The following is a 144,179-nucleotide window of genomic DNA, read 5'->3' on the forward strand; positions in this document are numbered from 1 at the left end:
CCCTTACTGTGACACGCCCTCTTTCCCTTACTGTGACACGCCCTCTTTCCCTTACTGTGACACGCCCTCCTTCCCTTACTGTGACACGCCCTCCTTTCCTTAATGTGACACGCCCTCCTTTCCTTACTGTGACACGCCCTCCTTTCCTTACTGTGACACGCCCTCCTTCCCTTACTGTGACACGCCCTCCTTCCCTTACTGTGACACGCCCTCCTTTCCTTAATGTGACACGCCCTCCTTCCCTTGATGTGACACGCCCTCCTTCCCTTGATGTGACACGCCCTCCTTCCCTTACTGTGACACGCCCTCTTTCCCTTACTGTGACACGCCCTCTTTCCCTTACTGTGACACGCCCTCCTTCCCTTACTGTGACACGCCCTCCTTCCCTTACTGTGACACGCCCTCTTTCCCTTACTGTGACACGCCCTCTTTCCCTTACTGTGACACGCCCTCCTTCCCTTACTGTGACACGCCCTCCTTCCCTTACTGTGACACGCCCTCCTTTCCTTAATGTGACACACCCTCCTTTCCTTAATGTGACACGCCCTCCTTTCCTTACTGTGACACGCCCTCCTTTCCTTACTGTGACACGCCCTCCTTCCTTACTGTGACACGCCCTCCTTCCCTTACTGTGACACGCCCTCCTTTCCTTAATGTGACACGCCCTCCTTCCCTTGATGTGACACGCCCTCCTTCCCTCTGGCAACCGGCCACAGTCTCTGGGGCATTGGAAGCACTGTGGCCGGTTGCCAGAGATTCAGAATCTGTATTCAGTCTCTGGGGCATTGGAAGCACTGTGGCCTGGTTGCCAGAGATTCAGATTCTGTATTCAGTCTCGGTTGCCAGAGATTCAGATTCTGTATTCAGTCTCTGGGGAAGCACTGTGGCCGGTTGCCAGAGATTCAGAATCTGTATTCAGTCTCTGGGGCATTGGAAGCACTGTGGCCTGGTTGCCAGAGATTCAGAATCTGTATTCAGTCTCTGGGGCATTGGAAGCACTGTGGCCGGTTGCCAGAGATTCAGATTCTGTATTCAGTCTCTGGGGCATTGGAAGCACTGTGGCCGGTTGCCAGAGATTCAGAATCTGTATTCAGTCTCTGGGGCATTGATTCAGAATCTGTATTCACTGTGGCACCGGTTGCCAGAGATTCAGATTCTGTATTCAGTCTCTGGGGCATTGGAAGCACTGTGGCCGGTTGCCAGAGATTCAGAATCTGTATTCAGTCTCTGGGGCATTGGAAGCACTGTGGCCTGGTTGCCAGAGATTCAGAATCTGTATTCAGTCTCTGGGGCATTGGAAGCACTGTGGCCGGTTGCCAGAGATTCAGAATCTGTATTCAGTCTCTGGGGCATTGGAAGCACTGTGGCCGGTTGCCAGAGATTCAGATTTTGTATTCAGTCTCTGGGGCATTGGAAGCACTGTGGCCGGTTGCCAGAGATTCAGAATCTGTATTCAGTCTCTGGGGCATTGGAAGCACTGTGGCCGGTTGCCAGAGATTCAGAATCTGTATTCAGTCTCTGGGGCATTGGAAGCACTGTGGCCGGTTGCCAGAGATTCAGAGTTTTGGTCAAAGTAAAGTCAGTGTCTCAACGCATAAAAAAAATACCAACAGTGTTTTTCTACAACAATGCCGTGTTTAAATCCCAAATGCCACCCTATTCTCTTTATAGTGCACTAATTTTGATCAGGGCCCATTGGGCTTTGGTCGAAAGTAGTCAAATATGTACGGAATAGGGGGCCATTTGTGATGCCGTTCTTGTCATAATGCTCAGGCACTTTATTCGTTGTGTTTGTGTTCTGTCAGACAGCTATTTAAAACACAACATGTAGAATGATCAAAAATACTAACATTGTCCATTTCCTCAAATCATCATTCCGTACTGTTATTGCAATGTTGTCCACTAGATGGCGCTAATAACGTTCACTCCACCGACGTTCACTGTGTTAACGCATAGTAGTAAACAACACACACACACACACAATCCTGGACATATCTATACTCTATTCTACTGTTAAAATGAACCATACTGTCTGACAACACATTGCAAATTTATGATTCTGTTCACAGTATCTCTTTGGGGAATGTGGCAACAAAAAAAACTCCCTTTTTGAAAAACGTAACTTAACCAAGGCCTAACTTCTGATTGACTTGAAAAACGTAACTTAACCAAGGCCTAACTTGACTGACTTGACTTGAAAACGTAACTTCTGACTGACTTGAAAAAGGCCTAACTAAGGCCTAACTGACTGACTTGAAAAACATAACTTAACCAAGGCCTAACTTCAGACTGACTTGACATAACTTAACCAAGGCCTAACTTCAGACTGACTTGAAAAACGTAACTTAACCAAGGCCTAACTTCAGACTGACTTGAAAAACATAACTTAACCAAGGCCTAACTTCTGATTGACTTGAAAAACGTAACTTAACCAAGGCCTAACTTCTGATTGACTTGAAAAACGTAACTTAACCAAGGCCTAACTTCTGATTGACTTGAAAAACGTAACTTAACCAAGGCCTAACTTCTGACTGACTTGAAAAACATAACTTAACCAAGGCCTAACTTCAGACTGACTTGAAAAACGTAACTTAACCAAGGCCTAACTTCAGACTGACTTGAAAAACATAACTTAACCAAGGCCTAACTTCAGACTGACTTGAAAAACATAACTTAACCAAGGCCTAACTTCTGATTGACTTGAAAAACGTAACTTAACCAAGGCCTAACTTCTGATTGACTTGAAAAAACGTAACTTAACCAAGGCCTAACTTCTGACTGACTTGAAAAACGTAACTTAACCAAGGCCTAACTTCAGAATGACTCGAAAAATCTAAACTGTTTATAACATTACTATAACCACAAGAACAATGATTATAACAGTGTGACTGAGCAAAGTTGTCACTCTCTCAAAGAACATTTTAACTTAGACACTGAATGGAAACTATAACAGAGACTGAATGAAATGAAAAACACAAAGACAAAGGAAATAGCAATACGATAAGTACAGGGTCAAACATATGACCTCAACGACCTTCAGAGCGTACTGAAGAAGAAAACAACAACGATAAACAACAACGATAAACAACAACGATAAACAACAACGATAAACAACAACGATAAACAACAACGATAAACAACAACGATAAACAACAACGATAAACAAATGTGGTACAAAAAATGTAAAAGTCTAAAACAGTTCAATGTAAAATGAAGATACATAAAAGGTATTTGTCCCAAATGACACCCTATCAGCCTATATAGTGCTATTATAGTATTATTATATTATATATATATAGATAGTATTTCTGGTCAGAAGTAGTGCACTACATAGGGAATAGTGTGCCATTTAGGATGCCAAGCAAGGGGATATATACGGTGGCACATGTTAAGACACACGTAAACATTAAAACATCATGCTTTTGGAGGAGGAAGGGCAACACAACACAACGCACCATAGAATGTGCTTAGATCATTGTAGTCAATGTCACCTCTAACATAGAGTTTAATAATACACTGAATATCTCTGTATATATATATATATATATGCTGTAGTAACTCAGTAACAAGGTTAGGAAGATCAGGCTCTTTTTATAGCAACAATCACCACCATCACTTCAATACACAAAGAGTACTATAGGGAATAGGGCTCTATTTGGGATGACACCTTACTAAGGGATGCTTGGTTAGGGAATAGGGCTCTATTTGGGATGACACCTTACTAAGGGATGCTTGGTTAGGGAATAGGGCTCTATTTGGGATGACACCTTACTAAGGGATGCTTGGTTAGGGAATAGGGCTCTATTTGGGATGACACCTTACTAAGGGACGCTTGGTTAGGGAATAGGGCTCTATTTGGGATGGGAACGCTTGGTTAGGGCTCTATTTGGGATGACATTTTACTATTTGGGATGACATTTTACTAACGGAGGTTAGGGAATAGGGCTCTATTTGGGATGACACCTTACTAAGGGACGCTTGGTTAGGGAATAGGGCTCTATTTGGGATGACACCTTACTAGGGGAAAGGGCTCTATTTGGGATGCTTGGCTTGGGGAATAGGGCTCTATTTGGGATGACATTTTACTAACGGAGGCTTGGTTAGGGAATAGGGCTCTATTTGGGATGACACCTTACTAAGGGACGCTTGGTTAGGGAATAGGGCTCTATTTGGGATGACACCTTACTAAGGGATGCTTGGTTAGGGAATAGGGCTCTATTTGGGATGACACCTTACTAAGGGATGCTTGGTTAGGGAATAGGGCTCTATTTGGGATGACACCTTACTAAGGGATGCTTGGTTAGGGAATAGGGCTCTATTTGGGATGACACCTTACTAACGGAGGCTTGGTTATAATGCTGGAAGAAAACTTACACTACAAAGAGGTGCAGAATAATGAACTGGTTTGGTTATAATATAAACATCCCTTATTTTTCAAATAAATAAATCAAATATAATAAATATACATTTAAAAACAAAGGTAGGATAAATAAATTAAACTGCTTTTTTGGTTACATCTGATGTTTCTTGTATTTGTTTTCCCTGTTTTCCCTTTTCCCTTTGAGGTTCTTCCCTGGTTTGTGTGTTACTCTTATGCCCGATTCCCACATATAAGACCAAACTGAGCCAAACTGGCCTGGTGACACGTCCACCAAAGCTGCCTGAACCCTGCCTGAACCCTGCTGGAACCCTGCCTGAACCCTGCTGGAACCCTCCTGGAACGGACAATGTGAAGAGAGAAGAAAACCAGAACGGTACAGTTTAGGTCAGCCCTATAAGTGTGTATGAAGAATAACTGGTATTCTTGCAATGCTACTGCTGAACTGTAGCACCCCCTTGTGGCACGTGGAAGCATGGCAACGTTCAGGTTTAGAAAGTGTCGCAATTATATACTGTATGTTGATAATAATACCAGCAAATGTAGGAAGACTGATCGGTGTAATTTATACTTCTTCAAGGTGAGAGTAAAATACCAGCTACTGAGGTGAGTAAGTCTCTGAGTTTTATGGTGCTTAGCACAGGGGGTTGGTGGCACCTTAATTGGGGAGGACGGGCTCGTGGTAATGTCTGGAGTGGAATGGTATCAAACGCCCAGGGCTCCAGGTGTGGGGGCAGAGAATTCCCTGACCAGTCTCCAGACCCTAGCAGGTGTAGCTCCTCCCCTCACTCCACCCCCATGTCCAGTCTCCAGACCCTTGTAGACGTGGCTCCTCCCCTCACTCCACCCACATGTCCAGTCTCCAGACCCTAGCAGGTGTAGCTCCTCCCCTCACTCCACCCACATGTCCAGTCTCCAGACCCTAGCAGGTGTAGCTCCTCCCCTCACTCCACCCACATGTCCAGTCTCCAGACCCTAGCAGGTGTAGCTCCTCCCCTCACTCCACCCCCGTGTCCAGTCTCCAGACCCTAGCAGGTGTAGCTCCTCCCCTCACTCCACCCCCGTGTCCAGTCTCCAGACCCTAGCAGGTGTAGCTCCTCCCCTCACTCCACCCCCATGTCCAGTCTCCAGACCCTAGCAGGTGTAGCTCCTCCCCATCACCCCACCCCCATGTCCAGTCTCCAGACCCTAGCAGGTGTAGCTCCTCCCCTCACTCCACCCCCGTGTCCAGTCTCCAGACCCTTGTAGGCGTGGCTCCCGTCCACGTGGGTGCAGCAGTGGGCGTGGCCCTAGTTCTGCTGTACCAGGCGTCGGTAGTGTGGCATGATGGCTCTCTCAGGCAGGTACAGAGCCATCTCCAGGGCAACAAGGATAGTGAACTCAAACGGGATCAACTCCCGCCGACTGATACGGAAACGCTCCTCTAATTTCTGGAGAGGAAGAGAAGAGGGACGAGGAGGAAGAGACCTGTTAGGAAAGTTGTATTGCCCGTACAGATCCTCCACAGGCTTTCCTTACACTAATACCTGACCTTTAGCAACCTAATATGAGTAAATAGAATTAATATACACTATATATACAAAAGTATGTGGACACCCCTTCAAATTAGTGGATTCGGCTAATTCATCCACACCTGTGACTAACAGGTGTATAAAAGTCGAGCAGACAGCCATGCAATCTCCATAGACAAACATTGGCAGTAGAATGGCCTTACTGAAGAGCTCAGTGACTTTCAACGTGGCGCCGTCATAGGATGCCCCGGTCAACTGTAAGTGCTGTTATTGTGAAGTGGAAACGTCTAGGAGCAACAACGGCTCAGCCGCAAAGTGGTAGGCCACACAAGCTAACAGAACGGGACCACCGAGTTCTGAAGCACGTATCGCGTAAAAATCGTCTGTCCTCGGTTACAACTCTCATTACGGAGTCCCAAAATGCCTCTGGAAGCAACGTCAGCACAAGAACTGTTTGTTGGGAGCTTCATGAAATGGGTTTCCATGGCCGAGCAGCCGCCATTGGACTCTGGAGCAGTGGTAACGCGTTCTCTGGAGTGATGAATCACGCTTCACCATCTGGCAGTCCGACGGACGAATCTGGGCTTGGCGGATGCCAGGGGAACGCTACCTGACCCAACGCATAGTGCCAACTGTAAAGTTTGGTGGAGGAGAAATAATGGCCTGTGGCTGTTTTTTTGTTTTTCATGAAATCTTAACAATGACATTGTAGGCCAATTCTGTGCTTTGTGGCAACAGTTTGGGGAAGGCCCTTTCCTGTTTCAACATGACAATGCCCTCGTGCACAGAGCGAGGTCCATGCAGAAATGGTTTGTCGTGATTGGCGTGGAAGAACTTGACTGGCCTGCACAGAGCCCTGACCTCAACCCATCGAACACCTTTGGGATGAATTGGAACGCTGAATGACTACATAGCATGCATAGAGCCTTTATATAGCCTACATAGAGCCTTTATATAGCCTACATAGAGCCTTTATATAGCCTACATAGAGCCTTTATATAGCCTACATAAAGTCTTCATATAGCCTACATAGAGCCTTTATATAGCCTACATAAAGCCTCTATATAACCTACATAAAGCCTCTATATAGCCTACATAAAGCCTCTATATAGCCTACATAAAGCCTCTATATAGCCTACATAGAGCCTTTATATAGCCTACATAGAGCCTTTATATAGCCTACATAGAGCCTTTATATAGCCTACATAGAGCCTTTATATAGCCTACATAAAGCCACCCCTCACATCTATATAGCCTACATAGAGCCTTTATATAGCCTACATAAAGCCTTTATATAGCCTACATAAAGCCTTTATATAGCCTACATATAGCCTCTATATAGCCTACATAGAGCCTTTATATAGCCTACATAGAGCCTTTATATAGCCTACATAAAGCCTTTATATAGCCTACATATAGCCTATATATAGCCTACATAGAGCCTTTATATAGCCTACATAGAGCCTTTATATAGCCTACATATAGCCTCTATATAGCCTACATAGAGCCTTTATATAGCCTACATATAGCCTCTATATAGCCTACATAGAGCCTTTATATAGCCTACATAAAGCCTCTATATAGCCTACATAAAGCCTTTATATAGCCTACATAGAGCCTTTATATAGCCTACATAAAGCCTCTATATAGCCTACATAAAGCCTCTATATAGCCTACATAGAGCCTCTATATAGCCTACATAGAGCCTTTATATAGCCTACATATAGCCTCTATATAGCCTACATAGAGCCTTTAAATAGCCTACATAAAGCCTTTATATAGCCTACATAGAGCCTTTATATAGCCTACATAAAGCCTTTATATAGCCTACATAGAGCCTTTATATAGCCTACATAGAGCCTTTATATAGCCTACATAGAGCCTTTATATAGCCTACATAAAGCCTTTATATAGCCTACATAGAGCCTTTATATAGCCTACATATAGCCCTTATATAGCCTACATAGAGCCCTTATATAGCCTACATAGAGCCTTCATATAGCCTACATAGAGCCTTTATATAGCCTACATAAAGCCTTTATATAGACTACATAGAGCCTTTATATAGCCTACATAGAGCCTTTATATAGCCTACATAGAGCCTTTATATAGCCTACATAGAGCCTTTATATAGCCTACATAGAGCCTTTATATAGCCTTTATATAGCCTACATAGGTGGTTGACAAAGCATTTTGAGGTTTATGTCATTGCAAAAGGACAATACATCTATGAGCTGAGTGACGTCCTGCTTCTTGAGGTCGCTGCTGATCTTAGCAGCGAGCAGCACGCAGGCTCCAGAGACCAACTTCCTGTTGTGTTTGTTGAGTCGTCCCTGGAGGACCAGCTTCTCAAAGTAAACAAATGCCATCGCCACGGTGACCGCCTGCAGGCCGCAGTCGTCACCCACTGTACGCATCTCTCTCTTTAGACTGGAGGAGAGAGAGAGGGGGGAGAGAGAGAGGGGGAGAGAGAGAGGGAAGAGAGAGAGGGATTAGGGGGGAGAGAGAGGGGGAGAGAGAGAGGAGGGAAGAGAGAGAGGGATTAGGGGGAAGAGAGAGGGGAGAGAGAGAGGAGGGGGAGAGAGAGGGATTAGGGGGGAGAGAGAGAGGGGGAGAGGGGAGGGGGGAGAGAGGAGGGGGGGGGGGAGGGGGGAGAGAGAGAGAGAGAGAGAGGGATTAGGGGGGGAAGAGAGAGAGGGGGGGAGGAGAGGGGGGGAGAGGAGGGGGAGAGAGGAGGGGGAGAGGGGGGAGAGAGAGAGAGAGGAGGGAGGGGGGAGAGAGAGGGGGAGAGAGAGGGAGAGAGAGAGGAGAGAGAGAGGGGGAGAGGAGAGAGGTTAGGGGGAAGAGAGAGAGGGGGGAAGAGAGAGAGGAGAAGAGAGGGGGGAGGAGAGAGAGAGGGGAAGAGAGAGAGCGGGGGGAGAGGAGAGAGGTTAGGGGGAAGAGAGAGAGGGGGGAGAGAGAGAGAGGGAAGAGAGAGAGAGAGGAGAGGGGGAGAGAGAGAGAGGGGGAGAGAGAGAGAGGGGAAGAGAGAGGGAGAGAGAGAGAGGGGGAGAGAGAGAGAGGGGGGGGGAGAGAGGGGGGAGAGAGAGAGGGAGAGAGGGGGGGAGAGAGAGGGGGAGAGAGAGAGGGGGAAGAGAGAGGGGGAAGAGCAGGGGGCAGGTGTTAGAATTAGAGTAAGACAAAGCATACTTAACATCTATGGACATGACCACACACACACACACACACACACACACACACACACACACACACACACACACACACACTACAGTAGTATACCTCCTGATCTTGCTGAGAGTCAGCTTGACTTGAGGAAACTTCTCTTTAAACGTCTCGTTCATGTCCTTCTTCAGATCAGACGGCTTCACATATTCTATCACTGTCGTCTAGAGAGGGGAGAGAGAGGAGGGAGAGGGAGAGGGAGAGGGAGGGAGGGAGAGAGGAGAGGGAGGGAGAGGGAGGAGGGGAGGGAGAGGGAGGGAGGGAGGGGGGAGGGAGGGAGGGAGGGGAGGGAGAGGGAGAGGGAGGGGAGGGAGAGGGAGGAGAGGGAGGAGAGAGAGAGAGGGAGAGGGAGGGAGGGAGGGAGAGAGAGGGAGAGGGAGAGAGGGAGGGAGAGGGAGAGGGAGGGAGGGAGAGAGAGAGATAGAGGGGAGGAGGTAAATAGGGAGGGAGGTAGGAAAGAGGGAGGGAGGGAGGAAAGAGAGGGAGGGAGGGAAAGAGGGAGGGAGGGAGGGAGGGAAAGAGGGAGGAAAAGAGGGAGGAAGGGAGGGAAAGCGGGAGGGAGGGAGGAAGGGAGGGAGGAAAAGAGGGAGGAGAAGAGGGAGGGAGGGAGAGATGGAAGGAACGGGAGAGAGAGAGAATATTTAACTTCTGTATAGTGTTTTTTGGTTTGCACAATGACAAGGAGGTCCATAAAGGATATCTAATAATGATGTCTTTGCATGAATGGACTCCTGTACTGCACACTGTGTATACCTTCTCTCTTTCTCTCTCTCAGAGGACCTGAGCCCTAGGACCATGTCCCAGGACTACCTGGCCATGCTGCTGCTCCAGTTTCAACTGACCTGAGCCCTAGGACCATGTCCCAGGACTACCTGACATGATGACTCCTTGCTGTCCCCAGTCCACCTGACTGTGCTGCTGCTCCAGTTTCAACTGACCTGAGCCCTAGGACCATGTCCCAGGACTACCTGACATGATGACTCCTTGCTGTCCCCAGTCCACCTGGCCATGCTGCTGCTCCAGTTTCAACTGACCTGAGCCCTAGGACCATGTCCCAGGACTACCTGACATGATGACTCCTTGCTGTCCCCAGTCCACCTGACTGTGCTGCTGCTCCAGTTTCAACTGTTCTGCCTTATTATTATTCGACCATGCTGGTCATTTATGAACATTTGAACATCTTGGCCATGTTCTGTTATAATCTCCACCCGGCACAGCCAGAAGAGGACTGGCCACCCCACATAGCCAGGTTCCTCTCTAGGTTTCTTCCTAGGTTTTGGCCTTTCTAGGGAGTTTTTCCTAGCCACCGTGCTTCTACACCTGCATTGCTTGCTGTTTGGGGTTTTAGGCTGGGTTTCTGTACAGCACTTTGAGATATCAGCTGATGTACGAAGGGCTATATAAATACATTTGATTTGATACTAGTAAAATAAACCTGTACATGCTGATACATATATATCTACAGTATACACAGGGTACCATTACATAGAGTCTGGTATCACAGCCTGAACACAGCTCTTAGCCATATATCACAAACCCCTGTACATGCTGAGACATATATATCTACAGTATACACAGGGTACCATTCCATAGAGTCTGGTATCACAGCCTGAACACAGCTCTTAGCCGTGGTATATTGGCCATATATCACAAACCCCTGATGTGACTTACTGCTGTTATAAACTGGTTACCGACGTAATCAGAGCACATGGTACGTGGTCCGCCATACCACGGCTGTCAGCCAATCAGCATTCAGGGCTGGAACCACCCAGTTTATAATTGGCCTCTCTGATAGGTTATGACTCTGTGCATTGAGACTCTCTGATAGGTCATGGCTCTGTGCATTGAGACTCTCTGATAGGTCATGGCTCTGTGCATTGAGACTCTCTGATAGGTCATGGCTCTGTGCATTGAGACTCTCTGATAGGTCATGGCTCTGTGCATTGAGACTCTCTGATAGGTCATGGCTCTGTGCATTGAGACTCTCTGATAGGTCATGGCTCTGTGCATTGAGACTCTCTGATAGGTTATGGCTCTGTGCATTGAGACTCTCTGATAGGTCATGGCTCTGTGCATTGAGACTCTCTGATAGGTTACGGCTCTCTCTCTCCCCATCTCTCATTCTCTCTCTCCCATCTCTCATTCTCTCTCCATCTCTCATTCTCTCTCCTCCCTCCAGCTCTCACTCTCTCCTCATCTCTCATTCTCTCTCTCCCCATCTCTCCCCATCTCTCATTCTCTCTCTCCCCATCTCTCATTTTCTCTCTCTCCCCATCTCTCATTCTCTCTCCTCCCTCCAGCGCTCATTCTCTCTCCTCATCTCTCATTCTCTCCTCATCTCTCATTCTCTCCTCATCTCTCATTCTCTCTCTCCTCATCTCTCATTCTCTCTCTCCTCATCTCTCATTCTCTCTCTCCCCATCTCTCATTCTCTCCTCATCTCTCATTCTCTCCCCATCTCTCATTCTCTCCCCATCTCTCATTCTCTCTCTCCCCATCTCTCATTCTCTCCTCCCTCCAGCTCTCATTCTCTCCTCCCTCCATCTCTCATTCTCTCCTCCATCTTTCATTCTCTCCTCCCTCCATCTCTCATTCTCTCTCTCCCATCTCTCATTCTCTCTCCATCTCTCATTCTCTCTCTCCCCATCTCTCATTTTCTCTCTCTCCCCATCTCTCATTCTCTCTCTCCCCATCTCTCATTTTCTCTCTCTCCCCATCTCTCATTCTCTCTCTCCCATCTCTCCATCTCTCATTCTCTCTCCTCCCTCCAGCTCTCACTCTCTCCTCATCTCTCATTCTCTCTCTCCCATCTCTCCATCTCTCATTCTCTCTCCTCCCTCCAGCTCTCACTCTCTCCTCATCTCTCATTCTCTCTCACCCCATCTCTCATTTTCTCTCTCTCCCCATCTCTCATTCTCTCTCTCCCCATCTCTCATTTTCTCTCTCTCCTCCCTCCAGCGCTCATTCTCTCTCCTCCCTCCAGCTCTCATTCTCTCTCCTCCCTCCAGCTCTCATTCTCTCTCCTCCCTCCAGCTCTCATTCTCTCTCCTCCCTCCAGCTCTCATTCTCTCTCCTCCCTCCAGCTCTCATTCTCTCTCCTCCCTCCAGCTCTCATTCTCTCTCCTCCCTCCAGCTCTCATTCTCTCTCCTCCCTCCAGCTCTCATTCTCTCTCCTCCCTTCAGCTCTCATTCTCTCTCCATCTCTCCCTCATCTCTCATTCTCTCTCATCCCTCCAGCTCTCATTCTCTCTCTATCCGCTCTCTCATATCTCATTCTCTCTCCATCTCATTCTGTCTCTCCATCTATCTCTCATTATTTCTTCTCACTATCTCTCCTCTATCCATCTCTCATTATCTCTCTCCTCCTCTCTCCATATCTCATTCTCTCTGTCTGTCTGTCTCTCCATCTCTCTCATCCTACTACCTCTTCTTTCATCTATCTCTCATTATCTCTTCTCACTATCTCTCCTCCTCTATCCATCTCTCATTATCTCTCTCCTCCTCTCTCCATATCTCATTCTCTCGGTCTGTCTCTCCTCCATCTCTCTCATCCTACTACCTCTTCTTTCATCTATCTCTCACTATCTCTCCTCCTCTATCCATCTCTCATTATCTCTCTCCTCCTCCCTCCATATCTCATTTTCTCTGTGTCTCTCCTCCCCATCTCTCTCATCCTACTACCTCTTCCTTCATCCATCTCTCTCTCTCCTCCACCCCCATCTCTCTCTCTCTCCATCCACCCCCATCTCTCATTCTCTCTCTCCATCCACCCCCATCTCTCTCTCTCCATCCACCCCCATCTCTCTCTCTCCATCCACCCCCATCTCTCTCTCCATCCACCCCAATCTCTCTCTCCATCCACCCCCATCTCTCTCTCTCCATCACCCCCATCTCTCATTCTCTCTCTCCATCCACCCCCATCTCTCATTCTCTCTCTCCATCCACCCCCATCTCTCATTCTCTCTCTCGCTCTCCATCCACCCCCATCTCTCTCTCCATCTACCCCCATCTCTCTCTCTCCATCCACCCCCATCTCTCATTCTCTCTCCATCCACCCCCATCTCTCATTCTCTCTCTCCATCCACCCCCCACCTCTCTCTCTCTCCATCCACCCCCCTCTCTCTCTCCATCCACCCCCCATCTCTCTCTCTCCATCCACCCCCCACCTCTCTCTCTCCATCCACCCCCATCTCGCTCTCTCTCCATCCACCCCCATCTCGCTCTCTCTCTCTCTCTCTCTCCATCCACTCCCATCTCTCATTCTCTCTCTCCATCCACCCCCATCTCTCATTCTCTCTCCATCCACCCCCATCTCTCATTCTCTCTCCATCCACCCCCTCTCATTCTCTCTCCATCCACCCCCATCTCTCTCTCTCCATCCACCCCCATCTCTCTCTCTCCATCCACCCCCATCTCTCTCTCTCCATCCACCCCATCTCTCTCTCTCCATCCACCCCATCTCTCTCTCTCTCCATCCCCCCATCTCTCTCTCTCTCCATCCACCCCCATCTCTCTCTCTCTCCATCCACCCCCATCTCTCTCTCTCCATCCACCCCCATCTCTCTCTCTCTCCATCCACCCCCATCTCTCATTCTCTCTCTCCATCCACCCCATCTCTCATTTTCTCTCTCCATCCACCCCCATCTCTCTCTCTCTCCATCCACCCCCATCTCTCTCTCTCCATCCACCCCCCATCTCTCTCTCCATCCACCCCCATCTCTCTGTCTCCATCCACCCCATCTCTCTCTCTCCATCCACCCCCATCTCTCATTCTCTCTCTCCATCCACCCCATCTCTCATTCTCTCTCTCCATCCACCCCCATCTCTCATTCTCTCTCTCTCTCTCCATCCACCCCCATCTCTCTCTCTCCATCTACCCCCCATCTCTCTCTCTCCATCCACCCCCCATCTCTCATTCTCTCTCCATCCACCCCCATCTCTCATTCTCTCTCCTCCATCCACCCCCACCTCTCTCCATCCACCTCTCTCTCCATCCACCCCCACCTCTCTCTCTCCATCCACCCCCATCTCTCTCTCTCCATCCACCCCCATCTCTCTCTCTCCATCCCCATCCCCCATCCACCCCCATCTCTCTCCATCCACCCCCATCTCTCATTCTCTCTCTCCATCCACCCCATCTCTCATTCTCTCTCCATCCACCCCCATCTCTCATTCTCTCTCCATCCACCCCCATCTCTCATTCTCTCTCCATCCACCCCCCCATCTCTCTCTCTCCATCCACCCCCATCTCTCTCTCCATCCATCCCACCCCCATCTCTCTCTCTCCATCCACCCCCCATCTCTCTCTCTCCATCCACCCCCATCTCTCCACCCCCCTCTCTCCATCCACCCCCATCTCTCTCTCTCTCCATCCACCCCCATCTCTCTCTCTCTCCATCCACCCCCATCTCTCTCTCCATCCACCCCATCTCTCTCTCTCTCCATCCACCCCCATCTCTCTCTCTCTCCATCCACCCCCATCTCTCTCTCTCTCCATCCACCCCCATCTCTCTCTCTCTCCATCCACCCCCATCTCTCTCTCTCCATCCACCCCATCTCTCTCTCTCTCCATCCACCCCCCATCTCTCTCTCTCCATCCACCCCCCATCTCTCTCTCTCCATCCACCCCCCATCTCTCTCTCCATCCACCCCCATCTCTCTCCCATCTCTCATTCTCTCTCTCCCATCTCTCATTCTCTCTCCATCTCTCATTCTCTCTCCTCCTCCAGCTCTCACTCTCTCCTCATCTCTCATTCTCTCCTCCCCATCTCTCCCCATCTCTCATTCTCTCTCTCCCATCTCTCATTTTCTCTCTCCCCATCTCTCATTCTCTCTCCTCCCTCCAGCGCTCATTCTCTCTCCTCATCTCTCATTCTCTCCTCATCTCTCATTCTCTCCTCATCTCTCATTCTCTCTCTCCTCATCTCTCATTTCTCTCTCTCCTCATCTCTCATTCTCTCTCTCCCCATCTCTCATTCTCTCCTCATCTCTCATTCTCTCCCCATCTCTCATTCTCTCCCCATCTCTCATTCTCTCTCTCCCCATCTCTCATTCTCTCCTCCTCCAGCTCTCATTCTCTCTCCCTCCATCTCTCATTCTCTCCTCCATCTTTCATTCTCTCCTCCCTCCATCTCTCATTCTCTCTCTCCCCATCTCTCATTCTCTCTCCATCTCTCATTCTCTCTCTCCCCATCTCTCATTTTCTCTCTCTCCCCATCTCTCATTTCTCTCTCCCATCTCTCATTTTTCTCTCTCTCCCCATCTCTCATTCTCTCTCTCCCATCTCTCCATCTCTCATTCTCTCCTCCTCCAGCTCTCACTCTCTCCTCATCTCTCATTCTCTCTCTCCCATCTCTCCATCTCATTCTCTCTCCTCCCTCCAGCTCTCACTCTCTCCTCATCTCTCATTCTCTCTCTCCCCATCTCTCATTTTCTCTCTCTCCCCATCTCTCATTCTCTCTCTCCCCATCTCTCATTTCTCTCTCTCTCCTCCCTCCAGCGCTCATTCTCTCTCCTCCCTCCAGCTCTCATTCTCTCTCCTCCCTCCAGCTCTCATCTCTCTCCTCCCTCCAGCTCTCATCTCTCTCTCCTCCCTCCAGCTCTCATTCTCTCTCCTCCCTCCAGCTCTCATTCTCTCTCCTCCCTCCAGCTCTCATTCTCTCTCCTCCCTCCAGCTCTCATTCTCTCTCCTCCCTCCAGCTCTCATTCTCTCTCCTCCCTTCAGCTCTCATTCTCTCTCCATCTCTCATTCTCTCCCTCATCTCTCATTCTCTCTCATCCCTCCAGCTCTCATTCTCTCTCTATCCGCTCTCTCATATCTCATTCTCTCTCCATCTCATTCTGTCTCTCCATCTATCTCTCATTATTTCTTCTCACTATCTCTCCTCTATCCATCTCTCATTTCTCTCTCCTCCTCTCTCCATATCTCATTCTCTCTGTCTGTCTGTCTCTCCATCTCTCTCATCCTACTACCTCTTCTTTCATCTATCTCTCATTATCTCTTCTCACTATCTCTCCTCCTCTATCCATCTCTCATTATCTCTCTCCTTCCTTCTCCATATCTCATTCTCTCGGTCTGTCTCTCCTCCATCTCTCTCATCCCTACCTCTTCTTTCATCTATCTCTCACTATCTCTCCTCCTCTATCCATCTCTCATTATCTCTCTCCTCCTCTCCATATCTCATTTTCTCTGTGTCTCTCCTCCTCCCCATCTCTCTCATCCTACTACCTCTTCCTTCATCCCCCATCTCTCTCCATCCACCCCCATCTCTCTCTCTCCATCCACCCCCATCTCTCATTCTCTCTCTCCATCCACCCCCATCTCTCTCTCTCTCCATCCACCCCCATATCTCTCTCTCCATCCACCCCCATCTCTCTCTCCATCCACCCCAATCTCTCTCTCCATCCACCCCCATCTCTCTCTCTCCATCCACCCCCATCTCTCATTCTCTCTCCATTCCACCCCATCTCTCATTCTCTCTCTGCTCTCCATCCACCCCCATCTCTCTCTCTCCATCTACCCCCATCTCTCTCTCTCCATCCACCCCATCTCTCATTCTCTCTCCATCCACCCCCATCTCTCATTCTCTCTCTCCATCCACCCCCACCTCTCTCTCTCTCCATCCACCCCCACCTCTCTCTCTCCATCCACCCCCATCTCTCTCTCTCCATCCACCCCCACCTCTCTCTCTCCATCCACCCCCATCTCGCTCTCTCTCCATCCACCCCCATCTCGCTCTCTCTCTCTCTCTCTCCATCCACTCCCATCTCTTTTCTCTCTCCATCCACCCCATCTCTCATTCTCTCTCCATCCACCCCCATCTCTCATTCTCTCTCTCCATCCACCCCCATCTCTCTCTCTCCATCCACCCCCATCTCTCTCTCTCTCCATCCACCCCCATCTCTCTCTCTCCATCCACCCCCCATCTCTCTCCATCCACCCTCCATCTCTCTCTCTCTCCATCCACCCCCATCTCTCTCTCTCCATCCACCCCCATCTCTCTCTCTCTCCATCCACCCCCCATCTCTCTCTCTCCATCCACCCCCATCTCTCTCTCTCCATCCACCCCCCATCTCTCATTCTCTCTCCATCCACCCCCATCTCTCATTCTCTCTCTCCATCCACCCCCATCTCTCTCTCTCTCCATCCACCCCCATCTCTCTCTCTCCATCCACCCCCATCTCTCTCTCCATCCACCCCCATCTCTCTGTCTCCATCTCTGTCCCCATCTCTCTCTCTCTCCATCCACCCCCATCTCTCATTCTCTCTCTCCATCCACCCCATCTCTCATTCTCTCTCTCCATCCACCCCCCATCTCTCATTCTCTCTCTCTCTCTCCATCCACCCCATCTCTCTCTCTCCATCTACCCCCATCTCTCTCTCTCCATCCACCCCCATCTCTCATTCTCTCTCCATCCACCCCATCTCTCATTCTCTCTCTCCATCCACCCCCCACCTCTCTCTCTCTCTCCATCCACCCCCCCACCTCTCTCTCTCCATCCACCCCCATCTCTCTCTCTCCATCCACCCCCACCTCTCCTCTCCATCCACCCCCATCTCTCTCTCCATCCACCCCCATCTCTCTCTCTCCATCCACCCCCATCTCGCTCTCTCTCTCCATCCACCCCCATCTCATTCTCTCTCTCCATCCACCCCCATCTCTCATTCTCTCTCCATCCACCCCATCTCTCATTCTCTCTCCATCCACCCCCATCTCTCATCTCTCTCTCCATCCACCCCCATCTCTCTCTCTCCATCCACCCCCATCTCTCTCTCTCTCCATCCACCCCCATCTCTCTCTCTCCATCCACCCCCATCTCTCTCTCCATCCACCCCCCATCTCTCTCTCTCTCCATCCACCCCCATCTCTCTCTCTCCATCCACCCCCATCTCTCTCTCTCTCCATCCACCCCCATCTCTCTCTCTCTCCATCCACCCCCATCTCTCTCTCTCTCCATCCACCCCCATCTCTCTCTCTCTCCATCCACCCCCATCTCTCTCTCTCTCCATCCACCCCCATCTCTCTCTCTCCATCCACCCCCATCTCTCTCTCTCTCCATCCACCCCCATCTCTCTCTCTCTCCACCAACCCCATCTCTCTCTCTCTCCATCCACCCCCCATCTCTCTCTCTCCATCCACCCCCCATCTCTCTCTCTCCATCCACCCCCCATCTCTCTCTCCATCCACCCCCATCTCTCTCTCCATCCACCCCCATCTCTCTCTCCATCCACCCCCATCTCTCTCTCTCTCCATCCACCCCCCCCATCTCTCTCTCTCCATCCACCCCCATCTCTCTCTCTCCATCCACCCCCATCTCTCTCTCTCCATCCACCCCCATCTCTCTCTCTCTCCATCCACCCCATCTCTCTCTCTCTCCATCCACCCCCATCTCTCTATCTCTCCATCCACCCCCATCTCTCTCTCCATCCACCCCCATCTCTCTCTCCATCCACCCCCATCTCTCTCTCTCTCCAACCACCCCCATCTCTCTCTCTCCATCCACCCCCATCTCTCTCTCCTCCATCCACCCCCTCTCTCTCTCTCCATCCACCCCATCTCTCATTCTCTCTCTCCATCCACCCCCATCTCTCATTCTCTCTCTCCATCCACCCCCATCTCTCTCTCCATCCACCCCCATCTCTCTCTCCATCCACCCCCATCTCTCTCTCTCCATCCACCCCCATCTCTCATTCTCTCTCTCCATCCACCCCCATCTCTCATTCTCTCTCTCCATCCACCCCATCTCTCATTCTCTCTCTCCATCCACCCCCATCTCTCTCTCTCCATCTACCCCCCATCTCTCTCTCTCCATCCACCCCCATCTCTCATTCTCTCTCCATCCACCCCCCATCTCTCATTCTCTCTCTCCATCCACCCCCACCTCTCTCTCTCTCCATCCACCCCCACCTCTCTCTCTCTCCATCCACCCCCATCTCTCTCTCTCCATCCACCCCCACCTCTCTCTCTCCATCCACCCCCATCTCTCTCTCTCCATCCACCCCCATCTCTCTCTCTCCATCCACCCCCCCATCTCGCTCTCTCTCTCTCTCTCCATCCACCCCCATCTCTCATTCTCTCTCTCCATCCACCCCCATCTCTCATTCTCTCTCTCCATCCACCCCCATCTCTCATTCTTCTCTCCATCCACCCCCATCTCTCTCTCTCCATCCACCCCCATCTCTCTCTCTCTCCATCCACCCCCATCTCTCTCTCTCCATCCACCCCCATCTCTCTCTCTCTCTCTCCACCCCCATCTCTCTCTCTCTCCATCCACCCCCATCTCTCTCTCTCTCCATCCACCCCCATCTCTCTCTCTCCATCCACCCCCATCTCTCTCTCTCTCCATCCCCCCCATCATCTCTCTCTCCATCACCCCATCTCTCTCTCTCTCCATCCACCCCCATCTCTCTCTCTCTCTCCATCCACCCCCATCTCTCTCTCTCCATCCACCCCCATCTCTCTCTCTCTCCATCCACCCCCATCTCTCTCTCTCCATCCACCCCCATCTCTCTCTCCATCACCCCATCATCTCTCTCCATCCACCCCCATCTCTCTCTCCATCCACCCCCATCTCTCTCTCTCTCCATCCACCCCCCATCTCTCTCTCTCCATCCACCCCCATCTCTCTCTCCATCCACCCCCATCTCTCTCTCTCTCGATCCACCCCCATCTCTCTCTCTCTCGATCCACCCCCATCTCTCTCTCTCTCCATCCACCCCCATCTCTCTCTCTCTCCATCCACCCCCATCTCTCTCTCTCCATCCACCCCCATATCTCTATCTCTCCATCCACCCCCATCTCTCTCTCCATCCACCCCCCATCTCTCTCTCCATCCACCCCCATCTCTCTCTCTCTCCATCCACCCCCCATCTCTCTCTCTCTCCATCCAACCCCCATCTCTCTCTCTCTCCATCCACCCCCATCTCTCTCTCTCTCCATCCACCCCCATCTCTCTCTCTCTCCATCCACCCCCATCTCTCTCTCTCCATCCACCCCCATCTCTCTCTCTCTCCATCCACCCCCATCTCTCTCTCTCTCCATCCACCCCCATCTCTCTCTCTCTCCATCCACCCCCATCTCTCTCTCTCTCCATCCACCCCCATCTCTCTCTCTCTCCATCCACCCCCATCTCTCTCTCCATCCACCCCCATCTCTCTCTCTCCATCCACCCCCCCATCTCTCTCTCTCCATCCACCCCCATCTCTCTCTCCATCCACCCCCATCTCTCTCTCCATCCACCCCCATCTCTCTCTCTCTCCATCCACCCCCCCATCTCTCTCTCTCCATCCACCCCATCTCTCTCTCCATCCACCCCCATCTCTCATTCTCTCTCCATCCACCCCCCATCTCTCATTCTCTCTCTCCATCCACCCCCATCTCTCTCTCTCTCCATCCACCCCCATCTCTCTCTCTCCATCCACCCCCATCTCTCTCTCTCCATCCACCCCCATCTCTCTCTCCATCCACCCCCATCTCTCTCTCTCATCCACCCCCATCTCTCTCTCTCTCCATCCACCCCCATCTCTCTCTCTCCATCCACCCCCATCTCTCTCTCTCTCCATCCACCCCCCATCTCTCTCTCTCTCCATCCACCCCCCTCTCTCTCTCTCCATCCACCCCCATCTCTCTCTCTCCATCCACCCCCATCTCTCTCTCTCTCCATCCACCCCCATCTCTCTCTCCATCCACCCCCATCTCTCTCTCTCCATCCACCCCCATCTCTCTCTCTCTCCATCCACCCCCCCATCTCTCTCTCTCTCCATCCACCCCCATCTCTCTCTCTCTCCATCCACCCCCATCTCTCTCTCTCTCCATCCACCCCCCATCTCTCTCTCTCTCCATCCACCCCCCATCTCTCTCTCCATCCATCCCCCCCATCTCTCTCTCTCTCCATCCACCCCCATCTCTCTCTCTCCATCCACCCCCATCTCTCTCTCTCCATCCACCCCCATCTCTCTCTCTCTCCATCCACCCCCATCTCTCTCTCCATCCACCCCATCTCTCTCTCCATCCACCCCCATCTCTCTCTCCATCCACCCCCATCTCACTCTCTCTCCATCCACCCCCCATCTCTCTCTCTCCATCCACCCCCATCTCTCTCTCCATCCACCCCATCTCTCTCTCTCTCGATCCACCCCCATCTCTCTCTCTCGATCCACCCCCCATCTCTCTCTCTCTCCATCCACCCCCATCTCTCTCTCTCTCCATCCACCCCCCCATATCTCTATCTCTCCATCCACCCCATCTCTCTCTCCATCCACCCCCATCTCTCTCTCTCCATCCACCCCATCTCTCTCTCTCTCCATCCACCCCATCTCTCTCTCCATCCACCCCCCATCTCTCTCTCTCTCCATCCACCCCCATCTCTCTCTCTCTCCATCCACCCCCATCTCTCTCTCTCCATCCACCCCCATCTCTCTCTCTCCATCCACCCCCATCTCTCTCTCTCCATCCACCCCCCATCTCTCTCTCTCCATCCACCCCCATCTCTCTCTCTCTCCATCCACCCCCATCTCTCTCTCTCTCCATCCACCCCCATCTCTCTCTCTCTCCATCCACCCCCATCTCTCTCCATCACCCCCATCTCTCTCTCCATCCACCCCCATCTCTCATTCTCTCTCTCCATCCACCCCCATCTCTCATTCTCTCTCCATCCACCCCCATCTCTCATTCTCTCTCCATCCACCCCCATCTCTCATTCTCTCTCTCCATCCACCCCCATCTCTCTCTCTCTCCATCCACCCCCATCTCTCTCTCTCTCCATCCACCCCCATCTCTCTCTCTCTCCATCCACCCCCCATCTCTCTCTCTCTCCATCCCACCCCCATCTCTCTCTCTCCATCCACCCCCATCCACCACCCCCATCTCTCTCTCTCTCCATCCACCCCCATCTCTCTCTCTCTCCATCCACCCCATCTCTCTCTCTCCATCCACCCCCATCTCTCTCTCTCTCCATCCACCCCCCATCTCTCTCTCTCTCCATCCACCCCCTCTCTCCATCCACCCCCATCTCTCTCTCTCCATCCACCCCCCATCTCTCTCTCTCCATCCACCCCCATCTCTCTCTCCATCCACCCCCATCTCTCTCTCTCTCCGATCCACCCCCATCTCTCTCTCTCTCCATCCACCCCCATCTCTCTCTCTCTCCATCCACCCCCCATATCTCTCTCTCCATCCACCCCCATCTCTCTCTCCATCCACCCCCATCTCTCTCTCCATCCACCCCCCATCTCTCTCTCCATCCACCCCCCATCTCTCTCTCTCTCCATCCACCCCCATCTCTCTCTCTCTCCATCCACCCCCATCTCTCCTCTCTCTCCATCCACCCCCATCTCTCTCTCTCTCCATCCACCCCCATCTCTCTCTCTCTCCATCCACCCCCCATCTCTCTCTCCATCCACCCCCATATCTCTCTCTCCATCCACCCCATCTCTCTCTCTCTCCATCCACCCCCCATCTCTCTCTCTCCATCCACCCCCCCATCTCTCTCTCTCTCCATCCACCCCCATCTCTCTCTCTCTCCATCCACCCCCATCTCTCTCTCTCTCCATCCACCCCCATCTCTCTCCATCCACCCCCCATCTCTCTCTCTCTCCATCCACCCCCATCTCTCTCCATCCACCCCCATCTCTCTCTCTCTCCATCCACCCCCATCTCTCTCTCTCTCCATCCACCCCCCATCTCTCTCTCTCTCCATCCACCCCCCACCTCTCTCTCTCCATCCACCCCCCATCTCTCTCTCTCCATCCACCCCCCATCTCGCTCTCTCTCCATCCACCCCCCATCTCGCTCTCTCTCTCTCTCTCCATCCACCCCCATCTCTCATTCTCTCTCTCCATCCACCCCCATCTCTCATTCTCTCTCCATCCACCCCCATCTCTCATTCTCTCTCCATCCACCCCCATCTCTCATTCTCTCTCTCCATCCACCCCCATCTCTCTCTCTCTCCATCCACCCCCATCTCTCTCTCTCTCCATCCACCCCCATCTCTCTCTCTCTCTCCACCCCCATCATCTCTCTCTCTCCATCCACCCCCATCTCTCTCTCTCCATCCACCCCCATCTCTCTCTCTCTCCATCCACCCCCATCTCTCTCTCTCTCCATCCACCCCCCATCTCTCTCTCTCTCCATCCACCCCCATCTCTCTCTCTCCATCCACCCCCATCTCTCTCTCTCTCCATCCACCCCCCATCTCTCTCTCTCTCCATCCACCCCCATCTCTCTCTCTCTCCATCCACCCCCATCTCTCTCTCTCCATCCACCCCCATCTCTCTCTCTCTCCATCCACCCCCCATCTCTCTCTCTCCATCCACCCCCATCTCTCTCTCTCTCCATCCACCCCCATCTCTCTCTCCATCCACCCCCATCTCTCTCTCCATCCACCCCCCATCTCTCTCTCTCCATCCACCCCCATCTCTCTCTCTCCATCCACCCCCCATCTCTCTCTCTCCATCCACCCCCCATCTCTCTCTCTCCATCCACCCCCATCTCTCTCTCTCTCCATCCACCCCCATCTCTCTCTCTCCATCCACCCCCATCTCTCTCTCTCTCCATCCACCCCCCTCTCTCTCTCTCCATCCACCCCCCCATCTCTCTCTCTCTCCATCCACCCCCCATATCTCTATCTCTCCATCACCCCCATCTCTCTCTCCATCCACCCCCATCTCTCTCTCCATCCACCCCCCATCTCTCTCTCTCCATCCACCCCCCATCTCTCTCTCTCCATCCACCCCCATCTCTCTCTCTCTCCATCCACCCCCATCTCTCTCTCTCCATCCACCCCCCATCTCTCTCTCTCCATCCACCCCCATCTCTCTCTCCATCCACCCCATCTCTCTCTCCATCCACCCCCATCTCTCTCTCTCCATCCACCCCCATCTCTCTCTCTCTCCATCCACCCCATCTCTCTCTCTCTCCATCCACCCCCCATCTCTCTCTCTCCATCCATCCACCCCCATCTCTCTCTCTCTCCATCCACCCCCATCTCTCTCTCTCCATCCACCCCCATCTCTCTCCATCCACCCCCATCTCTCTCTCTCTCCATCCACCCCCATCTCTCTCTCTCTCCATCCACCCCCATCTCTCTCTCTCCATCCACCCCCATCTCTCTCTCTCCATCCACCCCCATCTCTCTCTCTCTCTCCATCCACCCCCATCTCTCTCTCTCCATCCACCCCCCATCTCTCTCTGTCTCCATCCACCCCCATCTCTCTCTCTCCATCCACCCCCATCTCTCTCTCTCCATCCACCCCCCATCTCTCTCTCTCTCCATCCACCCCCATCTCTCTCTCTCTCCATCTACCCCCCATCTCTCTCTCTCTCCATCCACCCCCATCTCTCTCTCTCTCCATCCACCCCCATCTCTCTCTCTCTCCATCCACCCCCATCTCTCTCTCTCTCCATCCACCCCCCATCTCTCTCTCTCTCCACCCACCCCCCCATCTCTCTATCTCTCCATCCACCCCCCATCTCTCTCTCCATCCACCCCCATCTCTCTCTCTCCATCCACCCCCATCTCTCTCTCTCCATCCACCCCCATCTCTCTCTCCATCCACCCCCATCTCTCTCTCTCCATCCACCCCCATCTCTCTCTCTCCATCCACCCCCATCTCTCATTCTCTCTCTCCATCCACCCCCATCTCTCATTCTCTCTCTCCATCCACCCCCATCTCTCATTCTCTCTCTCTCTCCATCCACCCCCCATCTCTCTCTCTCCATCTACCCCCCATCTCTCTCTCTCCATCCACCCCCCATCTCTCATTCTCTCTCCATCCACCCCCATCTCTCATTCTCTCTCTCCATCCACCCCCCACCTCTCTCTCTCCATCCACCCCCATCTCTCTCTCTCCATCCACCCCCCACCTCTCTCTCTCCATCCACCCCCCATCTCTCTCTCTCCATCCACCCCCATCTCGCTCTCTCTCCATCCACCCCCCCCATCTCGCTCTCTCTCTCTCTCTCTCCATCCACCCCATCTCTCATTCTCTCTCTCCATCCACCCCCCATCTCTCATTCTCTCTCCATCCACCCCCATCTCTCATTCTCTCTCCATCCACCCCCCATCTCTCATTCTCTCTCCATCCACCCCCATCCCATCTCCATCATCTCTCTCCATCCACCCCCATCTCTCTCTCTCTCCATCCACCCCCCATCTCTCTCTCTCCATCCACCCCCCATCTCTCTCTCTCCATCCACCCCCCATCTCTCTCTCTCCATCCACCCCCATCTCTCTCTCTCTCCATCCACCCCCATCTCTCTCTCTCTCCATCCACCCCCATCTCTCTCTCTCTCCATCCACCCCCCATCTCTCTCTCTCCATCCACCCCCATCTCTCTCTCTCCATCCACCCCCCATCTCTCTCTCTCTCCATCCACCCCCATCTCTCTCTCTCTCCATCCAACCCCCATCTCTCTCTCTCTCTCCATCCAACCCCCATCTCTCTCTCTCTCCATCCACCCCCCATCTCTCTCTCCATCCACCCCCATCTCTCTCTCCATCCCCCCATCTCTCTCTCCATCCACCCCCATCTCTCTCTCCATCCACCCCCCATCTCTCTCTCTCTCCATCCACCCCCCATCTCTCTCTCTCTCCATCCACCCCCATCTCTCTCTCCATCCACCCCCATCTCTCTCTCTCATCCATCCCCCCCATCTCTCTCTCTCTCCATCCACCCCCATCTCTCTCTCTCTCCATCCACCCCCCCATCTCTCTCTCTCCATCCACCCCCCATCTCTCTCTCTCCATCCACCCCCATCTCTCTCTCTCCATCCACCCCCATCTCTCTCTCTCTCCATCCACCCCCATCTCTCTCTCTCTCCATCCACCCCCATCTCTCTCTCTCCATCCACCCCCATCTCTCTCTCTCCATCCACCCCCATCTCTCTCTCTCCATCCACCCCCATCTCTCTCTCTCTCCATCCACCCCCATCTCTCTCTCTCTCCATCCACCCCCATCTCTCTCTCTCTCCATCCACCCCCATCTCTCTCTCTCTCCATCCACCCCCCTCTCTCTCTCTCCATCCACCCCCCTCTCTCTCTCTCCATCCACCCCCCATCTCTCTCTCTCTCCATCCACCCCCCATCTCTCTCTCTCCATCCACCCCCCATCTCTCTCTCTCCATCCACCCCCCATCTCTCTCTCTCCATCCACCCCCCATCTCTCTCTCTCCATCCACCCCCCCATCTCTCTCTCTCTCCATCCACCCCCATCTCTCTCTCTCTCCATCCACCCCCATCTCTCTCTCTCTCCATCCACCCCCATCTCTCTCTCTCTCCATCCACCCCCATCTCTCTCTCTCTCCATCCACCCCATCTCTCTCTCTCCATCCACCCCCATCTCTCTCTCTCTCCATCCACCCCCATCTCTCTCTCTCTCCATCCACCCCCCATCTCTCTCTCTCTCCATCCACCCCCATCTCTCTCTCTCTCCATCCACCCCCATCTCTCTCTCTCTCCATCCCCCCCATCTCTCTCTCTCTCCATCCCCCCATCTCTCTCTCTCTCCATCCACCCCCCATCTCTCTCTCTCTCCATCCACCCCATCTCTCTCTCTCCATCCACCCCCATCTCTCTCTCTCTCCATCCACCCCCCATCTCTCTCTCTCTCCATCCACCCCCATCTCTCTCTCTCTCCATCCACCCCCATCTCTCTCTCTCTCCATCCACCCCCATCTCTCTCTCTCTCCATCCACCCCCATCTCTCTCTCTCTCCATCCACCCCCATCTCTCTCTCTCTCCATCCACCCCCATCTCCTCCACCCCCATCTCTCTCTCCATCCACCCCCCATCTCTCTCTCTCTCCATCCACCCCCCACCCTCCATCCACCCCATCTCTCTCTCTCCATCCACCCCCCATCTCTCTCTCTCTCCATCCACCCCCATCTCTCTCTCTCTCCATCCACCCCCATCTCTCTCTCTCTCCATCCACCCCCCATCTCTCTCTCTCTCCATCCACCCCCATCTCTCTCTCTCTCCATCCACCCCCATCTCTCTCTCTCTCCATCCACCCCCATCTCTCTCTTTCTCCATCCACCCCCCCATCTCTCTCTCTCCATCCACCCCCATCTCTCTCTCTCTCCATCCACCCCCATCTCTCTCTCTCTCCATCCACCCCCCATCTCTCTCTCTCTCCATCCACCCCCATCTCTCTCTCTCCATCCACCCCCATCTCTCTCTCTCTCCATCCACCCCCCATCTCTCTCTCTCACCGTGTATAAGGTGAAAATAAGGTGTGTGTCACGCCCTGACCTTAGTTATCCTTGTTTTCTTTATTATTTGGTTAGGTCAGGGTGTGACAAGGGTGGTTTGTATTGTCTAGGGGTGGTTTGTATTGTCTAGGGGTGGTTTGTATTGTCTAGGGGTGGTTTGTATTGTCTAGGGGTGGTTTGTATTGTCTAGGGGTGGTTTGTATTGTCTAGGGGTGGTTTGTATTGTCTAGGGGTGGTTTGTATTGTCTAGGGGTGGTTTGTATTGTCTAGGGTTTTTGTATGTTTATGGGTTTTGTCCAGTCTAGGTGTTTATATGTCTATGGTTGTCTAGATTGGTTCTCAATCAGAGGCAGCTGTTTATCGTTGTCTCTGATTGAGAACCATATTTAGGTAGCCATATTCCTTGGTTATTTTGTGGGTTGTTATGTCTATGTGTAGTTGCATATCAGCACTCGTGTTTCAGGCTTCACGTTCGTTTTGTTATTTTGTTAGTTTAAGTGTTCTTCGTTTTAATAAAAGAGGAATGTATTCATCTCGCGCTGCGCCTTGGTCTCATCGTCATGACGAACGTGACAGTGTGTCTCTCTCTCTCTCACCATGTATGAAGCGAAGATCAGGACTCTCTTGTGTTTCCCACAGGGCCACTGGGGGTCACTCAGAAGGTTGGGGTCATAGTCTGATGCCTCATCCACACCTGGAGAGGTAGATACAAGTAGATACATAAAACATTCATACACAGTGGTTACACTCAAAATATACTAATTATACTAATAAATTTTAAAAACATTTTTCAATCTTTTTTTTTTTTTTTTAAGTATAATAATGTTTGTAAATTATATCATAAATAGGACTGGCGGGGTTATGTCGCAAATGTAGCTAACACAAATATATAGAAACGTCTGCTCTACCCAAAGTTACAACCAAATAATTGCAGCATGGGTCTCTGGGTCAGAAGGACCAGGTTCACCTCTCTGGGTCAGAAGGACCAGGTTCACCTCTCTGGGTCAGAAGGACCAGGTTCACCTCTCTGGGTCAGAAGGACCAGGTTCACCTCTCTGGGTCAGAAGGACCAGGTTCACCTCTCTGGGTCAGAAGGACCAGGTTCACCTCTCTGGGTCAGAAGGACCAGGTTCACCTCTCTGGGTCAGAAGGACCAGGTTCATCTCTCTGGGTCTATCTGCTGGCCAGAGGGAAGGGACACATACAGCAGTCCCAGGGGGAAGCGACAGGACAGCAGTCCCAGAGGGAAGAGACAGGACAGGAGTCCCAGAGGAAAGAGACAGGACAGCAGTCCCAGAGGAAAGAGACAGGACAGCAGTCCCAGAGGAAAGAGACAGGACAGCAGTCCCAGGGGAAAGAGACAGGACAGCAGTCCCAGGGGGAAGAGACAGGACAGCAGTCCCAGGGGGAAGAGACAGGACAGCAGTCCCAGGGGGAAGAGACAGGACAGCAGTCCCAGAGGGAAGAGACAGGACCGCAGTCCCAGGGGGAAGAGACAGGACAGCAGTCCCAGGGGGAAGAGACAGGACAGCAGTCCCAGGGGGAAGAGACAGGACAGCAGTCCCAGGGGAAGAGACAGGACAGCAGTCCCAGGGGGAAGAGACAGGACAGCAGTCCCAGGGGGAAGAGACAGGACAGCAGTCCCGGGGGAAGTGACAGGACAGCAGTCCGGGGGAAGAGACAGGACAGCAGTCCCGGGGAAGAGACAGGACAGCAGTCCCGGGGGAAGAGACAGGACAGCAGTCCCAGGGGGAAGAGACAGGACAGCAGTCCCGGAGGGAAGAGACAGGACAGCAGTCCCGGAGGGAAGAGACAGGACAGCAGTCCCAGGGGGAAGAGACAGGACAGCAGTCCCAGGGGGAAGAGACAGGACAGCAGTCCCAGGGGGAAGAGACAGGGACAGCAGTCCCAGGGGGAAGAGACAGGACAGCAGTCCCAGGGGGAAGAGACAGGACAGCAGTCCCAGGGGAAGAGACAGGACAGCAGTCCCAGGGGGAAGAGACAGGACAGCAGTCCCAGGGGAAGAGACAGGACAGCAGCCCCAGGGGGAAGAGACAGGACAGCAGTCCCAGGGGGAAGAGACAGGACAGCAGCCCCAGGGGGAAGAGACAGGACAGCAGCCCCAGGGGGAAGAGACAGGACAGCAGCCCCAGGGGGAAGAGACAGGACAGCAGTCCCAGGGGGAAGAGACAGGACAGCAGTCCCAGGGGGAAGAGACAGGACAGCAGTCCCAGAGGGAAGAGACAGGACAGCAGTCCCAGGGGGAAGAGACAGGACCGCAGTCCCAGGGGGAAGAGACAGGACAGCAGTCCCAGGGGGAAGAGACAGGACAGCAGTCCCAGGGGGAAGAGACAGGACAGCAGTCCCAGAGGGAAGAGACAGGACAGCAGTCCCAGGGGGAAGAGACAGGACAGCAGTCCCAGGGGGAAGAGACAGGACAGCAGTCCCAGGGGGAAGAGACAGGACAGCAGTCCCAGGGGGAAGAGACAGGACAGCAGTCCCAGAGGGAAGAGACTAAGAGACACTACGCCTAAGTGCGTCACAAGATGTTTCTCCAACTTGATTGGAGTCCAACTGTGGTGAATTCAATTGACTGGACATGATTTGGAAAAGCACACACCTGTCTATATAAGGTCCCACAGTTGACAGTGCATGTCAGAGCAAAAACCAAGCCATGAGGTCAAAGGAATTGTCCGTAGAGCTCCAAGACAGGATTGTGTGGAGGCACAGATCTGGGGAAGGGTACCAAAACATTTCTGCAGAATTAAAGTTCCCCAGGAACACAGTGGCCTCCATAATTCTTAAATGGAAGAAGTTTGGAACCACCAAAACTCTTCCTAGAGCTGGCCGCCCGGCCAAACTGAGCAATCGGGGGAGAATGGCCTTGGTCAGGGAGGTGACCAAGAACCCGAGGGTCACTCTGACAGAGCTATAGAGTTCCTCTGTGGAGATGGGAGAATCTTCCAGAAGAACAACCATCTCTGCAGCACTCCACCAATCAGGCCTATATGGTAGAGTGGCCTGACACAAACCATTCCTCAGTAAAAGGCACATGACAGACCACTTGTAGAAACAAGATTCTCTGGTCTGATGAAACCAAGATTTAACTCTTTGGCCCGAATGCCAAGAGTCACGTCTGGAAGAAACATGGCACCATCCCTAAGGTGAAGCATGGTGGTGGCAGCATCATGTTGTGGGGATGTTTTTCCAGTGGCAGGGACTGGGAGACTAGTCAGGATCGAGGCAAAGATGAAAGGAGCAAAGTACAGAGACATCCTTGATGAAAACCTGCTCCAGAGCGCTCAGGACCTCAGACTGTGGTGAAGGTTCTCCTACCAACAGGACAACGACCCAAAGCGCACAGCCAAGACAACGCAGGAGTGGCATCAGTACAAGTTTCTGAATGTCCTTGAGTGGAACAGCCAGAGCCCGGACTTGAACCCGATCGAACATCTCTGGAGAGACCTGAAAATAGCTGTGCAGCAATGCTCCCCATCCAACCTGACAGAGCTTGAGAGGATCTGCAGAGAAGAATGGAGAAACTCCCCAAATACAGGTGTACCAAGCTTGTAGCATCATACCCAAGAAGACTCGAGGCTGTAATCACTGACAAAGGTGCTTCAACAAAGTACTGAGTAAAAGGTCTGAATAGTTATGTAAATGTGATATTTCCGTTTTTATTTATTTGATGAATTAGCAAACACGTCTAAAAATCTGTTTTTGTTTTGTCATTATGGGGTATTGTGATGTCATTATGGGGTATTGTGATGTCATTATGGGGTATTGTGATGTCGTTATGGGGTATTGTGATGTCATTATGGGGTATTGTGTGTAGATTGATGAGGGACATTTTATTTTTTTAAGAATAAGGCTGTAACGTAACAAAATGTGGAACTAGCCAAGGGGTCTGAATACTTTTTCGAAGGCACTGTATATTACCCTGTATATTAGTATTATTGTCTCTGAAGCTTCAGTAAACAGAGCTGCTACTCCACAGGTCAGCACATCAAGGCAGAGCACCACAGACAGACCCACAGTGAAGTATACCAGTTCATATCCCTGTGGACAGCATGTGCAGTCAGTCCACTACATGGTAATAGCTCCCTCTACTGGACTAAGAATTTTCACCATATTACCACCTGGTTAAATAAATACTAAAAATTCCAGTTCCACGTTGGGAGTTAAGGTGTCGTTTTGGGGTTCTTACCCAGATCCAGTCCCACGTTGCAGTTTAGCCTGGTTGGGGTGTAGTTTCTGGGGTTACTGTTCCGGGTCACCTGGTTGAGGGGCACCTGGAGGGTGATGTCCACCGAGGGGGTCTTCTGACGGACCAGGGCGTTGGTCGGGTACAGAAACTGGGCATATGACACCGTCTATGGAGGAAGATCAATCAACCAGTCAATAAATCAACCAATCAATTACAGCGCCTTGCAAAAGTATTCATCCCCCTTGGCATTTTTCCTATTTTGTTGCACAGCTCTGACACAGCCAGCTACAGAGCAACCACAGCACTGACAAGGCCAGCTACAGAGCAACCACAGCGCTGAACCGTCATCCAATTCGGAATTGTAAATCCAGCCTCTTTCTAGAGGTACGACCTGAAGATCAATGACCTCATCATGATTAAACTTTCCCCCCCGAGTTCCCAATTGTTTTGAAAACACCAAAAATCCAGAGAATACCAGACTTTCATGACAATTTGCCCACGAAGGACCACCGCGTCACCTTCCTGTTCAAGTGAGAACATCACAACAAAAAATCTCTTGTATGCTGCTTCATAAATTATGTAATATGCCAGGGAGATATGTTACTGTAGCTAAGAAAGTAATACTATGTGTATGTTGTGTAGTAAGATGTTTGTAGCCCATGTGCCTCACCATAATAATTTGGTCTATTTACCCCTCTTAAATCCGCCTACTGTTCTGACTTGGTGGTGCATATGTAGCCTATAACCTGTTTTAGAGAAATGTAATCACTGAATATTGTAAGAGCTTTCATTGTCTGCTTATATGCCCCCTTTATTTATCTTATTGTTCTGACTTGGTGTACAGGGAGAACACTGTAAGAAACAGCCCATGTTCTGAATTCTGTCGCTGTACATTTCAAAAGTGCTGAACAAATAGTTATATTGACTACGTCCGTCCAAGCTCGCTCATTAATGTCTTAATCAAAATTACGGATGGCCTCTTATCCGCTTGCCAACACCTGCATTGCTTGCTGTTTGGGGTTTTAGGCTGGGTTTCTGTACAGCACTTTGAGATATCAGCTGATGTACGAAGGGCTATATAAATAAATTTGATTTGATTTATTCCATAGTTTGTACATCTCAATTGTTAGTAGAAACCACATTTGTTTAAGCAAGTCAACCATATCAGCTTTTATGTTTATGCAGTAAATGAGGCTGAATGAACTGTTTCGCTGCCAGACAAGGCTCCTCTGATAGCCAGGTGTAGCAGTGGTAAGATGTTGGGACTGCTGGTGGGACAGCTTTATGTAGGTCCTGACAGCTTTCTGTAGGCCCTAACAGCTTTCTGTAGGCCCTAACAGCTTTATGTAGGTCCTAACAGCTTTATGTAGGTCCTAACAGCTTTATGTAGGTCCTAACAGCTTTATGTAGGTCCTAACAGCTTTATGTGTAGGCCCTAACAGCTTTATGTAGGTCCTAACAGCTTTATGTAGGTCCTAACAGCTTTATGTAGGCCCTAACAGCTTTATGTAGGTCATAACAGCTTTAGGTAACAGCTTTCCTAACAGCTTTATGTTGGTCCTAACAGCTTTATGTAGGTCCTAACAGCTTTATGTAGGTCCTAACAGCTTTCTGTAGGTCCTAACAGCTTTATGTAGGTCCTAACAGCTTTATGTAGGTCCTAACAGCTTTATGTAGGTCCTAACAGCTTTATGTAGGTCCTAACAGCTTTATGTAGGTCCTAACAGCTTTATGTAGGTCCTAACAGCTTTATGTAGGTCCTGACAGCTTTATGTAGGTCCCTTTATGTAGGCCCTAACAGCTTTATGTAGGTCCTAACAGCTTTATGTAGGTCCTAACAGCTTTATGTAGGTCCTAACAGCTTTATGTAGGTCCTAACAGCTTTATGTAGGTCCTAACAGCTTTATGTAGGTCCTAACAGCTTTATGTAGGTCCTGAACAGCTTTATGTAGGTCCTAACAGCTTTATGTAGGTCCTAACAGCTTTATGTAGGTCCTAACAGCTTTATGTAGGTCCTAACAGCTTTATGTAGGTCCTGACAGCTTTATGTAGGTCCTAACAGCTTTATGTAGGTCCTAACAGCTTTATGTAGGTCCTGACAGCTTTATGTAGGTCCTAACAGCTTTATGTAGGTCCTAACAGCTTTATGTAGGTCCTGACAGCTTTATGTAGGTCCTAACAGCTTTATGTAGGTCCTAACAGCTTTATGTAGGTCCTAACAGCTTTATGTAGGTCCTAACAGCTTTATGTAGGTCCTGACAGCTTTATGTAGGTCCTAACAGATTGTGGGCATCGCTTGTCTCCGTTATAGTGCAATTCATGTATTGTTTAGTGTTGTGTTGTGTAGTGGCTGTGCAGGCATGTATCCCACTTCATTTGTTGTTTTGCCCTACCAAGATTTACATGCTAAAATCTCCACTGAATACAAGCCTGGTTCTAATAAGCGCCGGTAGTGTTCAGTGATTCAAAGTGGAACTGACAGCGTTTTAACTACTTTGCAGATATGAAACAGACAAATCAGTCAAAAAATATCAAATTCCGGAGCCTCCCGAGTGGCGCAGCGGTCTAAGGCACTGCAAGGAGCCTAACATTAGCTCGATAGCTAGCTAGCTAGCTGCTAGGAGGATGTCATGTCATTGGAGGAGTGACTGACCTTTCCCCCCCCTCCTATTGTTTTTCATTGGCTACACAGCTAGAGATGCAGGTGTCATTTGGTTTAGCTAGCAATAAATGCGAATCACTTTGCTAGCTAGCTATGAAGAACTTGAACGACTGTTATCCAGCTTATCTACCCGTTGAATATGACCGATTGTCAGTAAACTAACAGCAACACAAAAAAGTAATCGTTAGTCAAGAACGTTCTAGATAACATGAAAACAGCCTAACCAGCTCTGCTACGGTGAGTAAAATGGTCAGAGTGAGGTGTTCTCTCATTAGTGTCTGTAAGTAGCTAGTTTGATGAAAATAAAAATGACATGAACAGGTTTTAATGAGACTTTAATGTTGCTGAAACACTATCAGTTCCACTTTAAACAAATCTCTGTGCTATTAATTCAAACGGTACAGTATTTATGTCCTAATGACACCTACTGTGGAACATTTTGCACTTACAATAGAAGATGCATCATAAAGAACAACATTGACATGTTTTCTTTCAGCTCAAACATTTATGTGATGTGAAAAAAAAAAGCACAAATAAATCCAAAACCTCCTTTTTGGGGGGGGGGGGGGGGGGGGGGGTTCTCAGGAGGATAAGTACAGTGTGTCCAGTACCTTGCCGTATGGCTCCAGTTCAAACCCTTCCAGGCCTGGCATCATCTCCAGACTGGTAGAGATGTTCCCTGATGAATGCCTACACCTGTCCAACTTGGAGTCACTGTGGAGAGAGAGAGAGAGTGAGAGATGAGACAGACAGAAAGAGAAAGTGGAAAAAAAGAGAGAGAGTGTCAGAGAGAGAATAAAGATGAGGAGAGAGAAAGAGAGATGAGAATTACTTTAGAGCTTTAGGACCCCACCAGTCCCATAGCATTTAACAGTCACTAATGGGAGAGGAGAGCTCCATGAAAGAGTTCCAGACAGCAGAGACTGAGAGATAGTTCCACACACAGGAGAGAGACAGAGATAGTTCCAGACACAGCAGAGAGACAGAGAGAGAGTTCCAGACACAGGAGAGAGACAGAGAGAGAGAGTTCCAGACACAGGAGAGAGACAGAGAGAGAGTTCCAGACACAGGAGAGAGACAGAGAGAGAGTTCCAGACACAGGAGAGAGACAGAGAGAGAGAGTTCCAGACACAGGAGAGAGACAGAGAGAGAGTTCCAGACACAGGAGAGAGTTCCAGACACAGGAGAGAGTTCCAGACACAGGAGAGAGACAGAGATAGTTCCACACACAGGAGAGAGACAGAGATAGTTCCACACACAGGAGAGAAACAGAGAGCGAGTTCCAGACACAGCAGAGAGACAGAGAGAGAGTTCCAGACACAGCAGAGAGACAGAGAGAGAGTTCCAGACACAGCAGAGAGACAGAGAGAGAGTTCCAGACACAGGAGAGAGACAGAGAGAGAGTTCCAGACACAGCAGAGAGACAGAGAGAGAGTTCCAGACACAGGAGAGAGACAGAGAGAGAGTTCCAGACACAGGAGAGAGACAGAGAGAGAGTTCCAGACAGAGAGAGAGTTCCAGACACAGGAGAGAGACAGAGAGAGAGTTCCAGACACAGCAGAGAGACAGAGAGAGAGTTCCAGACACAGCAGAGAGACAGAGAGAGAGTTCCAGACACAGCAGAGAGACAGAGAGAGAGTTCCAGACACAGCAGAGAGACAGAGAGAGAGTTCCAGACACAGGAGAGAGACAGAGAGATAGTTCCAGACAGCAGAGAGACAGAGAGATAGTTCCAGACACAGGAGAGAGGCAGAGAGAGAGTTCCAGACACAGCAGAGAGACAGAGAGATAGTTCCAGACACAGCAGAGAGACAGAGAGAGAGTTCCAGACACAGGACAGAGACAGAGAGCTAGTTCCAGACACAGCAGAGAGGTTATGGTCGTTAAATGAAGTCTGGAGTTATGATAGCCTGGGCCATGTTTTTGGACGGGGGAAGAACTTCAAAGTGGAGCTCTTCCTAGACTAGGCAGATCACCATTCATTATTCATGATGGCAGACAGTTGTATAGTAGTATAATCTGTCAGGCAGTAAGCCCTACTAGTGCGGAGCGATTAGTGCTTTTTTGAGGACGACTTGGCTTCGGTTTAATTATAAAAATGGAGAAAAAAAAATCACGACTTCATTATGTGAGTTGACTGCTGTAACACAGAACAAAACCATTAAGAAAATTCCCATGGCGATAGTCACTGCCCATTAATTAACCATCAGCTCTTCGCATATTTTAGTTGTTTTGTATATTACACTTGTTTTGTTTGATGACTTCATTATTTCATTCCAAGCTGCTGTCTATGTTGTCTGACAAAAATCACTATTTCTGTAATTAATCGAAGTAAATAAGGCTTTTATGACTGCCGAATGGCAACACCTAGAGAAGCAACTGTTCTCCGTTTACCCTTCTTGATCGTGTCTCTCATGGAGCATAAAATAAACAGACCTGGACAAGTAGTCACACAATGGATTATGGTCATTGTAGTTAATTATCACGTGTTCCGTTGTAAACTATGTAGAACATTGGCCCGTTGGAAACTACATCCCACCGTTCGGCCACGATCTGATTTCTCTGTAGAGAAACTGCAGCGTAATGTGCACATTATAGATAAACGCGGCAGGTCTTAACGTGACCGTGCCCCCGAGTCAGGCACAGCCGCAGGGTCCTTTTTACTTGACTGTTAAATTGTCTACTTCAACCTGACAACGGCTGTATTATTCTTTATTTTCAGTCTAAAAAAAAAAAAGATTTGGGGATTTGCTTGGTTGGCCATTTTTAAAAATAAAAACCAGAGAACATTATTTAGTGTAGAGATAACAGTGAATAAACTGTAATAAATACTAAGAGTTGCACTACTCTATATATATATATATAAATAAATAAACTCCCAATCATTTATTGGGTAAAATACCAACGATCCGGCATCACTTCTTTTAGGGCGGCCATTTTTTAACATACTTCCGCGTCGTCTCAATCAACAAAACTTTATCACTTAAAAACACTTTGATTCTAAACATAAAAATGTTTGCAGAAAGAGATCAACTGTCGCATGGACGATTACACGTCACGATTATCAGCCAAAGAGCTGCTTCCAAATGGACTTTCTTCAACTAACCACTTCTTTTAAAATGCTGGTAGGCAAATTACGTTTCATCCCCTGCCCAAGGACCAGGAAACCTCATACGCCATAATGACATCACCATACCCCATAATGACACCACAATACCCCATAATGACATCACAATACCCCATAATGACATCACAATACCCCATAATGACATCACCATACCCCATAATGACACCACAATACCCCATAATGACACCACAATACCCCATAATGACATCACAATACCCCATAATGACATCACCATACCCCATAATGACATCACCATACCCCATAATGACACCACCATACCCCATAATGACACCACCATACCCCATAATGACATCACAATACCCCATAATGACATCACCATACCCCATAATGACATCACAATACCCCATAATGACATCACAATACCCCATAATGACACCACAATACCCCATAATGACACCACAATACCCCATAATGACATCACAATACCCCATAATGACACCACATACCCCATAATGACATCACAATACCCCATGGTTTCAGGTCGTGTCGATGATGAAAAGCCTCTGGCTCTGGTTACTTGATACATGTATGTGTTCAAGCACTTTATCAGAATCTTGTTTCTCATGGTCTGAGAGTCCATTAGGTGCCTTTTGGCAAACTCCAAGCGGGCTGTCATGTGTCTTTTACTGAGGTGTGGCTTCCGTCTGCCCACTCTACCATAAAGGCCTGATTGGTGGAGTGCTGCAGAGATGGTTGCCCTTCTGGAAGGTTCTCCCATCTCCACAAAGGAGGAACTCTAGAGCTCTGTCAGAGGGACCATCAGGCCCTTCACAGATTTCCTAGAGCTGGCCAAACTGAGCAGAGTCTTGGTGGTCCCAAATTTCTTCCATTTAAGAATGATGGAGGCAACTGTGTTCTTGGGGACCTTCAATGCTGCAGAAATGTTTTGGTACCCTTCCCCAGATCTGTGCCTTGACACAATCCTGTCTCTGAACTCTACAGCCAATTCCTTGGACCTCATGGCTTGGTTTTTGCTCTGACATGCACCTGTCAACTGTGGGACCTTTATATATATAGACAGGTGTTTGCTTTTCCAAATCATGTCCCAATCAATTGAATTTACCACAGATGGACTCCAATCAAGTTGTAGAAACATCTCAAGGATGATCAAATGGGAACAGGATGCACCTGAGTCAATTTCGAGTGTCATAGCAAAGGGTCTGAATACTTATGGAAGTAAGGTATTGCTGTTTTCGCTTTGTCATTATGGGGTATTGTGATGTCATTATGGGGTATTGTGATGTCATTATGGGGTATTGTGATGTCATTATGGGGTATTGTGATGTCATTATGGGGTATTGTGATGTCATTATGGGGTATTGTGATGTCATTATGGGGTATTGTGATGCTGATTGCTGATTACTTTTTTATTTATTTAATCCATTTTTAGAATAAGGCTGTAACGTAACAAAATGTGGAAAAAGTCAAGGGGTCTGAATACTTTCCGCAGGTGCTGTAATCGAAGACTAGAGAATTAGATTCAGATGAACTTCTATCTAGCCAGCCAGCTAGCTAACGTCAGCTAACCGGCAAAACAAATACTAGGGGTAAACAAACAGTGACGTAAGTATTATGCTTTACTAGCTTTCCTGTCAGCATAAGCAGGTCGGGTAACACATTAGATTGCCAGAACAGGTATCATGCAAATAATGTGTTGTGTCAGCAAAGTTTGTAAATAATAAAGACAAGTGAGGCTGCGGAAAACATCTATTGATACGACAAAAAAAAAAAAGTGTCAGTATTTTCTTAGGATCACACGAAAGTTACCCTAATTACATGGGAGTAACAGGACTACCCTAATTACATGGGAGTAACAGGACTACCCTAATTACATGGGAGTAACAGGACTACCCTAATTACATGGGAGTAACAGGACTACCCTAATTACATGGGAGTAACAGGACTACCCTAATTACATGGGAGTAACAGGACTACCCTAATTACATGGGAGTAACAGGACTACCCTAATTACATGGGAGTAACAGGACTACCCTAATTACATGGGAGTAACAGGACTACCCTAATTACATGGGAGTAACAGGACTACCCTAATTACATGGGAGTAACAGGACTACCTAACATGGGAGGACTACCCTAATTACATGGGAGTAACAGGACTAATTACATACCTAATTACATGGGAGTAACAGGACTACCCTAATTACATGGGAGTAACAGGACTACCCTAATTACATGGGAGTAACAGGACTACCCTAATTACATGGGAGTAACGGGACTACCCTAATTACATGGGAGTAACAGGACTACCCTAATTACATGGGAGTAACAGGACTACCCTAATTACATGGGAGTAACAGGACTACCCTAATTACATGGGAGTAACGGGACTACCCTAATTACATGGGAGTAACAGGACTACCCTAATTACATGGGAGTAACAGGACTACCCTAATTACATGGGAGTAACAGGACTACCCTAATTACATGGGGTAACAGGACTACCCTAAACAGGACTACCCTAATTACATGGGAGTAACAGGACTACCCTAATTACATGGGAGTAACAGGACTACCCTAATTACATGGGAGTAACAGGACTACCCTAATTACATGGGAGTAACGGGACTACCCTAATTACATGGGAGTAACAGGACTACCCTAATTACATGGGAGTAACAGGACTACCCTAATTACATGGGGAGGACTACCCTAATTACATGGGACTACCCTAATTACATGGGAGTAACAGGACTACCCTAATTACTAATGGGAGTAACAGGACTACCCTAATTACATGGGAGTAACAGGACTACCCTAATTACATGGGAGTAACAGGACTACCCTAATTACATGGGAGTAACGGGACTACCCTAATTACATGGGAGTAAGGACTACCCTAATTACATGGGGGACTACCCTAATTACATGGGAGTAACAGGACTACCCTAATTACATGGGAGTAACAGGACTACCCTAATTACATGGGAGTAACAGGACTACCCTAATTACATGGGAGTAACAGGACTACCCTAATTACATGGGAGTAACAGGACTACCCTAATTACATGGGAGTAACAGGACTACCCTAATTACATGGGAGTAACAGGACTACCCTAATTACATGGGAGTAACAGGACTACCCATAATTTACATGGGAGTAACAGGACTACCCTAATTACATGGGGAGACTACCCTAATTACATGGGAGTAACAGGACTACCCTAATTACATGGGAGTAACATGGGACTACCCTAATTACATGGGAGTAACAGGACTACCCTAATTACATGGGAGTAACAGGACTACCCTAATTACATGGGAGTAACAGGACTACCCTAATTACATGGGAGTAACAGGACTACCCTAATTACATGGGAGTAACAGGACTACCCTAATTACATGGGAGTAACAGGACTACCCTAATTACATGGGAGTAACAGGACTACCCTAATTACATGGGAGTAACAGGACTACCCTAATTACATGGGAGTAACAGGACTACCCTAATTACATGGGAGTAACAGGACTACCCTAATTACATGGGAGTAACAGGACTACCCTAATTACATGGGAGTAACAGGACTACCCTAATTACATGGGAGTAACAGGACTACCCTAATTACATGGGAGGACTAACAGGACTACCCTAATTACATGGGAGTAACAGGACTACCCTAATTACATGGGAGTAACAGGACTACCCTAATTACATGGGAGTAACAGGACTACCCTAATTACATGGGAGTAACAGGACTACCCTAATTACATGGGAGTAACAGGACTACCCTAATTACATGGGGGAGTAACAGGACTACCCTAATTACATGGGAGTAACAGGACTACCCTAATTACATGGGAGTAACAGGACTACCCTAATTACATGGGAGTAACAGGTAACAGGACTACCCTAATTACATGGGAGTAACAGGACTACCCTAATTACATGGGAGTAACAGGACTACCCTAATTACATGGGAGTAACAGGACTACCCTAATTACATGGGAGTAACAGGACTACCCTAATTACATGGGAGTAATTACAGGACTACCCTAATTACATGGGAGTAACAGGACTACCTAATTACATGGGAGTAACAGGACTACCCTAATTACATGGGAGTAACAGGACTACCCTAATTACATGGGAGTAACAGGACTACCCTAATTACATGGGGAGGACTACCTATTACATGGGAGTAACAGGACTACCCTAATTACATGGGAGTAACAGGACTACCCTAATTACATGGGAGTAACAGGACTACCCTAATTACATGGGAGTAACAGGACTACCCTAATTACATGGGAGTAACAGGACTACCCTAATTACATGGGAGTAACAGGACTACCCTAATTACATGGGAGTAACAGGACCCTAATTACATGGGAGTAACAGGACTACCCTAATTACATGGGAGTAACAGGACTACCCTAATTACATGGGAGTAACAGGACTACCCTAATTACATGGGAGTAACAGGACTACCCTAATTACATGGGAGTAACAGGACTACCCTAATTACATGGGAGTAACAGGACTACCCTAATTACATGGGAGTAACAGGACTACCCTAATTACATGGGAGTAACAGGACTACCCTAATTACATGGGAGTAACAGGACTACCCTAATTACATGGGAGTAACAGGACTACCCTAATTACATGGGAGTAACAGGACTACCCTAATTACACAGGAGTAACAGGACTACCCTAATTACATGGGAGTAACAGGACTACCCTAATTACATGGGAGTAACAGGACTACCCTAATTACATGGGAGTAACAGGACTACCCTAATTACATGGGAGTAACAGGACTACCCTAATTACATGGGAGTAACAGGACTACCCTAATTACATGGGAGTAACAGGACTACCCTAATTACATGGGAGTAACAGGACTACCCTAATTACATGGGAGTAACAGGACTACCCTAATTACATGGGAGTAACAGGACTACCCTAATTACATGGGAGTAACAGGACTACCCTAATTACATGGGAGTAACAGGACTACCCTAATTACATGGGAGTAACAGGACTACCCTAATTACATGGGAGTAACAGGACTACCCTAATTACATGGGAGTAACAGGACTACCCTAATTACATGGGAGTAACAGGACTACCCTAATTACATGGGAGTAACAGGACTACCCTAATTACATGGAGACAGGACTACCCTAAACAGGACTACCCTAATTACATGGGAGTAACAGGACTACCCTAATTACATGGGAGTAACAGGACTACCCTAATTACATGGGAGTAACAGGACTACCCTAATTACATGGGAGTAACAGGACTACCCTAATTACATGGGAGTAACAGGACTACCCTAATTACATGGGAGTAACAGGACTACCCTAATTACATGGGAGTAACAGGACTACCCTAATTACATGGGAGTAACAGGACTACCCTAATTACATGGGAGTAACAGGACTACCCTAATTACATGGGAGTAACAGGACTACCCTAATTACATGGGAGTAACAGGACTACCCTAATTACATGGGAGTAACAGGACTACCCTAATTACATGGGAGTAACAGGACTACCCTAATTACATGGGAGTAACAGGACTACCCTAATTACATGGGAGTAACAGGACTACCCTAATTACATGGGAGTAACAGGACTACCCTAATTACATGGGAGTAACAGGACTACCCTAATTACATGGGAGTAACAGGACTACCCTAATTACATGGGAGTAACAGGACTACCCTAATTACATGGGAGTAACAGGACTACCCTAATTACATGGGAGTAACAGGACTACCCTAATTACATGGGAGTAACAGGACTACCCTAATTACATGGGAGTAACAGGACTACCCTAATTACATGGGAGTAACAGGACTACCCTAATTACATGGGAGTAACAGGACTACCCTAATTACATGGGAGTAACAGGACTACCCTAATTACATGGGAGTAACAGGACTACCCTAATTACATGGGAGTAACAGGACTACCCTAATTACATGGGAGTAACAGGACTACCCTAATTACATGGGAGTAACAGGACTACCCTAATTACATGGGAGTAACAGGACTACCCTAATTACATGGGATTAAGTAAGGACTACCCTAATTACATGGGAGTAACAGGACTACCCTAATTACATGGGAGTAACAGGACTACCCTAATTACATGGGAGTAACAGGACTACCCTAATTACATGGGAGTAACAGGACTACCCTAATTACATGGGAGTAACAGGACTACCCTAATTACATGGGAGTAACAGGACTACCCTAATTACATGGGAGTAACAGGACTACCCTAATTACATGGGAGTAACAGGACTACCCTAATTACATGGGAGTAACAGGACTACCCTAATTACATGGGAGTAACAGGACTACCCTAATTACATGGGAGTAACAGGACTACCCTAATTACATGGGAGTAACAGGACTACCCTAATTACATGGGAGTAACAGGACTACCCTAATTACATGGGAGTAACAGGACTACCCTAATTACATGGGAGTAACAGGACTACCCTAATTACATGGGAGTAACAGGACTACCCTAATTACATGGGAGTAACAGGACTACCCTAATTACATGGGAGTAACAGGACTACCCTAATTACATGGGAGTAACAGGACTACCCTAATTACATGGGAGTAACAGGACTACCCTAATTACATGGGAGTAACAGGACTACCCTAATTACATGGGAGTAACAGGACTACCCTAATTACATGGGAGTAACAGGACTACCCTAATTACATGGGAGTAACAGGACTACCCTAATTACATGGGAGTAACAGGACTACCCTAATTACATGGGAGTAACAGGACTACCCTAATTACATGGGAGTAACAGGACTACCCTAATTACATGGGAGTAACAGGACTACCCTAATTACATGGGAGTAACAGGACTACCCTAATTACATGGGAGTAACAGGACTACCCTAATTACATGGGAGTAACAGGACTACCCTAATTACATGGGAGTAACAGGACTACCCTAATTACATGGGAGTAACAGGACTACCCTAATTACATGGGAGTAACAGGACTACCCTAATTACATGGGAGTAACAGGACTACCCTAATTACATGGGAGTAACAGGACTACCCTAATTACATGGGAGTAACAGGACTACCCTAATTACATGGGAGTAACAGGACTACCCTATGGGAGTAACAGGACTACCTAATTACATGGGAGTAACAGGACTACCCTAATTACATGGGAGTAACAGGACTACCCTAATTACATGGGAGTAACAGGACTACCCTAATTACATGGGAGTAACAGGACTACCCTAATTACATGGGAGTAACAGGACTACCCTAATTACATGGGAGTAACAGGACTACCCTAATTACATGGGAGTAACAGGACTACCCTAATTACATGGGAGTAACAGGACTACCCTAATTACATGGGAGTAACAGGACTACCCTAATTACATGGGAGTAACAGGACTACCCTAATTACATGGGAGTAACAGGACTACCCTAATTACATGGGAGTAACAGGACTACCCTAATTACATGGGAGTAACAGGACTACCCTAATTACATGGGAGTAACAGGACTACCCTAATTACATGGGAGTAACAGGACTACCCTAATTACATGGGAGTAACAGGACTACCCTAATTACATGGGAGTAACAGGACTACCCTAATTACATGGGAGTAACAGGACTACCCTAATTACATGGGAGTAACAGGACTACCCTAATTACATGGGAGTAACAGGACTACCCTAATTACATGGGAGGACTACCCTAAACAGGACTACCCTAATTACATGGGAGTAACAGGACTACCCTAATTACATGGGAGTAACAGGACTACCCTAATTACATGGGAGTAACAGGACTACCCTAATTACATGGGAGTAACAGGACTACCCTAATTACATGGGAGTAACAGGACTACCCTAATTACATGGGAGTAACAGGACTACCCTAATTACATGGGAGTAACAGGACTACCCTAATTACATGGGAGTAACAGGACTACCCTAATTACATGGGAGTAACAGGACTACCCTAATTACATGGGAGTAACAGGACTACCCTAATTACATGGGAGTAACAGGACTACCCTAATTACATGGGAGTAACAGGACTACCCTAATTACATGGGAGTAACAGGACTACCCTAATTACATGGGAGTAACAGGACTACCCTAATTACATGGGAGTAACAGGACTACCCTAATTACATGGGAGTAACAGGACTACCCTAATTACATGGGAGTAACAGGACTACCCTAATTACATGGGAGTAACAGGACTACCCTAATTACATGGGAGTAACAGGACTACCCTTAGGGAATAACCCTAAGACTGTATTCTACTTTGGTCACATTGAGCCTCGCCTAGCATCTATTAAGCTCACAGAAAAAAATCGGAATAATGTAGTAGATACTAGCAGGCACTAGGCCCTACTAAAGGAACAGCCACATGGTAGTGTAGTAGATACTAGCAGGCACTAGGCCCTACTAAAGGAACAGCCACATGGTAGTGTAGTAGATACTAGCAGGCACTAGGCCCTACTACAAGGAACAGCCACATGGTAGTGTAGTAGATACTAGCAGGCACTAGGCCCTACTAAAGGAACAGCCACATGGTAGTGTAGTAGATACTAGCAGGCACTAGGCCCTACTAAAGGAACAGCCACATGGTAGTGTAGTAGATACTAGCAGGCACTAGGCCCTACTAAAGGAACAGCCACATGGTAGTGTAGTAGATACTAGCAGGCACTAGGCCCTACTAAAGGAACAGCCACATGGTAGTGTAGTAGATACTAGCAGGCACTAGGCCCTACTAAAGGAACAGCCACATGGTAGTGTAGTAGATACTAGCAGGCACTAGGCCCTACTAAAGGAACAGCCACATGGTAGTGTAGTAGATACTAGCAGGCACTAGGCCCTACTAGAGGAACAGCCATGGTAGTGTAGTAGATACTAGCAGGCACTAGGCCCTACTAGAGGAACAGCCATGGTAGTGTAGTAGATACTAGCAGGCACTAGACCCTACTAGAGGAACAGCCATGGTATTGTAGTAGATACTAGCAGGCACTAGGCCCTACTAGAGGAACAGCCATGGTAGTGTAGTAGATACTAGCAGGCACTAGACCCTACTAGAGGAACAGCCATGGTATTGTAGTAGATACTAGCAGGCACTAGGCCCTACTAGAGGAACAGCCATGGTATTGTAGTAGATACTAACAGGCACTAGGCCCTACTAGAGGAACAGCCATGGTAGTGTAGTAGATACTAGCAGGCACTAGGCCCTACTAAAGGAACAGCCATGGTAGTGTAGTAGATACTAGCAGGCACTAGGCCCTACTAAAGGAACAGCCATGGTAGTGTAGTAGATACTAGCAGGCACTAGGCCCTACTAGAGGAACAGCCATGGTAGTGTAGTAGATACTAGCAGGCACAGGCCCTACTAGAGGAACAGCCATGGTAGTGTAGTAGATACTAGCAGGCACTAGACCCTACTAAAGGAACAGCCACATGGTAGTGTAGTAGATACTAGCAGGCACTAGGCCCTACTAGAGGAACAGCCACATGGTAGTGTAGTAGATACTAGCAGGCACTAGGCCCTACTAGAGGAACAGCCATGGTATTGTAGTAGATACTAGCAGGCACTAGACCCTACTAAAGGAACAGCCATGGTAGTGTAGTAGATACTAGCAGGCACTAGGCCCTACTAAAGGAACAGCCATGGTAGTGTAGTAGATACTAGCAGGCACTAGGCCCTACTAGAGGAACAGCCATGGTAGTGTAGTAGATACTAGCAGGCACTAGGCCCTACTAAAGGAACAGCCATGGTAGTGTAGTAGATACTAGCAGGCACTAGACCCTACTAGAGGAACAGCCATGGTATTGTAGTAGATACTAGCAGGCACTAGACCCTACTAAAGGAACAGCCATGGTAGTGTAGTAGATACTAGCAGGCACTAGACCCTACTAGAGGAACAGCCATGGTAGTGTAGTAGATACTAGCAGGCACTAGGCCCTACTAGAGGAACAGCCATGGTATTGTAGTAGATACTAGCAGGCACTAGGCCAGGGGTGGGCAAACTTTTTGACTCGCGGGCCACAATGGGTTCTAAAATTTGACAGAGGGGCCGGGCCAGGAGCATTTGGAGGGAGTGTTTGGGCCGGATATACTAAAGCATTAAATGTAGTGTGTGCAAACCTCATAACACAGGAACACTACAACCCAATTTATTAACTGTCTTTCAAATGTGAAAAATAGCCCTTATCAGTTAATAAATTTGTCTCAAGGAATATGCAAGATATGGCATTTACATACTATTTCGCAGATACTGGGAGGAGGAAATGTAAATAGATTAAAATAACAGCCATGTGATTTATCAAGATTGCGTCTGTTTTTAATAAGTTTCAATCGAAGGTGCAAAGTTAAAGAAATCAACATTTATTGAAAAATGGAATCACTTTCAACATTCAAAACATATTATTACACAACGAAATACTCAAGCTCAATAATATCTACTTGTGTTAAACTCCGCAAAATCATGGATGGATTGTCCTGACCGCGCGCTCTACAAACTCGCCACGGACGCCCTCGCCTTCACGCGCAAACAGTACACGTGGTATCGTTGTAGCACACAGACATAGGCATTAAATATCCTACCTGCAGCTGAAAATTTAAATTAACAGCGATGTGCGGCGTGTTAATTAAGCTACTGTACCGCTACTGTGCGTAAATGCGCATTGCTCTTAATTAAAAGACGCACTTCCAAACTTTCCATATGCATTTTTTCATAACACAGCAGAAAAACTCACCATTTCAGTGGGAACAGTGTTGTTGGTCTCCCTTTTTGCCAGTGCATCAAAGTCTGGAGTTAGTTTTGTTGTGGCAATTCTCAGGACAGATCTGAGGTGTTGGTCAGTTAACTTGGATCTGTGATGGGCTTTGTTGATTTTCATGACGCTAAACGTCTGCTCACACACTAGGTCGGCCAAACAACACCAGCATCTTCTGCGCCGTCCTCCGGAGGTTTGGAAACGCGGTCTCGTTAAGTGAAGCGTAAAAGTCATTCAGTTTAAGAGACTTGAACTTCTCCTTTGAGACGGAGTCAGACTGAAGATCGATCAGTTCCATGCAGCTCCTGCGGTGCTGATTCGGGGTCTTGTGACAGGGGACAGGACACCAGTTGAAGTGACTTGTCAATTTTTTCAAAATCCACAGAACCGAACAAAATTCTCATGGCAGATGTCCAGTGATTTGCAGTATTTCTTCGCATTTGGGCGGCCTCTTTCTGCACGGCTAGTGTGGGAAATGTGCGAAAGATTTGTTTGACATTTGCCTGGAGAATAAAACCAGCTTTGATTTGAAGGCTCTACTTGTGTAACAGCCAAACTGGTTTCCCTGTAGTAGATACTCATTCAGGAAAATATGGCCCTACTAGCAAAGCAAAACAGCCAGTTTGTGTATTGTAGTAGATACTAGCAGGCACTCCCAGACCCTACTAAAGGAACAGCCATGGTAAATTAGTAGTATCCGCATTAGTTTCTCCCAGGAACGTAATGAACACGATGATTAAGTCCCCTTGCCGTATGAAGTTAACAAGTTTTACAACTGGATAGGCCCTACGAGGAACAGCAATACAGACTTACACAGAGACTCTGATGAATGATGCAGTGAAGTAAAATAACATCCTGGTCAGGGTTTTCTTCTTTCACTTTAGAGGAACAGCCATGTTTTTTAGTTGTTTAGATCCATCCGTGGTGACATTGGCACTAGACCCATTCTCTCGATGACAGCAGACACCTGTTCATATAAATGGTTTTCCCTTTAGTGATTCCATGCTCAAAGGCACTCCGTTATCTCAAAACTGTCATTAAAGGAACAGCCATGGCTGAGTGCAGTGTCTTTAGTTACTTTCATCCAGTGCTAGTGCACTAAAGGACTCCGCCTTTTTGTTTAACTCGCTGACTATATCTTCGTCAATCAGTTCCATGAGTCAACTGTCCTGCGTGCTAAACTGATTTTTACTGGCTTTGCAGGCACTAGACCCTGTCTCTACCATGGTAACCGCCCGTTCTTGTGTGACTGCTTACTAAGCATAGTTTGCAGGCACTGGCAAAGGCCCTACTTTAAAGGAACAGCCATGGTAGTGTCGGACTTCAGTGAAGATACTAGCAGGCACTTTCCTTCTCTTTGGCCCATTTTTTAGGGCTTAAAGGAACAGCCATTAAAGTGAAATAAAGTAGATACTAGCAGGCACTAGCGCCATCTAGAGGAAACATTGCAGGGAAAGGGAAAAAAGGAGGTTTTTACTATAATTTGGACAAGATCATGGTAGTTAAAAAGCCTGTAGTATGTAGCAGGCACTAGGCCTACTAGAGGAACAGCCATGGTAGTGTAGTAGCCCATGTCAGGCACTAGGCCCTACTAGAGGAACAGCCATGGTAGTGTAGTAGATACTAGCAGGCACTAGGCCCTACTAAAGGAACAGCCATGGTATTGTAGTAGATACTAGCAGGCACTAGGCCCTACTAGAGGAACAGCCATGGTAGTGTAGTAGATACTAGCAGGCACTAGGCCCTACTAGAGGAACAGCCATGGTATTGTAGTAGATACTAGCAGGCACTAGGCCCTACTAAAGGAACAGCCATGGTAGTGTAGTAGATACTAGCAGGCACTAGGCCCTACTAGAGGAACAGCCATGGTAGTGTAGTAGATACTAGCAGGCACTAGGCCCTACTAGAGGAACAGCCATGGTAGTGTAGTAGATACTAGCAGGCACTAGGCCCTACTAGAGGAACAGCCATGGTAGTGTAGTAGATACTAGCAGGCACTAGGCCCTACTAAAGGAACAGCCATGGTATTGTAGTAGATACTAGCAGGCACTAGGCCCTACTAAAGGAACAGCCATGGTAGTGTAGTAGATACTAGCAGGCACTAGGCCCTACTAGAGGAACAGCCACATGGTATTGTAGTAGATACTAGCAGGCACTAGGCCCTACTAAAGGAACAGCCATGGTAGTGTAGTAGATACTAGCAGGCACTAGGCCCTACTAGAGGAACAGCCACATGGTCGTGTAGTAGATACTAGCAGGCACTAGGCCCTACTAAAGGAACAGCCATGGTAGTGTAGTAGATACTAGCAGGCACTAGGCCCTACTAAAGGAACAGCCACATGGTAGTGTAGTAGATACTAGCAGGCACTAGGCCCTACTAAAGGAACAGCCATGGTCGTGTAGTAGATACTAGCAGGCACTAGGCCCTACTAAAGGAACAGCCATGGTAGTGTAGTAGATACTAGCAGGCACTAGGCCCTACTAGAGGAACAGCCATGGTAGTGTAGTAGATACTAGCAGGCACTAGGCCCTACTAAAGGAACAGCCACATGGTAGTGTAGTAGATACTAGCAGGCACTAGGCCCTACTAAAGGAACAGCCATGGTAGTGTAGTAGATACTAGCAGGCACTAGGCCCTACTAAAGGAACAGCCACATGGTAGTGTAGTAGATACTAGCAGGCACTAGGCCCTACTAAAGGAACAGCCATGGTAGTGTAGTAGATACTAGCAGGCACTAGACCCTACTAGAGGAACAGCCATGGTAGTGTAGTAGATACTAGCAGGCACTAGGCCCTACTAGAGGAACAGCCACATGGTAGTGTAGTAGATACTAGCAGGCACTAGACCCTACTAAAGGAACAGCCATGGTAGTGTAGTAGATACTAGCAGGCACTAGGCCCTACTAAAGGAACAGCCACATGGTAGTGTAGTAGATACTAGCAGGCACTAGGCCCTACTAGAGGAACAGCCATGGTAGTGTAGTAGATACTAGCAGGCACTAGGCCCTACTAAAGGAACAGCCACATGGTAGTGTAGTAGATACTAGCAGGCACTAGACCCTACTAGAGGAACAGCCATGGTATTGTAGTAGATACTAGCAGGCACTAGGCCCTACTAGAGGAACAGCCACATGGTATTGTAGTAGATACTAGCAGGCACTAGGCCCTACTAGAGGAACAGCCATGGTATTGTAGTAGATACTAGCAGGCACTAGACCCTACTAAAGGAACAGCCATGGTAGTGTAGTAGATACTAGCAGGCACTAGGCCCTACTAGAGGAACAGCCATGGTAGTGTAGTAGATACTAGCAGGCACTAGGCCCTACTAGAGGAACAGCCCATGGTAGTGTAGTAGATAGATACTAGCAGGCACTAGACCCTACTAGAGGAACAGCCATGGTATTGTAGTAGATACTAGCAGGCACTAGGCCCTACTAGAGGAACAGCCACATGGTATTGTAGTAGATACTAGCAGGCACTAGGCCCTACTAGAGGAACAGCCATGGTATTGTAGTAGATACTAGCAGGCACTAGACCCTACTAAAGGAACAGCCATGGTAGTGTAGTAGATACTAGCAGGCACTAGGCCCTACTAGAGGAACAGCCATGGTAGTGTAGTAGATACTAGCAGGCCCTACTAGAGGAACAGCCATGGTATTGTAGTAGATACTAGCAGGCACTAGACCCTACTACAGGAACAGCCACATGGTATTGTAGTAGATACTAGCAGGCACTAGACCCTACTAAAGGAACAGCCATGGTAGTGTAGTAGATACTAGCAGGCACTAGGCCCTACTAAAGGAACAGCCATGGTAGTGTAGTAGATACTAGCAGGCACTAGGCCCTACTAGAGGAACAGCCATGGTAGTGTAGTAGATACTAGCAGGCACTAGGCCCTACTAAAGGAACAGCCATGGTAGTGTAGTAGATACTAGCAGGCACTAGGCCCTACTAAAGGAACAGCCATGGTAGTGTAGTAGATACTAGCAGGCACTAGGCCCTACTACTAAAGGAACAGCCACATGGTAGTGTAGTAGATACTAGCAGGCACTAGGCCCTACTAAAGGAACAGCCATGGTAGTGTAGTAGATACTAGCAGGCACTAGGCCCTACTAGAGGAACAGCCATGGTAGTGTAGTAGATACTAGCAGGCACTAGGCCCTACTAGAGGAACAGCCACATGGTAGTGTAGTAGATACTAGCAGGCACTAGACCCTACTAAAGGAACAGCCATGGTAGTGTAGTAGATACTAGCAGGCACTAGGCCCTACTAAAGGAACAGCACATGGTAGTGTAGTAGATACTAGCAGGCACTAGGCCCTACTAGAGGAACAGCCATGGTAGTGTAGTAGATACTAGCAGGCACTAGGCCCTACTAGAGGAACAGCCACATGGTAGTGTAGTAGATACTAGCAGGCACTAGACCCTACTAGAGGAACAGCCATGGTATTGTAGTAGATACTAGCAGGCACTAGACCCTACTAAAGGAACAGCCATGGTAGTGTAGTAGATACTAGCAGGCACTAGGCCCTACTAGAGGAACAGCCATGGTATTGTAGTAGATACTAGCAGGCACTAGACCCTACTAAAGGAACAGCCATGGTCGTGTAGTAGATACTAGAAATGCTAGCAGGCACTAGACCCTACTAGAGGAACAGCCATGGTAGTGTAGTAGATACTAGCAGGCACTAGGCCCTACTAGAGGAACAGCCCATGGTATTGTAGTAGATACTAGCAGGCACTAGGCCCTACTAGAGGAACAGCCATGGTATTGTAGTAGATACTAGCAGGCACTAGACCCTACTAAAGGAACAGCCATGGTCGTGTAGTAGATACTAGCAGGCACTAGGCCCTACTAAAGGAACAGCCATGGTAGTGTAGTAGATACTAGCAGGCACTAGGCCCTACTAGAGGAACAGCCATGGTAGTGTAGTAGATACTAGCAGGCCCTACTAGAGGAACAGCCATGGTATTGTAGTAGATACTAGCAGGCACTAGACCCTACTACAGGAACAGCCACATGGTATTGTAGTAGATACTAGCAGGCACTAGGCCCTACTAGAGGAACAGCCATGGTATTGTAGTAGATACTAGCAGGCACTAGACCCTACTAAAAAGGAACAGCCATGGTATTGTAGTAGATACTAGCAGGCACTAGGCCCTACTAGAGGAACAGCCATGGTAGTGTAGTAGATACTAGCAGGCACTAGGCCCTACTAAAGGAACAGCCATGGTAGTGTAGTAGATACTAGCAGGCACTAGACCCTACTAAAGGAACAGCCATGGTAGTGTAGTAGATACTAGCAGGCACTAGGCCCTACTAGAGGAACAGCCACATGGTAGTGTAGTAGATACTAGCAGGCACTAGGCCCTACTAAAGGAACAGCCCATGGTAGTGTAGTAGATACTAGCAGGCACTAGGCCCTACTAGAGGAACAGCCATGGTAGTGTAGTAGATACTAGCAGGCACTAGACCCTACTAGAGGAACAGCCATGGTAGTGTAGTAGATACTAGCAGGCACTAGACCCTACTAAAGGAACAGCCATGGTAGTGTAGTAGATACTAGCAGGCACTAGGCCCTACTAGAGGAACAGCCATGGTAGTGTAGTAGATACTAGAACAGCCATGGTAGTGTAGTAGATACAGGCACTAGACCCTACTAAAGGAACAGCCATGGTAGTGTAGTAGATACTAGCAGGCACTAGGCCCTACTAAAGGAACAGCCACATGGTAGTGTAGTAGATACTAGCAGGCACTAGGCCCTACTAGAGGAACAGCCATGGTAGTGTAGTAGATACTAGCAGGCACTAGGCCCTACTAGAGGAACAGCCACATGGTAGTGTAGTAGATACTAGCAGGCACTAGACCCTACTAAAGGAACAGCCACATGGTAGTGTAGTAGATACTAGCAGGCACTAGAACAGCCCTACTAAAGGAACAGAACCCATGGTAGTGTAGTAGATACTAGCAGGCACTAGGCCCTACTAAAGGAACAGCCATGGTAGTGTAGTAGATACTAGCAGGCACTAGACCCTACTAGAGGAACAGCCATGGTAGTGTAGTAGATACTAGCAGGCACTAGACCCTACTAGAGGAACAGCCCATGGTAGTGTAGTAGATACTAGCAGGCACTAGCCCTACTAGAGGAACAGCCATGGTAGTGTAGTAGATACTAGCAGGCACTAGGCCCTACTAGAGGAACAGCCATGGTAGTGTAGTAGATACTAGCAGGCACTAGGCCCTACTAGAGGAACAGCCATGGTAGTGTAGTAGATACTAGCAGGCACTAGGCCCTACTAAAGGAACAGCCATGGTAGTGTAGTAGATACTAGCAGGCACTAGGCCCTACTAGAGGAACAGCCATGGTAGTGTAGTAGATACTAGCAGGCACTAGGCCCTACTAGAGGAACAGCCATGGTATTGTAGTAGATACTAGCAGGCACTAGACCCTACTAAAGGAACAGCCATGGTCGTGTAGTAGATACTAGCAGGCACTAGGCCCTACTAAAGGAACAGCCATGGTAGTGTAGTAGATACTAGCAGGCACTAGGCCCTACTAGAGGAACAGCCACATGGTAGTGTAGTAGATACTAGCAGGCACTAGACCCTACTAAAGGAACAGCCATGGTAGTGTAGTAGATACTAGCAGGCACTAGCCCTACTAGAGGAACAGCCACATGGTAGTGTAGTAGATACTAGCAGGCACTAGGCCCTACTAGAGGAACAGCCATGGTAGTGTAGTAGATACTAGCAGGCACTAGGCCCTACTAAAGGAACAGCCACATGGTAGTGTAGTAGATACTAGCAGGCACTAGGCCCTACTAGAGGAACAGCCATGGTAGTGTAGTAGATACTAGCAGGCACTAGGCCCTACTAAAGGAACAGCCACATGGTAGTGTAGTAGATACTAGCAGGCACTAGGCCCTACTAAAGGAACAGCCATGGTAGTGTAGTAGATACTAGCAGGCACTAGACCCTACTAGAGGAACAGCTATGGTCGTGTAGTAGATACTAGCAGGCACTAGACCCTACTAGAGGAACAGCCACATGGTAGTGTAGTAGATACTAGCAGGCACTAGACCCTACTAAAGGAACAGCCATGGTAGTGTAGTAGATACTAGCAGGCACTAGGCCCTACTAAAGGAACAGCCACATGGTAGTGTAGTAGATACTAGCAGGCACTAGGCCCTACTAGAGGAACAGCCATGGTAGTGTAGTAGATACTAGCAGGCACTAGGCCCTACTAAAGGAACAGCCACATGGTAGTGTAGTAGATACTAGCAGGCACTAGACCCTACTAAGAGGAACAGCCATGGTAGTGTAGTAGATACTAGCAGGCACTAGGCCCTACTAGAGGAACAGCCACATGGTATTGTAGTAGATACTAGCAGGCACTAGGCCCTACTAGAGGAACAGCCATGGTAGTGTAGTAGATACTAGCAGGCACTAGACCCTACTAAAGGAACAGCCATGGTAGTGTAGTAGATACTAGCAGGCACTAGGCCCTACTAGAGGAACAGCCATGGTAGTGTAGTAGATACTAGCAGGCACTAGGCCCTACTAGAGGAACAGCCATGGTAGTGTAGTAGATACTAGCAGGCACTAGACCCTACTAGAGGAACAGCCATGGTATTGTAGTAGATACTAGCAGGCACTAGACCCTACTAGAGGAACAGCCATGGTATTGTAGTAGATACTAGCAGGCACTAGGCCCTACTAGAGGAACAGCCATGGTATTGTAGTAGATACTAGCAGGCACTAGACCCTACTAAAGGAACAGCCATGGTAGTGTAGTAGATACTAGCAGGCACTAGGCCCTACTAGAGGAACAGCCATGGTAGTGTAGTAGATACTAGCAGGCACTAGGCCCTACTAGAGGAACAGCCATGGTAGTGTAGTAGATACTAGCAGGCACTAGACCCTACTAGAGGAACAGCCATGGTATTGTAGTAGATACTAGCAGGCACTAGGCCCTACTAGAGGAACAGCCACATGGTATTGTAGTAGATACTAGCAGGCACTAGGCCCTACTAGAGGAACAGCCATGGTATTGTAGTAGATACTAGCAGGCACTAGACCCTACTAAAGGAACAGCCATGGTAGTGTAGTAGATACTAGCAGGCACTAGGCCCTACTAGAGGAACAGCCATGGTATTGTAGTAGATACTAGCAGGCACTAGGCCCTACTAGAGGAACAGCCATGGTAGTGTAGTAGATACTAGCAGGCACTAGGCCCTACTAGAGGAACAGCCATGGTAGTGTAGTAGATACTAGCAGGCACTAGACCCTACTAAAGGAACAGCCACATGGTAGTGTAGTAGATACTAGCAGGCACTAGACCCTACTAAAGGAACAGCCACATGGTAGTGTAGTAGATACTAGCAGGCACTAGGCCCTACTAGAGGAACAGCCATGGTAGTGTAGTAGATACTAGCAGGCACTAGGCCCTACTAGAGGAACAGCCATGGTAGTGTAGTAGATACTAGCAGGCACTAGACCCTACTAAAGGAACAGCCATGGTAGTGTAGTAGATACTAGCAGGCACTAGGCCCTACTAAAGGAACAGCACATGGTAGTGTAGTAGATACTAGCAGGCACTAGGCCCTACTAAAGGAACAGCCATGGTAGTGTAGTAGATACTAGCAGGCACTAGGCCCTACTAAAGGAACAGCACATGGTAGTGTAGTAGATACTAGCAGGCACTAGGCCCTACTAAAGGAACAGCACATGGTAGTGTAGTAGATACTAGCAGGCACTAGCCCTACTAAAGGAACAGCCACATGGTAGTGTAGTAGATACTAGCAGGCACTAGCCCTACTAAAGGAACAGCCACATGGTAGTGTAGTAGATACTAGCAGGCACTAGGCCCTACTAAAGGAACAGCCACATGGTAGTGTAGTAGATACTAGCAGGCACTAGGCCCTACTAGAGGAACAGCCATGGTAGTGTAGTAGATACTAGCAGGCACTAGACCCTACTAGAGGAACAGCCATGGTAGTGTAGTAGATACTAGCAGGCACTAGACCCTACTAAAGGAACAGCCACATGGTAGTGTAGTAGATACTAGCAGGCACTAGACCCTACTAAAGGAACAGCCATGGTAGTGTAGTAGATACTAGCAGGCACTAGGCCCTACTAAAGGAACAGCCACATGGTAGTGTAGTAGATACTAGCAGGCACTAGGCCCTACTAGAGGAACAGCCATGGTAGTGTAGTAGATACTAGCAGGCACTAGGCCCTACTAAAGGAACAGCCACATGGTAGTGTAGTAGATACTAGCAGGCACTAGGACCCTACTAGAGGAACAGCCATGGTAGTGTAGTAGATACTAGCAGGCACTAGGCCCTACTAAAGGAACAGCCACATGGTAGTGTAGTAGATACTAGCAGGCACTAGGCCCTACTAGAGGAACAGCCCATGGTAGTGTAGTAGATACTAGCAGGCACTAGGCCCTACTAGAGGAACAGCCATGGTAGTGTAGTAGATACTAGCAGGCACTAGGCCCTACTAGAGGAACAGCCATGGTAGTGTAGTAGATACTAGCAGGCACTAGGCCCTACTAGAGGAACAGCCATGGTAGTGTAGTAGATACTAGCAGGCACTAGACCCTACTAGAGGAACAGCCATGGTAGTGTAGTAGATACTAGCAGGCACTAGGCCCTACTAGAGGAACAGCCATGGTATTGTAGTAGATACTAGCAGGCACTAGGCCCTACTAGAGGAACAGCCATGGTAGTGTAGTAGATACTAGCAGGCACTAGACCCTACTAAAGGAACAGCCATGGTAGTGTAGTAGATACTAGCAGGCACTAGACCCTACTAAAGGAACAGCCACATGGTAGTGTAGTAGATACTAGCAGGCACTAGACCCTACTAAAGGAACAGCCACATGGTAGTGTAGTAGATACTAGCAGGCACTAGGCCCTACTAGAGGAACAGCCATGGTCGTGTAGTAGATACTAGCAGGCACTAGACCCTACTAAAGGAACAGCCATGGTAGTGTAGTAGATACTAGCAGGCACTAGGCCCTACTAAAGGAACAGCCACATGGTAGTGTAGTAGATACTAGCAGGCACTAGGCCCTACTAGAGGAACAGCCACATGGTAGTGTAGTAGATACTAGCAGGCACTAGGCCCTACTAGAGGAACAGCCATGGTAGTGTAGTAGATACTAGCAGGCACTAGGCCCTACTAGAGGAACAGCCATGGTATTGTAGTAGATACTAGCAGGCACTAGACCCTACTAAAGGAACAGCCACATGGTAGTGTAGTAGATACTAGCAGGCACTAGGCCCTACTAGAGGAACAGCCATGGTATTGTAGTAGATACTAGCAGGCACTAGGCCCTACTAGAGGAACAGCCATGGTATTGTAGTAGATACTAGCAGGCACTAGACCCTACTAAAGGAACAGCCATGGTAGTGTAGTAGATACTAGCAGGCACTAGGCCCTACTAGAGGAACAGCCATGGTATTGTAGTAGATACTAGCAGGCACTAGGCCCTACTAGAGGAACAGCCATGGTATTGTAGTAGATACTAGCAGGCACTAGGCCCTACTAGAGGAACAGCCATGGTAGTGTAGTAGATACTAGCAGGCACTAGACCCTACTAAAGGAACAGCCATGGTAGTGTAGTAGATACTAGCAGGCACTAGACCCTACTAAAGGAACAGCCACATGGTAGTGTAGTAGATACTAGCAGGCACTAGACCCTACTAAAGGAACAGCCACATGGTAGTGTAGTAGATACTAGCAGGCACTAGGCCCTACTAGAGGAACAGCCATGGTCGTGTAGTAGATACTAGCAGGCACTAGACCCTACTAAAGGAACAGCCATGGTAGTGTAGTAGATACTAGCAGGCACTAGGCCCTACTAAAGGAACAGCCACATGGTAGTGTAGTAGATACTAGCAGGCACTAGGCCCTACTAGAGGAACAGCCACATGGTAGTGTAGTAGATACTAGCAGGCACTAGGCCCTACTAGAGGAACAGCCACATGGTAGTGTAGTAGATACTAGCAGGCACTAGACCCTACTAAAGGAACAGCCATGGTAGTGTAGTAGATACTAGCAGGCACTAGGCCCTACTAAAGGAACAGCCACATGGTAGTGTAGTAGATACTAGCAGGCACTAGGCCCTACTAGAGGAACAGCCATGGTAGTGTAGAGGAACAGCCATGGTATTGTAGTAGATACTAGCAGGCACTAGGCCCTACTAGAGGAACAGCCATGGTATTGTAGTAGATACTAGCAGGCACTAGGCCCTACTAGAGGAACAGCCATGGTAGTGTAGTAGATACTAGCAGGCACTAGGACCCTACTAGAGGAACAGCCATGGTAGTGTAGTAGATACTAGCAGGCACTAGACCCTACTAAAGGAACAGCCATGGTAGTGTAGTAGATACTAGCAGGCACTAGACCCTACTAAAGGAACAGCCATGGTAGTGTAGTAGATACTAGCAGGCACTAGGCCCTACTAAAGGAACAGCCATGGTAGTGTAGTAGATACTAGCAGGCACTAGGCCCTACTAAAGGAACAGCCATGGTAGGTAGTAGATACTAGCAGGCACTAGACCCTACTAAAGGAACAGCCATGGTAGTGTAGTAGATACTAGCAGGCACTAGGCCCTACTAAAGGAACAGCCATGGTAGTGTAGTAGATACTAGCAGGCACTAGCAGGCACTAGGCCCTACTAAAGGAACAGCCATGGTAGTGTAGTAGATACTAGCAGGCACTAGGCCCTACTAAGAGGAACAGCCACATGGTAGTGTAGTAGATACTAGCAGGCACTAGGCCCTACTAAAGGAACAGCACATGGTAGTGTAGTAGATACTAGCAGGCACTAGGCCCTACTAAAGGAACAGCCACATGGTAGTGTAGTAGATACTAGCAGGCACTAGACCCTACTAGAGGAACAGCCATGGTAGTGTAGTAGATACTAGCAGGCACTAGGCCCTACTAGAGGAACAGCCACATGGTAGTGTAGTAGATACTAGCAGGCACTAGACCCTACTAAAGGAACAGCCATGGTAGTGTAGTAGATACTAGCAGGCACTAGGCCCTACTAGAGGAACAGCCACATGGTCGTGTAGTAGATACTAGCAGGCACTAGGCCCTACTAGAGGAACAGCCATGGTAGTGTAGTAGATACTAGCAGGCACTAGGCCCTACTAAAGGAACAGCCACATGGTAGTGTAGTAGATACTAGCAGGCACTAGACCCTACTAGAGGAACAGCCATGGTATTGTAGTAGATACTAGCAGGCACTAGGCCCTACTAGAGGAACAGCCATGGTATTGTAGTAGATACTAGCAGGCACTAGGCCCTACTAGAGGAACAGCCATGGTATTGTAGTAGATACTAGCAGGCACTAGACCCTACTAAAGGAACAGCCATGGTAGTGTAGTAGATACTAGCAGGCACTAGGCCCTACTAGAGGAACAGCCATGGTAGTGTAGTAGATACTAGCAGGCACTAGGCCCTACTAGAGGAACAGCCATGGTAGTGTAGTAGATACTAGCAGGCACTAGACCCTACTAGAGGAACAGCCATGGTATTGTAGTAGATACTAGCAGGCACTAGGCCCTACTAGAGGAACAGCCCATGGTATTGTAGTAGATACTAGCAGGCACTAGGCCCTACTAGAGGAACAGCCATGGTATTGTAGTAGATACTAGCAGGCACTAGACCCTACTAGAGGAACAGCCATGGTAGTGTAGTAGATACTAGCAGGCACTAGGCCCTACTAGGGGAACAGCCATGGTAGTGTAGTAGATACTAGCAGGCACTAGACCCTACTAGAGGAACAGCCATGGTAGTGTAGTAGATACTAGCAGGCACTAGGCCCTACTAGAGGAACAGCCATGGTAGTGTAGTAGATACTAACAGGCACTAGGCCCTACTAAAGGAACAGCCACATGGTAGTGTAGTAGATACTAGCAGGCACTAGGCCCTACTAGAGGAACAGCCATGGTAGTGTAGTAGATACTAGCAGGCACTAGGCCCTACTAGAGGAACAGCCATGGTATTGTAGTAGATACTAGCAGGCACTAGACCCTACTAAAGGAACAGCCACATGGTAGTGTAGTAGATACTAGCAGGCACTAGGCCCTACTAGAGGAACAGCCATGGTAGTGTAGTAGATACTAGCAGGCACTAGGCCCTACTAGAGGAACAGCCATGGTATTGTAGTAGATACTAGCAGGCACTAGACCCTACTAAAGGAACAGCCATGGTAGTGTAGTAGATACTAGCAGGCACTAGGCCCTACTAGAGGAACAGCCATGGTATTGTAGTAGATACTAGCAGGCACTAGGCCCTACTAGAGGAACAGCCATGGTATTGTAGTAGATACTAGCAGGCACTAGGCCCTACTAGAGGAACAGCCATGGTAGTGTAGTAGATACTAGCAGGCACTAGACCCTACTAAAGGAACAGCCATGGTAGTGTAGTAGATACTAGCAGGCACTAGACCCTACTAAAGGAACAGCCACATGGTAGTGTAGTAGATACTAGCAGGCACTAGGACCCTACTAAAGGAACAGCCACATGGTAGTGTAGTAGATACTAGCAGGCACTAGGCCCTACTAGAGGAACAGCCATGGTATTGTAGTAGATACTAGCAGGCACTAGACCCTACTAAAGGAACAGCCATGGTAGTGTAGTAGATACTAGCAGGCACTAGGCCCTACTAAAGGAACAGCCACATGGTAGTGTAGTAGATACTAGCAGGCACTAGACCCTACTAGAGGAACAGCCATGGTATTGTAGTAGATACTAGCAGGCACTAGGCCCTACTAGAGGAACAGCCATGGTATTGTAGTAGATACTAGCAGGCACTAGACCCTACTAGAGGAACAGCCATGGTAGTGTAGTAGATACTAGCAGGCACTAGGCCCTACTAAAGGAACAGCCACATGGTAGTGTAGTAGATACTAGCAGGCACTAGGCCCTACTAGAGGAACAGCCATGGTAGTGTAGTAGATACTAGCAGGCACTAGGCCCTACTAGAGGAACAGCCATGGTAGTGTAGTAGATACTAGCAGGCACTAGGCCCTACTAGAGGAACAGCCATGGTAGTGTAGTAGATACTAGCAGGCACTAGGCCCTACTAGAGGAACAGCCATGGTAGTGTAGTAGATACTAGCAGGCACTAGACCCTACTAAAGGAACAGCCATGGTAGTGTAGTAGATACTAGCAGGCACTAGACCCTACTAAAGGAACAGCCACATGGTAGTGTAGTAGATACTAGCAGGCACTAGGCCCTACTAGAGGAACAGCCATGGTCGTGTAGTAGATACTAGCAGGCACTAGACCCTACTAAAGGAACAGCCATGGTAGTGTAGTAGATACTAGCAGGCACTAGACCCTACTAAAGGAACAGCCATGGTAGTGTAGTAGATACTAGCAGGCACTAGGCCCTACTAGAGGAACAGCCATGGTCGTGTAGTAGATACTAGCAGGCACTAGACCCTACTAAAGGAACAGCCATGGTAGTGTAGTAGATACTAGCAGGCACTAGGCCCTACTAAAGGAACAGCCACATGGTAGTGTAGTAGATACTAGCAGGCACTAGGCCCTACTAGAGGAACAGCCACATGGTAGTGTAGTAGATACTAGCAGGCACTAGGCCCTACTAGAGGAACAGCCACATGGTAGTGTAGTAGATACTAGCAGGCACTAGACCCTACTAAAGGAACAGCCACATGGTAGTGTAGTAGATACTAGCAGGCACTAGGCCCTACTAAAGGAACAGCCACATGGTAGTGTAGTAGATACTAGCAGGCACTAGGCCCTACTAAAGGAACAGCCATGGTAGTGTAGTAGATACTAGCAGGCACTAGACCCTACTAGAGGAACAGCCATGGTCGTGTAGTAGATACTAGCAGGCACTAGACCCTACTAGAGGAACAGCCACATGGTAGTGTAGTAGATACTAGCAGGCACTAGACCCTACTAAAGGAACAGCCATGGTAGTGTAGTAGATACTAGCAGGCACTAGGCCCTACTAAAGGAACAGCCACATGGTAGTGTAGTAGATACTAGCAGGCACTAGGCCCTACTAGAGGAACAGCCATGGTAGTGTAGTAGATACTAGCAGGCACTAGGCCCTACTAAAGGAACAGCCACATGGTAGTGTAGTAGATACTAGCAGGCACTAGACCCTACTAGAGGAACAGCCATGGTATTGTAGTAGATACTAGCAGGCACTAGGCCCTACTAGAGGAACAGCCACATGGTATTGTAGTAGATACTAGCAGGCACTAGGCCCTACTAGAGGAACAGCCATGGTATTGTAGTAGATACTAGCAGGCACTAGACCCTACTAAAGGAACAGCCATGGTAGTGTAGTAGATACTAGCAGGCACTAGGCCCTACTAGAGGAACAGCCATGGTAGTGTAGTAGATACTAGCAGGCACTAGGCCCTACTAGAGGAACAGCCATGGTAGTGTAGTAGATACTAGCAGGCACTAGACCCTACTAGAGGAACAGCCATGGTATTGTAGTAGATACTAGCAGGCACTAGGCCCTACTAGAGGAACAGCCACATGGTATTGTAGTAGATACTAGCAGGCACTAGGCCCTACTAGAGGAACAGCCATGGTATTGTAGTAGATACTAGCAGGCACTAGACCCTACTAAAGGAACAGCCATGGTAGTGTAGTAGATACTAGCAGGCACTAGGCCCTACTAGAGGAACAGCCATGGTAGTGTAGTAGATACTAGCAGGCACTAGGCCCTACTAGAGGAACAGCCATGGTAGTGTAGTAGATACTAGCAGGCACTAGGCCCTACTAGAGGAACAGCCATGGTATTGTAGTAGATACTAGCAGGCACTAGGCCCTACTAGAGGAACAGCCACATGGTATTGTAGTAGATACTAGCAGGCACTAGACCCTACTAAAGGAACAGCCATGGTAGTGTAGTAGATACTAGCAGGCACTAGGCCCTACTAGAGGAACAGCCATGGTAGTGTAGTAGATACTAGCAGGCACTAGGCCCTACTAAGGAACAGCCATGGTAGTGTAGTAGATACTAACAGGCACTAGGCCCTACTAAAGGAACAGCCACATGGTAGTGTAGTAGATACTAGCAGGCACTAGGCCCTACTAGAGGAACAGCCATGGTAGTGTAGTAGATACTAGCAGGCACTAGGCCCTACTAGAGGAACAGCCATGGTAGTGTAGTAGATACTAGCAGGCACTAGGCCCTACTAAAGGAACAGCCACATGGTAGTGTAGTAGATACTAGCAGGCACTAGGCCCTACTAAAGGAACAGCCACATGGTAGTGTAGTAGATACTAGCAGGCACTAGGCCCTACTAGAGGAACAGCCATGGTATTGTAGTAGATACTAGCAGGCACTAGGCCCTACTAGAGGAACAGCCATGGTATTGTAGTAGATACTAGCAGGCACTAGGCCCTACTAGAGGAACAGCCATGGTAGTGTAGTAGATACTAGCAGGCACTAGACCCTACTAAAGGAACAGCCATGGTAGTGTAGTAGATACTAGCAGGCACTAGACCCTACTAAAGGAACAGCCACATGGTAGTGTAGTAGATACTAGCAGGCACTAGGCCCTACTAGAGGAACAGCCATGGTCGTGTAGTAGATACTAGCAGGCACTAGACCCTACTAAAGGAACAGCCATGGTAGTGTAGTAGATACTAGCAGGCACTAGACCCTACTAGAGGAACAGCCATGGTCGTGTAGTAGATACTAGCAGGCACTAGACCCTACTAGAGGAACAGCCACATGGTAGTGTAGTAGATAATAGCAGGCACTAGACCCTACTAAAGGAACAGCCATGGTAGTGTAGTAGATACTAGCAGGCACTAGGCCCTACTAAAGGAACAGCCACATGGTAGTGTAGTAGATACTAGCAGGCACTAGGCCCTACTAGAGGAACAGCCATGGTAGTGTAGTAGATACTAGCAGGCACTAGGCCCTACTAGAGGAACAGCCCATGGTAGTGTAGTAGATACTAGCAGGCACTAGGCCCTACTAGAGGAACAGCCATGGTATTGTAGTAGATACTAGCAGGCACTAGGCCCTACTAGAGGAACAGCCACATGGTATTGTAGTAGATACTAGCAGGCACTAGGCCCTACTAAAGGAACAGCCATGGTAGTGTAGTAGATACTAGCAGGCACTAGGCCCTACTAGAGGAACAGTCATGGTAGTGTAGTAGATACTAGCAGGCACTAGGCCCTACTAGAGGAACAGCCATGGTAGTGTAGTAGATACTAGCAGGCACTAGACCCTACTAGAGGAACAGCCATGGTATTGTGTAGTAGATACTAGCAGGCACTAGGCCCTACTAGAGGAACAGCCACATGGTATTGTAGTAGATACTAGCAGGCACTAGGCCCTACTAGAGGAACAGCCATGGTATTGTAGTAGATACTAGCAGGCACTAGACCCTACTAAAGGAACAGCCATGGTAGTGTAGTAGATACTAGCAGGCACTAGGCCCTACTAGAGGAACAGCCATGGTAGTGTAGTAGATACTAGCAGGCACTAGGCCCTACTAGAGGAACAGCCATGGTAGTGTAGTAGATACTAGCAGGCACTAGGCCCTACTAGAGGAACAGCCATGGTATTGTAGTAGATACTAGCAGGCACTAGGCCCTACTAGAGGAACAGCCACATGGTATTGTAGTAGATACTAGCAGGCACTAGACCCTACTAAAGGAACAGCCATGGTAGTGTAGTAGATACTAGCAGGCACTAGGCCCTACTAGAGGAACAGCCATGGTATTGTAGTAGATACTAGCAGGCACTAGACCCTACTAAAGGAACAGCCACATGGTAGTGTAGTAGATACTAGCAGGCACTAGGCCCTACTAGAGGAACAGCCATGGTAGTGTAGTAGATACTAACAGGCACTAGGCCCTACTAAAGGAACAGCCACATGGTAGTGTAGTAGATACTAGCAGGCACTAGGCCCTACTAGAGGAACAGCCATGGTAGTGTAGTAGATACTAGCAGGCACTAGGCCCTACTAGAGGAACAGCCATTGTATTGTAGTAGATACTAGCAGGCACTAGACCCTACTAAAGGAACAGCCACATGGTAGTGTAGTAGATACTAGCAGGCACTAGGCCCTACTAGAGGAACAGCCATGGTATTGTAGTAGATACTAGCAGGCACTAGGCCCTACTAGAGGAACAGCCATGGTATTGTAGTAGATACTAGCAGGCACTAGACCCTACTAAAGGAACAGCCATGGTAGTGTAGTAGATACTAGCAGGCACTAGGCCCTACTAGAGGAACAGCCATGGTATTGTAGTAGATACTAGCAGGCACTAGGCCCTACTAGAGGAACAGCCATGGTATTGTAGTAGATACTAGCAGGCACTAGGCCCTACTAGAGGAACAGCCATGGTAGTGTAGTAGATACTAGCAGGCACTAGACCCTACTAAAGGAACAGCCATGGTAGTGTAGTAGATACTAGCAGGCACTAGGCCCTACTAAAGGAACAGCCACATGGTAGTGTAGTAGATACTAGCAGGCACTAGGCCCTACTAGAGGAACAGCCACATGGTAGTGTAGTAGATACTAGCAGGCACTAGGCCCTACTAGAGGAACAGCCACATGGTAGTGTAGTAGATACTAGCAGGCACTAGCCCTACTAAAGGAACAGCACATGGTAGTGTAGTAGATACTAGCAGGCACTAGGCCCTACTAAAGGAACAGCCACATGGTAGTGTAGTAGATACTAGCAGGCACTAGGCCCTACTAAAGGAACAGCCACATGGTAGTGTAGTAGATACTAGCAGGCACTAGGCCCTACTAGAGGAACAGCCACATGGTAGTGTAGTAGATACTAGCAGGCACTAGGCCCTACTAGAGGAACAGCCACATGGTAGTGTAGTAGATACTAGCAGGCACTAGACCCTACTAAAGGAACAGCCACATGGTAGTGTAGTAGATACTAGCAGGCACTAGGCCCTACTAAAGGAACAGCCACATGGTAGTGTAGTAGATACTAGCAGGCACTAGGCCCTACTAGAGGAACAGCCATGGTATTGTAGTAGATACTAGCAGGCACTAGGCCCTACTAGAGGAACAGCCATGGTATTGTAGTAGATACTAGCAGGCACTAGGCCCTACTAGAGGAACAGCCATGGTAGTGTAGTAGATACTAGCAGGCACTAGACCCTACTAAAGGAACAGCCATGGTAGTGTAGTAGATACTAGCAGGCACTAGGCCCTACTAGAGGAACAGCCACATGGTCGTGTAGTAGATACTAGCAGGCACTAGGCCCTACTAGAGGAACAGCCACATGGTATTGTAGTAGATACTAGCAGGCACTAGACCCTACTAAAGGAACAGCCATGGTAGTGTAGTAGATACTACCAGGCACCAGACCCTACTAGAGGAACAGCCACATGGTAGTGCACTTTGACTGATCTGTGGCAGTGTAAAAGTACTAAAGGTGTACAGGACAAAGGGGGGCGAGGGTTTAAGTATAAAGGAGAGGGGTGGCAGGTAGCCTAGTGGTTAGAGGCAGGTAGCCTAGTGGTTAGAGGGAGGTAGCCTAGTGGTTAGAGCAGGTAGTCTAGTGGTTAGAGGCAGGTAGCCTAGTGGTTAGAGTGTAGGGGTGGCAGGTAGCCTAGTGGTTAGAGGTAGGTATCCTAGTGGTTAGAGCAGGTAGCCTAGTGGTTAGAGCAGGTAGTCTAGTGGTTAGAGGCAGGTAGCCTAGTGGTTAGAGGCAGGTAGCCTAGTGGTTAGAGGCAGGTAGCCTAGTGGTTAGAGGCAGGTAGCCTAGTGGTTAGAGTGTAGGGGTGGCAGGTAGCCTAGTGGTTAGAGGAAGGTAGTCTAGTGGTTAGAGGTAGGTAGCCTAGTGGTTAGAGCAGGTAGCCTAGTGGTTAGAGCAGGTAGTCTAGTGGTTAGAGGCAGGTAGCCTAGTGGTTAGAGGCAGGTAGCCTAGTGGTTAGAGGCAGGTAGCCTAGTGGTTAGAGGCAGGTAGCCTAGTGGTTAGAGGCAGGTAACCTAGTGGTTAGAGGCAGGTAACCTAGTGGTTAGAGGCAGGTAACCTAGTGGTTAGAGGCAGGTGGCGTAGTGGTTAGAGGAAGGTAGCCTAGTGGTTAGAGGCAGGTGGCCTAGTGGTTAGAGGCAGGTGGCCTAGTGGTTAGAGGCAGGTGGCCTAGTGGTTAGAGGCAGGTGGCCTAGTGGTTAGAGGCAGGTAGCCTAGTGGTTAGAGGCAGGTAGCCTAGTGGTTAGAGGCAGGTAGCCTAGTGGTTAGAGGCAGGTAACCTAGTGGTTAGAGGCAGGTAACCTAGTGGTTAGAGGCAGGTAACCTAGTGGTTAGAGGCAGGTGGCGTAGTGGTTAGAGGAAGGTAGCCTAGTGGTTAGAGGCAGGTGGCCTAGTGGTTAGAGGCAGGTGGCCTAGTGGTTAGAGGCAGGTGGCCTAGTGGTTAGAGGAAGGTAGCCTAGTGGTTAGAGGCAGGTGGCCTAGTGGTTAGAGGCAGGTGGCCTAGTGGTTAGAGGCAGGTGGCCTAGTGGTTAGAGGCAGGTAGCCTAGTGGTTAGAGGCAGGTAGCCTAGTGGTTAGAGGCAGGTAGCCTAGTGGTTAGAGGCAGGTAGCCTAGTGGTTAGAGCGTTGGACTAGTAACTGAAAGGTTGCAAGATCGAATCCCCCGAGCTGACAAGGTGAAAATCTGTTGTTCTTCCCCCTGAACAAGGCAGTTAACCCCACTGTTCCCCGGTAGGCTGTCATTGAAAATAAGAATTTGTTCTTAACGGACATGCCTAAAGGTAAAAATAAATAGAGCGAGGATGAGACAGGAAGGCTGAGGCAGCTGATAACACACCACGAAGAGAGACCTAGGGGGGGGGTCCCAAATGGCACCCTATTCACTTTATAGTGCACTACCTTTGACCAGGGCCCATAGGGAATATAGGGTACCATTTGGAACACAGCCCTACTAAGCTCAGAATGCTCTCAGTAGATAACGTAGCTGCCGTTTGTGGTTAGCAGTGTATCTGCTCTATATAGAAGTGACACCTACTGTACAGCACAGCCAATTCAAGACAATCCTCTGTCCCACTCTCCTTAGCAGACTGAGACATGCACGCAGGCAATAGAGGCTGTTTGAGGTGTCTGCTCTTTCTTTAAACTGACAGATGCTTTTAAGAGTCCTTGCAGACAAGCGTAGAGCATTCCCTACCCAGCAAACCATAATTGGTAAGAACATTCGGGTAGGTTGTGGCAAACGTTCTCACGACACAAAAACTGTCCAGTCGTGCTGATGATTATAGAATGTTTGTATAAAACATTCACCTGATGTTACAAGAACGTTCCCAGAACACATTTAATCTGTTCTTTTAAAGGTTCCCAGAACACATTTAATCTGTTCTTTAAAAGGTTCCCAGAACACATTTAATCTGCTCTTTAAAAAGGTTCCCAGAACACATTTAATCTGCTCTTTAAAAAGGTTCCCAGAACACATTTAATCTGCTCTTTAAAAAGGTTCCCAGAACACATTTAATCTGCTCTTTAAAAAGGTTCCCAGAACACATTTAATCTGCTCTTTAAAAAGGTTCCCAGAACACATTTAATCTGCTCTTTAAAAAGGTTCCCAGAACACATTTAATCTGCTCTTTAAAGGTTCCCAGAACACATTTAATCTGCTCTTTAAAAAGGTTCCCAGAACACATTTAATCTGCTCTTTAAAAAGGTTCCCAGAACACATTTAATCTGCTCTTTAAAAAGGTTCCCAGAACACATTTAATCTGCTCTTTAAAAAGGTTCCCAGAACACATTTAATCTGTTCTTTAAAAAGGTTCCCAGAACACATTTAATCTGTTCTTTAAAAGGTTCCCAGAATGTTTCATTGGGAAACAGAGACAGAAAAAAAGAGAGAGAAAAAAAGACGGAAGACAATTTGGATTTCTTGCAGCTTTGTGCGATAGCTTTGTGCGATAGCTTTGTGCGAGAGCTATGTGCGAGAGCTATGTGCGAGAGCTATGTGCGAGAGCTATGTGAGGTAGCTTTGTGCGGTAGCTATGTGCGATAGCTTTGTGCGAGAGCTATGTGCGAGAGCTATGTGAGGTAGCTTTGTGCGGTAGCTATGTGCGATAGCTTTGTGCGAGAGCTATGTGCGAGAGCTATGTGAGGTAGCTTTGTGCGGTAGCTATGTGAGGTAGCATTGTGCGATAGCTTTGTGCGAGAGCTTTGTGCGATAGCTTTGTGCGATAGCTTTGTGCAAGAGCTATGTGAGGTAGCTTTGTGCGGTAGCTATGTGCGATAGCTTTGTGCGATAGCTTTGTGCGATAGCTTTGTCGAGAGCTATGTGAGGTAGCTTTGTGCGGTAGCTATGTGAGGTAGCTTTGTGCGAGAGCTATGTGCGATAGCTTTGTGCGAGAGCTATGTGAGGTAGCTATGTGAGGTAGCTATGTGCAATTGTTATGTGAGGTAGCTATGTGCAATTGTTATGTGAGGTAGCTTTGTGCGATAGCTATGTGAGGTAGCTTTGTGCGATAGCTCTGTGCTGTAGCTATGTGAGGTAGCTTTGTGAGGTAGCTTTGTGAGGTAGCTTTGTGCGATAGCTATGTGAGCGAGGGGTTAAGGAGAGAGAGGAGAGTGGTGAGGAGGGGCAAGGGTTTAAGGAGAGAGAGGAGAGGGGTGACACACAGGGACACATGTGATACCCCAGGAGGGGACAGAGAGCTGAGGGGTGAGAATGGGTGAGACACAGGGACACATGGTGACCCCGGGGGGGACAGAGAGCTGAGGGGGTGAGACACAGGGACACATGGTGACCCCAGGGGGGGACAGAGAGCTGAGGGGTGAGAATGGGTGAGACACAGGGACACATGGTGACCCCAGGGGGGGGACAGAGAGCTGAGGGGTGAGAATGGGTGAGACACAGGGACACATGGTGACCCCAGGGGGACAGAGAGCTGAGGGGTGAGAAGGACTGATGAGGGGGAGGGGAGAGGACGACGGCCTAGCTTGCAGGTCTGTGACTCCAGGAACGTGGGAATGGGTGACACACAGGGACACATGGTGACCCCAGGGGGGGGACAGAGAGCTGAGGGGTGAGAAGGACTGATGAGGGGAAGGGGACGACGGCCTAGCTTGCAGGTCTGTGACTCCAGGAACGTGGGAATGGGTGACACACAGGGACACATGGTGACCCCAGGGGGGGGGACAGAGAGCTGAGGGGTGACACACAGCTGGACTCCAGGATAGATGACAGGACAAAACCGTGTCTGGGTGCATTCATGACTCAGTCACAGGATGCAATGCATTATGGATGTTCATACGGTACTTAGCATCGTTTTGCAGTCTATACCACCAGCTACCAGTAGCATTGTGTGAATGAACAGAAATGCTCAGTGCCTCATAAAATAGTGTGATCATGTGACTGAACAGCGGAGTTTGTGCTATTTAATGGTGTGCGGAAGCAGCACAGTACAGAACGAGACACACTGCCTCAGCGTAGTGTGAAGAGAATACGCTGTACTGTACCTGATGTGAAAGCTCTCTCCATAGGGTAACACTGAGAAGGCTGCACACAGAGAACGCTTGGCACAGATCAACACGATCCTGGAGAGAGACAAAACAACAGTAACAAAACGTTAGGGAGGGAGAGAAAGAGAGAGATGTCTGGCACGACATGCAATTGTACCTTTGGACTTGCATCTAAACCTCAACTTTGGCAGTATTTATACCTGTGCACTGCTTGTCAACACAGCACCACTGAAATAGTCTGGTGAGTAGAGTTCATTCTAGATGTTCCAGGCTACCACTGAACTGCATTAAAAAGGCGAACGTCCTACACCTAGGTGGAAACAAGGCCGCTGTGTGTTGTGCTGCCCTCGCATGTCTACCTGTATCAGCTGAAGGACCAGATCTGGCCAACGGCTAACGTTACCAGAGCTGCTACTTCATACCATATTCCCAGAGCTGCTACTTCACACCATATTCCCAGAGCTGCTACTTCACACCATATTCCCAGAGCTGCTACTTCACACCATATTCCCAGAGCCAGAGCTGCTACTTCACACCATATTCCCAGAGCTGCTACTTCACACCATATTCCCAGAGCCAGAGCTGCTACTTCATACCATATTCCCAGAGCTGCTACTTCACACCATATTCCAAGAGCTGCTACTTCACACCATATTCCCAGAGCTGCTACTTCACACCATATTCCCAGAGCTGCTACTTCACACCATATTCCCAGAGCTGCTACTTCACACCATATTCCCAGAGCTGCTACTTCACACCATATTCCCAGAGCTGCTACTTCACACCATATTCCCAGAGCCAGAGCTGCTACTTCACACCATATTCCCAGAGCCAGAGCTGCTACTTCACACCATATTCCCAGAGCTGCTACTTCACACCATATTCCCAGAGCCAGAGCTGCTACTTCACACCATATTCCCAGAGCTGCTACTTCACACCATATTCCCAGAGCCAGAGCTGCTACTTCATACCATATTCCCAGAGCTGCTACTTCACACTATATTCCCAGAGCTGCTACTTCACACCATATTCCCAGAGCTGCTACTTCACACCATATTCCCAGAGCTGCTACTTCACACCATATTCCCAGAGCCAGAGCTGCTACTTCACACCATATTCCCAGAGCTGCTGCTTCATACCACATTCCCAGAGCTGCTACTTCACACCATATTCCAGGAGCTGCTACTTCACACCATATTCCCAGAGCCAGAGCTGCTACTTCATACCATATTCCCAGAGCTGCTACTTCACACTATATTCCCAGAGCTGCTACTTCACACTATATTCCCAGAGCTGCTACTTCACACCATATTCCCAGAGCTGCTACTTCACACCATATTCCCAGAGCCAGAGCTGCTACTTCACACCATATTCCCAGAGCTGCTACTTCATACCACATTCCCAGAGCTGCTACTTCACGCCACATTCCCAGAGCTGCTACTTCACGCCACATTCCCAGAGCTGCTACTTCACGCCACATTCCCAGAGCTGCTACTTCACGCCACATTCCCAGAGCTGCTACTTCATACCACATTCCCAGAGCTGCTACTTCACAGCAAATTCCCAGAGCTGCTACTTCATACCATATTCCCAGAGCCAGAGCTGCTACTTCACACCATCTTCCCAGAGCTGCTACTTCACACCATATTCCCAGAGCTGCTACTTCACACCATATTCCCAGAGCTGCTACTTCACACCATATTCCCAGAGCTGCTACTTCACACCATATTCCCAGAGCTGCTACTTCACACCATATTCCCAGAGCTGCTACTTCACACCATATTCCCAGAGCTGCTACTTCACACCATATTCCCAGAGCCAGAGCTGCTACTTCACACCATATTCACAGGGCTGCTACTTCACACCATATTCACAGGGCTGCTACTTCACACCATATTCACAGAGCTGCTACTTCACACCATATTCACAGAGCTGCTACTTCACAGAGCTGCTACTTCATATCATATAAACCAAAGCTGCTACTTCACACCATATTCCCAGAGCTGCTACTTCACACCATATTCCCAGAGCTGCTACTTCACACCATATTCCCAGAGCTTCTACTTCACACCATATTCCCAGAGCTGCTACTTCACACCATATTCCCAGAGCTGCTACTTCACACCATATTCCCAGAGCCAGAGCTGCTACTTCACACCATATTCCCAGAGCTGCTGCTTCATACCACATTCCCAGAGCTGCTGCTTCATACCACATTCCCAGAGCTGCTACTTCACACCATATTCCCAGAGCTGCTACTTCACACCATATTCCCAGAGCCAGAGCTGCTACTTCATACCATATTCCCAGAGCTGCTACTTCACACTATATTCCCAGAGCTGCTACTTCACACTATATTCCCAGAGCTGCTACTTCACACCATATTCCCAGAGCTGCTACTTCACACCATATTCCCAGAGCCAGAGCTGCTACTTCACACCATATTCCCAGAGCTGCTACTTCATACCACATTCCCAGAGCTGCTACTTCACGCCACATTCCCAGAGCTGCTACTTCACGCCACATTCCCAGAGCTGCTACTTCACGCCACATTCCCAGAGCTGCTACTTCACGCCACATTCCCAGAGCTGCTACTTCATACCACATTCCCAGAGCTCCTACTTCACAGCAAATTCCCAGAGCTGCTACTTCACAGCATATTCCCAGAGCTGCTACTTCATACCATATTCCCAGAGCCAGAGCTGCTACTTCACACCATCTTCCCAGAGCTGCTACTTCACCATATTCCCAGAGCTGCTACTTCACACCATATTCCCAGAGCTGCTTCACACCATATTCCCAGAGCTGCTACTTCACCATATTCCCAGAGCTGCTACTTCACCATATTCCCAGAGCTGCTACTTCACACCATATTCCCAGAGCTGCTACTTCACACCATATTCCCAGAGCTGCTACTTCACACCATATTCCCAGAGCCAGAGCTGCTACTTCACACCATATTCACAGGGCTGCTACTTCACACCATATTCACAGGGCTGCTACTTCACACCATATTCACAGAGCTGCTACTTCACACCATATTCACAGAGCTGCTACTTCACAGAGCTGCTACTTCATATCATATAAACCAAAGCTGCTACTTCACACCATATCCCCAGAGGCAGAGCTGCTACTTCACACCATATTCCCAGAGCTGCTACTTCACACCATATTCCCAGAGCTGCTATTTCACACCATATTCCCAGAGCTGTTACTTCATACCATATTCCCAGAGCCAGAGCTGCTACTTCACACCATATTCCCAGAGCTACTACTTCATACCACGTTACCAGAGTTGCTACTTCACACCATATTCCCAGAGCTGCTACTTCACACCATATTCCCAGAGCCAGAGCTGCTACTTCATACCATATTCCCAGAGCTGCTACTTCACACCATATTCCCAGAGCCAGAGCTGCTACTTCACACCATATTCCCAGAGCTGCTACTTCATACCACATTCCCAGAGCTGCTACTTCACACCACATTCCCAGAGCTGCTACTTCATACCACATTCCCAGAGCTGCTACTTCATACCACATTCCCAGAGCTGCTACTTCATACCACATTCCCAGAGCTGCTACTTCATACCACATTCCCAGAGCTGCTACTTCATACCACATTCACAGAGCTGCTACTTCACAGCATATTCCCAGAGCTGCTACTTCACAGCATATTCCCAGAGCCAGAGCTGCTACTTCATACCATATTCCCAGAGCCAGAGCTGCTACTTCATACCATATTCCCAGAGCTGCTACTTCACACCATATTCCCAGAGCTGCTACTTCACACCATATTCCCAGAGCCAGAGCTGCTACTTCACACCATATTCCCAGAGCTGATACTTCACACCATATTCCCAGAGCCAGAGCTGCTACTTCATACCATATTCCCAGAGCTGCTACTTCACACCATATTCCCAGAGCTGCTACTTCACACCATATTCCAAGAGCTGCTACTTCACACCATATTCCCAGAGCTTCTACTTCACACCATATTCCCAGAGCTGCTACTTCACACCATATTCCCAGAGCTGCTACTTCACACCATATTCCCAGAGCTGCTACTTCACACCATATTCCCAGAGCTGCTACTTCACACCATATTCCCAGAGCTGCTACTTCACACCATATTCCCAGAGCTGATACTTCACACCATATTCCCAGAGCCAGAGCTGCTACTTCATACCATATTCCCAGAGCTGCTACTTCACACCATATTCCCAGAGCTGCTACTTCACACCATATTCCAAGAGCTGCTACTTCACACCATATTCCCAGAGCTGCTACTTCACACCATATTCCCAGAGCTGCTACTTCACACCATATTCCCAGAGCTGCTACTTCACACCATATTCCCAGAGCTGCTACTTCACACCATATTCCCAGAGCTGCTACTTCACACCATATTCCCAGAGCTGCTACTTCACACCATATCCCCAGAGCCAGAGCTGCTACTTCACACCATATTCCCAGAGCCAGAGCTGCTACTTCACACCATATTCCCAGAGCTGCTACTTCACACCACATTCCCAGAGCTGCTACTTCACACCATATTCCCAGAGCTGCTACTTCACACCATATTCCCAGAGCTGCTACTTCACACCATATTCCCAGAGCTGCTACTTCACACCATATTCCCAGAGCTGCTACTTCACACCATATTCCCAGAGCTGCTAATTCATACCATATTCCCAGAGCTGCTACTTCACACCATATTCCCAGAGCTGCTACTTCATATCATATAAACCAAAGCTGCTACTTCACACCATATCCCCAGAGCCAGAGCTGCTACTTCACACCATATTCACAGAGCCAGAGCTGCTACTTCACACCATATTCCCAGAGCTGCTACTTCACACCATATTCCCAGAGCTGCTATTTCACACCATATTCCCAGAGCTGCTACTTCACACCATATTCCCAGAGCTGCTACTTCATATCATATAAACCAAAGCTGCTACTTCACACCATATTCCCAGAGCTGCTACTTCACACCATATTCACAGAGCCAGAGCTGCTACTTCACACCATATTCCCAGAGCTGCTACTTCACACCATATTCCCAGCAATGCTACTTCATACCATATTCCTAGAGCTGCTACTTCATACCATACTCCCAGAGCTTCTACTTCATACCATATTCCCAGAGCTGCTATAGTCCTGTCCAAAAATAGTGCACTAAATCTGATGCTTTTTTTTTGTTAGTTTTAAGCCTTCCCCAAACCATAACCTTCACCACTCAGAATGAAGACCTAACCTTCACCACTCAGAATGAAGACCTAACCTTCACCACTCAGAATGAACACCTAACCTTCACCACTCAGAATGAAGACCTAACCTTCACCACTCAGAATGAAGACCTAACCTTCACCACTCAGAATGAAGACCTAACCTTCACCACTCAGAATGAACACCTAACCTTCACCACTCAGAATGAAGACCTAATCTTCACCACTCAGAATGAAGACCTAACCTTCACCACTCAGAATGAAGACCTAACCTTCACCCTTTGAGTTGTTTCTTTTTTTGAACCTTGTAAACATGCAGAATTAATCTGTCAATAATACACATTCATCTATAATATGCCGAATGTCAAAAGGAAACTAAGATCGTGTTGAAACTGTCTCTGTTTTCCCTATTTAGTGCACTACTTTTGAGCAGGACCCTTATGGCTGTGGCCTCTATCTCAGATCTCACAATCTCAAGTGGAAAACCCTCACTGCCAGGCCCAGCATGCATGAGAAAGAGTCTAGTGGAAAACCTTCACCACATGGGAAAGAGTCAAGTGGAAAACCCTCACTGCCAGGCCCAGCATGCATGGGAAAGAGTCTAGTGGAAAATCTTCACCACATGGAAAAGAGTCTAGTGGAAAACCTTCACCTCATGGGAAAGAGTCGAGTAGAAAACCTTCACCACATGGGAAAGAGTCAAGTAGAAAACCTTCACCACATGGGAAAGAGTCAAGTAGAAAACCTTCACCACATGGGAAAGAGTCAAGTGGAAAACCACCACATGGGAAAGAGTCTAGTGGAAAACCTTCACCACATGGGAAAGAGTCGAGTGGAAAACCTTCACCACATGGGAAAGAGTCGAGTGGAAAACCTTCACCACATGGGAAAGAGTCGAGTGGAAAACCTTCACCACATGGGAAAGAGTCGAGTGGAAAACCTTCACCACATGGGAAAGAGTCGAGTGGAAAACCTTCACCACATGGGAAAGAGTCGAGTGGAAAACCTTCACCACATGGGAAAGAGTCGAGTGGAAAACTTCACTACATGGGAAAGAGTCGAGTAGAAAACCTTCACCACATGGGAAAGAGTCTAGTGGAAAAGTAAAAACAATGCCAGTGAGTCCTGGTGGGTTTATAACGGGCACAGGGTAAACATAGCTCTCTTGTTTCTCAGCTGGCTTGGAGCCAGATGACTGTGTGTGTGTGTGTGTGTGTGTGTGTGTGTGTGTGTGTGTGTGTGTGGTGTGTTCGTAGAGTGCCCTGGGGACAAGGGGACAAGGGAACAGGCAGTCTGGCAGTACAGATAGCCAGTACGTGACATAGCATAACTCAAGACCTGTGTGGATGACTGAGTGCTCTGTCGGGTGACGGAGTGCTCTGTCGGGTGACCACCGAGTGTTCTGTCGGATGACTGAGTGTTCTGTCGGATGACAGTGTTCTGTAGGGTGACTGAGTGTTCTGTCGGATGACTGAGTGTTCTGTCGGATGACTGAGTGTTCTGTCGGATGACTGAGTGTTCTGTCGGATGACTGAGTGTTCTGTCGGATGACTGAGTGTTCTGTCGGATGACTGAGTGTTCTGTCGGGTGACCACCGAGTGTTCTGTCGGATGACTGAGTGTTCTGTCGGGTGACCACCGAGTGTTCTGTCGGATGACTGAGTGTTCTGTCGGATGACTGAGTGTTCTGTCGGATGACTGAGTGTTCTGTCGGATGACTGAGTGTTCTGTCGGGTGACCACCGAGTGTTCTGTCGGATGACTGAGTGTTCTGTCGGATGACTGAGTGTTCTGTCGGATGACTGAGTGTTCTGTTACTATTGTATTAAAGGACCAGTCTACACTCATAACAACAGCCTTGTGATGCTCTCTGACCCACTAGAATGATTTAATAATAGCCCCAGCACTAGAACAACAGAGACAGAGCAGAGCCAAGTTCCAACAGGTGTTCAGGTGATCATATAATACAAATAATAATAAAGGTCCTCTGAATGAGGAGTTCATCTGTGGACTGGCTTTACATTTTCCAGTTACTGGCCCACCTCTCTAACCTCTGGGCTACTTTCAGTTGGCTTGTAGCCTTGCATTAAGACCGCGGTCAGGAGTCCAGAGTTACTACATACTGTATATTCCTCATCTACAGTTCTGTTCTGCAAAAAAATGAAGAAAGGAAGTGTTCTGGGAGAACGAGGAAGTGTTTCAGTCAGTGTTCTGAAAGGCGAGGAAGGGATTCAGTCAGTGTTCTGAAAGGACGAGGAAGGGATTCAGTCAGTGTTCTGAGATACTGAGGAAGGGCTTCAGTCAGTATTCTGGTAGACAGGAAGTGTTTCAGTCAGTGTTCTGAGAGAACGAGGAAGTGTTTCAGTCAGTGTTCTGAGAGAACGAGGAAGTGTTTCAGTCAGTGTTCTGAGAGAACGAGGAAGTGTTTCAGTCAGTGTTCTGAAAGAACGAGGAAGGGATTCAGTCAGTGTTCTGAGAGAACGAGGAAGTGTTTCAGTCAGTGTTCTGAAAGAACGAGGAAGGGATTCAGTCAGTGTTCTGAGATACTGAGGAAGGGCTTCAGTCAGTATTCTGGTAGACAGGAAGTGTTTCAGTCAGTGTTCTGAGAGAACGAGGAAGTGTTTCAGTCAGTGTTCTGAGAGGCGAGGAAGTGTTTCAGTCAGTGTTCTGAGAGAACAAGGAAGTGTTTCAGTCAGTGTTCTGAGAGAACGAGGAAGGGATTCAGTCAGTGTTCTGAGATACTGAGGAAGAGCTTCAGTCAGTATTCTGGTAGACAGGAAGTGTTTCAGTCAGTGTTATAAGACTTACCTGCTGCCTCGTGTGTCGTATTGTCTCATGTTCTTGATGAAGTGGACCTTCTTCACAGGGTGATGTCTGGGGGAGCCCAACAGGTTACGAGTCCGACTGTGGGGCAGAGAGAGAGAGAGAGAGAGAGAGAGAGAGAGAAGAGTCATGAAACATGGCAACACAGCAGTCAAGAGCCAAGGATCCCCCAACTCAGAGTGTAATTCACAGTTTCCAGTCTCAACAGTAATTACTCATCATAGTCCCCTCAGTTACCATGGCAGCCGTGATAGCAAGCAGCATAGGCTGCGCTCTCTCTGTAAATTTATAAATATATTCATAATTATTATAACTTTTTTGTGCATTTTTATCCAACAATAACAATGAAACCTGTGACCACCATGTGTGTGTGTTCCCTGAGGGGGGGAATTCAATCTGTTAGGTGGACTTTAAAGGACTTGTGAGGTGTCTGGGATTTGAGTAGAATTCTCCCTCCCTGTCTCCCTCCCTGCCTCCCTGTCTCCCTGCATCCCTCCCTCCCTCCCTGCCTGTCTCCCTCCCTGCCTCCCTCCCTGTCTCCCTCCCTGCCTCCCTCCCCGCCTTCCTCCCGTCTCCTCCCCGCCTCCCTCCCCGCCTTCCTCCCTGTCTCCCTCCCTGCCTGCGTCCCCGCCTCCCTCCCTGCCTCCCTCCCTCCCTCCCTGCCTTCCTCCCTGCCTCTCCCTCCCTGCCTCCCTCCCTGTCTCCCTCCCTGCCTGCCTGCCTGCCTCCCTCCCTGTCTCCCTCCCTGCCTCCCTCCCTGCCTCCCTCCCTGCCTGCGTCCCTCCCTGCCTGCGTCCCTCCCTCCCCGTCCCCCTTCCCGTCTCCCTCCCCCCTCCCTCCCGTCTCCCTCCCTGCCTGCGTCCCTGCCTCCCTCCTGCCTGCCTCCCTCCCTCCCTACCTGCCTGCCTCCCTCCCTACCTACCTGCCTCCCTCCCTCCCTCCCTCCCTACCTCCCTCCCTCCCTACCTGCCTCCCTCCCTACCTGCCTCCCTCCCTCCCTGCCTCCCTCCCTCCCTACCTGCCTCCCTGTCTCTCCCCTCCCTCCCTCCCTCCCTGCCTCCATGGGAAACATATGTTTACGTTGTCAAAGCAAGTGAAATAGATAAAAGTGAAATAAACAATACAAATTAACAGTAAACATTACACTTACAAAAGAATAAAGACATTTCAAATGCCATATGATGTGCAAATAGTTAAAGTACAAAAGGGAAATTAAATAAACCTAAATATGGGTTGTATTTACAATGGTGTTTGTTCTTCCCTGGTTGATCTTTTCTTGTGTCCGCTTTAATCTAACTCCAATACCACACTTTTAAAAACCACTATTCTATCGGGCTGTTTTTCACACTGTATTCCTTTCTAGCAGACAATTCATAGGATAAAAATCACACATGAAAACGGTAACCCAAAAAAGGTCAGTTCAGTTGGGTTGAGGCGAGTTTTCAGCTCAGCTGATTGGGTGGTAGATAGTCGCATTCTATCACCTTACCACACGCGCACACACGCACATGCACACGCACACACACACACCTACCTCTATTCTACTTGTATGGGTTGGTTAACAAACACACTAGTCAGCAGAAGAACAAGTATTTTCCACAGACAGACAGAAATGGAACATTCCAGCACATTCCGCAGGCGTTCTCAGAGGATCTCTCCCAACTTCAAAACACACATGTGATCTCCCGGGAACCCTATGTTGTGTGGTATGTCTGTTATACATGCAGCTATGCAGACAGTGCCCAATGTGTTGTGTGTTATTTTGCAGATGGGCATTTATGTAGAAAAAGTCCCTTGAGCACCAACATGTGAAGTTCATAACAGCACATCAAAATTGGCTGTCAAATGAAAGTTGAGTCTATATTTTTCCCCAAAATTTTTTTGAAATGAAGGCATAGATAAATGTTTCATTAATTTTCCATCTTTAAAGTTAGGCAGTCAGTACCTTCAGAAAATATTCACACCCCTTGACATTTTCCACATTTAATTTAGTGTTACAGTCTGAATTTACACACAATACTCACAATACCCCATAACGTCAAAGTGATTTATAACCACTGAGATATACTGCAGGTCGCAGAGTAAACAGGAGCTGCCTCCACTATTCCAGCACCATTTCAACAACAGGAGCTGCCTCCACTATTCCAGCACCATTTCAACAACAGGAGCTGCCTCCACTAATCCAGCACCATTTCAACAACAGGAGCTGCCTCCACTATTCCAGCACCATTTCAACAACAGGAGCTGCCTCCACTATTCCAGCACCATGTCAACAACAGGAGCTGCCTCCACTATTCCAGCACCATTTCAACAACAGGAGCTGCCTCCACTATTCCAGCACCATTTCAACAACAGGAGCTGCCTCCACTATTCCAGCACCATGTCAACCACAGGAGCTGCCTCCACTATTCCAGCACCATGCCAACCACAGGAGCTGCCTCCACTATTCCAGCACCATGCCAACCACAGGAGCTGCCTCCACTATTCCAGCACCATGTCAACAACAGGAGCTGCCTCCACTATTCCAGCACCATGTCAACAACAGGAGCTGCCTCCACTGTTCCAGCACCATTTCAACAACAGGAGCTGCCTCCACTATTCCAGCACCATGTCAACCACAGGAGCTGCCTCCACTATTCCAGCACCATGTCAACAACAGGAGCTGCCTCCACTATTCCAGCACCATTTCAACTTCATCAAATCACCTCTGCTTTGTCTAATACAGTGACAACTAAAAGATATCAAAAACGATTTATTCCAATCAACAATAAACTAAATAGGATGTGGCTGTCCATGATACTGATTTCTGTGTGCAAGTAGAAAACAACATGTTGACTCATCCTACTTGTTGAGAAACTCCAATGCCACCTTCCTCTTTCATGTGGCCTAAATGGTCTATGACTCTGTCATACAGTACACGCTTAGTTTTTGCTGTGCTAGGCTACCTGGCTAAAATGCTTGCTGGCTAGCGTAACTTCCTTTCATGTGGCCTAAACGGTCTATGACTCTGTCATACAGTACACACTTAGTTTTTGCTGTGCTAGGCTACCTGGCTAAAATGCTTGCTCGCTAGCGTAACTTCCTTTCATGTGGCCTAAATGGTCTATGACTCTGTACACGCTTAGTTTTTGCTCTGCTAGGCTACCTGGCTAAAATGCTTGCTGGCTAGCGTAACTTCCTTTCATGTGGCCTAAGCGGTCTATGACTCTGTACATGCTTAGTTTTTGCTGTGCTAGGCTACCTGGTTAAAATGCTTGATCGCTAGCGTAACTTCCTTTCATGTGGCCTAAACGGTCTATGACTCTGTCATACAGTACACGCTTAGTTTTTGCTGTGCTAGGCTACCTGGCTAAAATGCTTGCTCGCTAGCATAACTTCCTTTCATGTGGCCTAAGCGGTCTATGACTCTGTACACGCTTAGTTTTTGCTCTGCTAGGCTACCTGGTTAAAATGCTTGCTCGCTAGCGTAACTTCCTTTCATCTGGCCTAAACGGTCTATGACGCTGTCATATAGTACACGCGTAGTTTTTTCTGTGCTAGGCTACCTGGCTAAAATGCTTGCTCGCTAGCGTAACTTCCTTTCATGTGCAACGACGCGCCAGGCCGGCTGGATAACATTAGCCTAACGTTTCTACATCTAGCTACATATTAAACTCATATCCTCTCAGGCCAGGCGCACAACAATGTGTGACTTAATAGTTGGATCAGAATCACCGTTATAATCATTGGCTACATCTCCCCTGTCTTCATCCATGGCTAATTTAGGAAAGGGACAATTTTAGCTAGATAGCTACCGGAGAACAATGACAACGAGATGCAACAATTCAAGTTGTTTTCTGTCAATGATGTTTGGTGTCTGATATCACATCAGACACCAAACATCATTGACAGAAAACAACTTGAATTTTCTGATGTTTCGTGTCTGATGTGATGGTTTCTGATGTTTTTGGTACGCCAGGGCCGTTCACAGCTGAGCTCACTCAGTTTAGCTCAAAGCTAATTGGCTATTATTTTATTTTTAAAAAAATGTATCAAGTTTTTTTTTTACCAAATACTTGCTGGCTTCCCTTGCATTCAATAGAACGGACGACAACAATGTCATACTCTTTTTGACCAGACAACATCGGATAGATGGACTACACCTACTGAGAAAGAGCAGGAGTTGTTTCGTTCGCTCTGATGCTTTCTCCGGTAAGATACATTCAGCCTCTTGTTAATTAAAAAAGGACATTTCTGAAGCACACGGATGAAAGATTTTCATCAAGGATCTCTGTACTTTGCTCCATTCATCTTTCCATAGATCCCGACAAGCCCTGCCACTGAAAAACGTCCCCACAGCATGATGCTGCCACCACCATGCTTCACAGTAGGGATGGTGCCATGTTTCCTCCAGACATGATGCTTGGCATTCAGACTAAAGAGTTCAATATTGGTTTCATCAGACCAGAGAATAGTGTTTCTCATAGTCTTGAGTGGCTTCAGTCTGGCCACTCTACCATAAAGGCCTGATTGGTGGAGTGCTGCAGAGATGGTTGTCCTTCTGGAAGGTTCTTCCATCTCCACAGAGAAACTTTGGAGCTTGGTCACCTCCCTGAGCAAGGCCCTTCTCCCCCTTCTCCCATTTAACAATTATGAAGACAACTGTGTTCTTGGGAACGTTCAATGCTGCAGAAATGTTTTGGTACCCTTCCCCAGATCTGTACCTTGACACAATCCTGTCTTAGCGCTCTAAGGACAGTTCCTTCGACCTCATGGCTTGGTTTTTGCTCTGACATGCACTGTCAACTGTGGGACCTTATATAGACAGGTGTGTGCCTTTCCAAATTATGTCCAATCAATTGAATTTACCCCAGGTGGACTCCAATCAAGTTGAAGAAACATCTCAAGGATGATCAATGGAAACAGGATGCACCGGAGTTCACTTTCGAGTCTCATAGCAAAGGATCTGAATACAGTCATGGCCAAAAGTTTTGAGAATGACACAAATATTAATTTTCACAAAGTCTGCTGCCTCAGTTTTTATGATGGCAATTTGCATATACTCCAGAATGTTATGAAAAGTGATCAGATTAATTGCAAAGTCCCTCTTTGCCATGCAAATGAACTGAATCACCAACTAACATTTCCACTGCATTTCAGCCCTGCCACAAAAGGACCAGCTGACATCATGTCAGTGATTCTCTCATTAACACAGGTGTGAGTGTTGATGAGGACAAGGCTGGAGATCACTCTGTCATGCTGATTGAGTTCAAATAACAGACTGGAAGCTTCAAAAGGGGGTGGTGCTTGGAAATCATGGTTCTTCCTCTGTCAACCATGGTTACCTGCAAGGAAACACGTGCAGTCATCATTGCTTTGCACAAAAAGGGCTTCACAGGCAAGGATATTCTGCCAGTAAGATTGCACCTAAATCAACCATTTATTGGATCATCAAGAACTTCAAGAAGAGCGGTTCAATTGTTGTGAAGAAGGCTTCAGGGCACCCAAGAAAGTCCAGCATGCGCCAGGACCGTCTCCTAAAGTTGATTCAGCTGCGGGATCGGGGCACCACCAGTACAGAGCTTGCTCAGGAATGGCAGCAGACAGGTGTGAGTGCATCTGCACGCACAGTGAGGCAAAGACTTTTGAAGGATGGCCTGGTGTCAAGAAGGGCAGCAAAGAAGCCACTTCTCTCCAGGAAAAACATCAGGGACAGACTGATATTCTGCAAAAGGTACAGGGATAGGACTGCTGAGGACTGGGGTAAAGTCATTTTCACTGATGAATCCACTTTCCGATTGTTTGGGGCATCAGAAAAAAGCTTGTCCGGAGAAGACAAGGTGAGCGCTACCATCAGTCCTGTGTCATGCCAACAGTAAAGCATCCTGAGACCATTCATGGGGCTCACTCACAATTTTGCCTAAGAACACAGCCATGAATAAAGAATGGTACCAACACATCCTCCGAGAGCAACTTCTCCCAACCATCCAGGAACAGTTTGGTGACGAACAATGGCTTTTCCAGCATGGTGGAGCACCTTGCCATAAGTGGCTCGGGGAACAAAAATCAATATTTTGGGTCCATGGCCAGGAAACTCCCCAGACCTTAATCCCATTGAGAACTTGTGGTCAATCCTCAAGAGGCGGGTGGACAAACAAAAACACACATTCTGACAAACTCCAAGCATTGATTTTGCAGGAATGGGCTGCCATCAGTCAGGATGTGGCCCAGAAGTTAATTGACAGCATGCCAGGGCAGTTTGCAGAGGTCTTGAAAAAGAAGGGTCAACACTGCAAATATTGACTCTTTGCATCAACTTCATGTAATTGTTAATAAAAGCCTTTGGTACTTATGAAATGCTTGTAATTATACTTCAGTATTCCATAGTAAAAATAAAAAATTCTACCAACAGAGGAGCAGACTTTGTGAAAATTAATATTTGTGTCATTCTCAAAACTTTTGGCCACGACTGTACTTAAGATTTTTTTTAATGCATTTGCAAACATTTCTAAAAAACTTTGTTATTATGGGATATTGTGTGTAGATTGATAAGAAAAACAATTCAATGAATTTTAGAATAAGGCGATAACGTAACAAAATGTTGAAAAAGTCCAGAGGTATGAATACTTTTTGAATGCACTGTAGGTATAACCTTGAGGACAGGATATTCTCCCTCTGCTGTGTTCTATCCCTCCCCCCTCTATATATCCCCTCCCCTCCTCTATATATCCCCTCCCCCTCTATCTATCCCCTCCCCCTCTATCTATCCCCCCTCTATCTATCCCCCCCCTCTATCTATCCCCTCCCCTCCCCCTCTATATATCCCCTCCCCCTCTATATATCCCCTCCATCTATTCAATTCAATTCAAGGGGCTTTATTGGCATGGGAAACATATGTTAACATTGCCAAAGCAAGTGAGGTAGATAATATACATAAGTGAAATAAACAAAAATTTACAGTAAACATTACACATACAGAAGTTTCAAAACAATAAAGACATTACAAATGTCATATTATATATATATATATATATATACAGTGTTTTAATAATGTACAAATGGTTAAAGGACACAAGGGAAAATAAATAAGCATAAATATGGGTTGTATTTACAATGGTGTTTGTTCTTCACTGGTTGCCCTTGTGGCAACAGGTCACAAATCTTGCTGCTGTGATGTAACACTGTGGTATTTCACCCAGTAGATATGAGAGTTTATCAAAATTGGATTTGTTTTTCGAATTCTCTCTTTCTATCCCCTCCCTCCGTCCGTCTCTGTCCCCCTCATCCCTCCTCTCGGTGGTCGGTCTCTCTGTTGTTTGTAATCAGGATCAGTGTGCTGATCTCCGTTTAAGGTTTCTGGGGCTGCCAGCCATCAATCAGCGGCTGTGTGACGTCACCGCCTGGGGCTTTAGCTTAAATGCCCCTACAGCAGTGCTGTTAGGACTATAGCACTAGGCAGCCTAGTGGATTGGGACACCGCCGAGCCGACTGACTGACTGATACAAATTGAAACCCAACCACCAACGAAAATTACAATACGTTGTTTTGTATTAGCATTGCGCAATGACTTTAAATCACAGATTAACAATCCCAATCTTAACATTTCCTCTTGGCGGTCGAAGGTTGGCTGACATCAATTTAAATACATTATCCCATTTCATTGACATGCATTATTTTCATTTAATTTAGATACATTATCCCATTTCATGGCAATACATTATCCAATTTAATTTAGATACATTATCCCATTTAATTTAACAACATCCCATTTCATCGAAATACATTATCCCATTTCATTCACATGCATTCTCATTTAATTTAGATACATTATCTTATTTAATTTAGATGCATTATCCCATTTCATCGAAATACATTATCCCATTTAATTTACATGCATTATCCCATTTCATTTAGATACATTATCCCATTTAGAAAAGTGCAGACTGATAACTCCAGGTGTCTCAGATGGCACCCTATTCCCAATGGGCCTGTCATGCTTAATAATGTCCCCTGGGCAAAAAGTGTCCCTCTCCGCATCACAATGGGATTTGATTAACTATTAGCGTCCGTTGCTATATCAACAGTGAGACGACCTAACGATTAGAATTTTGGTGATCATTACAACCTAAATGACATTCTTTTCATCATCTCTAGTGTAAGAACATTTAGAAGATAAATACACAAAAGCAGAGGACTAACGATCGAGAGGGAATTAACAATCAACGAGTCAGAGACATGGGAAGAATTTGTCTAGGCATTGAGCCTGAAACAGGATACTTGTTATTTGGCCATTGGCCCAATTTTATTGCAAGGCATTCTAATTGGTCTACCAACGACTAGGGTTGGGTTATAAAACTACATCCTGTCTCTTCGTTCTGTGGAGACTCACTGAGGACAGGGGAGAATGAACATCTACCTCTCAGCATAATATCCATGATTTGTCCTCTTTGAATAAACCTATTTTTCTCCCTATGATTTGCTTTGGGGTCTGCGTTATTGAAGAGTAACATCAACTGCTAACACTATGAAAACAAGGCCTATTTTTCACGACAATCTTCTCGGTTTAAACCATTTTTTTTTTACAAATAAAATTAAAACATTACGGGGCGGCAGGGTAGCCTAGTGGTTAGAGTGTAGAGGCGGCAGGGTAGCCTAGTGGTTAGAGTGTAGGGGCGGCAGGGTAGCCTAGTGGTTAGAGTGTAGAGGCGGCAGGGTAGCCTAGTGGTTAGAGTGTAGAGGCGGCAGGGTAGCCTAGTGGTTAGAGAGTAGGGGCGGCAGGTAGCCTAGTGGTTAGAGCGTAGAGGCGGCAGAGTAGCCTAGTGGTTAGAGCGTTGGACTAGTAACCAGAAGGTTGCACGTTCAAACCCCCGAGCTGACAAGGTACAAATCTGTCACTCTGCCCCTGAACTGTTAAATAAAGGTAAAATAAAAAATAAATAAAACCTTGTTAACTTTACAACATGAAATCCACGTCTTAAAACATTACTACGTTTCAGAAAAATAAACCCGAATAATTTGCTTTGACACAATAGAATTGCAGTAGTCCCCCTATTACGCTTCCTTTTGTTCTATCTCACATAGCTGATTAGTATACCCTTGTGGTTGAATATACACACCACACACACACACACACACACACACACACACACACACACACACACACACACACACACACGGGGATAAGTATTTAGTCAGTCACCAATTGTGCAAGTTCTCCCACTTAAAAAGATGAGAGAGGCCTGTAATTTTCATCATAGGTACACTTCAACTATGACAGACAAAATTAGGGAAAAAAAATCCAGAAAATCACATTGTAGGACTTTTAATGAATTTATTTGCAAATGATGGTGGAAAATAAGTATTAAGCCCCTGGGGGGCTCAGACAGTTGATGGTCCTAAAGTCATGTGGAGGTACATTTGAAGAGGTACATTTTTATAAGCTCAACATAACGACAATTTCTTGCATTTCTCAAAATGTCAATCAAAGCTTAACATACTCTGTCTCATGGGCTTCACCGAAATGTAAGGTTTCAGTGCAATCAGTGGTTGATTGTCCCAACTGGAGAAGATTGTTGGCTTCCACCGAGGGAATCCTTGGAAGACGAAGAGAAAAATATCAGTGTTAGGGGAAACTACAACTAGCGGCAGGGTAGCCTAGTGGTTAGAGCATTGGAATAGTAACCGGAAGGTTGCAAGTTCAAACCCCCGAGCTGACAAGGTACAAATCTGTCGTTCTGCCCCTGAACAGGCAGTTAACCCACTGTTCCTAGGCAGTCATTGAAAATAAGAAATTTGTTCTTAACTGACTTGCCTGGTTAAATAAAGGTAAAATAAAAATTCACCCGGATGTCATAGCACTTCTTGATTCTGCTCCGGTAGCTCTCCTTACGTTTCTCCTGCACCTTGTCCATCCATGTTCAGTCTCACCTTGATTGATAACAGGAATAAATGCAATTATATTTCACATTACAAATACATTTCTTACAACAAAAAAAAATGCATGAACAATGTCCACCATCGCCTTGGAGGCGGTCTTATCCTTGATGTGTATCACACAAAAATAACATCTATGTTTGGTTCTAATTCTCAGAGTAAAAAAAACTCCTCGGACATTATGAAAGCTTAAACCAATTTTATTCTTCCCAGAGGATCAATACAGCGTCATTCAGACAAAACATGTTTCCACAACTACATATACTCCACTTAAGACACTCCTCCTTCTCTCCAACCCTTACATCTTATGGTTCCACAGGAAGACAAAAGTAATACGATAATAAACCATAATTTCACCCTTAAGGGGGGGGATCTGACCTGACCTGACCTCAACCCCCTCATTTGCCTAATCCACAGATGTCCATCCACTTCCCCTAAACCAATCCTGTGACTTCCTCCCATCCACCCAGCACATTCCAAAGCCATCTGGCTCCTACAGATAACTGTTAACATCTGATGTAAAAAATAAAAATAAAAAAACAGTCTCCATCACTCCTCAGATACTATACTGCTGAGTAAAACAACGTTCCAAGTTTAACCCAGAATCTAACCGGTTCCGAGCACCCTTTTTAAAACGGGTTTACAAAAGGGAATTTAGAGTTAAGCACTCTTCCTGTACTGACCTTAAATGGGTATTGCCTCCATCCACTTGGTAAAGTGATCGGTCGCCATCAGACACCAGCTGTTCCTGGATTTAGTGAATGAGGTCAACCCCTAACATTTAAAGTGTTAGAGAGAAGATTATTTTGTTACCCACGTCTGTGTCAAACAGTATACACATTTTCATATTTGTAAAGATACTGAAACACACACACACATTCTAGAATATTTAACTCTGCTGTGGTCAAATAAAATAACCATCACAAAAACAACTTGTCAGGGCAAAATTTGAATTGGGACACTTACCTATCATGTGTTATGGTGACCACTCGTTTGATACCATTCCATTCCAGACATTATTACGAGCCGTCCTCCCATTGAACTATATGTACAGCTAGCAACATGTAGACGACCAACTAGCTAGATGGAAATTGGTTGTACATAGCTAAATCCGTCCAGTTATCTAAATAGCACTGCTTAACGTTGCGCCTCTTGTCGAGATCAGTGGTGTCTTCATTGTACTTCGCCTGGTTGGAAAGTTAAAAGAAAATCTCAGAGGGTTGCCATTGAAATGCAAGATATATACATATAGAAATCTACAATAACAGTTACAGTAGCTAGCTAGCTAGCTAAGGTTAGCTAAATAAAACTGTCTGGCTGGCTGGCTAAATGACCAGACAGGCTGAGGTAAATAAGTACAGTAGCTAGCAACGTCAATCTATATACAGCCTACATTATTTCTTCCTATTTAACAAGTGTTCTTATATAAAGACAAATATATGGTAAGGTTAAAGAGTGTTCTCTTTCCAGTCTTTTTTGTCCTCTGAAGCAGCAGGTTGTCATCCTCAAAAACACCGTCCTTGGGGAGCAATTCTGAGGTAATAATTTTGTGCGAACTGAGCGAGCGCTTATGAAGTGAAATAGATCCAAGCAACCAGCATAGCAACGGAGGCTTTGATTCATCACGTAATCCGGTCAGAATTTTGCAAGTTCTAGCAACATCCCTAGCAACAGAAGCTAGAACTCATGGAATCCCATTGTGACACTTTTTGGCAGGGGGGAAACTATTTGGCATGACAGGCCCTGTTCAAAGGTAGTGCACTATATAGAGAACCGGGTGCCATTTTGGGACACTAAATAGAGAACAGGGTGCCATTTTGGGACACTAAATAGAGAACCGGGTGCCATTTTGGGACACTAAATAGAGAACCGGGTGCCATTTTGGGACACTAAATAGAGAACCGGGTGCCATTTTGGGACACTAAATAGAGAACAGGGTGCCATTTTGGGACACTAAATAGAGAACAGGGTGCCATTTTGGGACACTAAATAGAGAACAGGGTGCCATTTGGAACATACCTTACATGAACATCTGGCTACGGTCATGAGAATACCACAACATGTAGGGGTGCATTACAAATGACACCCTATTCCGTAGGGGCCCTGGTCAAAACTAGTGCACTATATAAGATACCATTTGGGACAAATGCATCATCTAATTTCAGATCAAATCTGTTATATAGTCTAGAATGTTTTGTTTTTGTTCCAAACGCCAGGTGGTCAATGGGTCAGACAGACAGGTGGTCAATGGGTCAGACAGACAGGTGGTCTATTGGACAGACAGACAGGTGGTCAATGGGTCAGACAGACAGGTGGTCAATGGTCAGACAGTTGGTCAATGGGTCAGACAGACAGGTGGTCAATGGGTCAGACAGACAGGTGGTCTATTGGTCAGACAGACAGGTGGTCAATGGGTCAGACAGTTGGTCAATGGGTCAGACAGACAGCTGGTCAATGGGTCAGACAGACAGCTGGTCAATGGGTCAGACAGACAGGTGGTCTATTGGTCAGACAGACAGGTGGTCAATGGGTCAGACAGACAGGTGGTCAATGGGTCAGACAGACAGGTGGTCAATGGGTCAGACAGACAGGTGGTCAATGGGTCAGACAGACAGCTGGTCAATGGGTCAGACAGACAGCTGGTCAATGGGTCAGACAGACAGCTGGTCAATGGGTCAGACAGACAGCTGGTCAATGGGTCAGACAGACAGGTGGTCAATGGGTCAGACAGACAGGTGGTCTATTGGTCAGACAGACAGGTGGTCTATTGGTCAGACAGACAGCTGGTCAATGGGTCAGACAGACAAGTGGTCTATTGGACAGACAGACAGCTGGTCAATGGGTCAGACAGACAGCTGGTCAATGGGTGAGACAGACAGGTGGTCAATGGGTCAGACAGACAAGTGGTCTATTGGACAGACAGACAGGTGGTCAATGGGTCAGACAGACAGGTGATCAATGGGATAGACAGACAGCTAGTCAATGATACAGACAGGTGGGCTATTGGACAGACAGGCCTGTATTTGGAGAAAAACGGACCATGCATGTTATCTGTCCTGGAATGGCTGTTAGCAGATAGACATTACGCAGGCTAGAGCCTGAGACTGTGTTTATACAGGACCTCATGCATTTGGCTCAGTGGGAAGAGAGGGGGGTAGAGCAGAGGTCAGAGGACAGTCAACACACAGTCCTGGCCCCACCCCCAACACACAGTCCTGGCCCCACCCCCAACACACAGTCCTGGCCCCACCCCCAACACACAGTCCGGGCCCCACCCCCAACACACAGTCCGGGCCCCACCCCCAACACACAGTCCGGGCCCCACCCCAACACACAGTCCGGGCCCCACCCCAACACACAGTCCGGGCCCCACCCCCAACACACAGTCCGGGCCCCACCCCCAACACACAGTCCTAGCCCCACCCCCAACACACAGTCCTGGTCCCACCCCCAACACACAGTCCTAGCTGGTCATGCTACTTTTACAGTGTGACATCATCGTGCTGTAGGGAGTGGTTTGTTTCAGTTCCTTGTTATAAGCCTAGCTAAGACCATTTTCAGATGTGAAAGTTTCACAAGACAGAACAACAACCCTTTCCTCTGGCCCCCTTAGACTGATGATGTCATTCAGATTCCAGCGTAGGGCTTGTTCTCACAGAGCAGCCTGTGCTGTGGTCTGTGTGTTCATCTCTGTCTCACCTGTCTTGTATGAGCAACAACACATTTCATTTTACCAGGCAGGTCAATAAAGAACAAATTTGTTACTTACAAAAACAGCTTGCTATGGCTACTAGCCCTCTGTCTACCCTTGAAGAGTGAACGTTAAGCTACTAGCATCGGCAGTCTCAATAAGCATGAAGATACTAGCATCGACAGTCTCAATAAACATTAAGCGTTAAGCTACTAGCATCGACAGTCTCAATAAGCGTTAAGCTACTAGCATCGACAGTCTCAATAAGCGTTAAGCTACTAGCATCGGCAGTCTCAATAAGCGTTAAGCTATTAGCATCGGCAGTCTCAATAAGCGTTAAGCTACTAGCATCGGCAGTCTCAATAAGCGTTAAGCTACTAGCATCGGCAGTCTCAATAAGCGTTAAGCTACTAGCATCGGCAGTCTCAATAAGCGTTAAGCTACTAGCATCGACAGTCTCAATAAGCGTTAAGCTACTAGCATCGACAGTCTCAATAAGCGTTAAGCTACTAGCATCGACAGTCTCAATAAGCGTTAAGCTACTAGCATCGACAGTCTCAATAAGCGTTAAGCTACTAGCATCGACAGTCTCAATAAGCGTTAAGCTACTAGCATCGACAGTCTCAATAAGCGTTAAGCTACTAGCATCGACAGTCTCAATAAGCGTGAAGATACTAGCATCGACAGTCTCAATAAGCGTTAAGCTACTAGCATCGACAGTCTCAATAAGCGTTAAGCTACTAGCATCGGCAGTCTCAATAAGCGTTAAGCTACTAGCATCGGCAGTCTCAATAAGCGTTAAGCTACTAGCATCGACAGTGTGTGACAAGCAAAGGTAATGTATACGGAACACGGTTCAGGCCAGGGTAATGTATACGGAACACGGTCAGGCCAGGGTAATGTATACGGAACACGGTTCAGGCCAGGGTAATGTATACGGAACACGGTTCAGGCCAGGGTAATGTATACGGAACACGGTTCAGGCCAGGGTAATGTATACGGAACACGGTTCAGGCCAGGGTAATGTATACGGAACACGGTTCAGGCCAGGGTAATGTATACGGAACACGGTTCAGGCCAGGGTAATGTATACGGAACACGGTTCAGGCCAGGGTAATAATGGAACACGGTTCAGGCCAGGGTAATGTATGGAACACGTTTCAGGCCAGAGTAATGTATGGAACACGGTTCAGGCCAGAGTAATGTATGGGACACGGTTCAGGCCAGGGTAATGTATGGAACACGGTTCAGGCCAGGGTAATGTATGGAACACGGTTCAGGCCAGGGTAATGTATGGAACACGGTTCAGGCCAGGGTAATGTATGGAACACGGTTCAGGCCAGGGTAATGTATGGAACACGGTTCAGGCCAGGGTAATGTATGGAACACGGTTCAGGCCAGGGTAATGTATGGAACACGGTTCAGGCCAGGGTAATGTATGGAACACGGTTCAGGCCAGGGTAATGTATGGAACACGGTTCAGGCCAGAGTAACTTGCTGAATTGAATTAACCCCAAGCCTGCTGCGTTTGTTGTCTCTGTTCTAACATAGTGAGATTGACATCATGTTTTGTGTGTGTGTTGACTCTATACATGCAGGTTAACAACCACACTGTGACCCAGTTGGTTGACTAACAACATACAGCAAACTTTCAATCGAGTTTAGAAATTAACATTAAAAGAAAAATAAATCACTATTTTAGGAAAAAAAGCCCATAAATAATCTTTGCAAGGTAAAGAAGAAAATACAATTTCTGAACTTAATTAGGAATATATTTTACTGAATGAAGAGAGCCAACAACTACAGGTTAAACTCACATAAAGCTTACCACTTACTGGTTACTAAACATCGAACAGCCCTCACATAAAGCATACTACTTAATGTTTACTAAACCTGGTAAACAGCCCTCACATAAAGCGTACTACTTAATGGTTACTAAACATCTAACAGTCCTCACATAAAGCGTATTACTTAATGGTTACTAAACATCGAACAGCCCTCACATAAAGCGTACTACTTAATGGTTACTAAACCTGGTAAACAGTCCTCACATAAAGCGTACTACTTAATGGTTACTAAACCTGGTAAACATCTAACAGCCCTTACATAACGAATACCCGTCAAACCAGTTATAATTTTAATACATCAAGATACAAAAACACATTAGAAACAACCATGAGATTAATGACAATTTTAAAATCTATGAAAATCTATACAAATTAGAATGACACAACAGTGGGACTGACCCGACCATGCCTTCTTAGACTCCACTATCCTGAAGGAGCTATGAGCAGACAAAAAAAATTAGAATGACACAACAGTGGGACTGACCCGACCATGCCTTCTTAGACTCCACTATCCTGAAGGAGCTATGAGCAGACAAAAAAAATTAGATCACTAAAAACAGAGATCGCCCAAAAATAAATACTAGTCAGTTAAAACATTCGCACGGTGAAAAGCACCAGGAATGGACGGCTTTTCTATAAAATTATATTTCAACATTTTGGGACAAAGTAACGTCCCGTACTTACTCAAATGACAACACAAGTCACTCAATTCAGTACTTCCTAGTTCCATGTATCAAACCGTTATTTCAGTTATATTTAAAAAAAATCGGGAAAATCTGGAGAGTCCCCTGCTGATTACAGACCCATAAATTGAATAAAATAACAAAGTTCACATGCAACAGAATGGAAAAAGTTCTCCAAGACTTGATACATATTAATCCAAACACGGTTTATTAAAACTAGTCACTTAGAAACAAATTCAAGAACATGTTTCAATTTAATACAATATGCTAAAAAAATTAAAAAAGATCTAGATGTATCAATAACGGCTGTTGATGACGAAAAGGCTCATGACTGTCTTGAATGGTGTTTTCTATTAAAAACTTTGAAAAGTTTTCCAAATGAAATAATAAATCGCAATTCAAATATGATATAAAAATATCCTAAAGCAACAATATCCAAAAATGATACGTTATCTGATAAAATTGCGTTAAGAAAGAGACACAAGACAGGGATGTCCTCATGCCACTCCCTCCTGTTTGCACTGGCAACTGAACCGCTTGCAGAAAGAATTAGACAGGACCCTTAAAACGTAACAGGTATGCAATATAATGTGTTTTGATGTATTTTTGGACCATTTTCAATGATGTTTACTCGTCGACATTCATTGAGAAAGAAAAATAGTCCTAAATACATCAAAACACATATTATATTGCAAACAATCTATCCTACCTAACGGTGATGCAGTGAGACAAGTCACCTGACAAAACCCTTGCACGGAAAGTCTGAAGTTGGCACATTATAAAAGCCCCCACAAACTGTAGACGCCACCAAACATTTCCGCCTCAACGTCTAGATGGGTGTATGAGTAGGCTGCCATTAACACTGCTATGCGTCTAGATGGGTGTATGAGTAGGCTGCCATTAACACTGCTATGCGTCTAGATGGGTGTATGAGTAGGCTGCCATTAACACTGCTATGCGTCTAGATGGGTGTATGAGTAGGCTGCCATTAACACTGCTATGCGTCTAGATGGGTGTATGAGTAGGCTGCCATTAACACTGCTATGCGTCTAGATGGGTGTATGAGTAGGCTGCCATTAACACTGCTATGCGTCTAGATGGGTGTATGAGTAGGCTGCCATTAACACTGCTATGCGTCTAGATGGGTGTATGAGTAGGCTGCCATTAACACTGCTATGCGTCTAGATGGGTGTATGAGTAGGCTGCCATTAACACTGCTATGCGTCTAGATGGGTGTATGAGTAGGCTGCCATTAACACTGCTATGCGTCTAGATGGGTGTATGAGTAGGCTGCCATTAACACTGCTATGCTAATCACACACTGCAAGTAGTAACTTGTGCCTATTTTAAAACGAACAGGCAATCCACCACAGCCCCCCCCCCCCCCCCACCCTTTGTGGTATAGACATCCAGCATCCCAAATGGCACCCTGTTCCCTTCATAGGGCACTACTTTAATCCAGAGAACCCTATGTCAAAGTAGTGCACTACTTTTAACCAGAGAACCCTATGTCAAAGTAGTGCCCCTACTTTTAACCAGAGAACCCCATGTCAAAGTAGTGCCCTACTTTTAACCAGAGAACCCTATGTCAAAGTAGTGCACTACTTTTAACCAGAGAACCCCATGTCAAAGTAGTGCACTACTTTTAACCAGAGAACCCTATGTCAAAGTAGTGCACTACTTTTAACCAGAGAACCCTATGTCAAAGTAGTGCACTACTTTTAACCAGAGAACCCCATGTCAAAGTAGTGCCCTACTTTTAACCAGAGAACCCTATGTCAAAGTAGTGCCCTACTTTTCACCAGAGAACCCCATGTCAAAGTAGTGCACTGTCTAGGGAATAGGGTGCCGTATGGTGCGTATTATAGGCTATCCAAATACAGGAGCGTTGTGTGGAGAAAACTGCAGTTGATTGACTGGTAACTTGTCCTGCTCGGGCAGATCCAGTACATGAGTAGTGTAAAACAGGGGATCTAACCCATGATGTAAACACACAGTGTGTGCCTGTCGTATCACAAATCATCCACTGCTCTGTACACTAGCTATACACATAGGCTACAGTAGAAGTCTTTGTGTGTGTGTGTGTGTGTGTGTGTGTGTGTGTGTGTGTGGACAGAGGAAACTGCAGTTGACTTGGTTGTTTATTTTATTTTGGGGAAGTAATTGACCACCTTTTGGTCAACGAAATTGAAATACAAGTATCCTATAGTGTATTGCCCAATCACAACAAGGCTTCTTTGAGTAGTGTTTTCACACTTGGTTCCTTTCAGAGAATGTTTGTGAATTCAGTGCGGTTTGCTGTATTTTTTGTGCAGAGCACCCACAACGAAGGAACTCAGACCCCTCAAAAGAGGCCCCGAAGTGAACCAAACAGACCATCTAAAGAGGTTCCCTTTTTTAGGGCAATGTGAACATAACGCTCTCCAGGTTCCCTTGTGATTCCTGCACCATACACTAGACTACTGTTATAACCCCTCACACTAGACTACTGTTATAACCCCTCACACTAGACTACTGTCATAACCCCTCACACTAGACTACTGTCATAACCCCTCACACTAGACTACTGTCATAACCCCTCACACTAGACTACTGTTATCACCCCTCACACTAGACTACTGTTATAACCCCTAGACTACTGTTATAACCCCTAGACTACTGTTATAACCCCTAGACTACTGTTATAACCCCTAGACTACTGTTATAACCCCTAGACTACTGTTATAACCCCTCACACTAGACTACTGTTATCACCCCTCACACTAGACTACTGTTATAACCCCTAGACTACTGTTATAACCCCTCACACTAGACTACTGTTATAACCCCTCACACTAGACTACTGTTATAACCCCTCACACTAGACTACTGTTATAACCCCTCACACTAGACTACTGTTATAACCCCTCACACTAGACTACTGTTATCACCCCCCACACTAGACTACTGTTATCACCCCTCACACTAGACTACTGTTATAACCCCTCACACTAGACTACTGTTATAACCCCTCACACTAGACTACTGTTATAACCCCTCACACTAGACTACTGTTAGAACCCCTCCCACTAGACTACTGTTATAACCCCTCCCACTAGACTACTGGTATAACCCCTCCCACTAGACTACTGGTATAACCCCTCCCACTAGACTACTGTTATAACCCTTAATACTAGACTACTGTTATAACCCCTCACACTAGACTACTGTTATAACCCCTCACACTAGACTACTGTTATAACCCCTAGACTACTGTTATAACCCCTCACACTAGACTACTGTTATAACCCTTAATACTAGACTACTGTTATAACCCCTCACACTAGACTACTGTTATAACCCCTCACACTAGACTACTGTTATAACCCCTAGACTACTGTTATAACCCCTCACACTAGACTACTGTTATAACCCCTAGACTACTGTTATAACCCCTCACACTAGACTACTGTTATAACCCCTCACACTAGACTACTGTTATACCCTCCCCTAGACTACTGTTATAACCCCTAGACTACTGACTACTGTTATAACCCCTCACACTAGACTACTGTTATAACCCCTCACACTAGACTACTGTTATAACCCCTAGACTACTGTTATAACCCCTAGACTACTGTTATAACCCCTCACACTAGACTACTGTTATAACCCCTCACACTAGACTACTGTTATAACCCCTAGACTACTGTTATAACCCCTAGACTACTGTTATAACCCCTCACACTAGACTACTGTTATAACCCCTAGACTACTGTTATAACCCCTCACACTAGACTACTGTTATAACCCCTCACACTAGACTACTGTTATAACCCCTCACACTAGACTACTGTTATAACCCCTCACACTAGACTACTGTTATAACCCCTCACACTAGACTACTGTTATAACCCCTCACACTAGACTACTGTTATAACCCCTCACACTAGACTACTGTTATAACCCCTCACACTAGACTACTGTTATAACCCCTCACACTAGACTACTGTTATAACCCCTCCCACTAGACTACTGTTATAACCCCTCACACTAGACTACTGTTATAACCCCTAGACTACTGTTATAACCCCTCACACTAGACTACTGTTATAACCCCTCACACTAGACTACTGTTATAACCCCTCACACTAGACTACTGTTATAACCCCTCACACTAGACTACTGTTATAACCCCTCACACTAGACTACTGTTATAACCCCTCACACTAGACTACTGTTATAACCCCTCACACTAGACTACTGTCATAACCCCTCACACTAGACTACTGTTATAACCCCTCACACTAGACTACTGTTATAACCCCTCACACTAGACTACTGTCATAACCCCTCACACTAGACTACTGTCATAACCCCTCACACTAGACTACTGTTATCACCCCTCACACTAGACTACTGTTATAACCCCTCACACTAGACTACTGTTATCACCCCTCACACTAGACTACTGTTATAACCCCTAGACTACTGTTATAACCCCTCACACTAGACTACTGTTATAACCCCTCACACTAGACTACTGTTATAACCCCTCACACTAGACTACTGTTATCACCCCTCACACTAGACTACTGTTATAACCCCTAGACTACTGTTATAACCCCTAGACTACTGTTATAACCCCTCACACTAGACTACTGTTATAACCCCTCACACTAGACTACTGTTATAACCCCTCACACTAGACTACTGTTATCACCCCTCACACTAGACTACTGTTATAACCCCTAGACTACTGTTATAACCCCTCACACTAGACTACTGTTATAACCCCTCACACTAGACTACTGTTATAACCCCTCACACTAGACTACTGTTATCACCCCCCACACTAGACTACTGTTATCACCCCTCACACTAGACTACTGTTATAACCCCTCACACTAGACTACTGTTATAACCCCTCACACTAGACTACTGTCATAACCCCTCCCACTAGACTACTGTCATAACCCCTCACACTAGACTACTGTTATAACCCCTCACACTAGACTACTGTTATCACCCCTCACACTAGACTACTGTTATCACCCCTCACACTAGACTACTGTTATAACCCCTCACACTAGACTACTGTTATAACCCCTCACACTAGACTACTGTTATCACCCCTCACACTAGACTACTGTTATCACCCCTCACACTAGACTACTGTTATAACCCCTCCCACACTAGACTACTGTTATAACCCCTCCCACTAGACTACTGTTATAACCCCTCCCACTAGACTACTGTTATAACCCCTCCCACTAGACTACTGTTATAACCCCTCACACTAGACTACTGTTATAACCCCTCACACTAGACTACTGTTATCACCCCTCACACTAGACTACTGTTATAACCCCTCACACTAGACTACTGTTATAACCCCTAGACTACTGTCATAACCCCTCACACTAGACTACTGTCATAACCCCTCACACTAGACTACTGTTATAACCCCTCACACTAGACTACTGTTATAACCCCTCACACTAGACTACTGTTATAACCCCTCACACTAGACTACTGTTATAACCCCTCACACTAGACTACTGTTATAACCCCTCACACTAGACTACTGTTATAACCCCTCACACTAGACTACTGTTATAACCCCTCACACTAGACTACTGTTATAACCCCTCACACTAGACTACTGTTATAACCCCTCACACTAGACTACTGTTATAACCCCTCACACTAGACTACTGTTATAACCCCTCACACTAGACTACTGTTATCACCCCTAGACTACTGTTATAACCCCTCACACTAGACTACTGTTATAACCCCTAGACTACTGTTATAACCCCTCACACTAGACTACTGTTATAACCCCTCACACTGGTGTCACAATAGAGAGAAGACAAAAACGTGGTGTTTTTGGATATTGATTAGCGATTGTCAAGGATGCAGATAAATTCCAGCAGTTTTTTTTGTTCAGATTATTTGTTTGCAAGTTGTGATCTATAGGCTAAGAGAGCTTCGTAAGGTGTTTATATAGTGTGAGAAGACAACAGAGATTTTGTACCCTATTATAAACTGGGTGGTTCGAACCCTGAATGCTGATTGGCTGACAACTGTGGTATATCAGACCGTATACCACGGGTATGACAAAACATATATATTTTTTAGTGCTCTAATTACGTTGGTAAACAGTTTATAATAGCAATAAGGCACCTCAGGGGTTTGTGGTATATGGCCAATATACAACGGCTAAGGGCTGTATCCAGGCACTCCGCGTTGCGTCGTGCTTAAGCTGTGGTATATCGGCCATATACCACATCCCCTCATGTCTTATTGGTTAATTATAGGGGAAGTAGCCTATGCTGGGTGTAAAATTCTCTATTTCTGTGCAGTTATTCTTCTGCTATTTATTCTGTTACCAATAATATGTACACGTTAATAGTATCTTTTGTTTACAATTATTGTCTCATATTTTAACTAAATGCAATCTTTTAACTTCCAAAATATAAGTATATATATCTATCAGTGTGATGACAACATTCTGATGGAATGGCTCATCCTGCACATGGTAAAACCCCAGAATGCATTGAGTGAATGTTGGGAAAAGATCTTGGTACCTTTCTATACAAAGCAATGTGAATGCAAATAGGACTCGGACCACAAAACAGGTGAAGTGATCTGGCAAAAGAGTTGAGTCCTCATTCAAAGGGAACTGAGTTCTTTTGACTTTTCTTTTACCCCTAGAGTTCACTTTACTGTTGAATGATATATGAATGGTCGTTGTTTTTGTTACAAAGTGATTTTCATTGTTTACCTTTTCATAAAGATGTGAAATTTTCCTTAAATTGTAAATATACTACCACTGGTTCACTTTAAAAAGAGGACTTAGAGAGAACGCCAGTGTGCAAAGCTGTCATCAAGGCAAAGGGTGGCTACGTTGAAGAATCGGTTCATTTAAAGAGGACTTAGAGAGAACGCCAGTGTGCAAAGCTGTCATCAAGGCAAAGGGTGGCTACATTGAGGAATCGGTTCATTTAAAGAGGACTTAGAGAGAACGCCAGTGTGCAAAGCTGTCATCAAGGCAAAGGGTGGCTACGTTGAAGAATCGGTTCATTTAAAGAGGACTTAGAGAGAACGCCAGTGTGCAAAGCTGTCATCAAGGCAAAGGGTGGCTACGTTGAAGAATCGGTTCATTTAAAGAGGACTTAGAGAGAACGCCAGTGTGCAAAGCTGTCATCAAGGCAAAGGGTGGCTACGTTGAGGAATCGGTTCATTTAAAGAGGATTATACAGCGCCTTCAAAAAGTATTCAGATCCCTTGACTTTTTCCACATTTTGTTACGTTGCAGCCTCATTCTAAAACGGATTAAATAAAACAATTATCAGCAGCAATCTACACACAATAACCCATAACGACAAAGCAAAAACACGTTGGGAAATGTTATACATATATATAAATAAAAACAGAAATAACTTTATTCACATAAAGTATTCAGAAGCTTCGCTATGAGAATGTAAATGGAGCTCAGGTGCATCCTGTTCCCATTGATCATCCTTGTTTCTACAACTTGATTGAAGTCCACCTGTGGTAAAGTCAATTGATTGGACATGATTTGGAAAGGCACACACACCTGTCTATATAAAAAGGTCCCACAGTTGACAGTGCATGTCAGAGCAAAAACCAAGCCATGAGGTTGAAGTAATTGTCCTTAGAGCACCGAGACAGGATTGTGTCGAGGCACAGATCTGGGGAAGGGTACCAAAACATTTATCCAGCATTGAAGGCCCCAAGAACACAGTGGCCTCCATCATTCTTAAATGGAAGAAGTTTGGAAAATACCAAGACTCTTCCTAGAACTGGCAACCCGGCCAAACTGAGCAATCGGGGGAGAAGGGCCTTGGTCAGGGAAGTGACCAAGAACCCAATGGTCACTCTGACAGAGTTCCTGAGTTCCTCTGTGGAAATGTGAGAACCTTCCAGAAGGACAACCATCTCTGCAGCACTCCACCAATCAGGCCTTTATGGTAGAGTGGCCAGACAGAAGCCACTCCTCAGTAAAAGGCACATGACAGCCCGCTAGGAGTTTGCCAAAAAGCACCCAGACCATGAGAAACAAGATTCTATGGTGTGATGAAACCAAGATTGTACTCTTTGGTCTGAATGCCAAGTGTCATGTCTGGAGGAAACCTGGCACCATCCCTACGGTGAAGCATGGTGGTGGCAGCATCATGCTGTGGGGATGTTTTGCAGCAGCAGGGACTGGGAGACTAGTCAGGATCGAGGGAAAGATGAACAGAGCAAAGTACAGAGAGATCCTTGATGAAAACCAGCTCCAGAGCACTCAGGACCTCACAGTGGGGCGAAAGTATACCTTCCAATAGGATAACGACCCTCAGGACACAGCCAAGACAACGCATGAGTGGCTTCAGACAAGTCTCTGAATGTCCTTGAGTGGCCCAGCTAGAGCCTGGACTTGAACCCGATCAAACAACTCTGGAGAGACCTGAAAATAGCTGTGCAGCAACACTCCCCAAACAACTTGACAGAGCTTGAGAGGATCTGCAGAGAAGAATGGGAGAAACTCCCCAAATAGAGGTGTGCCAAGCTTGTAGCGTCATACCCAAGACGACTCGAGGCTGTAATCGCTGCCAAAGGTGCGTCAACAAAGTACTGAGTAAAAGGTCTGAATACTTATGTAAATGTGATCAGTTATATATATATATATATATATATATATATATATATATATATATATATATATATATATATGCAAAAAAAAATCTAAACCCCTGTTTTTGTTTTGTCATTATAGGGTTTTGTGTGTAGATTGATGAGGGGGGAAAAGAACTTAATCAATTTTAGAATAAGGCTGTAAAGTAACACAATGTGGACAACTTCCCGTATGCACTGTACGTGAAAACACTCATTTACCTGGTTCATATAATAGCAAAGTATTACAGCAAGTCGGGATGAGACAATAACCAGTTGATTGATGTCTGTGTGTAAAACGACACATTCAGTCCAGTCTAACTGAACTTAGTAAAATGGCCTGTCTAGCTGCTTGTTATAGGTGCCTCTCTCTCTACAAAGTAGCCAGTCGAGAGAATATATAATGTAAACAACGGATGGTTGTTGTGTGGTTAAAATGTATCGTGTATCAACGCTACAACGTATCAAGACTCACAAACGTGGGTACAGTTGAAATGACAAGCCGATGGATACAGACAGGAAGGACTGAGGTGTCATTACAAACGATCCCTGATACACAGCACTAAAAACCTCTGCCTCCAGGACACGAAATACAAGGCACTAAACTCACCTCCGTCCCGATTCCGAAGTCACCGAATTACAACTCTGGACCGACAGCAACGTGGAGGACTTCCGCCGTCCGAGGGGAGTAGGAAGGAGACCCGAGGGAGAGAGGAGGTTTCCCTGCGAGGAAAACGATCCCCCTCGCCTCTCCAGAAATACCTCCGTTGTCCCATCATTGAACGAGTCCGAAGGCAGAACGAGGATAGGAGGGACAGTGATAACTCCGAGTCCCGGAACGGCGCAAACGTTCCCAACGGTCCCGCAGCTCACAGACGTTGGTAGGTTAGTGAAGGTCCCATAGCTAGACACGGTTAACATCCCGGCCACTGTCGCCCCGATATCGCCCCCCAGCAACTCGCTGTCTCGGTTTCCATGGTATGTCTGTTGTACTGGCCGTCCATCTAGTGAAATGTTACTAAGGAAAAAGAGAGCTGCTTGTCTCCGCCGCGTATCTCTATTTTTCCTCCGGTGTTGTTTCAGCGGGTTGGTAGTGTTGTTAACGGCAGCGTTGTTAACGGTAGTGCAGGCGGCAGCCGCCATTCTCTAATGAGGAAGTATCTCACCGCGTTCCACTCGCGCAACAGGACCTGTCCACGCCCCCTGTGCTTTCTATTGGACGAGAGGGCCTAATCTAAATAACATTAAAACAGATGGACGGTGGAGAAAGCTGAGGTCGGGCAAGATTGGATTTTTTTTTAAAGGTTTTAAATGGATTTTTTTCTTCTTTTTTTCTGAACGCCTTAAGTCGAAAACATTCTAACAATTTGAGAAAATATCAATTTACTAGACGTCAGATGGACACGAATAATGAACGGCAGCTCAGTAGTCTATTAGGCTATTACAGTACATTTCACAATACAACCTATTTTCTCAATAATACTCTAACTCTATAATAATATTGTGTTATTAACAATAAGGACACATTTATTTTTGACGTTTACAATTTTCAGTTAGCAAAGACCGCTGAGACATCTGTGACAGATATTATGGCTACATTAGTAGATGAGGTATAATGATGACCAGTGAATAAATAATCCTCAAAATCCCCTGCTGATGATTTTCTGCAATGATACGTTGTCCTCTGACAACACACACACACACACGCACACACACACACACACACACACGTTTGTTTTACTATCCTTGTGGGGACCAAATAATTGATTCCAATTCAAAATCATGTTTTCCCTAACCCAAACCTTAACCTAACCTAATGCTTAAAACAGCCTTTTTTTTATGGGGACCTTGCAAAATGTCCCCATTTTGTTTTACTATCCTTGTGAAGACTTCTGGTACCCACAAGGATAGTAAAACCAAACACAAACACTAAAAGTAGTGCACTATATAGGACTGTTGTCTCTCTGAATATCACTGTCCTCCCCGTGCTGTCTCTCTCGTCTCTCTCTGTTGCATCCCCTGTCTCTTTCACTGATCCTCTCTCTCCCCTCTCTCTCTCTGTTCCCTCTCTCTCTCTCTCTCCCCTCTCTCTCTCTGTCCCCTCTCTCTCTCTCTCTCTGTTCCCTCTCTCTCTCTCTCTCTCTCCCCTCTCTCTCTCTGTCCCCTCTCTCTCTCTCTCTCTCTGTTCCCTCTCTCTCTCTCTCTCTCCCTCTCTCTCTCCCTCTCTCTGTCCCCTCTCTCTCTCTCTCCCTCTCTCTCCCCTCTCTCTGTCCCTCTCTCTCTCTCTCCCCTCTCTCTCTCTGTCCCCTCTCTCTCTCTCTCTCTCTCTCTCTCTCTCTCTCTCTCTCTCTCTTTCTCTTCCTTCCTTCCTTCCTTCCTTCCTTCCTTCCTTCCTTCCTTCCTTCCTTCCTTCCTTCCTTCCTTCCTTCCTTCCTTCCTTCCTTCCTTCCTTCCTTCCTCTCTGTCTCCAAAGGCCAGTCAAGGGGACACCGGAAAACCGAGCGTCTACATTCTCTGTGATCTGACTCATAGCTAAAGGAGAGAGGGACAAAGGAATGTTTACCGCTTATTAGGTGCCTCACTACATGCCTCACCTCACTACCCTAACCCTAACCCTAACCCTAACCCTTAACACTAACCTTAACACTAACCCTTAACACTAACCTTAACACTAACCCTTAACTCTAACCCTTAACTCTAACCTTAACACTAACCCTTAACTCTAACCTTAACACTAACCCTTAACACTAACCTGAACACTAACCCTTAACTCTAACCTTAACACTAACCCTTAACACTAACCTGAACACTAACCCTTAACACTAACCTGAACACTAACCCTTAACTCTAACCTTAGCACTAACCCTTAACACTAACCCTCAACACTAACCCTTAACACTAACCTTAACACTAACCCTTAACACGAACCTTAACACTAACCCTTAACTCTAACCCTTATCTCTAACCTTAACACTAACCCTTAACACTAACCTGAACAGTAACCCTTAACTCTAACCTTAACACTAACCTGAACACTAACCCTCAACACTAACCTGAACACTAACCTTATCACTAACCCTTAACACTAACCTGAACACTAACCTTATCACTAACCCAAACCTTAACATTAACCATATTCTTACCTCCTCTCCTCCCCTCCCCCGCATTCACGTTGGAACCCCAGGGCCTCGATGTCATGTGTGATGTCACTGATCCTCCGGTTGAAGTCCTGCGACCCTGAGGGGAGTGACCAACTGTCGTAACCCTGCAAGGACATTGCCGACGTACTGCTCATGCTCCGTGTGATCCTTCCAATGCCTCCCACAGATAACAATGCCTTCTAGGAACCTTTTGAAGATGCCATAATTAGAATGCCTTTAAGGGAACAGACAGTGGAACAGTTAGAATGTCTATAGAGGGACAAAGAGTTAGAATGTCTATAGAGGAACAGACAGTAAGAATGTCTATAGAGGAACAGACAGTTAGAATGTCTATAGAGGAACAGACAGTTAGAATGTCTATAGAGGAACAGACAGTAAGAATGTCTATAGAGGAACAGACAGTTAGAATGTCTATAGAGGAACAGACAGTTAGAATGTATATAGAGGAACAAATGGCGGAACAGAATGTCTATAGAGGAACAGACAGTGGAACAGAACATCTATAGGAGAACCTACAGTTATAATGCCTATAGAGGAACAGACAGTTAGAATGCCTATAGAGGAACAGACAGTGGCTCAGTTAGAATGCCTATAGAGGAACAGACAGTGGAACAGTTAGAATGCCTATAGAGGAACAGACAGTGGAACAGTTAGAATGTCTATAGAGGAACAGAGAATTAGAATGTCTATAGAGGAACAGACAGTTAGAATGTCTATAGAGGAACAGACAGTAAGAATGTCTATAGAGGAACAGACAGTTAGAATGTCTATAGAGGAACAGACAGTGGAACAGTTAGAATGTCTATAGAGGAACAGACAGTTAGAATGTCTATAGAGGAACATACAGTAAGAATGTCTATAGAGGAACAGACAGTTAGAATGTCTATAGAGGAACAGACAGTTAGAATGTATATAGAGGAACAAATGGCGGAACAGAATGTCTATAGAGGAACAGACAGTGGAACAGAACATCTATAGGAGAACCTACAGTTATAATGCCTATAGAGGAACAGACAGTTAGAATGCCTATAGAGGAACAGACAGTGGAACAGTTAGAATGCCTATAGAGGAACAGACAGTGGAACAGTTAGAATGCCTATAGAGGAACAGACAGTGGAACAGTTAGAATGTTAGGAGAACCTACAGTTATAATGCCTATAGAGGAACAGAGAATTAGAATGTCTATAGAGGAACAGACAGTTAGAATGTCTATAGAGGAACAGACAGTGGAACAGAATGTCTATAGGAGAACAAACAGTTAGAATGTCTATAGAGGAACAGACAGTGGAACAGAATGTCTATAGGAGAACAAACAGTTAGAATGTCTATAGAGGAACAGACAGTTAGAATGTCTATAGAGGAACAGACAGTTAGAATGTCTATAGAGGAACAAACAGTTAGAATGTCTATAGAGGAACAGACAGTTAGAATGTCTATAGAGGAACAGACAGTTAGAATGTCTATAGAGGAACAGACAGTTAGAATGTCTATAGAGGAACAAACAGTGGAACAGAATGTCTATAGAGGAACAGACAGTGGAACAGTTAGAATGTCTATAGAGGAACAGACAGTTAGAATGTCTATAGAGGAACAGACAGTGGAACAGTTAGAATGTCTATAGAGGAACAGACAGTTAATCAAATCAAATCAAATCAAATTTTATTTGTCACATACACATGGTTAGCAGATGTTAATGCGAGTGTAGCGAAATGCTTGTGCTTCTAGTTTCGACAATGCAGTAATAACCAACAAGTAATCTAACTAACAATTCCAAAACTACTGTCTTATACACAGTGTAAGGGGATAAAGAATATGTACATAAAGATATATGAATGAGTGATGGTACAGAGCAGCATAGGCAAGATACAGTAGATGGTATCGAGTACAGTATATACATATGAGATGAGTATGTAAACAAAGTGGCATAGTTAAAGTGGCTAGTGATACATGTATTACATAAGGATGCAGTAGATGATATAGAGTACAGTATATACGTATGCATATGAGATGAATAATGTAGGGTATGTAAACATTATATTAGGTAGCATTGTTTAAAGTGGCTAGTGATATATTTTACATAATTTCCCATCAATTCCCATTATTAAAGTGGCTGGAGTTGAGTCAGTGTCAGTGTGTTGGCAGCAGCCACTCAATGTTAGTGGTGGCTGTTTAACAGTCTGATGGACTTGAGATAGAAGCTGTTTTTCAGTCTCTCGGTCCCAGCTTTGATGCACCTGTACTGACCTCGCCTTCTGGATGATAGCGGGGTGAACAGGCAGTGGCTCGGGTGGCTGTTGTCCTTGATGATCTTTATGGCCTTCCTGTAACATCGGGTGGTGTAGGTGTCCTGGAGGGCAGGTAGTTTGCCCCCGGTGATGCGTTGTGCAGACCTCACTACCCTCTGGAGAGCCTTACGGTTGTGGGCGGAGCAGTTGCCGTACCAGGCGGTGATACAGCCCGACAGGATGCTCTCGATTGTGCATCTGTAGAAGTTTGTGAGTGCTTTTGGTGACAAGCCGAATTTCTTCAGCCTCCTGAGGTTGAAGAGGCGCTGCTGCGCCTTCTTCACGATGCTGTCTGTGTGGGTGAACAGTTAGAACGTCTATAGAGGAACAGACAGTGGAACAGTTAGAACGTCTATAGAGAAACAGACAGTGGAACAGTTAGAATGTCTATAGAGGAACAGAGAATTAGAACGTCTATAGAGGAACAGACAGTTAGAACGTCTATAGAGGAACAGACAGTGAAACAGAATGTCTATAGAGGAACAGACAATGGAACAGAATGTCTATAGAGGAACAGACAGTTAGAATGTCTATAGAGGAACAGACAGTGGAACAGTTAGAATGTCTATAGAGAAATAAACAGTGGAACAGACAGTTAGAATGTCTATAGATGAATAAACAGTGGAACAGACAGTGGAACAGAATGTCTATAGAGGAATAAACAGTGGAACAGAATGTCGATAGAGGAATAAACAGTGGAACAGAATGTCTATAGAGGAATAAACAGTGGAACAGACAGTGGAACAGAATGTTCTCTCTGCATCTCTCTTGCTCCCTTCCCCTCCTTCTCTGTCACGCCCTGATCTTAGAGAGCCGTTTTATGTCTCTATTTGGTTAGGTCAGGGTGTGATTTGGGTTGGGCATTCTATGGTGTCCATTTCCTTGTTTTTTGCCGAGTGTGGTTCCCAATCAGAGGCAGCTGTCTATCGTTGTCTCTGATTGGGGATCATACTTAGGCAGCCCTTTTTCCCACTTTCTGTTGTGGGATCTTGTTTTTGTTAGTTGCTGGTTTAACAATACTTTACGTGTCGTTTATCGTTCTTGTTTTTTTTGGTTGTTCATTTAATAAATGCAAAATGTACGCCTACCACGCTGCAACTTGGTCTCATTCCGACGACAGCCGTAACATTCTCTGTCTGTCTCTCTTAATCTCTCTCCCTCTACATCTCTCTCTCTGTGTCTCTCTCTCTGTCTCTCTCTCGCTCTCTTTTTCTCACAAATACAGTCACACAAAACAGAAACGAAGACCAATTCGTGCACAAAAATTGCATCAGAAAAGCTTGAAATCAACGGAATAAGTGGTTTTTCATCAACCTTTTTTGAATTTCTGCCAATCAGAGAGATCAGTTTGTGTGTTCACCTGGAGTGTGTGTGTGTGTGCACGTTTGTGTGTGCATAAATGCCTGTGTGTGTGTGTGTGTGTGTGTGTGTATGTGTGTGTAGACGCATTAGTTTGTGGTATCTTCTGGAGTGTGTGTGTGTGTGTGCACGTTTGTGTGTGCATAAATTCCTGTGTGTGTGTGTGTGTGTGTGTGTATGTGTGTGTAGACGCATTAGTTTGTGGTATCTTCTGGAGTGTGTGCGCGTGCGTGTGTGTGTGTGTGTGTGTGTGTGTGTGTGTGTGTGTGTGTGTGTGTGTGCGTGCGCGTGTGTCCCTACGGGACCTACGGGACTGTGGTTCTCTCCTGGAACGTAAACAATCATTAAGTTGTCTGGAAGACAGCAGTTCCAATTTTCCCATGATTCCCCAGGCCTGAATACGGACTAGTTTTAGGACTAAACCTAGCTTTTTTTTACAACAGACATGGGTGGAATATTTTGGGGACCTGGTTCCACTGGATTCCCACCCATTCTCACCGATGTTTATAAATGCATTCAGCACCGCACATTGCTAAAAGACAAGTTTTGTGACATTGATAAAAGCTATGAAGATGTGGCGTCTCACACGTGTGTGTTTATTTATTATTGATTTATTTCACCTTTATTTATCCAGGCTAGTTGGTAAGCAAGTTCTCATTTACAACTGCGACCTGGCCAAGATAAGGCAAAGTGTGTGTGTGTGTGTGTGTGTTTTATCTCAATTTATCTCAACACCTCCAATTGACTCAAATTATGTCAAATAGTCAGAAGCTTCTAAAGCCATGACATAATGTTCTGGAATTTTCCAAGCTGTTTAAAGGCACAGCCAACTTAGTGTATGTAAAACTTCTGACCCACTGGAATTGTGATAAAGTGAATTATAAGTGAAATAATCTGTCTGTTAACAATTATTGAAAAAGGACATGTGTCATGCACAAAGTAGATGTCCTAATCGACTGGCCAAAACTATAGTTTGTTAACAAGAAATGTGTGGAGTGGTTGAAAAACGAGTTTTAATGACTCCAACCTAAAGTGTACGTAAACTTCCGACATCAACTGATATTTTATACAATTATAAATATGGCATCAAAATGTTGAACATCTGATTCCCTCCTAGCTGATCGATGTCTGCATCTGGCTCTGATCGTGAAGTGCTGTGTGTCTTTAATAGTATTGGGGGACCAGTGTAGCTGTCTGCAGTGCATGCAGAAACGATGTGTCTTTAATAGTATTGGGGGACCAGTGTAGCTGTCTGCAGTGCATGCAGAAACGATGTGTCTTTAATAGTATTGGGGGACCAGTGTAGCTGTCTGCAGTGCATGCAGAAACGATGTGTGTTACAACACAAAGCTCAATAATATTAGCCCCTGGGGATTCAGCTTACTTCTCAGCTGGACGATACAGGGACACAGTGGAATTAATATTTCATAACAACAAGGGAAACGCAGACTGCAGGAATAACCACGACAATGGTGCTATAAATATTGATTGATTTCCCTCTGTGGCCCCAGGCTGTGGGTCTTGGCCATCCCTCTGAGGCCCCAGGCTGTGGGTCTTGGCCATCCCTCTGTGGCCCCAGGCTGTGGGTCTTGGCAATCCCTCTGTGGTCCCAGGCTGTGGGTCTTGGCCATCCCTCTGTGGCCCCAGGCTGTGGGTCTTGGCAATCCCTCTGTGGTCCCGGGCTGTGAGTCTTGGCCATCCCTCTGTGGTCCCGGGCTGTGAGTCTTGGCCATCCCTCTGTGGCCCCAGGCTGTGGGTCTTGGCCATCCCTCTGTGGTCCCAGGCTGTGGGTCTTGGCCATCCCTCTGAGGCCCCAGGCTGTGGGTCTTGGCCATCCCTCTGAGGCCCCAGGCTGTGGGTCTTGGCCATCCCTCTGTGGTCCCAGGCTGTGGGTCTTGGCCATCCCTCTGTGGTCCCAGGCTGTGGGTCTTGGCCATCCCTCTGAGGCCCCAGGCTGTGGGTCTTGGCCATCCCTCTGTGGTCCCGGGCTGTGGGTCTTGGCCATCCCTCTGTGGTCCCAGGCTGTGAGTCTTGGCCATCCCTCTGTGGTCCCGGGCTGTGGGTCTTGGCCATCCCTCTGTGGCCCCAGGCTGTGGGTCTTGGCCATCCCTCTGTGGTCCCAGGCTGTGGGTCTTGGCCATCCCTCTGTGTTCCCAGGATGTTGGTCTTGGCCATCCCTCTGTGGTCCCAGGCTGTGAGTCTTGGCCATCCCTCTGTGGTCCCGGGCTGTGGGTCTTGGCCATCCCTCTGTGGCCCCAGGCTGTGGGTCTTGGCCATCCCTCTGTGGCCCCAGGCTGTGGGTCTTGGCCATCCCTCTGAGGCCCCAGGCTGTGGGTCTTGGCCATCCCTCTGTGACCCCAGGATGTTGGTCTTAGCCATCCCTCTCTGGTCCCAGGCTGTGAGTCTTGGCCATCCCTCTGTGGTCCCAGGCTGTGGGTCTTGGCCATCCCTCTGTGGTCCCAGGCTGTGGGTCTTGGCCATCCCTCTGTGGCCCCAGGCTGTGGGTCTTGGCCATCCCTCTGTGGCCCCAGGCTGTGGGTCTTGGTTATAATATGTGGACATATTATATATCCTCATTATATTTCTGTGGATCCTGCCTGGTCCTTACGTTATTATGAGGCATGTTATTATTATGAGGCATGTTATTATGAGGTATGTTATTATTATGAGGCATGTTATTATTATGAGGCATGTTATTATGAGGTATGTTATTATGAGGCATGTTATTATTATAAGGCATGTTATTATTATGAGGCATGTTATTATTATGAGGCATGTTATTATGAGGCATGTTATTATGAGGCATGTTATTATTATGAGGCATGTTATTATTATGTTATTATTATGAGGCATGTTATTATTATGAGGCATGTTATTATTATGAGGCATGTTATTATTATGTTATTATTATTACATTTACATTTAAGTCATTTAGCAGACGCTCTTATCCAGAGCGACTTACAAATTGGTGAGGCATGTTATTATGAGGTATGTTATTATTATGAGGCGTGTTATTATTATGAGGCGTGTTATTATGAGGCATGTTATTATGAGGCGTGTTATTATGAGGCATGTTATTATTATGAGGCGTGTTATTATGAGGCATGTTATTATGAGGCGTGTTATTATGAGGCATATTATTATTATGAGGCGTGTTATTATGAGGCATGTTATTATTATGAGGCGTGTTATTATTATGAGGCGTGTTATTATGAGGCATGTTATTTTTATGAGGCGTGTTATTATGAGGCATGTTATTATTATGAGGCGTGTTATTATTATGAGGCGTGTTATTTTTATGAGGCGTGTTATTATGAGGCGTGTTATTATTATGAGGCGTGTTATTATTATGAGGCATGTTATTATTATGAGGCGTGTTATTATTATGAGGCGTGTTATTATTATGAGGCGTGTTATTATGAGGCATGTTATTATTATGAGGCGTGTTATTATGAGGCATGTTATTATTATGAGTCATGTTATTATTATGAGGCATGTTATTATTATGAGGTGTGTTATTATTATGAGGCATGTTATTATGAGGCATGTTATTATTATGAGGCATGTTATTATTATGAGGCGTGTTATTATTATGAGGCGTGTTATTATTATGAGGCGTGTTATTATGAGGCGTGTTATTATTATGAGGCGTGTTATTATTATGAGGCATGTTATTATTATGAGGCGTGTTATTATTATGAGGCATGTTATTATTATGAGGCATGTTATTATTATGAGGCATGTTATTATTATGAGGCGTGTTATTATGAGGCATGTTATTTTTATGAGGCATGTTATTATTATGAGGCGTGTTATTATTATGAGGCATGTTATTATTATGAGGCATGTTATTATTATGAGGCATGTTATTATTATGAGGTATGTTATTTTTATGAGGCATGTTATTATTATGAGGCGTGTTATTATTATGAGGCGTGTTATTATGAGGCATGTTATTATTATGAGGCATGTTATTATTATGAGTCGTGATATTATGAGGTGTGTTATTATGAGGCATGTTATTATTATGAGGCATGTTATTATTATAAGGCATGTTATTATTATGAGGCATGTTATTATTATGAGGCATGTTATTATTATGAGGCATGTTATTATGAGGTATGTTATATTATGAGGCATGTTATTATGAGGCATGTTATTATTATGAGGCATGTTATTATTATGAGGCATGTTATTATGAGGCATGTTATTATGAGGCATGTTATTATGAGGCGTTTTATTATTATGTTATTATTATGAGGCATGTTATTATGAGGCATGTTATTATGAGGCATGTTATTATTATGAGGTATGTTATTATTATGAGGCATGTTATTATGAGGCATGTTATTATGAGGCATGTTATTATTATGAGGCATGTTATTATTATGAGGCATGTTATTATGAGGCATGTTATTATTATGAGGCATGTTATTATGAGGCATGTTATTATTATGAGGCATGTTATTATGAGGCATGTTATTATGAGGCATGTTATTATTATGAGGCATGTTATTATTATGAGGCATGTTATTATGAGGCATGTTATTATTATGAGGCATGTTATTATTATGAGGCATATTATTATTATGAGGCATGTTATTATTATGAGGCATGTTATTATGAGGCATGTTATTATGAGGCATGTTATTATTATGAGGCATGTTATTATGAGGCATGTTATTATTATGTTATTATTATGAGGTGTGTTATTATTATGAGGCATGTTATTATTATGAGGCATATTATTATTATGAGGCATGTTATTATTATGAGGCATGTTATTATGAGGCATGTTATTATGAGGCATGTTATTATTATGAGGCATGTTATTATTATGTTATTATTATGAGGCATGTTATTATGAGGCATGTTATTATGAGGCATGTTATTATTATGAGGCATATTATTATTATGAGGCATGTTATTATTATGAGGCATGTTATTATGAGGCATGTTATTATGAGGCATGTTATTATGAGGCATGTTATTATTATGAGGCATGTTATTATTATGAGGCATGTTATTATTATAAGGCATGTTATTATTATGAGGCATGTTATTATGAGGCATGTTATTATTATGTTATTATTATGAGGTGTGTTATTATTATGAGGCATGTTATTATTATGTTATTATTATGAGGCATGTTATTATTATGTTATTATTATGAGGCGTGTTATTATGAGGCATGTTATTATTATGAGGCATGTTATTATTATGAGGCGTGTTATTATTATGAGGCATGTTATTATTATGAGGCGTGTTATTATGAGGCATGTTATTATTATGAGGCATGTTATTATTATGAGGCGTGTTATTATTATGAGGCATGTTATTATTATGAGGCATGTTATTATTATGTTATTATTATGAGGCATGTTATTATGAGGCATGTTATTATTATGAGGCATGTTATTATGAGGCATGTTATTATTATGAGGCATGTTATTATGAGGCATGTTATTATTATGAGTCATGTTATTATTATGAGGCATGTTATTATTATGTTATTATTATGAGGCATGTTATTATTATGAGGTGTGTTATTATTATGAGGCATGTTATTATGAGGCATGTTATTATTATGTTATTATTATGAGGCATGTTATTATTATGAGGCGTGTTATTATGAGGCATGTTATTATTATGAGGCATGTTATTATTATGTTATTATTATGAGGCATGTTATTATTATGAGGCATGTTATTATGAGGCATGTTATTATTATGAGGCATGTTATTATTATGAGGCATGTTATTATTATGTTATTATTATGGGGCGTGTTATTATGAGGCATGTTATTATTATGAGGCATGTTATTATTATGTTATTATTATGAGGCATGTTATTATGAGGCATGTTATTATTATGAGGCATGTTATTATTATGTTATTATTATGAGGCATGTTATTATGAGGCATGTTATTATTATGAGGCATGTTATTATTATGTTATTATTATGAGGCATGTTATTATTATGTTATTATTATGAGGCATGTTATTATTATGAGGCGTGTTATTATGAGGCATGTTATTATTATGAGGCATGTTATTATTATGAGGCATGTTATTATTATGTTATTATTATGGGGCGTGTTATTATGAGGCATGTTATTATTATGAGGCATGTTATTATTATGTTATTATTATGAGGCATGTTATTATTATGAGGCATGTTATTATTATGAGGCATGTTATTATTATGTTATTATTATGAGGCATGTTATTATTATGAGGCATGTTATTATTATAAGGCATGTTATTATTATGAGGCATGTTATTATTATGTGTGTGTGAACTGCCGTAGTGCAGCGTTCTAAGCTGCTAGGGCCTGTGAACTGCCGTAGCGTAGCGCTCTAAGCTGCTAGGGCCTGTGAACTGCCGTAGCGTAGCGCTCTAAGCTGCTAGGGCCTGTGAACTGCCGTAGCGCAGCGCTCTAAGCTGCTAGGGCCTGTGAACTGCCGTAGTGCAGCGCTCTAAGCTGCTAGGGCCTGTGAACTGCCGTAGCGCAGCGCTCTAAGCTGCTAGGGCCTGTGAACTGCCGTAGCGCAGTGCTCTAAGCTGCTAGGGCCTGTGAACTGCCGTAGCGCAGCGCTCTAAGCTGCTAGGGCCTGTGAACTGCCGTAGCGCAGCGCTCTAAGCTGCTAGGGCCTGTGAACTGCCGTAGTGCAGCGCTCTAAGCTGCTAGGGCCTGTGAACTGCCGTAGCACAGTGCTCTAAGCTGCTAGGGCCTGTGAACTGCCGTAGCGTAGTGCTCTAAGCTGCTAGGGCCTGTGAACTGCCGTAGCACAGCGCTCTAAGCTGCTAGGGCCTGTGCACAGCGCCTGCTGCTAGGGCCTGTCAATCAAATCTGAACTGAGGTAGGGCCTGTGAACTGCCGTAGCACAGCGCTCTAAGCTGCTAGGGCCTGTGAACTGAGGTAGGGCCTGTGAACTGCCGTAGCACAGCGCTCTAAGCTGCTAGGGCCTGTGAACTGAGGTAGGGCCTGTGAACTGCCGTAGCGTAGTGCTCTAAGCTGCTAGGGCCTGTAAACTACCGTAGCACAGCGCTCTACGCTGCTAGGGCCTGTGAACTGAGGTAGCGCAGCGCTCTAAGCTGCTAGGGCCTGTGAACTGAGGTAGGGCAGCGCTCTAAGCTGCTAGGGCCTGTGAACTGCCGTAGGGCAGCGCTCTAAGCTGCTAGGGCCTGTGAACTGCCGTAGTGCAGCGCTCTAAGCTGCTAGGGCCTGTGAACTGCCGTAGGGCAGCGCTCTAAGCTGCTAGGGCCTGTGAACTGCCGTAGGGCAGCGCTCTAAGCTGCTAGGGCCTGTGAACTGCCGTAGTGCAGCGCCTAAGTTGCTAGGCCTGTGAACTGCCGTAGGCAGCGCTCTAAGCTGCTAGGGCCTGTGAACTGAGGTAGCGCTCGTTTGCTAAGTCAAACGACAGCGCTGCTCACAGGGCTGACCTCTTTCTCCCCTCTCTCCAGTGAACTGAGGTGACGGCCGGCCGCCCTACAACCTGCCCGCTGACCCTTCTCGCTTCTGCTATAAGCGTTATGAGTTTGCGCCCATTGCTGGGCAATATGGTGACAAGACTGAGCCCACATTAGCTCCACAGGTTCATTTGATTTATTTAAATGTTTTCAAGAAGTAAAACGAATAGTCTGATAATGTACACATCAAAGAAAAGTGTCTCAACACAATGAAATCGTCTTTGGATAGGCTCAAATGCATATACATCTTGCCAGCTTTACAAAAGGAAATATTAAAGCCACACAATAGAGGCTTTCAATCCACACCAAAGACCTCTATTGCTGCCATAGGCTATCCATCGTAAAATCTTTTAGTGCCTGTCGTGACAAATTATACAAAGCCTAACTATAAAACGTGGATCGTTCTACAGTAGGCCTACTGATCTGTCAATCAAATCTGTCATCAGATTGATCTGTCAATCAACTGATGGCTCAAATCAGCTGATCAACTCAGCCATGGGATACACTGTAGCTTATTATGGGTTATCACAATAGTGAATTGGATTGGCTAATGTAAGACCATGGGACCCCCTCCAGCATACACCCAAAAAGGGCACTGCGTTCATCCCCCGCCCTCGCCCCCTACCCTGCAGTTGCCACGTCAAAACTATTTCTATGGTAACAAGCACTGTTCACACAGATGGGGGAGAGAATTTAGCCGTTTTAAAGCTTATAACCTACAATTCTACACATTTTTTGTTATGTCTAATGTGTATTTATGGGATATTTGAGTGACAAAACAATTACAACAATATATATGGGCTAAAAAACATTTAAACCAAAATAACGTTAGCTGACATGGGCTCGTTGATCTTGTCCAAGTTATAAACAGCTCTCTGTAATGACGGACATGACAAGAGGAAGTGATGATGCACTAGCCGATTTCAAAATCACACCTTGTGCATTCCACTGTTACACGTTTCAAGAGTACGTTTAAAGCCATGCGGAATTCATTTAAAATATATATATTTATATTTATATTTATATATATTTATATATATTTATATTTATATATATTTATATATATTTATATATATTTATATTTATATATATTTATATATATTTATATATATTTATATATATTTATATTTATATATATTTATATATATTTATATTTATATATATTTATATATATTTATATTTATATATATTTATATATATTTATATATATATTTATATTTATATATATTTATATATATTTATATTTATATATATTTATATATATTTATTTATATTTATATTTATATATATTTATATATATTTATATATATTTATATTTATATATATTTATATATATTTATATTTATATATATTTATATATATTTATATTTATATATATTTATATATATTTATATATATTTATATTTATATTTATATATATTTATATATATTTATATTTATATATATTTATATATATTTATATTTATATTTATTTATATTTATATATATTTATATATATTTATATTTATATTTATTTATATTTATATATATTTATATATATTTATATTTATATTTATTTATATTTATTTATTTATATTTATTTATATTTATATTTATTTATATTTATTTATATTTATATATATTTATATTTTATATATTTATATATATTTATATTTATATATATTTATTTATATTTATATATATTTATTTATATTTATATATATTTATTTATATTTATATATATTTATATATATTTTTTTTTTTTGGGGGGGTGGTATTAAGATATTAAGATATAAAACTACAGTTGTTGATGTTTATGGCTGCATTTCAGATATACATCATGTACAGTGGCTTGCGAAAGTATTCACCCCCCTTGGCATTTTTCCTATTTTGTTGACTTACAACCTGGAATTAAAATAGATTTTTGGGGGGGGTTTATATAATTTGATTTACACAACATGCCTACCACTTTGAAGATGCAAAATGTTTTTATTTTATTATTGTGAAACAAACAAGAAATAAGACCAAAAAATGGAAAACTTGAGTGTGCATAACTATTCACCCCCCCAAAGTCAATCATTTGTAGAGCCACCTTTTGCAGCAATTACAGCTGCAAGTCTCTTGGGGTACGTCTCTATAAGCTTGGGTCATCTAGCCACTGGGATTTTTGCCCATTCTTCAAGGCAAAAATTCTCCAGCTCCTTCAAGTTGGATGGGTTCCTCTGATGTTGGGCAATTTAAAGTCATACCACAGATTCTCAATTGGATTGAGGTCTGGGCCTTGACTAGGCCATTCCAAGACATTTAAATGTTTCCCCTTAAACCACTCGAGTGTTGCTTTAGAAGTATACTTAGGGCCCTTGTCTTGCTGGAAGGTGAACCTCCGTTCCAGTCTCAAATCTCTGGGAGACTCAAACAGGTTTCCCTGAAGAATTTCCCTGTATTTAATGCCATCATTACATCTATTCTGACCAGTTAATGAAAAAACGCAACACCTCTCATCACCCTGAGAACCCCATCTCCACAGTGAAGCATGGTGGTGGCAGCATCATTCTGTGGGATGGTGTTCTCAGGGTGATGAAAGGTGTTGGGTTTCTGCCAGACATAGCATTTTCCTTGATGGCCAAAAAGCTAAATTTTTGTCTCATCTGACCAGAGTACCTTCTTGCATATGTTTAGGGCGTCTCCCGAACACAAAACGTGTTTGCTTATCTTCCATAAAGCCCAGCTGTGAAGTGTACGTCTTAAAGTGGTCCTATGGACAGATACTCCAATCTCCGCTGTGGAGCTTTGCAGCTCCTTCAGGGTTATCTTTTGTCTCTTTGTTGCCTCTCTGTTTAATGCCCTCCTTGCCTGGTCCGTGAGTTTTGGTGGGTGGCCCTCTCTTGGCAGGTTTGTTGTGGTGCCATATTCTTTCCATTTTTTAATAATGGATTTAATGGTGCTCCGTGGGATGTTCAAAGTTTCTGATATTGTTTTATAACCCAACCCTGATCTGTACTTCTCCACAACTTTGTCCCTGACCTGTTTGGAGAGCTCCTTGGTCTTCATGGTACCACTTGTTTGGTGGTGCCCCTTGCTTAATGGTGTTGCAGACTCTGGGGCCTTTCAGAACAGGTGTATATGTACTGAGATCATGTGACAGATCATGTGACACTTAGATTACACACAGGTGGACTTTATTTAATTAATTATGTGACTTCTGAAGGTAATTGGTTGCACCAGATCTTATTTAGGGGCTTCATAGCAAAGGGGGTGAATACATATTCAGAGGGGGTGAATACATATACACACACCACTTTTAGTAATTTTTTTCATTTCACTTCACTAATTTGGACTATTTATTGTTGTTACTATTTTGTGTATGTCCGTTACATGAAATCCAAATAAAAATCCATTTAAATTACAGGTTGTAAAGCAACAAAATAGGAAGAACGCCATGAGGGATGAATACTTTTGCAAGGTGCTGTATTTGTCTACATTTGAATGTTGCAGTAATAGGAACGAGGCCTAGCGTTTGAGTGAGCAAAAGATACAATTATTTTGATAGCAAGCCCTGATCCCAATGACTCGACTGCAGAGAAACAGAACTGCTCTATTACAGGGCTCCATTCACTAGGCTCATTTGAATTTCCAGGAAGCAAGCAGGAAGCAAGCAGGAAGCAAGCAGGAAAATTCTCAGTGACCAAAGAGTGATCAAGTTAAGATCCGACTTCTGTAGTAGCCCAGTCAATGTCACACACACACACACACACACACACACACACACACACACACACACACACACACACACACACACACACACACACACACACACACACACACACACACACACACACACACACACACACACACACACACACACACTGTCTCTTTCACGCTGATTGTGACGTCCAATCTCACAGCTCTACTGAAGCTGACCTCTCACTGTGACGTAATGCTGCTGATTATGCAATGTGTCCTAGTGGTGGGTGTCTGTGTCTGTGTCTGTGTGTGCGTGTGTGTGACTCTGCGTCACAGTCAGTCTGACCCGATCAAACCACTAGCTATTTCACACCCTGTGAGAACAGTAGAACGCTGCCTGACAAGTAGAAAGCTGCCTGACAAGTAGAACGCTGCCTGACAAGTAGAACGCTGCCTGACAAGTAGAACGCTGCCTGACAAGTAGAACGCTGCCTGACAGTAGAATGCTGCCTGACAAGTAGAACGCTGCCTGACAGTAGAACGCTGCCCGACAAGTAGAACGCTGCCTGACAAGTAGAACGCTGCCTGACAAGTAGAACGCTGCCTGACAGTAGAACGCTGCCTGACAAGTAGAACGCTGCCTGACAGTAGAACGCTGCCTGACAAGTAGAACGCTGCCTGACAGTAGAACGCTACCTGACAAGTAGAACGCTGCCTGACAAGTAGAACGCTGCCTGACAAGTAGAACGCTACCTGACAAGTAGAACGCTGCCTGACAAGTAGAACGCTGCCAAGTAGAACGCTGCCTGACAAGTAGAACGCTGCCTGACAGTAGAACGCTGCCTGACAAGTAGAACACTGCCTGACAGTAGAACGCTGCCTGACAAGTAGAACGCTGCCTGACAAGTAGAAAGCTGCCTGACAGTAGAACGCTGCCTGACAGTAGAACGCTGCCTGACAAGTAGAACGCTGCCTGACAAGTAGAACACTGCCTGACAAGTAGAACGCTGCCTGACAAGTAGAACACTGCCTGACAGTAGAACGCTGCCTGACAGTAGAACGCTGCCTGACAAGTAGAACGCTGCCTGACAAGTAGAACGCTGCCTGACAAGTAGAACGCTGCCTGACAGTAGAACGCTGCCTGACAGTAGAACGCTACCTGACAAGTAGAACGCTGCCTGACAGTAGAACGCTGCCTGACAAGTAGAACGCTGCCTGACAAGTAGAACGCTGCCTGACAGTAGAACGCTGCCTGACAAGTAGAACGCTGCCTGACAAGTAGAACGCTTCCTGACAGTAGAACGCTGCCTGACAAGTAGAACACTGCCTGACAGTAGAACGCTGCCTGACAAGTAGAACGCTGCCTGACAGTAGAACGCTGCCTGACAGTAGAACGCTGCCTGACAAGTAGAACGCTGCCTGACAAGTAGAACGCTGCGCTGTCTGACAAGTAGAACGCTGCCTGACAAGTAGAACGCTGCCTGACAAGTAGAACGCTGCCTGACAACGCTGCGCTGTCTGACAAGAACGCTGCCTGACAGTAGAACGCTGCCTGACAAGTAGAACGCTGCCTGACAGTAGAACGCTGCCTGACAGTAGAACGCTGCCTGACAAGTAGAACGCTGCGCTGTCTGACAAGTAGAACGCTGCCTGACAAGTAGAACGCTGCCTGACAAGTAGAACGCTGCCTGACAGTAGAACGCTGCCTGACAAGTAGAACGCTGCCTGACAAGTAGAACGCTGCCTGACAAGTAGATCATTCTCTAGTTGTTGTTGTTGTTATTAAGACCAGAGGCCTGAACTGTTCTACAGTTCTACACCGAGTGGTTAGGATTCAATTGGAAAGTGGGATGAGTTAGTGATCTATAATAAAGGACGCGGTCTGTTAGACTAATGATTTTGTCTCTGTCTCATTCCCTTTTGTACAGTAGTGCACTACTTTTAACGGTCCTTAAGAGGGAATAGGAGTCTCTGGTCAAAAGTAGTGCACTACAAAGGGAATAGGATGTCATTTGGGATGATCATTTTTGTCTGTAGAGCTTCAGACCAGAGGCCTGTTCAGGAGGAGAAAAACATGACAGAATCAATCAATCAGTCAATCAATCAAATGTATTTTTAAATCCCTTTTTACATCAGCTGATGTCACAACGTTCCTCAGGCAGTGTGTGTCTTTGTTCTACTTCACTGCCTATTTGACCAGCTCACAGTAGTCGTCGCGCACAGATTGTGTGTCTCTCATGTCTCACCCTGTTCTCCACAGACAGTAGGACCAGGTTGAAGTAGGCATCAGGGCACGGTGTTGGCTCGAGTGGGTTGTGGGTCCTCCTCTCCCAGCTTTCATAGCTCTTCTCCCTCTCCCAGCTCTCCGAACAGGCCTGCCTGCGTTCCCACCTCCCTCTCTGGGTATGCTTCCTCTCCCAGCTCTCCGAACAGGCCTGCCTGCATTCCCAGCTCCCTCTCTGGGTATGCTTCCTCTCCCAGCTCTCCGAACAGGCCTGCCTGCGTTCCCAGCTCCCCTTCCTGGGTTTGCTTCTTCTCCCAGCTCTCCGAACAGGCCTGCCTGCGTTCCCAGCTCCCCTTCCTGGGTTTGCTTCTTCTCCCAGCTCTCCGAACAGGCCTGCCTGCGTTCCCAGCTCCCCTTCCTGGGTTTGCTTCTTCTCCCAGCTCTCCGAACAGGCCTGCCTGCGTTCCCAGCTCCCCTTCCTGGGTTTGCTTCTTCTCCCAGCTCTCCGAACAGGCCTGCCTGCGTTCCCAGCTCCCCATCCTGGGTTTGCTTCTTCTCCCAGCTCTCCAAACAGGCCTGCCTGCGTTCCCAGCTCCCCTTCCTGGGTTTTCTTCTCCTCCCAGCTGCCTGCAGGCTTCCCCACAGCTCCATGCCTCTTCTGCCAGCTACCTATACAGTGTAGATTGGATACGATGAAGCACATGTGTCACAATGGTACACTTTCACTATAGCATTTTACAATACATAAAACTACATTTCAGTGCAGCTTCCATGAGATAATAAGATCATAAATGTAGGAGTATCTGTAAAGCACTTGGAGAAGATGGCGCTGCCGTGGAATGCTGCCGTGAAATGCTGCCGTGGAACGGGAACGCTGCCGTGGAACGCTGTCGTGGAACGCTGCCGTGGAACGCTGCCGTGAAATGCTGCCGTGAAATGCTGCCGTGGAACGCTGCCGTGGAACGCTGTCGTGGAACGCTGCCATGGAATGCTGCCGTGGAATGCTGCCATGGAATGCTGCCGTGGAATGCTGCCGTGGAATGCTGCCGTGGAACGCTGCCATGGAATGCTGCCGTGGAACGCTGTCGTGGAATGCTGCCGTGGAATGCTGCCATGGAATGCTGCCGTGGAAGAGGTGTTTAAAGCCTAAGGACACACAAATAAGATTAAAGTGTGGATACTGTTACAGCACATTGTACATGCTATCATCCAGAAGGCTAGGTCCATACAGGTGCATCAAAGATGGTACAGAGAGACTGAAAAACAGCTTCTATCTCAAGGCCATCAACAGAGAGGCTGCTGCCTACATATAGACTCGAAATCATTGGCCACTTTCATAAATGGATCAGAGTCACTTTAATAATGTTTACATAGCTTGCGTTACTCATCTCATATTTATATACTGTATTTTATACCATCTACTGCACCTTGCCTATTTTTATTCATTTTTAAAGTTTTATTTCACCTGTATTTAACCAGGTAGGCCAGTTGAGAACACCTTTATTTAACCAGGTAGGCCAGTTGAGAACACCTTTATTTAACCAGGTAGGCCAGTTGAGAACACCTTTATTTAACCAGGTAGGCCAGTTGAGAACACCTTTATTTAACCAGGTAGGCCAGTTGAGAACACCTTTATTTAACCAGGTAGGCCAGTTGAGAACACCTTTATTTAACCAGGTAGGCCAGTTGAGAACACCTTTATTTAACCAGGTAGGCCAGTTGAGAACAGCTTTATTTAACCCGGTAGACCAGTTGAGAACAAGTTCTCATTTAAAACTGTGACCTGGCCAAGATAAAGCAAAGCAGTGCAACAAAAACAACAACACAGAGTTACACATAAACAACCGTTCAGTCAACAACACAGTAGAAAAGTCTATAGACAGAGTGTGCAAATGGAGTAAGGAGGTAAAGGCCATAAATAGGCCATATTAGCGAAGTAATTACAATTGAGCAATTAACACAGGAGTGATAGATGTGCAGATGAAGATGTGCAAGTAGAAATATTGCTGTGCAAAAGAGCAGAAAAACACAAAAACAAATATGGGGATGAGGTAGGTAGTTGGTTGGATGGGCAATTTACAGATGGGCTGTGTACAGGTGCAGTGGTCTGTGAGCTGCTCTGACAGCCGATGCTTGAAGTTAATGAGGGAGATATAAGTCTCCAACTTCAGTGATTTTTGCAATTCGTTCCAGTCATTGGCAGCAGAGAACTGGAAGGAAAGGCGGCCACTGGATGACCAGTGAGATATACCTGCTGGAGTGCGTGCTACTGGTGGGTGTTGCTATGGTGACCAGTGAGCTGAGATAATGTGGAGCTTTACCTAGCAAAGGCTTATAGATGACCTGGAGCCAGTGGGTTTGGCGGCGAATATGTAGTGAGGACCAGCCGAACTAAAGTATACAGGTCGCAGTGGTGGGTAGTATATGGGGCTTTGGTAACAAAACGGATGGCACTGTGATAGACTGCATTCAGTTTTATGAGTAAGAGTGTTGGAGGCTATTTTGTAAATGACATCGCCGAAGTCAAGGATCGTCAGGATAGTCAGTTTTACGAGGGTATGTTTGGCAGCATGAGTGAAGGAGGCTTTGTTGCGAAATAGGAAGCCAATTCTAGATTTAATTTTGGATTGGAGATGCTTAATATGAGTCTGGAAGGAAAGTTTACAGTTTAACCAGACACCTAGGCATTTGTAGTTGTCTACATATTCTAAATCAGAACCGTCCAGAGTAGTGATGCTAGGGCGGGCAGGTGCGGGCAACGATCGGTTGAAGAGCACGCATTTAGTTTTACTAGCGTTTAAGAGCAGTTAGAGGCCATGGAAGGAGTGTCCCAAAACCGCACTTCCAAAGGCCTAAACAATACAATGACCCCCATCTCTACCTCTGTAGCAGGTAGCTCTGGTAGCTCTGTAGCTCTGCCTGAGGAAACCTTTCATCCAATGGGTCCGAACATGACAGAACTGAACAGAACTTACCACCTTGGCTTTCTTAGTGGGCTCGTAGTCCAACCCAGACAGAGTAGACCTACCTTTTCACCCCAGACAGAGTAGACCTACCTTTCCACCCCAGACAGACTAGACCTACCTTTCCACCCCAGACAGACTAGACCTACCTTTCCACCCCAGACAGACTAGACCTACCTTTCCAACCCAGACAGAGTAGGGCCTACCTTTCCACCCCAGACAGAGTAGGGCCTACCTTTCCAACCCAGACAGAGTAGGGCCTACCTTTCCAACCCAGATAGAGTAGGGCCTACCTTTCCAACCCAGACAGAGTAGGGCCTACCTTTCCAACCCAGACAGAGTAGGGCCTACCTTTCCAACCCAGACAGAGTAGGCCTACCTTTCCAACCCAGACATAGTAGGGCCTACCTCTCCACCCCAGACAGAGTAGGGCCTACCTTTTCACCCCAGACAGAGTAGGCCTACCTTTCCACCCCAGACAGAGTAGGACCTACCTTTCCACCCCAGACAGAGTAGACCTACCTTTCCACCCCAGACAGAGTAGACCTACCTCTCCACCCCAGACAGAGTAGACCTACCTTTCCACCCCAGACAGAGTAGGACCTACCTTTCCACCCCAGACAGAGTAGACCTACCTTTCCACCCCAGACAGAGTAGACCTACCTTTTCACCCCAGGCAGAGTAGACCTACCTTTCCACCCCAGACAGACTAGACCTACCTTTCCACCCCAGACAGAGTAGACCTACTTTTCCACCCCAGACAGAGTAGACCTACCTTTCCACCCCAGACAGAGTAGGCCTACCTTTCCAACCCAGACAGAGTAGGGCCTACCTTTCCAACCCAGACAGAGTAGACCTACCTTTCCACCCCAGACAGACTAGACCTACCTTTCCACCCCAGACAGAGTAGACCTACCTTTCCACCCCAGACAGAGTAGACCTACCTTTCCACCCCAGACAGAGTAGACCTACCAGAGTAGGGCCTACCTTCCACCCCAGACAGACTAGACCTACCTTTCCACCCCAGACAGAGTAGGGCCTACCTTTCCACCCCAGACAGAGTAGACCTACTTTTCCACCCCAGACAGAGTAGACCTACCTTTCCACCCCAGACAGAGTAGGCCTACCTTTCCAACCCAGACAGAGTAGGGCCTACCTTTCCAACCCAGACAGAGTAGACCTACCTTTCCACCCCAGACAGACTAGACCTACCTTTCCACCCCAGACAGAGTAGACCTACCTTTCCACCCCAGACAGAGTAGACCTACCTTTTCACCCCAGACAGAGTAGACCTACCTTTCCACCCCAGACAGACTAGACCTACCTTTCCACCCCAGACAGAGTAGGGCCTACCTTTCCAACCCAGACAGAGTAGGGCCTACCTTTCCACCCCAGACAGAGTAGGCCTACCTTTCCACCCCAGACAGAGTAGGCCTACCTTTCCAACCCAGACATAGTAGGGCCTACCTCTCCACCCCAGACAGAGTAGGGCCTACCTTTTCACCCCAGACAGAGTAGGCCTACCTTTCCACCCCAGACAGAGTAGGCCCTACCTTTCCACCCCAGACAGAGTAGACCTACCTTTCCACCCCAGACAGAGTAGGCCTACCTTTCCACCCCAGACAGAGTAGGACTACCGACGCAGACAAAGTTAAGCTTTAACTGCTGGCTACTCTTCTTCTGTGGTTTAACCCAACGAGAGAAGGTCACAAGTTTTTCCCTAAAAGCTCTCTGGGTTTAAACATCTTCTTGATCAATGGAAAGCACCAGAGGACAACGAGGTCTATGTACTTACGGTCTCCACGGAGGACGTGTGTAAATCGTTCACACATGTTAACCCTCGCAAGGCTGCCGGCTCAGACGGCATCCTGAGCCCCGCCCTCAGAGTATGTGCAGACCAGCTGGTTGTTATGTTTTCAGACATTTTTAATCTCTCTCTCTATCTCAGGCCACTATTCCCATCTGCTTCAAGATGTCCTCTATCGTCCCTGTGCCGAAGAAGGGGAAAGTAAGTGAACTGAATGACTATCGACCCATAGCACTCACCTCCATCATCATGAAGTGCTTGGAGAGACTAGTCAAAGACCATATTACCTCCTCCCTCACCCGACATCACCCGACATCCCCCGACATCACTCGGCCCTCTTCAATTCACCTACCGCCCTGACAGATCCACGACAGACGAAACAATCGCCATGGTACTGCACACAACCCTCTCCCATCTGGACAAAAAAATAATGCATATGTGAGGATGCTGTTTATTGACTACAACTCGGGCCTTTCAATACCCCAGTTCCCTCTAAGCTCACCACAAAGCTCACGGCCCTGGGTCTGAACTCCTCCCTATGCAACTGAGTCTTGGCAGGCTACCCCCAGGTGGTGAAGGTAGGCAACACTTCCTCCTCAACACTGATTCTCAACACGGGGCACCACAAGGGTGCGTCCTCAGACCCCTCCTGTATTCCCTGTATACCAGCGGTCACTCACCGGTTGATCCCGATTGACTGGTCAATCTTCTGGGCATCTCTAGGCGATCACCAAACATTTCAGTAGAAAAAACAGAGATAAAGGTTTAATTTCCTTTTTGGTTATTATTGGTGTTGTGCTGTTGGTGGTAGGTGCACTTGATTCAACAGCTCTGTTGGTGGTAGGTGCACTTGATTCAACAGCCCTGTTGGTGGTAGGTGCACTTGATTCAACAGCTCTGTTGGTGGTAGGTGCACTTGATTCAACAGCTCTGTTGGTGGTAGGTGATTCAACAGCTCTGTTGGTGGATGCACTTGATTCAACAGCTCTGTTGGTGGTAGGTGCACTTGATTCAACAGCCCTGTTGGTGGTAGGTGCACTTGATTCACAGCCAGGTGTGATTCAACAGCCCTGTTGGTGGTAGGTGCACTTGATTCACACATGTTGGTGGTAGGTGATTTGGTGGTAGGGCAATTGATTCAACAGCTTTGTTGGTGGTAGGTGCACTTGATTCAACAGCCCCGTTGGTGGTAGGTGCACTTGATTCAACAGCTTTGTTGGTGGTAGGTGCACTTGATTCAACAGCCCCGTTGGTGGTAGGTGCACTTGATTCAACAGCTTTGTTGGTGGTAGGTGCACTTGATTCAACAGCTCTGTTGGTGGTAGGTGCACTTGATTCAACAGCTCTGTTGCTGGTAGGTGCACTTGATTCAACAGCTCTGTTGGTGGTAGGTGCACTTGATTCAACAGCTCTATTGGTGGTAGGTGCACTTGATTCAACAGCTCTGTTGGTGGTAGGTGCACTTGATTCAACAGCTCTATTGGTGGTAGGTGTACTTGATTCAACAGCTCTGTTGGTGGTAGGTGCACTTGATTCAACAGCTCTATTGGTGGTAGGTGTACTTGATTCAACAGCTCTGTTGGTGGTAGGTGCACTTGATTCAACAGCCCCGTTGGTGGTAGGTGCACTTGATTCAACAGCCCTGTTGGTGGTAGGTGCACTTGATTCAACAGCTCTATTGGTGGTAGGTGTACTTGATTCAACAGCTCTGTTGGTGGTAGGTGCACTTGATTCAACAGCTCTGTTGGTGGTAGGTGCACTTGATTCAACAGCTCTGTTGGTGGTAGGTGCACTTGATTCAACAGCCCTGTTGGTGGTAGGTGCACTTGATTCACAGCCATGTTCGTGGTAGGTGCACTTGATTCAACAGCCCCGTTGGTGGTAGGTGCACTTGATTCAACAGCTTTGTTGGTGGTAGGTGCACTTGATTCAACAGCTCTGTTGGTGGTAGGTGCACTTGATTCAACAGCTCTGTTGGTGGTAGGTGCACTTGATTCAACAGCCGTGTTGGTGGTAGGTGCACTTGATTCAACAGCCCTGTTGGTGGTAGGTGCACTTGATTCAACAGCCCCGTTGGTGGTAGGTGCACTTGATTCAACAGCTTTGTTGGTGGTAGGTGCACTTGATTCAACAGTAGTGTTGGTGGTAGGTGCACTTGATTCAACAGTCGTGTTGGTGGTAGGTGCACTTGATTCAACAGCCGTGTTGGTGGTAGGTGCACTTGATTCAACAGCTCTGTTGGTGGTAGGTGCACTTGATTCAACAGCTCTGTTGCTGGTAGGTGCACTTGATTCAACAGCTCTGTTGGTGGGTAGGTGCACTTGATTCAACAGCTCTATTGGTGGTAGGTGTACTTGATTCAACAGCTCTGTTGGTGGTAGGTGCACTTGATTCAACAGCCCTGTTGGTGGTAGGTGCACTTGATTCAACAGCTCTATTGGTGGTAGGTGTACTTGATTCAACAGCCCTGTTGGTGGTAGGTGCACTTGATTCAACAGCCCTCTTGGTGGTAGGTGCACTTGATTCAACAGCTCTGTTGGTGGTAGGTGCACTTGATTCAACAGCCCCGTTGGTGGTAGGTGCACTTGATTCAACAGCCCTGTTGGTGGTAGGTGCACTTGATTCAACAGCCCTGTTGGTGGTAGGTGCACTTGATTCAACAGCCCTGTTGGTGGTAGGTGCACTTGATTCAACAGCCCCGTTGGTGGTAGGTGCACTTGATTCAACAGCTCTGTTGGTGGTAGGTGCACTTGATTCAACATTCCTGTTGGTGGTAGGTGCACTTGATTCAACAGCTCTGTTGGTGGTAGGTGCACTTGATTCAACATTCCTGTTGGTGGTAGGTGCACTTGATTCAACAGCTCTGTTGGTGGTAGGTGCACTTGATTCAACAGCTCTGTTGGTGGTAGGTGCACTTGATTCAACATTCCTGTTGGTGGTAGGTGCACTTGATTCACAGCCGTGTTGGTGGTAGGTGCACTTGATTCAACAGCTCTGTTGCTGGTAGGTGCACTTGATTCAACAGCCCTGTTGGTGGTAGGTGCACTTGATTCACAGCCGTGTTGGTGGTAGGTGCACTTGATTCAGCAGCCGTGTTGGTGGTAGGTGCACTTGATTCACCAGCTCTGTTGGTGGTAGGTGCACTTGATTCAACAGCTCTGTTCGTGGTAGGTGCACTTGATTCAACAGCCCCGTTGGTGGTAGGTGCACTTGATTCAACAGCTTTGTTGGTGGTAGGTGCACTTGATTCAACAGCTCTGTTGGTGGTAGGTGCACTTGATTCAACAGTCGTGTTGGTGGTAGGTGCACTTGATTCAACAGCCGTGTTGGTGGTAGGTGCAATTGATTCAACAGCTCTGTTGGTGGTAGGTGCACTTGATTCAACAGCCCCGTTGGTGGTAGGTGCACTTGATTCAACAGCTTTGTTGGTGGTAGGTGCACTTGATTCAACAGCTTTGTTGGTGGTAGGTGCACTTGATTCAACAGCTTTGTTGGTGGTAGGTGCACTTGATTCAACAGCTCTGTTGGTGGTAGGTGCACTTGATTCAACAGCTCTGTTGGTGGTAGGTGCACTTGATTCAACAGCTCTGTTGGTGGTAGGTGCACTTGATTCAACAGCTCTGTTGGTGGTAGGTGCACTTGATTCAACAGCCCTGTTGGTGGTAGGTGCACTTGATTCAACAGCTCTGTTGGTGGTAGGTGCACTTGATTCAACAGCTCTGTTGGTGGTAGGTGCACTTGATTCAACAGCTCTGTTGGTGGTAGGTGCACTTGATTCAACAGCTCTGTTGGTGGTAGGTGCACTTGATTCACAGCCGTGTTGGTGGTAGGTGCACTTGATTCAACAGCCGTGTTGGTGGTAGGGGCACTTGATTCAACAGCCGTGTTGGTGGTAGGTGCACTTGATTCACAGCCGTGTTGGTGGTAGGTGCACTTGATTCAACAGCCGTGTTGGTGGTAGGTGCACTTGATTCAACAGCTCTGTTGGTGGTAGGTGCACTTGATTCAACAGCTCTGTTGCTGGTAGGTGCACTTGATTCAACAGCCCTGTTGGTGGTAGGTGCACTTGATTCACAGCCGTGTTGGTGGTAGGTGCACTTGATTCAACAGCTCTGTTGGTGGTAGGTGCACTTGATTCAACAGCTCTGTTGGTGGTAGGTGCACTTGATTCAACATTCCTGTTGGTGGTAGGTGCACTTGATTCACAGCCGTGTTGGTGGTAGGTGCACTTGATTCAACAGCTCTGTTGGTGGTAGGTGCACTTGATTCAACAGCTCTGTTGGTGGTAGGTGCACTTGATTCAACAGCCCTGTTGGTGGTAGGTGCACTTGATTCACAGCCGTGTTGGTGGTAGGTGCACTTGATTCAACAGCTCTGTTGGTGGTAGGTGCACTTGATTCAACAGCCCTGTTGGTGGTAGGTGCACTTGATTCAACAGCCCTGTTGGTGGTAGGTGCACTTGATTCAACAGCTTTGTTGGTGGTAGGTGCACTTGATTCAACAGCTCTGTTGGTGGTAGGTGCACTTGATTCAACAGTCGTGTTGGTGGTAGGTGCACTTGATTCAACAGCCGTGTTGGTGGTAGGTGCACTTGATTCAACAGCTCTGTTGGTGGTAGGTGCACTTGATTCAACAGCCCCGTTGGTGGTAGGTGCACTTGATTCAACAGCTTTGTTGGTGGTAGGTGCACTTGATTCAACAGCTTTGTTGGTGGTAGGTGCACTTGATTCAACAGCCCTGTTGGCGGTGGGTGCACTTGATTCAGAAGCCGTGTTGGTGGTAGGTGCACTTGATTCAGAAGCCGTGTTGGTGGTAGGTGCACTTGATTCAACAGCCCTGTTGGCGGTGGGTGCACTTGATTCACTTGATTCAGAAGCCGTGTGCACCAGGTAGTCAAAGTGTTCCCCTTTTAAACGATTTTGTTTTCTGAAAATGAAAACTCTGCCTGCCCGGCAGACCGGGAGATCTGTGGCTTATTGGAGGTTGCCTACTGCACTGGCCAATCGGATAGCTCAAATCATCGTTCATACAGCATCCACGACCTCGGCCACAGCTACTCCCTACTTCCACTCTCACTACAGCTGCAACGAACGAGTATCAATAGTTCCGCGTTTTGATTATTGTTAGCAGCTCGTCGTGTCTTTATTAATATCGAGGAATATTTCAATTTTTTTCTGGTCATATGAACAACATTAATTTGTGCATGAGGCAGACGCAGTACAACTTGAGTTTGGCCATCGGTGTGGAAGACGGTGTCCCCTCTCTCTGGTCAGTCTCACCGGAGGAAAGGAAGGAGGAACCAGGTGGAAGACTGTGTCCCCTCTCTCTGGTCAGTCTCACCGGAGGAAAGGAAGGAGGAACCAGGTGGAAGATGGTGTCCCCTCTCTCTGGTCAGTCTCACCGGAGGAAAGGAAGGAGAGAGCAGGTGGAAGACGGTGTCCCCTCTCTCTGGTCAGTCTCACCGGAGGAAAGGAAGGAGATCCGGGATATTTCCATTAAACCCAGGACCCTCTCTCTGTGGTTGATGAGGTGTGATGGTAGGTTGAACAGGTGGAAGGTGGAAGACGGTGTCCCCTCTCTCTGGTCAGTCTCACCGGAGGAAAGGAAGGAGAGAGCAGGTGGAAGACGGTGTCCCCCTCTCTGGTCAGTCTCACCGGAGGAAAGGAAGGAGAGAACAGGTGGAAGACGGTGTCCCTCTCTCTGGTCAGTCTCACCGGAGGAAAGGAAGGAGAGAACAGGTGGAAGACGGTGTCCCCTCTCTCTGGTCAGTCTCACCGGAGGAAAGGAAGGAGAGAGCAGGTGGAAGACGGTGTCCCCTCTCTCTGGTCAGTCTCACCGGAGGAAAGGAAGGAGAGAACAGGTGGAAGACGGTGTCCCCTCTCTCTGGTCAGTCTCACCGGAGGAAAGGAAGGAGAGAGCAGGTGGAAGACGGTGTCCCTCTCTCTGGTCAGTCTCACCGGAGGAAAGGAAGGAGAGAACAGGTGGAAGACGGTGTCCCCTCTCTGGTCAGTCTCACCGGAGGAAAGGAAGGAGGGAGCAGGTGGAAGACGGTGTCCCCTCTCTCTGGTCAGTCTCACCGGAGGAAAGGAAGGAGGAACCAGGTGGAAGACGGTGTCCCCTCTCTCTGGTCAGTCTCACCGGAGGAAAGGAAGGAGGAACCAGGTGGAAGACGGTGTCCCCTCTCTCTGGTCAGTCTCACCGGAGGAAAGGAAGGAGAGAGCAGGTGGAAGACGGTGTCCCCTCTCTCTGGTCAGTCTCACCGGAGGAAAGGAAGGAGGAACCAGGTGGAAGACGGTGTCCCCTCTCTCTGGTCAGTCTCACCGGAGGAAAGGAAGGAGGAACCAGGTGGAAGACGGTGTCCCCTCTCTCTGGTCAGTCTCACCGGAGGAAAGGAAGGAGGAACCAGGTGGAAGACGGTGTCCCCTCTCTCTGGTCAGTCTCACCGGAGGAAAGGAAGGAGGAACCAGGTGGAAGACGGTGTCCCCTCTCTCTGGTCAGTCTCACCGGAGGAAAGGAAGGAGAGAGCAGGTGGAAGACGGTGTCCCCTCTCTCTGGTCAGTCTCACCGGAGGAAAGGAAGGAGAGAGCAGGTGGAAGACGGTGTCCCCTCTCTCTGGTCAGTCTCACCGGAGGAAAGGAAGGAGAGAGCAGGTGGAAGACGGTGTCCCCTCTCTCTGGTCAGTCTCACCGGAGGAAAGGAAGGAGAGAGCAGGTGGAAGACGGTGTCCCCTCTCTCTGGTCAGTCTCACCGGAGGAAAGGAAGGAGAGAGCAGGTGGAAGACGGTGTCCCCTCTCCCTGGTGAGTCTCACCGGAGGAAAGGAAGGAGAGAGCAGCTGCTCTCTATGTTTCTGCGCTGCGACTAAAGGCCATGTTCAAAACAACTTGAATGACGTGGAGTTCCAAGTCGGTTCTCGTGATTTGACCTCGTTTTTTGTATTGAAAGCACCATGACAATCAAATGCAGGTACCATCAGCCCAGTAAAATAAAAAATGCTAATTATATGCAAATCCTACACCAACTGATCTATTTTGTTATCAAAGCTAGAGATATTTTTGATAGTTTTTTTGTTACATAATATGCTCTGATAATGTATTTAATATGGGTCTGAGAAAAACGTCAACTTCTTCGGCGTACAGATCTTAGAGCAGCTCAAATGGTCAAACCACACGGACACCGTGGTGAAGAAGCCACGAGAGCGACACTTCAACCTCACGATACTGAAGAAATTCGGTCCGTCCCAGAGAGTCCTCAGTGTTCTACAGGAGCACCGCTGAGAGCATACTGTCGGGCTGCATCACCGTCTGGTACGGCAACTCCACCGCTGAGGATCGCAAGGCGCTACAGAGGGTGGTACGCTCAGCCAAACACACCATTGGGTGCACTCTGCCTGCCCTGCAGGACACCTACAAAACACCAGGTGTCTCAGGAAAGTATGTATATATTTACCATTGTTACAGTGTTAATATGTATATATATATTTACCATTGTTACAGTGTTAATATGTATATATTTACCATTGTTAGTGTTAATATGTATATATTTACCATTGTTAGTGTTAACATGTATATATATTTACCATTGTTACAGTGTTAATATGTATATATATATTTACCATTGTTACAGTGTTAATATGTATATATTTACCATTGTTACAGTGTTAATATGTATATATTTACCATTGTTAGTGTTAATATGTATATATTTACCATTGTTACAGTGTTAATATGTATATATTTACCAATATGTATATATTTACCATTGTTAGTGTTAATATGTATATATATTTACCATTGTTACAGTGTTAATATGTATATATATATTTACCATAGTTACAGTGTTAATATGTATATATATTTACCATTGTTACAGTGTTAATATGTATATATATATTTACCATAGTTACAGTGTTAATATGTATATATATTTACCATTGTTACAGTGTTAATATGTATATATATTCACCATTGTTAGTGTCAAAATGTATATATTTTATTTATATTTTATTTATATTCTTTACTATTAAATGTGTTGGTTTTGTTTCTCTTTGACTTGCATGTTGGAGCTCAGACGTGACTATTACATTTATCATCTAATCAATTATTCTTTACATAAATCCAAGACAATCGATTTTGTATGATATGTTGCGTTTTGTCTGGGTTGTATTAGTTTGCGGATGTCCATCATCCCGTTAGGGGTTAAGGTTAGGGATACGGTTAAAAGGTTAAGTTTAGGGTTTAGGGGGAAGAGTTAGCTAACATGCTAAGTAGTTGCAAAATAGCTAATTAGCCAGAATGCTGAAGTTGTCTGTGATGAGATTGAACGTGCAGGTAGACTATTTAAAGAGTGCGTGGTGGGTGGAGGAATTGACTGACAAATCCTATGTATATAACAGTCTAATTTAATTTGTCAAACAGGTAGGCCTACCTCATTTCTTAAATAGGAAGAAATTAGCTCCAACACAAAGCCATCCTGTTGTTAGTAAAGTTAATTAATAATTATTATGAAGACGATTGAAATGAATGATGCCTACTTTCAGCACCATGAGCTGTCCATTTCCGACTGATTGTACCGCGGCTGCTGACTCATGTTTCGGCATAACAATGAAAGTTACTCGAAAAAAGCTTACTGCGAGGTCAATACCTCTGAGAAATATATCATGGGCAAGAAACATGTTTAAAAAAAAAAATCAAAGTTGACTTCCGGTTTTCCTCATCTTCGCCTCTCCGGCTCTCCTTCATATACGGAACAGAACATAGTCTATATTAGTCCGCTGCGCAATACTTTTCTGTGTGCATTTCCGAGCACGGATTTCATAGCCGATATTTCCCGCAAACTCGACCAGTAAGACTGTAGCTGCAGTTTACAGTTGTCACCACTAGAAGTCAGTGAGAGACAGAGATTGCAGCGTGAGATGGGACTCGTTTTTCCATTTTCCATTTAAGTAATTTAGCAGACGCTCTTATCTAGAACGTGAGTGAGTGTATACATTCCATACCTCCACCCCCCCTTCTCCATACTGGCCCCCCTGTGGGAATCAAGCCCACAAGCCTGGCGTTATAAACAACATGCTCTATCTACCAACTGAGGCACACAGGAGCATGCCACACCAGTTTGCTGTAGAAGTATTTGTCTGGATCTTAAATCCAAAATGGCACCTTATTCCCTATATAGTGCACTGCTTTTCATTGGGTTCTTGTAAAAAGCAGTGTACTATATAGGGAATAGGGTGCCATTTTGGAACCCTATAGTGGAACCCTATAGTGCACTACTTTTGAGCAGAAGGCTCATAGAGCTCTGGTATAAAGTAGTGCACTATATAGGGAATAGGGCTCTGGTCTAAAGTAGTGCACTATATAGGGAATAGGGCTCTGGTCTAAAGTAGTGCACTATATAGGGAATAGGGCCCTGTTCTAAAGTAGTGCACTATATAGGGAATAGGGCTTTGGGCTATAGTAGTGCACTATATAGGGAATAGGGATCTGGACTAAAGTAGTGCACTATATAGGGAATAGGGCTCTGGACTAAAGTAGTGTACTATATCAGGAATAGGATGCCATTTGGGACAAGGTAGGCCAAGGCCAGGATGTCCTTGTGTTACATCCTTATTTTACAAAAATCTACTGAAAGATCCTGTATTTTTTTCATTCTCATGGATCTATAGAAATACAATCTATAGAAGTACGATCCATAGCAATACTATCTATAGAAATACAATCTATAGAAATACGATCTATAGAAATACAATCTATAGAAATATGAATCATTGACTTGAATGGGAAGAAACATTCTATAGATTATATTTCTATGGTGAGCTCCCTTTTTTAAATTTACCTCCCTTCTACTCTCCTAGAAGGGTAGAATTCTCCTATCAGACCAAGGCCAGGGTAGTATCCTCCTATCAGACCAAGGCCTGGGTAGTATCCTCCTATCAGACCAAGGCCAGGGTAGTATCCTCCTATCAGACCAAGGCCAGGGTTGTATCCTCCTATCAGACCAAGGCCAGGGTAGTATCCTCCTATCAGACCAAGGCCAGGGTAGTATCCTCCTATCAGACCAAGGCCAGGGTAGTATCCTCCTATCAGACCAAGGCCAGGGTAGTATCCTCCTATCAGACCAAGGCCAGGGTAGTATCCTCCTATCAGACCAAGGCCAGGGTAGTATCCTCCTATCAGACCAAGGCCAGGGTTGTATCCTCCTATCAGACCAAGGCCAGGGTAGTATCCTCCTATCAGACCAAGGCCAGGGTAGTATCCTCCTATCAGACCAAGGCCAGGGTAGTATCCTCCTATCAGAACAAGGCCAGGGTAGTATCCTCCTATCAGAACAAGGCCAGGGTAGTATCCTCCTATCAGAACAAGGCCAGGGTAGTATCCTCCTATCAGACCAAGGCCAGGGTAGTATCCTCGTATCAGACCAAGGCCAGGGTAGTATCCTCCTATCAGAACAAGGCCAGGGTAGTATCCTCCTATCAGACCAAGGCCAGGGTAGTATCCTCGTATCAGACCAAGGCCAGGGTAGTATCCTCCTATCAGACCAAGGCCAGGGTAGTATCAAATGGAAAGGTACTGAACGTTCTGGTGTTGCAGTTGCAAAAGAACAGTAAACATTACGCTCACAAACATTTTGAGAGGAATAGATACATTTTGCAACTGTGTGCTCTAATGAATACACCTTAGCAAGGTTTACTGTGTGCTCTGCAACTCTCGACACATGTTAGTAGACCGACTGTATGGTGTACATATTAGGACATCGGAGGCATGCAGGCATCTCTCACTGTCAGTCGGTAGAGCATGAGACTCAGGGTCGTGGGTACAAGCATTTCGCCACACCCGCAATAACATCTGCTAAACATGTATATGTGACCAATACATTTGATTTGATTGGATCAGTTTTCAAACTTGGCTGATGTCAGACAATGTCCTAATATGGACACCGTAATTGCTGTCCTGTTCTCTGTCATCCACTTGTGTACAAGAGTATGTGATGTCGTCCATCACTCTGCCTCTTTTCATTAAAGAACTCTTTCTCTCTCTTTCTTTTTACCAACTGTCCTCTTTCTCTCTCTCCTCCCCCTTTCTCAATCTCTCTCTCGCTATATTTCTCTCCCTGTCTCTCTCTCTCGCTCTCTTTCTCTCACTCACTTTGTCTCATTTTCTCTCTTTCTCTCCCAGTCTTTCAATCTCTCTCTGTCTGTCTCTTTCTCTGTCTCTCTTACTGACTCTCTGTCTCTCTGCCCCCCTTTTCTCTCTCTCTCTCACCCGCTCTCTCTCCCACTTTCTCTCCCTGTCTCTCTCTCTGTCTCCCTCTCTCTTTCTCTCCCTCTCTCTCCCTCTGTCTCTCTCTCTCTCTCCCTCTCGCTCGTACTCTCCATCTCTCTCTCTGTCTGTCTCCCCCTCTCTTTCTCTCTCTCTCCCTCTCTCTGTCTCCCTCTCTTTCTCTCTCTCTCTCACACTTTCTCTGTCTCTCTCATTGTCTCTCTCTCTCTCTCTCTCTCTCTCTCGGTCTCTGTCTGTCTGTCTGTCTGCCTGCCTGCCTGTCTGTCTCTCTCTCTTTCTCTTAGTCTCTTTCTCTCTCTCGTTCTCTCAGTCTCTTTCTCTCTCAATTCAATTCAATTTTAGGGGCTTTATTGTTAACGTTGCAAAAGCAAGTGAAAAAAATAATAAACAAAAGTGAAATAAACAATAAAACTGAACAGTAAACATTTAGCTCACAAAGGAATAAAGACATTTCAAATGTCATATTATGTCTATTACAGTGTTGTAATGATGCGCAAATAGTTAAAAATATAAAAGGTAAAATAAATAAACATAAATATGTTGTATTGACAATGGTGTTTGTTCTTCACTGGTTGCCCGTTTCTTGTGGCAATAGGTCACAAATCTTTCTGCTGGTATGTCCCCCTGTAGTAAAATTGTATATAGTCAAAGATTTCTGTGTAATCTGAGGGAATATGGTCATACATTGGGCAGGAGGTTAGGGGCGGCAGGGTAGCAGGGTAGCCTAGTGGTTAGAGCGTTGGACTAGTAACCGGAAGGTTGCGAGTTCAAACCCTGAGCTGACAAGGTACAAATCTGTCGTTCTGCCCCTGAACAGGCAGTTAACCCACTGTTCCTAGGCAGTCATTGAAAATAAGAATTTGTTCTTAACTGACTTGCCTAGTTAAATAAAGGTTATAGGATGAGTGTTCTAGAATGCCTGGTTAAATAAAGGTTCTAGGATGAGTGTTCTAGAATGCCTAGTTAAATAAAGGTTCTAGGATGAGTGTTCTAGAATGCCTAGTTAAATAAAGGTTCTAGGATGAGTGTTCTAGAATGCCTAGTTAAATAAAGGTTCTAGGATGAGTGTTCTAGAATGCCTAGTTAAATAAAGGTTCTAGGATGAGTGTTCTAGAATGCCTAGTTAAATAAAGGTCAAATAAACAAAGGTAAAAAAGATAAAGGAAGTGCAGCTCCGTTTCCACCTCATGTTGTGGGCAGTGAGCACATAGCCTGTCTTCTCTTGAGAGCCATGTCTTGTGTTACTGATTATCTCTCTTTGTGCTGAAACTGTCTGTTTGTGTGAGGTGGAGGCTATTTTTGTTGTTTTCTAATTGGTAGCATTTGACCTTGAGCGTGACATCGCTCTCTCTCCCAACGCGTCTCTGCAGTCAGCTACTTATAGACAGACAGAGAGTTCTTCCTCGTCAGATCTGAGTCTGAATTCTACTCTCCAGTGGAATGTTCCTAGTTCTCTGGAGACCCAGTGGAATGTTCCTAGTTCTCTGGAGACCCAGTGGAATGTTCCTAGTTCTCTGGAGACCCAGTGGAATGTTCCTAGTTCTCTGGAGACCCAGTGGAATGTTCCTAGTTCTCTGGAGACCCAGTGGAATGTTACTAGTTCTCTGGAGACCCAGTGGAATGTTACTAGTTCTCTGGAGACCCAGTGGAATGTTCCTAGTTCTCTGGAGACCCAGTGGAATGTTACTAGTTCTCTGGAGACCCAGTGGAATGTTCCTAGTTCTCTGGAGACCCAGTGGAATGTTCCTAGTTCTCTGGAGACCCAGTGGAATGTTACTAGTTCTCTGGAGTCCCAGTGGAATGTTACTAGTTCTCTGGAGACCCAGTGGAATGTTCCTAGTTCTCTGGAGACCCAGTGGAATGTTATTAGTTCTCTGGAGACCCAGTGGAATGTTCCTAGTTCTCTGGAGACCCAGTGGAATGTTACTAGTTCTCTGGAGACCCAGTGGAATGTTCCTAGTTCTCTGGAGACCCAGTGGAATGTTACTAGTTCTCTGGAGACCCAGTGGAATGTTCCTAGTTCTCTGGAGACCCAGTGGAATATTACTAGTTCTCTGGAGACCCAGTGGAATGTTACTAGTTCTCTGGAGACCCAGTGGAATGTTACTAGTTCTCTGGAGACCCAGTGGAATGTTACTTGTTCTCTGGAGACCCAGTGGAATGTTACTAGTTCTCTGGAGTCCCAGTGGAATGTTCCTAGTTCTCTGGAGAACCAGTGGAATGTTCCTAGTTCTCTGGAGACCCAGTGGAATGTTACTAGTTCTCTGGAGACCCAGTGGAATGTTCCTAGTTCTCTGGAGACCCAGTGGAATGTTACTAGTTCTCTGGAGACCCAGTGGAATGTTCCTAGTTCTCTGGAGACCCAGTGGAATGTTCCTAGTTCTCTGGAGACCCAGTGGAATGTTACTAGTTCTCTGGAGACCCAGTGGAATGTTCCTAGTTCTCTGGAGACCCAGTGGAATGTTACTAGTTCTCTGGAGACCCAGTGGAATGTTACTAGTTCTCTGGAGACCCAGTGGAATGTTACTAGTTCTCTGGAGACCCAGTGGAATGTTCCTAGTTCTCTGGAGACCCAGTGGAATGTTACTAGTTCTCTGGAGACCCAGTGGAATGTTCCTAGTTCTCTGGAGACCCAGTGGAATGTTCCTAGTTCTCTGGAGACCCAGTGGAATGTTACTAGTTCTCTGGAGTCCCAGTGGAATGTTACTAGTTCTCTGGAGACCCAGTGGAATGTTACTAGTTCTCTGGAGACCCAGTGGAATGTTACTAGTTCTCTGGAGACCCAGTGGAATGTTACTAGTTCTCTGGAGACCCAGTGGAATGTTCTCTAGTCTCTGAGACCCAGTGGAATGTTACTAGTTCTCTGGAGACCCAGTGGAATGTTCCTAGTTCTCTGGAGACCCAGTGGAAATGTCTGGAGAACCAGTGGAATGTTCCTAGTTCTCTGGAGACCCAGTGGAATGTTACTAGTTCTCTGGAGACCCAGTGGAATGTTCCTAGTTCTCTGGAGACCCAGTGGAATGTTCCTAGTTCTCTGGAGACCCAGTGGAATGTCTACCCAGTGGAATGTTCCTCTCTGGAGACCCAGTGGAATGTTCCTAGTTCTCTGAGACCCAGTGGAATAGTTCTCTGAGACCCAGTGGAATGTTCCTAGTTCTCTGAGACCCAGTGGAATGTTCCTAGTTCTCTGAGACCCAGTGGAATGTTACTAGTTCTCTGGAGACCCAGTGGAATGTTACTAGTTCTCTGAGACCCAGTGGAATGTTACTAGTTCTCTGAGACCCAGTGGAATGTTCCTAGTTCTCTGGAGACCCAGTGGAATGTTACTAGTTCTCTGAGACCCAGTGGAATGTTACTAGTTCTCTGGAGACCCAGTGGAATGTTCCTAGTTCTCTGAGACCCAGTGGAATGTTACTAGTTCTCTGGAGTCCCAGTGGAATGTTACTAGTTCTCTGGAGACCCAGTGGAATGTTCCTAGTTCTCTGGAGACCCAGTGGAATGTTACT

The 144,179-nt window shown here is 46.5% G+C and overlaps 1 protein-coding gene across 1 annotated transcript; it reads right to left on the reverse strand.

Annotated features, from left to right (window-relative positions):
* Positions 1-4,056: 4,056 nt before the first annotated feature.
* LOC115116142 (CDK5 and ABL1 enzyme substrate 2-like) lies at positions 4,057-105,621 on the reverse strand. Its single transcript, XM_065020965.1, has 9 exons — positions 105,072-105,621; positions 79,650-79,745; positions 71,611-71,688; positions 34,800-34,902; positions 31,527-31,692; positions 27,916-28,013; positions 9,169-9,275; positions 8,115-8,319; positions 4,057-5,808 (listed from the first exon to the last, which is right to left on the reverse strand). The coding sequence occupies exons 1-9, from the start codon at positions 105,602-105,604 to the stop codon at positions 5,668-5,670; spliced, it is 1,527 nt and encodes a 508-aa protein (XP_064877037.1). The 5' UTR covers positions 105,605-105,621; the 3' UTR covers positions 4,057-5,667.
* Between the last annotated feature and the right edge of the window lie 38,558 nt (positions 105,622-144,179).

The sequence above is a fragment of the Oncorhynchus nerka genome, linkage group LG7 (genome assembly GCF_034236695.1).
Source record: "Oncorhynchus nerka isolate Pitt River linkage group LG7, Oner_Uvic_2.0, whole genome shotgun sequence".
NCBI classification, from domain to species: Eukaryota; Metazoa; Chordata; class Actinopteri; order Salmoniformes; family Salmonidae; genus Oncorhynchus; species Oncorhynchus nerka.

Bases quoted from the DNA above. Each gene is read 5' to 3' on its own strand.
- LOC115116142 (XM_065020965.1), bottom strand. From the start codon at position 105,604: ATGGCGGCTGCCGCCTGCACTACCGTTAACAACGCTGCCGTTAACAAC. The intron at 71,689-79,649 runs GTAAGTCTTATA...GTCTCTCTCCAG, and splicing joins TACGACACACGAGGCAGCAG to GATCGTGTTGATCTGTGCCA. The intron at 8,320-9,168 runs GTATACTACTGT...TCTCTCCTCCAG, and splicing joins ACTCTCAGCAAGATCAGGAG to TCTAAAGAGAGAGATGCGTA.